The sequence below is a fragment of the Schistocerca nitens genome, chromosome 2, assembly GCF_023898315.1.
Source record: "Schistocerca nitens isolate TAMUIC-IGC-003100 chromosome 2, iqSchNite1.1, whole genome shotgun sequence".
Taxonomy (NCBI): Eukaryota; Metazoa; Arthropoda; class Insecta; order Orthoptera; family Acrididae; genus Schistocerca; species Schistocerca nitens.
Genome location: NC_064615.1, coordinates 583,001,069 through 583,145,247, shown reverse-complemented (window position 1 = coordinate 583,145,247; position 144,179 = coordinate 583,001,069).

The following is a 144,179-nucleotide window of genomic DNA, read 5'->3' as shown; positions in this document are numbered from 1 at the left end:
CTTTTCGATTATGTATGATCGTCTCCATGTGACCCTTGTTTGTGCCCGTTGGCTCTGAGCACTATGGGACTCAACTGCTGAGGTCATTAGTCCCCTAGAACTTAGAACTAGTTAAACCTAACTAACCTAAGGACACCACAAACATCCATGCCCGAGGCAGGATTCGAACCTGCGACCGTAGCGGTCTTGCGGTTCCAGACTGCAGCGCCTTTAACCGCACGGCCACTTCGGCCGGCTTGTGCCCGTTGGGTGCCACGCCTGTTGACTGCTAAACAAGCCGTGAGGTACTGCATCTCTTTGCTAATGGAAAGGATGCGTTTCTGGAATCAGTTATGACCGGTGATGAGAAGTCTACATCATTATGATCCTGAAGGAAAACGAACCAGCATAGTGTGGAATTCGCCAGGTTCTCCAACACCAAAAAAGGCTAAAGTTGTTCTTTCTCCAGGAAAAGTGATGGTGATCATATTTTTTGACTGTCATGAAATGATTTACCAGAATGCAGTTCCCATCCACACTCCTGTTACAGCAGCACACTACATGTCAGTATCGGCTAAACTGAGGAAGCACCTTGCTATGAGACGACAGAACTTTCTTGGACTGGGTGGCGACTTCATCATGATAATGCGCAGCATCATGTCACAAATCAAGTCATACATTTTCTGCCTCAGTTCAACATTACATATGTACTGCATCCGGCTTATAGCCCCTACCTTGCACCCTTTTATTTTCTTTTATTCCCTTCACTAAAGGCGCGGCTTCAGGGCATTCGATTTGAGAACTCTGAAGCAGTGCTCAAGAAAAGTGAAGCCATTCTCAAGGACTTGACAAAGAATTGCCTGCACCACGTGTTCGAGAATCGGCAGATACGCTATATAAATCGCGTTCAAGTGGGAGGAGAGTATTTTGAAAAAGTTCATAAGAATATTGAAATGGAGTAACAAACATCTGTGGGGAAAAAAAAGTCTCAGTCTTCAAAGCTCTAACCCCTCCCCCCCCCTCCTGCCCTCTCGCCGCCACACCTCCACTACCTAAACCCCACCCCCGTGGCCACATTTAGCAGGAATCAAATATATTGCACTAGTCGATATCTTGGTAGTTTAAACATCGGTGTTTTAATATCGATACTGAAGTCTTCGTAACATAGTAATATCCACATCGACCTTCGGCATTGGTAAACGCCGTCTCTTGTTACCACTGTCAATAATATTTTGGCAATTTAAAAGAATTCATTTAGCAGGAATCAAATATATTGCACTAGTGTCTTTACGAGGCGTGATCAGAAGAAGATTCTTTTAAATTGCCAAAATATTATTGACAGTGGTAACAAGAGACCGCGTTTACCAATGCCGAAGGTCAATGTGGATATTACTATGTTTCGAAGACTTCAGTAACGATATTGAAACACCGATGTTTAAACTGCCAAGATGTCGACGATCATCGAACATCCAAAATTGCAGATTGGAAATTGGAAACGCCGAAAGGACGAAATGTCAGCATGCAAGAAAACCGGAAAAACAATGACAGTTTCGCATAACAAATAATTTTGTTCTAAGAAAAGCTAATTATGATATTCTGACTTCAATTACAACATCAGTCAGAATAAGTGTTGCAAAAGTGTAATTATTTTAGGATTTTAAAAGTGTATTTGAAAATTTAGGTATAGATGTAAGTGCCATGCTTCACTCCGAAGGCATCACTGAATGCGCACAGCATCACCTGACTTATTTCTGAGCAGTGACAAAGAATACATTATTGACATCACTGACACAACGAAAAACCAAATTCCCAGCCATCATTAACAGATCCTCCTTCCTTAGAGCACTTAATTTGTTGGTCAATGAAAGGAGAATAGTATTTCCGAGGATAGGAAGATCACAACAATTGGAACCCCAAAATTACGCGATATTTTCTTATATTTTATTATGCTCAGCAAAGTACAGTTAAATTATGATTTCAACTTACATCACGTTGTAGTGGTTCTTTCTGACCAACAGCCATTCCTTTGCTTGCCGCATAAGACTTTCCTTGAATTCTTAGATCAGTATTCATCTTCATGTTTCTAATCTTGCCTTGCTTTTCCTTTCCATCATAAAGAACTGGACACAATAAATTAACGTCGAGAATGACTGAATTGAAGTAAAATGTACTATTGTTTGTTGCTTGTGGGAGAGCGAGTGAGAAGCGGGTTATGACACGTTTACCGCCACGGTCATACGGGTTCGGCAGATTTATCGTTCCTCATATCACGGACAAAGAAATGTACACACTGTTAAATCTAGTAGAGGTATTTTGTTTTGAAGTATTAGGAGAATCTCTGGTACCGCGTGGCTATAATTTGAGTGCAGCTACTCCCAGAGGTCCATTGCGGGCTGCAATTATCGTATAGCAACTAAACGTGGTAGGTATCCTAATGTGTTAGTCTGGTACCGATATGCACTGGAAACAAATTAGTCACAATTTTGGCCACCAGGTGCAAATCTGGCGCTGTAAATGCAACAAAAACATATAGAAATGTTTCCATAATGAGATGTCCACTCTACAGCGCAGTGTGCACTGATATGAAACTTCCTGGCAGATTAAAACTGTGTGCCGGACCGAGATTCGAATTCGGGACCTTTAACTTTCGCGGGCAAGTGCTCTACCATCTGAGCTACCCATCTGAGCTAGCCACAGCCTGAGGGATGTTTCCAGAATGAGATTTTCACTCTGCAACGGAGTGTGCGCTGATATGAAACTTCCTGTGTGGCTAAGCCATGTCTCCGCAATATCCTTTGTTCCAGGAGTGCTGGTTCTGCAAGGTTCGCAGGAGAGCTTCTGTGAGGTTTGTAAGGTAGGAAACGAGGTACTGGCGGAAGTAAAGCTGTGAGGACGGGCCGTGAGTCGTGCTTGGGTAGCTCAGGTGGTGCCGGCACGGTAGATCAGCGTGTTCGGTCAGAGGGTTAGTTGCCCTATGTAATAAAAAAACTGAGTTAATCGATCAATAACGAACTTAAACGGATGTCGTACGACGTCCGTCCCGAGCAGATGCAACGAACAAACGCGAACAAAATGAGATTTAAAAAAAAAAAAAAAAAAAGGTGGTAGAGCACTTGCCCGCGAAAGGCAAAGGTCCTGATTTAGAGTCTCGGTCAGGCACACAGTTTTAATATGCCAGGAAGTTTCATACAGAAATGTTTCCATATGTAATGGATTATGTAATGGTTTAGGAATAGGGCATGGGAAGCAAAGGTCAAACATGTGAGAGTGGGATATGTCGATTTTATTACTAACGGTCGCTTCCAGAATTTGTTCAGTATGGGCACCGGTTACGTCGACGAGACGTTGCATCAGTAAAACGACGTGATCAACGGTTGCTCCAGCAGTTCCGGTGGAATCTGAGCAACGAATTCCTGTATGTTGAGCTTCAGATCAGGTAGAAACCGAAAGTGTCCAAGGCAAACGCATTCTTTTAGGTATATTCAGACTGAAAAGACACATGGATTCAGATCAGATAATCTTGCAGGACATGCATTGGAAAACCTCTGGAGACAACACTTTCGTGGAAGTTTGCATTACGCAGATATTTCACTGGACAAACGACATGAGATGTTGCGCCATCTCGCATGAAACAGTAGTTTCCGCACAGCTGCGCTCTTCCAAAGCAGCAATCACAGGCTTTACGAGGAGGTCTCGATAACGCGCGGACGTCACGGTACACCTGACAGTCGCTCTGGGTGTTTTCTCTTCCAACAAGACCGATCGAGAAAAAAAGTGATTGTGAATCCACACCACACAGTGACATACAGAGAATGCAATGGCTCTTCGTGCGCAATAAGCGGATTAACACTACCCCAAATTCGGCAGTTCTGTGTATATACCGCATCGTGTAGTGCAAAATGTGCTTCGTCACTCCCCAGAATTTTGCCCGGCCCCATGTCATCAACCTCGATTCATGACAGGAACAGACGTGCGAACTCAGAACGTTGCTGCGGATCATGAGGTTTCAGTTGCTGCACCGTCTGGACCTTGTACGGGTACGAGTGTAATATAGAAAGCAAATCTTTCCGTACTGATGAGCATGGTATGGAAATTTTTGCGACACTGCAAGAGCGGTAGCACCGCCTAGGGCACGTGCTGCATGGTCAGTTACAGCAACCGAAACCTCGTCAGTAACTTGCACAGGAATATGACGCCGTCCTCTTGCACGTGTCACACCAAGCTCATCCGTGTTTTAGAATTTCATTATCATCTTCTTTAAACCATTTAATGACATCGACCCTCTCCTGAGTCCGCAATGCTCTCTCAGTGCAGAACTTCATTAGTTCACATAAAACAGTTTCACTAACCAATCATCTTGGGGTTGAAGCTCTTTTTTCCCGTGTTTGCTTTAACAAAGAATTATTAGACAAGACCAACCTACAGAGCTCTCCCTCCCCTCTCCCCTTCCCCCCCCTCCCTCCCCCACAAACACACAAATCCTAAAACATACTGTCACTCTCTCTCTCTCTCTCTCTCTCTCTCTCTCTCTCTCTCTTCACACACCACACACAAACACACACACACACACACACACACACACACACACACACACACAAACAAACAAAGAAATTCACAGACACCTCTGAAAGATTCAGAACAACCGCCAGGAACACCTTCAACTGTCCCACTGTCAGCCATCTTGTTTTTACACCTTGAACTGTTCCACTGCCCGCCATGTTTGTTTTTACAGCTGGTAAAGAGTGAGACAGAGACAGTGACAGTGGCAACTCAATATTTAGTGTTTGACAGTGATGAAGTTGAGGAAAAAGAAAACATAAGTGAAACATTATGTAAATAGACACACACACACAGAATTAATTAATGTCAGGCGTAGAAATAACAATTTTCAAATCGTAATTTTGGCTTAAATAATCTATCTACTTTAAGGTGTAAGTGGTTGCTGATGCCAAACTGTGGAACAAAACAGTCACTGTAGAAACACAACACATCAGAAAAACCGCACCAGTTGTTAAAAAGGTAGGAATTCATAATTTATGTGTTTTTTCACATATCTGTAATTACGATTTAGAAACTAATAGCTACATGTATACGAACAGTAAAGAACATTCTTTATCTTTAACAGATGAAAAATAAAAGCTCACTGAAGATTCTGCAACTGCAGTGAAACATGTTTGGGTTAACAAACAAAACTGAGTTTCACTAACAGTGCACAGTCTCTCTTCTCGATAGCTATACAGTTCACTCACGTTATGGCTCGTCAAATCACAGTGTGGATGCCGTATTGGCGTACAAACAGTTTACAGAGCCAGATTTGCATTTGGTGGCCATAGTCGGAACTACTTTTTTTCCAGTGCCTATCTGTTCTTCATTAACGCAGTAGAATATCTAGCGAGTGCCGCTGCCACAAGTAATTACAGCACGCACTGTAGCTCCGTGAGCGGCTGCACCTTAATTATAACTACGTTGTACTTCCAACCTGTCACGTTGTTATCGATACCATATTCAGCGATTTAGAGGACAAAAACGAAAATAGTTTTGACACTCTCAACGCTTCCCACTTCAAGGCTTCAACTGTTGGCGCTCGGCTTGGACACTGATATCAAATATATGGTGGGGTGGGGGGAGGGTAAGGAGTGCAGGCGCTGCTGTCTTTCCCTGCTTGTGTAGAATGACTGAGAGGCAGGCTGTTTGAAAAATAACAGAGGAGTGATGAACCAGCTCTGTGCCGCAGACGGGCCGCGGCGGTCGGTGAAGTGCAGCGCAGTGCAGTGAGTCAGTGGAGCTAGCTGGTGGTTGCACTTCCTTTTCCATACGCGCGGATGCCAGCGCTCTTAGTCACGGCCCGGCGCTCTCTCTCTCTCTCTTGCTGGAGCTGTGGTCAGCACCATTAAGCCGCCGCCGGTGGGCACGCGCCAGGTGAAGTGAGGCGATACGAAACGCCGCTGGAACCTGTTATTCTGTGCGGTGCCATTCGCTAACGAGCGGGCCCAATTCTGGGAAACGCGGCGCGCGCATGAGGACTTGTTTATAAGGCTGCTCGCCCGCGCCAGAGCTTTCGCCGACCATATACGGCCAACGCCGGCTGCCCTGAAGGCCGGCGGGTGGACGCCTGGGGGCGCTTCATCGCAGCGTACTGTATTACTGTATACCGTACACTGTACAGCGAGCAGCGACCCGCGAGCGGCCAGGCGCGAGAGCTTAGCCGGGGTACGACGGCTGCACCTGTGTCGATCTGTATTGCACTTAAGGAGCGTTCTTCTCTAATTACGCTGTCTGACAAAAAAGTAGAGTACCTATAAAGGTAGGAGGAAACGAAATGAAACTTTACGGATTAAGAGAGCATGTGATGTTATTTCGGTGGCTAACATCAACTTAGCAGCGTGAACACACCAGTAAGACGTTGGCTCCCGCCTTCCCCCCGCTGGCCTGGATTTAGGCCTACAAGGTGTGTGATAAAAGTTGTAAGGTGGCTATAATTTCGCGCCTTACAAGCACTCGTTCACATACTTTGCTGTGAATTACAACCACAATTAGGCATCATGTGATAGGTTGTACATCGTACATATGAATATTTAAAGGAGACTGACATTCTCACATACGCCTTGTAAATAATTGTTAACGCTTATGGCATGAAAGGTGACGGATTGTCTTTACTGGTTCAAATGGCTCTGAGCACTTTGCGACTTAACTTCTGAGGTCATCAGTCGCCTAGAACTTAGAACTACTTAAACCTAATTAACCTAAGGACATCACACACATCCATGCCCGAGGCAGGATTCGAACCTGCGACGCAGCGGTCGCTCGACTCCAGACTGTAGCGCCTAGAACCGCACGGCCACTCGGTCCGGCGATTGTCTTTATTATCAGAACGTCGTAATGAATGATTGCCTATACTAGTAGAGGATGGAACGCCAGTGGAGATGAAACGACAGGCAGAAAGAACTCAAGCTCTGGGTGGAAGGCCCGTACATGTGTTGGTCCTGCTTAAAAACAGGAAGTAACTAGACCGCCGTTGTGGCACCTGAGCTCTGGAGCACAATAGGGTGATGGCCAGCACCTATTGTAGCAGGACCGAAACGATAACCGGGAACTCTGCAAATCCTGGACGCAGGTGAGAGGAACGAAGAAGCAGCACCTCGGAGACCACGCAGGCTGGGTTATTTCTAAGGATTTTTACTCAGAAGCGTACCATTGTACGAGTATAGGTTTTTCCTCGCAAAACTGCCGCGCTGGACGACAAAAGACTAAAATATGATTGGTCGGCGTTCGGAAGAATTTGTAGAGAGGGAGAATATTCCTTGGTTTCGGGAATATGATTCGTTTTCGGAATTACGAGGGTGGGGAGCCGAGCCTTGCTGGGAAGCCAGCGGTGGAGAGACGAGGTCGTCCGTTGTGAGGGCCCGTGTGTGACAGTCGCTCGTAATCAGCTTTGTTGGTACAGACGGACTTGCTGTCTTTGCTCTCAGGAGACTTTATAGTTAGAACAGTTAGGCTCTGTACTTTTGCGAAACTATACGATTCTGGGCTTCACATCCGGGTTGGAAGTCGTCGTTGAGTACGCAGCTTTCAGTAATTGAGAGCACTTCTTCTGCCTATCCTTACGTAGAGACGTTATCTGAAGTCCATCCTTGTGGCTGGGAGTTCGCATTTATCGTCTGTACAACACAGAGAGGAGAAGACAGTATTAGAGTATATTAGTCAAAGGACCGCCTTCTGCGTCCTAGTGTTTGAAAGCGTTTATTTGTGGCTGGAGTTCTTCCATCGTCGCAGACGGGCACGAGAACCATCACTTCGACAAACCGGACGCAGTACATATGGTGATATTGCTAATTGCTTCGGCTTTTAGGGCTATAAAGCTAAACAGCTGTGAACACGTTAGTTTATTTCCACTGATGTTCCACACCACCGTAGATCATCTTTGAAAGTAGTGCCTTCTAGTGTTTGGTGCGTAGATGGTGTCAGTCTTTGGCGTTAGTGATATTAGACCACGCAGTCATAATAAGGGGCAGAGTTGGGCATTTGATTAATAAGTTTAGTTAGGAAATATAGGCAATTGTTCTTAAAGGGTTGATTTTAATCTATAATAAATATATATTGAACAACAACTTTATCATTTAGTAGTATTAGTTGCCTTCATCACTCATTTATGTTTAGATTTCAATTTATATGTAAAAAAGGGCATTAATAGATCCTAAGGTCAGCTTCAGGGGGTACTCAGACAGGGCCAAATCATCATTTTAGCGTTTATTATTTTCCGTTGCGCGCATTCATTTTTATACCCGCCTGGAGTAGCATCTTGGAAAGTAATGAGATTGAAATTTTATCTACCGAAGTTATTATTTCTTTCAAAAAACAGTATCGCTCCTTCAAAGTAGTTCCCTTCGGCAGCTATACACCGGCGGAGTCTTTGTTCCCAGTCTTGGTGGCAGCGCTAGAAGGTTCAACTAATAGGACCTTCAACATGTCGCTCACATTCTTTTGAATGTTCTTCAGAGACCAAAAATGACATCTTTTGCAGATATTTGTAACTTCGGGAAAAGAAAAAAGTCACGAGAATTCAGATCATATGAATTGTATGGCTGTGGAACAGCAGGAATGCCTTTTGATGTCAAAAATTACGTCATAGAAGCGGCCGTGCCATATGGAGCTCGCAGGTTCGAATCGTGCCTCGGGCATGGATGTGTGTGATGTCCTTAGGTTAGTTAGGTTTAAGTAGTTCTAAGTTCTGGGGGACTGATGACCTCAGACGTTAAGTCCCATAGTGTTCAGAGCTATTTGAACCATTTGATACGGGAGGTTCACATGATGCAGCATCCATTTGTCTGCGACGTACAGTCTCACTCGATTCACCCTCTTCCTGAGCCTTTCAAGGACATCCTTGTAAAACATTTGGTTGACAATTCGTCCTGCAGTAAAAACCTCACAAGAGCACGCACACATTCGACGATTTCGTAATTTTTGAAGTTCAAGTTCTCCGTGAGCGAGGATCATCTTCAACGTGTTCTCGACCTTCCAAAAATGATTTTTGCCAGCGAAAAACTTGTGTTCTTAATAAGGAATGTTCCCCACAGGCCTGTTTCAACTATTCAAACGTCGCACTAGCAGATTCCCCCGGTTTCCCACAAAACTTTGAAGGTTACACGTGTAGTTATTCTTTCAGTACCGACATCCGTAGCTTACACGTAGCAGCCTAGTGCAGCAGCACTGCCGCCAAGGGAACCCCCACTGATCGAAAAGCTCGGTTTGGTGCCAACCTTTACGGGGTGGTGAGCAAGTCAATGGGTAGTGGGGAATCGTGGCTCGGTGCCAGACGTGGCTGGACGATACATGGCCGCATCCCGTGAGGAGTTCGATAAATACGTTACTGTTGTAATGTTCGTGGATGGCATTGAGAATTCATCAACACTAGATGCGAGTCGTTAGCAAAGGCAGGTATAAGCAATGGTTACCTCAGAAAAGCAATGTTGTTGTGGTCTTCAGTCCTAAGACTTTTTGATGCAGCTCTCCATGCTACTCTATCCTGTGCAAGCTTCTTCATCTTCTAGTACCTACTGCAACCTACATCCTTCTGATTCTGTTTAGCATATTCATCTCTTGGTCTCCCTCTACGATTTTCACCCTCCACGCTGCCCTCCAATACTAAACTGGTGATTCCTTGATGCCTCAGAATATGCCCCATAAACCGATCCCTTGTCCTAGTCAAGTTGTGCCACAAATTTCTCTTCTCCCCATTTCTATTCAATTCCTCCTCATTAGTTATGTGATCTACCCATCTAATCTTCAGCATTCTTCTGTAGCACCACATTTCAAAGGTTCTATTCTCCTCTTGTCTAAACTATTTATCGTCCACGTTTCAACAAACCGAAATAAGAGTAGGAACATGTACCGTGCCTTGTACCAGAAACTATTAATCTTTCAGTTCTATGAAGTCTGTGTCTCCTTTCGAATCGTTTTCGTATCTCTTAGAAGTAATTGACTGTGAAGATTTTTAATGGCAAGTGTGGTGACTTTGATATGGCATGTACCGTTAGGCACAATGTCCCATTTTTAGTCTTCGGGCGCATGTTCCTTCGGAGTAAGATACCTAAGCTAAACTGTGCAGCATAAACATTGGCCCGATCGAAGTGGTTGTATCAACAAAGCTGGTTTTCGAGAGAAAGTTGGTCGTGTTACACTGAAGCGCCAAAGAAACTGGTATAGGCATGCGTATTCAAGTATAGAGATAACGGGCTTCGGTTGACAACGCCTATATTAGAAAACAAGTGTCTGGCGCAGTTGTTGGATCCGTTGCTGCTGCCACAATGGCAGATTATCAAGATTTAAGAGAGTTTCAACGTGGTATTATAGTCGGCGCACGAGCGGTGGGACACAGCATCTCCGAGGTAGCGATGAAGTGGAGATTTTCCCGTACGACCATTTCACAAGTGCGCTGTGAATATCAGGAATCCGGTAAAACATCAAATCTCCGATATCGCTGCCGTCAGGAAAAGATCCTGCAAGAACGGGATCAATGACGACTAAAGTGAATCGTTCAGCATTACAGAAATGCAACCTTTCCGCAAATTGCAGCAGATTCCAATGCTGAGCCGTTAGCGAGTGTCAGGGTGCGAATCATTCAACGAAACATCATCGATATGGGCTTTCGGAGCCGAAGGCTCACTCGTGTACCCTTGATAACTCCACGACACAAAGCTTTACGCCTCGTCTGGCCCCGTCAACACCGACGTTGCACTGTCGATGACTGGAAACGTGTTACCTGATCGGACGAGTCTCGTTTCAAATTGTATCGAGTGGATGGACGTCTAGGGGTATGGAGACAACATAATGAATGCATGGACCCTGCATGTCGGCAGGGGACTGTTCAAGCTGGCGGAGGCGCTGTAATGGTGTGTAGTGTGTGCAGCTGGAATGACATAGGACCCCTGGGACGTCTGGATTCGACACTGACAGGTGACACGTACGTAAGCATCCTGTCTCGTCACCTGAATCTATTCATATCCGTTGTGCATTCCGACGGACTTGGACAATTACAGCTGGACAATCAGACACCCCACACGCCCAGAATTTTCGCTGGCCAACAAACGCCCCAGACATTATCATGGAACAAATGTGGGATGCCTTGGAACGTGCTTTTCGGAAGAGATCTCCACCCCCTCGTACTCTTACAGATTTATGGACAGCCCTGAAGGTACAGGTATCGTGATGTCAATTCCCTCCAGCACTAATTCAGACATTAGTCGAGTCTATTGCACGTCATGTTGCGGCACTTCCACGCTCTCGCGGGGGCCCTACACGATGGTAGGCAGGTGTACTAGTTTCTTTGCCTCTTCAGTGTAGGTACTAACAAGCGAGTAGGCACCCTACAAATTTGATAGCATAACATTGTAAATTGTGCTGTTTCATTTTCGCAACACACACAAAAAAAAAGACGCAACTTCGCTGATGACGCTTTCAGAGATCACGTGATGGCTGAAACTCTGACTGAACATCTGTAACGGATGAAGACACAGGTCTACACAGGCAGAACAACAGAGCGTTGCCAGATCGTACGTAGTGTTGTCGGTCTCATTACTTTGTTCATAACACCTCGTATGCACTTATTCCGCTGAGAAGGGTATCATAAAACCGCTGTATCCTCTCTTGAGACAAGCTCGCCTACAGTTGTGCTAACTGGTCGTTGATACTGCTTAGACTGCCACAGGAACCGATCTGACGTCCGAGCTGGTCCCACATGTGGTCTGTCGGGGGCATGTAATCTTGGTGGCAAGGGGAATACCTCATCTCACAGACAGTTCATAGATACGCGTATCATTTGTGGACGGGCAACGTCCTGTTGAAAAATGGCACAATGACACTGCCGCATGAGCAGTAACACATGAGGACGCATGATGTCGCTGACGTGGCGCTGCGTCATCAGTCCCCACCACCAGCATCAAAATCACTACAAATCGTGACCTGAAGTCATACTCGACGGCTTTCCGCACTGTGACGCCACAACTATCGCTGCTGTGCTTCGCGAAATCATTGGAAGACTGGGCACACTCCCCGATGATGTCATCCGCGGTAGCGCAGAACCGCGATTCATTGCGGAACAGATTGTACAGTCGTTTATTATCAGTCCACGCACCACTCCAAAGGCAGCCGTTGGTGTTGTGTTGTTTACGGTAGTCTACATATGTGTGGTAACTTCCTAGTCCGACTGCTGAATGTCTCTGATCAATGGTGGGGGATGACACAGAATGTCGGAGGGAGTTCGTTATCTGTTCTCGGATGCCAGGTGCGGATGTGAAGAGGTTACGATGTGCTTGGCGCACAATATGGCAATCCTCCCTTGCGGTTGTCAGACGTGGTTGACTGGAACTTTGACGTCGGGTATGCCTGACCTGACGTGTCCATACAGTCCAGCATCAGCTGTCACATCCGAATGCCTCACAAGTCTGGATGTAGCACGATTCGACATAATGGCCAAATGGAGACCCACAATGAGTCCTCTTTCAAACTCTGTCAGATGCTGATAACGCTGTCTCAAATGAGTAAGCGCCGTCTCCGTGTCCTTCGGATGATCACTAAACATGTGGCGCTGTTTACGTTACTTATATACCCTACCAGGTCTGGTAACAATATTTAACACGAACAACAGTAATACACTCTGGTGACCGTTCTGGACTGATGACCTCAAATGTTAAGTCCCATAGTGCTCAGAACCATTTGACCGTTCTGCTGTCGCAGAGAATTGCAACTCTATTACATTTACATATTAGCCAATGTTGTGCACGTGTACGAAGTTACAGTGGCATCCGACCATATGTTCTGCGAACTTCACTTTTTTTTTGTCAGGTACTTTATTAAGAAGCCTTTTAGGGTCATTTCTCGTAGAGAACAAATACCTTAAGTTACCACTCACAGCTTAGTCTTTGCTTCCTTATTCTTTACAGAGCAGAGAAAAATTTTTATTTATTGCTCATTTACCGTGACCAGATTAGGGCCTTAAGGCCCTTTGTTTCTTCTGACGAGGAACAACACATACAAAAGATTTCACAGAGAAGTTCACAGTAATAATAGTCATAATAATATTAACAGCGGTAATAGTCATAGTTGACACCAATAATAATAATAATGATAGTGATAATAATATACGTTTGTCATATTTGGTGCATTGTGCTGCCACCTACTGCCAATGTACTCCACATCAGCGACTTCAGTAGTCATTAGACCCAGAATGGGGCGCTCCGCGGAACTCACGGACTTCGAACGTGGTCAGGTGATTTGGGTGTCACTTGTGTCATACGTCTGTACGCCAGATTTCCACACTCCTAAACAACCCTAGGTCCACTGTTTCCGATGCGATAGTGAAGTGGAAACGTGAAGGGACACGTACAACACAAAAGCGTACAGGTCGAACTCGTCTGTTGACTGACAGACACCGCCGACAGTTGAAGAGGGTCGTAATGTGTAACAGGCAGACATCTATCCAGACCATCACACAGGAATTCCAGAGTGCATCGGATGCACTGCAAGTACTATAACAGTTACGCAGGAGGTGATAAAACTTGAATTTCATGGTCGAGCGGGTGCTCATAAGCCACACATCGCGCAGGTAAATGCCAAACGACGTCTCTCTTGGTGTAAGGAGCGTAAACATTGGACGATTGAATAGTGGAAAAACGTTGTGTGGAGTGACGAATCAGGGTACATAATGTGACGATCCGATGGCAGGGTGTGGGTATGGCGAATGCCCGGTGAACGTCATCTGCCAGCGTGTGTAGTGCCAACAGTAAAATTCGGAGGCGATGGTGTTATGGTGTGGTCGTATTTTTCATGGAGGGGGCTTGCACCCCTTGTTGTTTTGCGTGTCACTATCACAGCATAGGCCTACATTGATGTTTTAAGCACCTTCTTGCTTCCCGCTGTTGAAGAGCAATTCTGATCGAGCACCTGTTCATAATGAACGGCCTGTGGCAGAGTGGTTACACGGCAATAGCATTCCTGTAATGGACTGGCATGCACAAAGTCCTGACCTGAATCCTATAGAATACCTTTGGGACGGTTTGGAACGCCGATTTCGTGCTAGCCCTCACCGACCGACATCGATACCTCTCCTCAGTACAGCACTCCGTGAAGAATGGGCTGCCATTCCTCAAGAAACGTTCCAGCACCAAATTGAACGTATGCTGGCGAGAGTGGAAGCTGGCATCAAGGCTAAGGGTGGGCCAAAACCACATTGAATTCCAGCATTACCGATGGAGGGCGCCACGAGCTTGTATGTTATTTTCAGCAAGGTGTCCGGATACTTTTGATCACATAGTGTAATAATTGTGAATGGTATAAAGAATTATATAAATTAGTTTAGTACATTTGAGTGTGTGATTAGAGTTATCAGGAGGGAAAAGGATTTAGACGAAGGAGAAGACTGAAATGACAGTGGTTCAAATGGCTCTGAGCACTATGCGACTTAACTTCTAAGGTCATCAGTCGCCTAGAACTTAGAACTAATTAAACCTAACTAACCTAAGGACATCACACACATCCATGCCCGAGGCAGGATTCGAACCTGCGACCGTATCGGTCGCTCGGTTCCAGACTGTAGCGCCTAGAACCGCACGGCCACTTCGGCCGGCGAAATGACAGTGACAGTAGAAGATAGGAAACAATAAAATATAAACTGAGAACTCTGATGACAAGAGGTGGGGGGCGGGGGTAGGGGGGGGGGGAGTTTTGGTGGAGAAGGCATTTGAGGACTAAGCTGCGGATCTAAATATGGGATAGATGGCTATTGTGATAGAAGGTAGGCAATTAGCTGGAACGGATTTGGTTTCTCTGATATTTTGTGGAAGATTATTGCAGAGTCTGATACGGAGAATGATGTAGAGAATGTGGCAGTGTCATGTGCTGGTACAGAGAGGATATTAGTGGGTTGAGAGCGAGGTTTTCTACTGTGCTATTCAGATAGTGGTGTAAAAGTTGACAATAAACAAGAGGGAGTGCAGCGATTCAGATGACGATAAAGCAAGCATAGGGTATCGTATTCTCTACGCTTATTGGCACGTAGCCGTCATAGTTGTCTGTAGGAAGGAGTGATATGGTCGAAAAAGCGAATGTCGCAAATGTATGGTTCACAAGCATTCGTCACCAGTTCCAACCTGCGGGACCTTTCGTATGAAAGTCCTTGGAGAATAGCATCACCATAGTTGAGTATAGGGAGTATAAGTGATTCTACAAGCTTATTTTTAAGCCCAAAAGGAAACACTTTTTTTATATTTCTGTAATGAGTGAAGTGACGCTGACACCTTCTTACAGACTGCAATTGTGTGTTCAGTCTAGGTGATCGTCCAGAATTATGCCCAAGTTCTTTTCAGAAGAAGAAAAGGTTATTTCCGTACCGTTTAGGATTAATAGTGTAAGATGGTTCAAATGGCTCTGAGCACTATGGGACTCAACTGCTGAGGTCATTAGTCCCCTAGAACTTAGAACTAGTTAAACCTAACTAACCTAAGGACATCACAAACATCCATGCCCGAGGCAGGATTCGAACCTGCGACCGTAGCGGTCTTGCGGTTCCAGACTGCAGCGCTAATAGTGTAAGAGATTCTCTGTATTGAAGTGTAATGAGTCTTTTATAAGCGACTAAGATTGCTTGTGTTTTAGATGGGTTAAGTTTCAAACCTAATTTTACGCCCGGTATGACGAGGCAAGTAAACCAGCATTTATATTCTGGCTGGCCGTCCATAAGTTTCTTAGGTTTGCAGTTAGATACAGCTGTAGATCGTCAGCGTATAACCTGATAACAATTGGGAACACTGATTCCAGCCAAACTGTCCAAATACACGACAGCCATTAAGTGACGCGCTTGCGAAAGACTGTCCTCTAAGCCGATGTAGGTGTGTCTGAGGCTACGGTATCGAATGGAAAAGTATTGGTAGGAGTCCTATTGTCAGAAAAGTATCGATACCTGCCTCTGTTTTTAAGGACTATAATAGAGAGACGTAGTCGATTTTTACGAGTTTTAAATATAACATTACAAGAGTTAAATCAAGCAATGTTTTTGTTTTCATTACAGATCACCATTTTTACAAATTTGGAACTTGATACTAACTCATATGTTAAGCTCTCTAATCATCTTTTTAAGTAAATAATTTAACCTTGCTGTCGTTGTGGGGTCTTCTCTTAAATGTTTTCTTATGTTTGAAAAAGCCTTTCCGAAGACGTCAATTTCTTGGAAACAGATTTTACACCTCATTTCTTTGTTATCCAGTCTATCAGTATACTTAGAAGTTTCACTTTCGATAGGCGCCGTTCTGCCCGTGAAGCGAACGAACTGCGAACGAAACATTCCGAGGTTGCTGAACCACGCCAAGTGCGTCATTTGTGGCCGTAGATGAACGTCCGGCTCCTTCACATGCGTAACGCTTGTGCGACCATTTCTGAATTTTGCAGTCCATTCGTAGACACTTCCGTTGAGGCAAGATATTGTTCCCGAGTTGTGACAAAAATCTTTGATGGATTTGGGTTCAAATGGTTCAAATGGCTCTGAGCACTATGCGATTTAACTTCCAAGGTCATCAGTCCCCTAGAACTTAGAACTACTTAAACCTAACTAACCTAAGGACAGCACACACAATCATGACCGAGGCAGGATTCGAACCTGCGACCGTAGCGATCGCGCGGTTTCAGACTGTAGCGCCTATAACCCCTCGGCCATCCCGGCCGGCTGATGGATTTGGGCCCCCGATACATCTTCTGACCGCAAAAACCGGAAAACTGACCACAAAAACCGGATCACCGCTGGTTGTTTCTCTTTGGTGCAAACTTCTAATGGAGCAGTCATGGTGTGTCTGCAAGAAAAGGAAGGGAAATGGAGGAATTACTATCAAAATTTCATAGCAGGATCATGACAGCCAATAACAACAAGATAAACGAGGACAGAGGTCAGTAGTAAGAATGTAAGTTATGGCAATATTGGGGATAATTTTTGACTTATCTCATACATCAAGAACAACACGCTTTACGATTTATGAAAGTTCTCCGTTTTCGTATAATTCGTGTCACATTACTGAGGACATAGGACGTATCTTCTGGGTTTTTAAAAAAAAAAAACATGTGAAAATCATTCGCTGCGGTGTGATTTGTGGAAGCTGACTACGTGTCAGTTCTGTGAAATCTGAGGATCATGTTGTCTAACATGGTGTGCATTGACTGACAGGCAATTTCAGCGGCGCTGCTAGGGGCTTAGGTGCTCGATATGGCAGTGTTACGCTCCAACGGTTATTGACCAGCCGCGTTCCGGTCGAAGCACGCGTCCGCTATTGCCCTGGCGGCTCGCAGCCGATCGCCGTCAATATCATTAGGTCTCCTACTCCACAGTATCGTAGCACTCTCCGGCTGCAGTCAGGGTACCTTAGGATAGGTCCTTGTCTTTCGAGATTACTACCGTTTTGCGGTTGATATTATTCAACGGATATGTTACCGTTATCATCAAGTAAGAAGCTGCAGAAAATTATCAGTTTTTTTGAACGTTTTATAATGATTCCACGTGACATACAGTGACAGTGAAAGATGCATATTTTATGAATAAATGACAATGCTACTCTCATCTAAAATGCGAAATACCTTCAAACAATTTAGTATTAATATTAGCTTTAGTACAAAAAGTAAACTATCATTCCAGACACTCAACAAATCAAGTAACGCCGACAGACAGATGTTTTCTTAGTATACAAGATCAGCTGCCATAACTGCGACCATTTCTACGTATACCATAGCGGCAGAAAGTTTGTGTGTTAGGTTTAGTTAACAACAGGTTCCAGCCATTCGCCTCCAGCAGTCAAATAAATCGGCAGTAGTTGCCCATTGCTTGAAACTGGACAATATTAAAGACAGCTAGAGCTCCTACATACATGAAACAAAAGCCGAGAACTAGATATCCTAGAACATTTAGAAATTTTCAGGCACAGAATTAAAAAAAAAGGCTCTAAGCACTGTGGGACTTAACATCTGAGGTTATCAGTCCCCTAGACTTAGAACTACTTAAACCTGACTAACCTAAGGACATCACACACAATCATGACCGAGGCAGGATTCGAACCTGCGACCGTAGCAGGTGCGTGATTACGGACTGAAGCGGCTAGAGCCGCTCTGGGCGCAGAATTACGCAACAAAATCACATACTTGAAGAAAAGATAGACAGCGAATACGCTGAAGTACCAATACTTTCAATATAATTTGGCTTGAGGTATTCCACCATTCTAAATTCTTATTTCATCTGATATTCTTTTACGCATTCGAAAAGTATTGACCAACTAGGTTCACCTAACAACTTCAGATCCCCTTCTTTCTTTGTTCTTGTTTCCTATTTTCCTAATACTCCTACCACTTCTCCCTATGTTCTTTTCTTCTGTTCATGCTGTTCCAGATTTCTTATTTCTTTTGTCTTGAAAGCCTTCTAAACGTAGTATATCTTATTCTTATAAAGACTTTCTGTTATTTCCGATTATTTTCTGTCGTTAAGTTCTGATTGTTTCCTTATTTGTACAAGCTACGCCATTGGCGATTTGTTTTTCTTATTCATTCGGCAGAGGTGTGCAAAGAAGAGTAATCTTCTCGTTGCCATTATTTGTGATATTTCCTCAACATTTTTGTGAGTCTGCACGTTACTTCTCAATTCCCACTACGAATAGTGTTCCTATTCAACGCGTTAATTTTTTAATAATCCGTCTCTCAGCTGCCTGTATTCTGTGCATCTTATAGTTCATCATTAACCATTCACTTCCGTACAAGCAATGTAGTCATTCCACTGTGATACAGTGTTTCAGTTGCGTTTTTATAGATATACATTTCTTGTCGTAGATTTTTTTGCCAAACCATACGCTCTTTCCACCTCTTCAACTTTTACATATATTACAAATTTTTCTAGTCCATTCTGCTGCATCATTTCTCCATAGACTTATATTTACTGACTCGGTCTATTTTATCCATTTTCGTTTATATGGAGTTTGGTGCATCTTTTATTTATCATGATTTTCGTTTTGTCAGCAGAAATTCTGAGACCATTTCTAATAACTGTCTTTTTTTTCAGAAGATTTAGTTGAGTAACTGCTTCTGTCAGATATTCTGAAATTATTACAGAATCGCCTTCAAAATCCAGTCAATTTACCTTAATTCTATTTTATTTTCTTCCCAGATTTAATGGTTCAGTTTTGTAATTTTTTGCTCTAAATTTTAAGTCCTTTCATTTTTTAAAGGCAGTTAAACCTTAAAGGTCTTGCCCTTCTCTAACATCAATTTTTATTTCGAATGGGTGGAATACTTCTCTCACAAATTTCACTTAGCTAACGTGTCCATTAGTCTTCTACGAATTATGTTTGCTGATTTCCCTTTCACGTCAAATTCTCTAAAGATTCTATCTATTGTTTCTCTGCTTACAGAATCAATTACTTTCTTTTCATTACAATTTACACAATTTCTCGTAGTAATAAGAAAATTATTCTATTTGACAGTAATCTTGTTTCCCCAATGTATCATATCTATACAACAGAATTGATTTAAGCCAATATCATTGATTATATAAGATGTTTATTTTCTGTGCATTCATACTTTAGTTGGTTGATGATATGTGTGCAATGGAAATTAAGCGACTTAGAGAAATTTCGCCGTGAACTATTTAATCATGGAAATCCCAACAATTGATTTTGTGTGCCGAAATACTTATCGTAAATAAAAACATGAAAAATAGAAATTCGGGCAGTCGACGGATTTTTGTTCATATCTGAAACTCTCAGTCTATGCAATATTATGCTCTAAGATAGCTGTGTCTAATAATAACGTGATAAAAAATATTCATAAATAAAACATTGTTTGTGAACGTAGTCTTCTTTGAAGGTTGTGCATTTGGCTCAGCAAGGTTTGACCGTTTTCGCCTTTTCTAAAAACGTAGCTTCTTCTAAGTTTACAAATTCTGCGTTGTGGAGGCGGTCATTGATATGTTTGAGAAAATTTCTTCCGATCAAACCAAATTTTCAAAATAAAGAATATAAATAAATCACGTGAAAATAAATGAAGAGAGTGAGGCGGAAAAGAAAATCAGGCTTCAGATAATACGTGTTTACCACTGTAACTTTTACCACATTAGCTAAAGCGCGTCCATGCAAAAGAGCGTTGTGTATTTTTCCTTTTGCGAACCTTTGTACTCAACTCCTGTTGAAATAGATCCGGCAATAAATCACAATAAATGTCTGTTATGTTTTTGGCTATGTCCGAGTAAAGTATAGGGGGATCCCAAAAAGCACACGCTATCACTTTTGCACAAAGTCTTTGCCTTTTTCAGTAAAATCTCCGTGGTTATTTGTAGCTGGAAATGTAATGATTCATCCACAGGCACGCATCCTACGAATTATGTTAATGTCACCATACCCTGTATACAAAAGTTATTCGCAGCCATTCTTTCTCAAAAGCTAGAAATTGTGGCTTCCAGTGGCCACAGTTACTTTTCATGTCAGATTTCTGTGAACAGTGTAGTATGCTCGTCCATTTAAGAAGCCTACAATATCAGCGGTTTAGTGCACATTCATCTTTCACTCCGGTATTATCAAACTACTCACTAGTTTCCTGTGTAATGACTTCAATTAGTCGGTAGGAGCTTGCTTCAACGTCTGTGCTTCTTCAATCCTGATTAAAGTAATTATTCGGAAATAAATAGCTAAACATGTCAGTTTGGAATTCACAGGAACCTCATGCAGTACGTTTCGTTGTTAGCCGCTGTCAAATCTTTTTCATTTTAAAATCTTAAACAAAGTACGAAACTAGTTGTTTGCCACTCTTACACCACGTCACACTAAGTTCAGATGACTGGAACCAAACAACTGCACACTCTCTCACAAAGGAACCAACAAGGAAAGCGTTAAGATAATCGTTATTACCAACACTAGCGCAGTTCACGTAAATTTCAAAGAAGTTTACCAGACTTATGAATTTGTCCTGGTATACAACAGTTTGGAAGATGGACAGAGCGAGCAGCTAAAATTTTCCACTATGCCCTTTTAGTCTACAGCCTTTCATGCGCCCGTGTGCACGCTGTGAGCATTTTCCACGTTTATAATTACAAGATGGTTAAAATTTTTTAAATGAGTTCATATAAATGCTAACACAAATTCATAGAAGATAATCCGCATGCATGGGCTTAGGGGAGCATACACACACACACACACACACAGAGAGAGAGAGAGAGAGAGAGAGAGAGAGAGAGGCGTCCGTTGCTTATCTCATGTTATGATGTACTGCACTGGTCGCTACAGAATACTGTAACACATTTCACATCCTTGACGAATTCTAGTTTAGGAAGGTCTAGATACTTTTACTTTCGTATCTTGAAGTAACTTTTATTACGATTTTTGATAGCGACATTCGGTACCAAATTATCTTCTTTCCTTCCTGCCTCAACAAATTTAAAATACACACAGTACAGACAAGTACTATTCACCAACGAGCCTATATTTCCCGGTGTATTTTGGTTCATTTTGACCCATCACGATCACGACTAACTTGTTGAGCATATTTACACCTTTACCAATAGCTCTTCATCGTCTCGTTTCTTCCGCTGCTCTCTGATCCTGCAACCAACCTGCCTGCAGTGCAATCTGTGGATTCCTTTCTTCACAAATGTCGGTTACAATTCATTGGTCTCCTAATTCGCTCAATCTCTTATTTCCTGTTCAGCTTATTTCGTTCTATATCTCTATGCTCTAAATACTATGCACTTAGCCGCAAATTTCGTATGCAGCCCACCATTGATGCGCAGTGATACATCAAAGGTTATTAAAAACATTGATAGGTCTTGTTTAAGTGGACTACCAGTTAATACACTAAAAAGTTTTATGCTCTTCTGTGCGAATCAGAGCGTAACTTCGACAATAAGCGTAAAATATAAAAGAGAGGTAATACGAACTTCGGCAATAAGCGCAAAATATAAAGGGGAAGTAGTATGTATAACAGAAAATTCAAAATTTTAATTTGTACATACCTTTAAGTAATGGATTTGTTCAAATTTTGTTCTGACTGCGATTGTTAATTTAGGTGATTAGAACCCAAAGTTAGCTCACTACTTCTATTCCTATCCGTTAACGCCGTATGGAATAACATTCTGGAACAATTTCGCGCTTATAAATTAGTCACTCTACAAAAATCTGAAACAATTATTAAATGTTAATTAAATATGTGACTTGTAAGTGCTGCATCTTTTCCAGTCAGTACAAACTTTAATTTTATTAATGTACTATATACCTAATATGTTTTAGAACAGTTAGTCTAATTCTGAAGACGACGCTCATAGTAGCGTCGAAACCAGGTCAATTTTGACTTAATATTTGTGACCGAGGGCTTATTTGTTACAATATAAATGTTAATTGTGTTTGAAGACCACATGTTTGAAACCAATTAAGCAGTTAATCATATTAACAACAGTTTCTGCATAGTTTTTCCCATATTAAATATATGTCGGTTGTTCAGTGAATAATCCCCCACAATTTTTTCTCAGAACTTATTTACTCTCAAGAGCTAGAATTTGGTGACGTCAGTCAACATTTATTTTACATCTACTAATTTTCTACATTGTCTCCACCACGTTATATTGCCGTACGCCAATGTTGTGTGAGACTATGCATACTCTATTGACAAATCTCTTTTCCTGTACTTGTATCTTTAGTTTCACTGTACGAATTCCGTTCTCATCTTGAAAGTGCGCAAAACGAAAAGAATCGTTAGTTGGCTCAAACAGATGGAAGCCCGAAAGCGCCAGACCTGGGCTGTGGGGTGGATGACGCAATGGTGTTCAGTCCAAACTGGCGACGCGTTCTCGGTTCCTGCGACTTGTGTGTGAGCGTACATTGTCGTGTTGGAGCAATTTTGGATTTTTGTCAGACTGAACACGCTGGGAATGGTTCTTGAGTTTCTTCAGAGACTTTGCATATGCTTCGGAATTAATGGTTGGCCCCTTTTGGCAACGCATCTACGGGATGACTCGATCACTATCCGAAAATGGTGACATCATGAGTCTGCCACCACAGAAAGCTGGCTTGAGTAGCATCTTTTTGGTGACTGGGTGATGCCACTTTAGTGTCTACCCTTTCATTTATAGAAAACGATCTTACACTTATGTCACAATATACGAATCATCACACCATCCAAACACACACATGTGTTCTACAATTAGATCTATGCTGAAAAGGGCCCACAGATTACCTTTAAAGAAATTGATATCTGAACAATTGCAAGAAATAATGGATATTCTGAAAAATCAACTGACAAACTATCAAACAAAATACAGGCCAACATCAGTAATAGAAGCACTACAGGAAAACATCTGACACTGAACATTTATTCACAAGCATTACCTATTTAGGCACAGCATCTCAAAAAATTGCTAACTTATGTAGGAACACCGATATTAAAATCTCTTTCCCCACAAACAACAAAATGGGACACCACCTACCTCACGCAGTAAACATAGGCACTACATCTACATCTACATCTACATTTATACTCTGCAAGCCACCCAACGGTGTGTGGCGGAGGGCACTTTACGTGCCACTGTCATTACCTCCCTTTCCTGTTCCAGTCGCGTATGGTTCGCGGGAAGAGCGACTGTCTGAAAGCCTCCGTGCGCGCTCTAATCTCTCTAATTTTACATTCGTGATCTCCTCGGGAGGTATAAGTAGGGGGAAGCAATATATTCGATACCTCATCCAGAAACGCACCCTCTCGAAACCTGGCGAGCAAGCTACACCGCGATGCAGAGCGCCTCTCTTGCAGAGTCTGCCACTTGAGTTTATTGAACATCTCCGTAACGCTATCACGGTTACCAAATAACCCTGTGACGAAACGCGCCGCTCTTCTTTGGATCTTCTCTACCTCCTCCGTCAACCCGATCTGGTACGGATCCCACACTGATGAGCAATACTCAAGTATAGGTCGAACGAGTGTTTTGTAAGCCACCTCCTTTGTTGATGGACTACATTTTCTAAGCACTCTCCCAATGAATCCCAACCTGGTACCCGCCTTACCAACAATTAATTTTATATGATGATTCCACTTCAAATCGTTCCGCACGCATACTCCCAGATATTTTACAGAAGTAACTGCTACCAGTGTTTGTTCCGCTATCATATAATCATACAATAAAGGATCCTTCTTTCTATGTATTCGCAATACATTACATTTGTCTATGGTAAGGGACAGTTGCCACTCCCTGCACCAAGTGCCTATCCGCTAAAATGACGAGCAAACTAGAGCATATAAATTACAGTGTAACAGCTGCTCCGCATTTTACAGAGGCAAAACAGGAGGGACTTTCCATACACGTTACAAAGCAAACAATGATGCCTTTAAATTTAACCACTTTGACAAATCTGCAGTAGGTAACCACATGGACCTTAATTGACACAGACTAAGTGACATCCATGACAGCTTAACTTTACTCCACACAGTAAACAATAGTAAAAAAACTTGATCTGCTAAAGCAATTAGAAATAATGTTACAAAAAGAAAAAGCTTCTGAAAACTTGTTGAAAGAGCAAACAGAGTTCAGCAGTCCCAATATTTTCAGTGATTTTAAAAGTTTATTTTTCTTTTATAGAAACAAGTATTTAATAATGTAACCATTTAAAAAAATATAGGCACATTTACCACATTCTAAAATATTTGTATTATTAAGGACTCTATGTAAATAATAGTGTAACACCTTGTAAATAATATCTGCGCATTCGTAAATTGCAGCGTCTTTACCATCGAAATTATTTGACTTCCTTTGAATTGTGTTCGAAAATGTACTGTGTTAAAATATTTCTGCAAATGTGCTGTTAAATAGAAAGTGTGTATTTGTACATAAAAATTCTGCAGCCGGCCGGGGTTGCCGAACGGTTCTAGGCGCTACAGTCTGGAACCGCGCGACCGCTACGGCCGCAGGTTCGAATCCTGCCTCTACCATGGATGTGTGTGATGTCCTTAGGTTAGTTAGGTTTAAGTAGTTCTAAGTTCTAGGGGACTGATGACCTCAGAAGTCCCATAGTGCTCAGAGCCATTTGAACCATTTTGAACCATTCTGCAGAACCATACACCTAGTACTAGAAACAGTAAGTAACTTTTCGATTTATCATAGCTTTTTAAACTTATAATTCCTAGTGTGGCATTTTGTAATACAACAATGTGTTCTTGACAGGCCCAGAATTAAACGAAATGTTGATGTAGACTGTCAGAGCACCTGAAGATGAGCCCCCAGGGCTTGAAATACATCGAACGTTTTAATAAAATCAAGATTTGTTGCTGAAGATTGTTATTCTTTATTACTACGAAAGTAATACAGTCACGGAAGAAACACTGCAAACAATGGATAAAATTAAGTTTGGTGATGTATTTTGCAATGATAAGAAAACGTGGTTTGAAATGATATTACACCGATGCTCAGTTAGGGATTTCTTGTGTTCTGTATTGTAGTTTTACATGTTCATTACGGCAGTACATGCGTAGTTTCAACAAAGATTAAATTGTCTTTACGATAGCTATCGTGCTAATTTTGGTCTCCGATTACTCTGATAATTTTATGAAGTGCTTCCTATGAATTTCTCGGGTTTGGATTGTGTAGAGTTCAGTTAATGAATTTATAATAACGTTATTAGAAAAAGGAAACCATCTGAAGACATCATGTCGGGGGCAGTGGCACTGATTCGACGCCACGAACGTGGTGAATCATGAAGACCAGTTTCAACGCTTCTTGACATTTTAGCACTTTCCACCCAAGGCCCAAAAGCGCTCTTGTCAACTGCATCATTACCATACACTGTAAACAAACGTACATGAGTATTCGCCACATTTTCTTTTTCCGTAACCAGGAATTTAATTACAGCACGTTGCTTGTAAAGAATGTTTGCGAGACCGCCATTTTGATGGTTCACGACGGCTCTGCTATCCTTCGGAATTTTTCGAAACTTCGTATATGTGCAGAATAAGTGTGTGTGTGTGTGTGTGTGTGTGTGTGTGTGTGTGTGTGTGTGAAAGCGGTGACTTTTAAAGAAAATCGATAACGAACTGCATTAAGTAATGAAGTAACGAATATAGTTTTCGAGGTTATTGGGCCAAACTGCCACAATCTAGGTGAGGCGGTGATTGGAAAGAGGAGAAGAATGTAACGTATAACTGTGGTATGCTTTAAATAAATTTCAGCCAAATTTGGTACAAATAGGACTTATTATATAGAAAAAGTGCGGTTAGCTAGCACACCCCCAGCATACGTAGGAATGGGTCTGGGTATACGGAAGGGAAACAAACTTAATACATAAATGATTTTCTATATGAAAAAAATACCTTCTTTGATTAAGCATCCATAGCGATAAGATGACAGCGTGAACGAGTGTGTGGCTAGGTGGTGGTGTGGACGGACTGAAATGTTACAGTAATCGAAAACTGCCTTAGCCACCGGTAATCCACTAATGTACTCGTAAGCATAAACCGAAAATCACCGAAGTAAATAGTAAACAGGTGCACATACTGTTGTACGAAATTGTAATATTTGTATGCTAGGAGGTATGCCCCACATCAAATAAAATATTGCGAATATGGTCCATGGAACATGAAAATAATAAAGATGAACGTGTAGTCAACCCAAGAATTGTTTTGAAAAGGGTGTTTTACTAGGCATAGTTCTATTACAGGCGGCATCCCATTTCTTTCTTCCAACCTCATAAATAACTCGTCCAGTTAATTAAAAGAGAATCGACAATCTAATATGGATTAGAACTACGAAGCAATTCGACATTTTTCTCATTGGCAAACATTTCAAGAAGTAAAGTCCTAGGACTGGTTGGGGATCTAACCCAAGACTTTGGATCTATAAGCTAGCAATTCACTATTTATTAAAATTAAAATCATTTAATAAGCTGAAATACAATAAGTTACAACGCTGTAAATACACTCCTGGAAATTGAAATAAGAACACCGTGAATTCATTGTCCCAGGAAGGGGAAACTTTATTGACACATTCCTGGGGTCAGATACATCACATGATCACACTGACAGAACCACAGGCACATAGACACAGGCAACAGAGCATGCACAATGTCGGCACTAGTACAGTGTATATCCACCTTTCGCAGCAATGCAGGCTGCTATTCTCCCATGGAGACGATCGTAGAGATGCTGGATGTAGTCCTGTGGAACGGCTTGCCATGCCATTTCCACCTGGCGCCTCAGCTGGACCAGCGTTCGTGCTGGACGTGCAGACCGCGTGAGACGACGCTTCATCCAGTCCCAAACATGCTCAATGGGGGACAGATCCGGAGATCTTGCTGGCCAGGGTAGTTGACTTACACCTTCTAGAGCACGTTGGGTGGCACGGGATACATGCGGACGTGCATTGTCCTGTTGGAACAGCAAGTTCCCTTGCCGGTCTAGGAATGGTAGAACGATGGGTTCGATGACGGTTTGGATGTACCGTGCACTATTCAGTGTCCCCTCGACGATCACCAGTGGTGTACGGCCAGTGTAGGAGATCGCTCCCCACACCATGATGCCGGGTGTTGGCCCTGTGTGCCTCGGTCGTATGCAGTCCTGATTGTGGCGCTCACCTGCACGGCGCCAAACACGCATACGACCATCATTGGCACCAAGGCAGAAGCGACTCTCATCGCTGAAGACGACACGTCTCCATTCGTCCCTCCATTCACGCCTGTCGCGACACCACTGGAGGCGGGCTGCACGATGTTGGGGCGTGAGCGGAAGACGGCCTAACGGTGTGCGGGACCGTAGCCCAGCTTCATGGAGACGGTTGCGAATGGTCCTCGCCGATACCCCAGGAGCAACAGTGTCCCTAATTTGCTGGGAAGTGGCGGTGCGGTCCCCTACGGCACTGCGTACGATCCTACGGTCTTGGCGTGCATCCGTGCGTCGCTGCGGTCCGGTCCCAGGTCGACGGGCACGTGCACCTTCCGCCGACCACTGGCGACAACATCGATGTACTGTGGAGACCTCACGCCCCACGTGTTGAGCAATTCGGCGGTACGTCCACCCGGCCTCCCGCATGCCCACTATACGCCCTCGCTCAAAGTCCGTCAACTGCACATACGGTTCACGTCCACGCTGTCGCGGCATGCTACCAGTGTTAAAGACTGCGATGGAGCTCCGTACGCCACGGCAAACTGGCTGACACTGACGGCGGCGGTGCACAAATGCTGCGCAGCTAGCGCCATTCGACGGCCAACACCGCGGTTCCTGGTGTGTCCGCTGTGCCGTGCGTGTGATCATTGCTTGTACAGCCCTCTCGCAGTGTCCGGAGCAAGTATGGTGGGTCTGACACACCGGTGTCAATGTGTTCCTTTTTCCATTTCCAGGAGTGTATATCTACGAAAAGCTTAAACATCATCAGTACATCCTTCAAATTATTTTCATTAAGGATCGAATTAATTACTTTTTAAACAAATCAACAAATAAATAAAAATAAAGAAGACAATACCACTGTAGACTTTGGACCTGCAAGAATATAATTTTTTATCCACATAATTGCCCTACATTTTCTGTGTACTATGTTGAAATATTTTCGAACTGCTTTTAGTTCTAAATTATAGAAATTAAGTAACAGAATTGCAACAATTTGCACAGATTATGTTTTTGAGCAGTAAAGGGAAGAAAAGAAAAATTTGGAGTAGGAAATAAAACCCATGGATAACAAATAAAAACTTTGATGTTTGCCGATGACATTGTAATTCTGTCAGAGACAGCAAAGGACCTAGAAGAGCAATTGAACGGAATGGACAGTGTCTTGAAAGGAGGATATAAGATGAACATCAACAAAAGCAAAACGAGGATAATGCAACGTAGTCGAATTAAATCAGGTGATGCTGAGGTAATTAGTTTAGGAAACGAGACTCTTAAAGTAGTAGATGAGTTTTCCTGTTTGGGGAGAAAAATAACTGATGACGGTCGAAGTGGAGAAGATATAAAATGGAGACTGGCTATGGCAAGGAAAGCGTTTCTGAAGGAGAGAAAGTTGTTAACATCGGGTATAGATTTACGTGTCAGGAAGTCGTTTCTGAAAGTATTTGTATGGAGTGTAGCCTTGTATGGAAGTGAAACGTGGACAATAAATAGTTTAGACAAGAAGAGAATAGAAGCTTTCTAAATGAGGTGCTACAGAAGAATGCTGAAGATCAGATGGGTAGATCACGTAAGTAATGAGGAGGTACTGAATAGAATTGGGGAGAAGAGGAATTTGTGGCACAACTTGACTAGAAGAAGTGATCGGTTGGTAGGACATGTTGTGAGGCATCAAGAGTTCACCAGTTTAGTATTGGAGGGCAGCGTGGAGGGTGAATATCGTAGAGGGAGACCACTCTTGGTCTGCAAGAATATAATTTTTTACACTAAGCAGATTCAGAAGGATGTAGGTTGCAGCAGTTATTTGGAGATGAAGAAGTTTGCACAGGATAGAGTAGCATGGAGAGCTGCTTCAAAGCAGTCCGTGGACTGAAGACAATAACAACAACAACAACATGTTTTTTTTACTGGAATATGGTTTTCATGTGCATTACGGAAAAGTTAACGTGAGATATTTATGTTAATGACAGGGATGATTTGCTCAGATCTGTTTTAGATTAAAGTGGCTTCGCCAAATTTTTATTAATTAATCTGCATGCAAAAGAAAATTAGACGTGATATGCGAAACGTATCATTTTCTTCGCTTTCACTTAAAAGACCGAAAAAAAGTCCAAAGTTACACCTAACAATACTTGATATGTGTGGCACTCCCATAAGCAGTCTGAAAACAGTGCGAATCTTAAGACTATTGAGCCACGCGCGAAGATTAAATACTACCACGTAATATCCCTTCCCACAGTACAACGGACCCACAGGCAGCAATTTGATTAGGGCCACGTGAGTGATATGTGTGTAGTTTCAGGTATGACGTGTTGCAGCACGAACTTCATTGATGCAAGGTCAGTGCGCACTGCTGCAGTGTCGCGGCATGAACACTACCGCTGTCGCTGCCGCCCGTCTGTCGATCAGGAGAGTGGAACGCAGCGCCGAGCGGCGAGCGGCCGTTCGCTACGGCAGCCGGCGCGGCTTCCGTACTGCGCGCCTCGAGATACCGATCAACGGTCCAAGCTGCGTAGCCGCCCGGGGTAATTAGAAAAAATGAAAGTGTCGGCAAACGACCGCGTTCATTTCTTACCGGAGAAAGTAACTGCATGCATTTGTACTTGCAGGAAAGAGAAACGGCGCACTAAGTTTAATGGAATCTCCCAACTCCGGACCTCTGTTGTCCGAGGCAGCTCCAACGTTTGCGTTCAGATGTGAGATAAGGAGCACCTGTCGCAGAGCTATCCCGTTTGTACGTTTGTACTCATTTCAAACGTAATGGAACTGTATATCTGTCTGGCGACGTTAATAGCGTGATATTTAGCATCCACCGCAGTTACCGCGTGACCAGGTATGATAAAAATGCAACACAAATTTGCGTCTCTTTTAATTTCTCATTCTACGACGCCTGGCTTCGTAGCGAAGCTCTCATGCCAGACTTATGAGTTTACTTCTTCTACGGTGGTTCCAGTAATGTTGCAGCGATGGTAACTCTCGACTTCTTAAACTTGTTTGTGCTGATATTCAGTCTCGCGGCGATGTCTCCTCTCTCTCTCTTTCATGACTGCGTTGCTGACTCCTGAGTAAAACCGGTGAAGCAGGCTCATGTTAGAACAAGTAAACTCATAAGTCTGGCATGAGAGCTTCGGTACGAAGCCAGGCGTCGTAGAATGAGAAATTAAAACCCGAGTGGCGAAAACTGTAGGTGCATGCATCCTACGTTACGATATAGAGAAACGCCGTAAAATCTGCACAAAAATCGAAGATCACAAAATTGAACAGTAAAGTGAAATCTACGCGGTCCAGTCACATTAATGTGAACACCGTCTACGTTCGACGACAACATACAATTAGAAAAGATGAAAGTGTTGGAAAACAACCGTGTTCATTCGTTGCCACAGAAAGTTAACTGCATGCATTTGTACTTGCAGACAGCAGGTGACAGCACTAGCGGTGGAGGGTATGTAAAGCGGGTCGGGGAATCGAGGAAAACAGTGCAGCTGTCGTAACACAGAAAGGAAGCGATTTATCTGACATCTGAAACGGCAACATCATTGACTTTTGGGCCAAGGCTGTAACCATTTCCTAAATGTCTAAATTTGTAAACTTAGCGTGCCGCCGTGGTTAAAGTACACCATGTATGGCAAAATAGCGCTATCCACAACAGGTGTCGCGGAAATTGTGGCTCACCGCGAGCAGTAAATGACAGGGACAGGGGTGAACAACGGGTGCAGAGATGTGTACGGACGAATGATGAACTAAGGGGCTACGCCTCGACAACCACTCAGCGAATGTTACTGCGTTTCGGTCTCCGCAACATATTTCTGCTTAATGCACCCATGCTGACGTTCACAGGTGACTAAAGCTGGAATTTGCTCGCCAATACCGCAACTGGACGTACTGGATATCCACTGAGTGGTGAACGTTGTAATCCGTCGGAGAGATGGCAAACGCCCTGAAACAGTCGACGCAAGGGTCCAGGGAGGGAGCGTTTTAGTTCGGGAAATGTTTTCGTGACGTTCCCTGGGTGATTTCGTCGTTCTAGAAAACACAGTGGGTCAACACGCGTATGCGTCTATCCTTCGGGGCCATGTCAACCCCTACATGCAATTTGGTTTTCCTCTGCTCGATGACATCTACCAGCAGAACAATACAACGTGTCACACAGCTCGTAGTGTGCGTGCGTGGGTGGAGATCAGCGGGATGAGTTTACCGTAACCCCCCCCCCCTCCACCAAACCCCCCGGATTTAAACTGAGTAAAGAATCTGTGGGTCCGCCTAGATCAGGCTGTTCACGCCATGGATCCTCAATCGAGAAATCCAACGCAGCTGGCGACAGCACTAGAGTCGTTATGGCTCCACATCCCTGTCGATACCTTCCAGAAAATCACTGACACACTTCCCGCACGTCTTGCAGCGGTCCGTGCTTTTGACAGGTGGTCACATTAATGTGACTGGACAATGTCTAACAGTGTAAAACATGCAAGTTGCCATATTCTAAGTAATCATAAATTGTTGCCTTTTACAAATCATTGAAATCAGCTACGGAAGATTATGAATACTCAGTCTAGAAACAAAGAAGAGAGGACACACTTCTTTAGTTCATATACGATGGAAAAAAGTCGTAAGAAAGTGCTCTGCCCTTGTCTATAAGCATTGGCGACCAAGCAGTGTTTTACGGAATTTTGGATAACCTAATATTTACTACCTAGATGTCAAAGGAAACAAAAATATTAAAAAAATTGCTTCCTCTGCACAGACAATCGTGATGCTTTCGGTCATGTCGAAATGGGGTCGTATAGAAATGTAGTAATATTTTTTGGGGACTGAAGATAGCGTCATAAATCACAAATTTGGCAAGCTTGTATATTTTGAGTCATTCCCTACGGAAAAATTATAAATGACAACGTTTTTCGTTATTTAACCATGTACATGGTGATTCTTACACAGCATAATACCCGTAAACGAATACGAAACCTCAAAATACAAACTAAACAATTGCGTCTGATGTGCTTAAACGTAACTGAGAAAATAAAAGAAGAACGAAACTCCAGATCAAGAATTTGTAACCGAATTTGTAAGATGTTTTCATAGTGTGGACAGATAATATCAATACAAGTCTGCAGGCTTTTGTGGCCGCTTGCATTGAAGGTAAAATCTTTTATGCTGTCAAGCCGCGTCTTGTTACACTTCACTCTCTTCTACACGATTGATATATCGCCCCCTCCTCTGGGATCTTCTTGCGTTCATCGTTAGCTGAAGCACTACTGTCGTGTTCACTTATAATAAAAGAGAATTTACTCCCGCTTATGCTGAAGAAGTCGAGTTACTAGATAAAAACCGAGCGAGGTGGCGCAGTGGTTAGCACACTGGACTCGCATTCGGGAGGACGACGGTTCAATCCCGTCTCCGGCCATCCTGATTTAGGTTTTCCGTGATTTCCCTAAATCGTTTCAGGCAAATGCCGGGATGGTTCCTTTGAAAGGGCACGGCCGATTTCCTTCCCGATCCTTCCCTAACCCGAGCTTGCGCTCCGTCTCTAATGACCTCGTTGTCGACGGGACGTTAAACACCACTAACCTAACCTAACCTACTAGATAAAATTCTTCCGGCTGTCACTGGACAGAAAGCGAAACAGGCACAACAAGAGTGAGGGACTCTTTGCCAAAATACCGGGTGGTTGTAATTAAACTTTTCTCATTTAACACGTTATCGCACGGAAACTAAATACCGTACGAGTGCCAAACTTGGTAGCATTAATGTCCAGAGTATCGAGTGTCTGATTTCCAAGCGCCACAACGCCACCGTCCACTACCAATTATGGCCACCAGGTGCCCTGATCAGTCATCGTGATTTAGAGTCTCACACACCTCACCAGTAGCAGTTCACTTGTTGACGTGTCTACGTGAGCTTGGACAAAAGGAGCAAGCCATTACTGGTGAAGCTCTTTTATCAAAACAACAGTAATGCGGTAGCTGCACTTCGAGAATATCTCCGGCTAAAAGGATTACGGAAGGGTCCTGTTTCTCCACCTGCTGTGCGGAGCATGATGAAGAAGTTCGAATCAACTGGTGAACTGGGCGTCGCTCCGGGAAGAGGCCGACGACCGGCTGGACCACAGGTGGTTGATGAAATCGCTGTTGCTATGGCAGACAACGCTGCGCGCAATCCTCGATCGTCAGGCAGTGTGCGTGCTGTGTCACGACAGTTGAACATCCCGTGGTCCACTGTACGGAGGGAGCTTCGAACCATTCTCAGATGATATCCGTACAAGATCCATGTCGTACAGCAGCTTGCACCACAGGACGCACAACGACGAGTTGACTTCGCTCTCCACTTTCTCGCAAGGATTGAAGTTGACGAGGGCTGGCCCTGGACCATCCTATGGACAGAGGAAGCTCATTTTCCTGTGACGGGTGAGGTTAACGCACAGAATTTCCGAGTGTGAGGATCTTCACCTCTAGTCACTGTGCATGAAGTTCCTCTGTATGGTGAACGTGGCACCGTATGGTGTGGCTTCACGGCTACGTTCATCATTGGCCTATTCTTTTTTGAAAAGGTTGGCGCTCGAGGACCAAAGACGTGCAGTCTGACTGGACAGCTTTACTGCGATATGCTTCGCCCGCATGTCATACCCGCTCTACAGGAGAGAGACGCATTGAACTCAACGTTTTTCATGCAAGATGGGGCCCCACCGCACTTCACCCGTGAAGTTCACCTGCTTCTCCGAAACACATTTGGAAACGATCGAATTATCAGCTGATCGTTTCCAAACCCTTGGCCGGCACGACCATGTAATCACACTCCCTGTGATTTGTGGTTGCGGGGCTACCTGAAGAACAGGGTTTACCCGGCGAACATTCACACATGTGCTGATCTGAAGCGCAGCATATCAAGAGAGGTAGCCAGCATACCTACGGACATGCTTCGTTCTGCTGTGCAGAAAGCAGTCCTGCGCTTTCAGAGTCTTTTGGACACTGAAGGGCGCCATATTGAGCCCCTTTTGTAGCAGTAATGGTACCGGTATGTAATGGTATAATGTACCGCAAGAGCAAATTGAAAATGTTTCAGTTGAATTGACTCTGCATTTCTATCTTCCCCATATCCTTGACATTAATGCTACCAATTTTGGTCCTCGTACAGTAATTAGTTCCCGTGTTATAACGTGTTACATAGGGAAAGTTTAATTATAACCACCCGGTACTGCTGTAGTGCCGCAGAGCAGGCTTCCTGGTCGTTGTTTGTATTCCTCGCGTATTCCTACGCGTTTACTTCCTTGATGTCGGGAAGCACGAAGTTGGAAGCCTACAGCCATCTCCTCTACTGAAGTTACAGTTGTTCATTAGAAAGGTCAATCGTTCATCAGACTTTTCATCTACAAATGTCGATTTTATTGTTGGAATCCACGTATTTGGCGCATTTCTCCTGATATTGCAGTATCGCAGATATCACACGTTGTTTTAACAACACGCTGCGTTGCTGCTCCTTTATAGGTTTCTTTAAGCTGCTTTCCGTTTCGCCTAAACAGACTCCGCTGTATGAATGACACATTTGTGATAAGGCCCCACAGTAAAGAAGAGCTTCATATTTTCCATAATTTCTTGACTGAGATTTATCCCAAAGTCAACTTCATCTTGGAGAGAAGAGCTTCAAATTTTCCACACTTTCTTGAATGACATTTATCCAGAAATTAACTTCTTTGAAGAGAGCGAGGGCGGTCCCCATTCCTAGATGCCATAATCTATAGAGGATCTGTCAGCACTGTAGGACACAGTGTATAGAAATCCTACAAATGTACTTAGGTATTTAACTGGCACTTCGCACCACAACCCAGCGCAGAAGCAAACAGTGCTCAACACTGCCTTCACATGTCTTCCATATTAGTGACAATAACAGTTTGGAATCGGAGTTGCATTTCTTATAGAAGATGATGAACGCCAACGGCTAGAATAGTTTGTTCGCACGGAGAACTTTCTAACGAAATACTTCAATTATGCTAATAAGGACGAGGAACCGACTTCTCACTCTGTTAGGTTTTCGTTCGTGTCTACAGTTACTGACCGACCGAGCGAGGTGGCGCAGTGGTAACACACTGGACTCGCACTCGGGAGGACGACGGTTCAATCCCGTCTCCAGCCATCCTGATTTAGGTTTTCCGTGATTTCCCTAAATCATTTCAGGCAAATGCCGGGATGGTTCCTTTGAAAGGGCACGGCCGATTTCCTTCCCAATCCTTCCCTCACCCGAGCTTGCGCACCGTCTCTAATGACCTCGTTGTCGACGGGACGTTAAACACTAACCTAACCTAACCTAAGTTACTGACCGCATTAGCAGTACGCTACGGAAAAATGTCATGCAGACCAAGTTTTTTATTCAGAACAACATAAAAGACTTTTTTCGACGCAAATCGAATGCATCTGATTACCTCCACTTTGCGGGAGTTCATTAAGCGTTGTTCAAATGGTTCAAATGGCTCTGAGCACTATGGGACTCAACTTCTGAGGTCATTAGTCCCCTAGAACTTAGAACTAGTTAAACCTAACTAACCTAAGGACATCACACACATCCATGCCTGAGGCAGGATTCGAACCTGCGACCATAGCGGTCGCGCGGTTCCAGACTGCAGCGCCTAGAACCTCACGGCCACTTCGGCCGGCGATTAAGCGTTGTGCGGCTGTGACAGAGCACACACGGTGGTCAAAAAAAGGTTGAAAAGCTTGTAACGATTATGAAGGGCACTTTGTGCTGATAAATAATTGCTAATAAAAATTTGATACATTGCACCGTTTCCGAGTTAATTACTACTTCAGTTGGCAAATCAGGCCATTGCACGCGCCGGTTCAAGTGGCCCGCAAGAGACTGTGGCGCCAAACGTGTTCTTCGTTTGGTTTCCGAAAACCGAAAAAGAGAGCTATATAAAAATTGGACGAGGGACGGTAGTAGGGAAAGAACCTGAGCCAAAGTCTGAGCATTCTCGTGCTCTATCACCTACGCTAAGAGCACAAGAGACAGTATTTGTATCTAACGGACCGCTTGCATTTGCGCTGGTAACGCCCTGTCTGGCTAACTTCACTGCCAGCTAATTCTCAAACGTACAGAATTTTTTTCTTTCAATTATTTCTCAGCACAACCTACCCTACAACACCCTGACAAGTTTCTCAGACTGTTTCTGACCACCCTGTATACACTCTACCACAGTTGCATACCACTTCATAAACTCCCGAAGAGTGAAGATAATCATATGCATCTGCATAGGCAAAAGGGAAGGCCTCTGAAAGAACGTGTTGACGATCAGAAACGCCACATGAGATTAAAAAGAGCGTGATATCTGCGGCAGCGGAACAACATAATATCTACGGCAAAGACACTGGTTTGAACCTCGTACGTGTTCTGGCCGAGGAAACCAACATTTATAGAAGAAAAATGCTGGAAGTGATAGAGATTTCCAAGAACGAATAACTTCAGTCCGGAAAACATCTTTCAGTATCGTCGCTTCCCGCCATCAAGGAAGTAAACGCACAACCACGGTGGACGAGGAATAAGAATAATGATCAGAAAACCATCTCTGTGACACTGCGATAACATTTTGATAAACATTCTCCTGCCCTTGCTCCGTCTGTTTCGGTCTCTATCCATTGATGATGACCTACCAACAGTAGCAGGAAGAATTTTACCAATAAACCCCACATTTTCCGCGGAAGCGCGGGAAAACTCCCTTTTATAAGTGAACGCGACACTGGTGTTCTAAACAAGATCCCAGCAGAACGGTTGACACGAAGATCGCTTAGAAGAAATTGAAGAGGAAAATAATGCGCCTAACATTATAGAAGATTTTACCTTCAATACCAACAGAAGGTGACGATGTACCAAGGGATATCACATACCTACAACGATAATTGATGATCATAATGATGGCTTGTATATGATCCATCGAAGGCGAACGCCTTTCTACATCAACGTATACACAGTGCAAGCCTTCTTTCGGTGTGCAGCGGAGATAAATTTTTGTACCATTTCCTTCTTTTCCTTTTCCATCGCGAATCATGGACAGGTTGAAAGACTGTCGGTAGGCCTTCATATGAAGTGGAATTTCTCTGGTGTTCCCATCTTGGTGATTCTGCGAGTTGTAAGTGGCAGGAAGTAATATGCTACCTGAATTTTCTTGGAACGTACACTCCCCAGAAATTTTACAGTAAATCTCTCTGCGATGTTCAAAACCTCCCTTGCGTATGCCACTAGAGTCCGATGAGCACCTCTACAACGCTCTCACGCTTGCTAATCGAACTCACTCCTGATCTAAATACGCGGCTATGAAGAGCTGCGAGTCGCAACACGCCGCCTAACATCTCTTGTCCTGGTTGGTCGAGCGTTGTTGCCTCTTGGGATAAAATAAGGAAATATGTATTGTCCCCTCACCAGGAGGAGTCACAGCAGCTTTTACGTGCGTCAGATGGCGCCGACACTACGGCCTGAACTACCATCGCTGGCCCAGTTACCAACTAACAGTGAGGTTGCTGATGTCGAAACATCCCCTTAGAAAAATTTATCAATTACTGTGCTGTAAACCCCTTTCGTTATTTGATTTTCAAACAGCTGAGCAGAAATGACTCAGACATTTCTCTCTTTACTTATTCTGATCAACACTAAACTGACACTCAATATTTTTTAGCGCAACGCAATCTGACTTTCAATAATCCCTACAAAAGAATGGCCCTGACTGACAATAACCTATACCTTTCATGAATCACTTACCTCACAAAAATCTTCGTTACTCGAACTACTGCAATACAGCGAGCGCCAATACTGCCAGCTAAATAAAATATTCTAGCTACTGAAGGCACTAACTACTGATAGGCATAGTTAGCAAATGATTTTGACAGAGAACAAACAATGTATTTACCTTAATAGCAGTGGTGGATGTGTGGAGAGGCATGGCAGAAATTTGAGAGCGGACGATCTGGACGTGTGTCCATCAGAAAGAATAAATTTGTAATACTGTATATCATGAACTGATATATATATATATATATATATATATATATATATATATATATGGAGAGGCATGGCAGAATTTTGAGAGCGGACGATCTGGACGTGTGTCCATCAGAAAGAATAAATTTGTAATACTGTATATCATGAACTGATATATATATATATATATATATATATATATATATATATATATATTTATTTATTTATTTATTTATTTATTTATTTATTCTTTCTGATGGACACACGTCCAGATCGTCCGCTCTCAAAATTCTGCCATGCCTCTCCACACATCCACCACTGCTGGCGGCTCACCTCCAACTGCGCAACGCTATGCGCTGTTCACATCCAACTGCCCAACACTACAATAGCGAATATTCCAACAATGCCAACGAGCCACAGACTGCACAGAGCACAGCCAGTGATTTTCATACAGAGCACTACGTGACATTACCAACACAAGAACCTAAACAGCCTACTTACAATGTGTGCGGCTAGGACTCCGTTGCTCGTATTGAGCTTGCACCCAGGGCAATTTCCTCTTACCGTGGCCCTCGACTTTCTGCCAAACAATATCGCATATGTATCACACATATTATCATGTCAACGGCCACAGACCTACAAGAAAACTTGGCTAATTTATGAGTAAATTTTAACATGTACCACCTGATTCATGGACACAATATCACCCAGAGAAATAGCTTCCACAGAAGTGGACCAATGTGGTTTCCGGCCAATTACAGACACTTCCGACCAGCTGTTCTTAAAAAAAATGGGGATAATGTTGCCAGCATTGCATGAAACACTAAAAGAATATGCATCTGTGACAAGATACAGGCTTAAGAATTCTGTAATTACAGCGATTTTGTTACTCGTGTCCAGAACATAACATACATCCCTATTCCCTTGTACGAGCAGTTGTTACGCACTGGTCAGAAATGTTGAATATGAGACAAGCGCACACAAACAAGCTGTTAAATCCATCCTAGTCGTCAAAGATCGGGTGTGTAGGAAACCTGCTTTCTGGATCGCTGGACAACATTCAAGCAAATCGTATTAATGCGTTTTATTATAAAATGAAAAAATACAGTACTTATCTTTGTGTTAACACAGATGTGTCGCAAGCAAAGGGCGGCAGACAAAATAAGAAATCTCTTCAGTATAAACAATTTCCAAATCCGTGTGACATACATTGTGGAAGCAAAATAATTAGTGTCGATACTGCTATGGAACTCGCTAATCTTGAAATTTCTGTTCATCTGGCCGCGAGCAGTCAGGATCGGCGCTGTCCTCTTAGCTTAGGGGCCGCTCTGTCGAGTTGTCGTCCTGGAGACGGATCGGTCAGCGTGCGATTGGCTGACGTCTTCTCACAGCCATCTCTGCTCTATCGTTCCCGACTGGCGTGCCAGCGCTCGACTTTACGCCGTAACACAACCTAATAGCGTTGGAAAGAAAAATCCTGCGAGTAATTTATGGACCTAAGAGAGAGGCAGAGTTTTGGAGAGCAAGATACAGCGGTGACATACGAAAACTTATACAACGTACAGATATGGTAAAATTTATTAAACAGCAAAGCATACATTTGTTACGACATCTAGAGATGATGGGAGATGACGAATAATGAAAGGCAAATTGTATTCCAGCAGGACGAAGGGCCGATCAAGAGCTCGATGACTAGGTAATGTGATGGTTGACTTTACCAAAATGCACATCCGAGAATGGAAGAGAAAAGCAGAGAACATAGATAGATGGAGGCAGATTGTTGGGAGACTAAGGATCGTCAAAAGCTGTAGTGTAGAGAAGAAGGAGAAGAAGTTGGCTGGACGACGAATGACTGGCTACAAAGTAAAAGCATGACTTGCATAAGTCATTAAGCTATATTGTGACTTGACAGAGAAAGTAGTGATCTTTCATTGACCCGCAGTCCAGTGGCATGTCGGCATGACTGCTCCACACTGATATACACGTTCTGATCAACAGCAACTGGGTAACTATTGGTGGACATTAAGTTGGCGTGTGTGCACCCTCCGCCTTTATGACAACTAGAACTCTACTGGGAACACTTCCAGTGAGGTGTCTGAATGTCTCTGGAAGATTAACAGCCCATTATTCTTCGAGAGCCGAAACCAGACAAGGCACTGATGCTGGACGCTGTCGTCCGTAGCGAAGTCGACGTTCCGACTTATCTCAAAGCTGATCCAATGGGCTCAGATCCGGACCCTGGGAAGGCCAGCTGATATCAGGAGTGTTATTGTCCACAAACCATTGCCTCACACAAGCTGCTTTATGAGATGGTGCATTGTCATGCTGATACAGTCATCGTCTATGAATTGTTTCTGTAGTGTAGACAGTGCACTACTCCGGAAAATGTGTTCATATTCCTACACATTTAGCGTTTTCTTAACCGCAGTAAGGGGCCAACACCCCCATACCATAACAATACCACCTCCGTACTTAACTATTGGGACTACACATGATGGCAGGTAATATTCGCCAGGCGTTCGCAAAACCTAAAGCCTTTCATCGGATTGGCACAGGGTACGGCGTGATTCTCACTCCAGATCTCTCGTTTCCAGCCATGCTGACAATAACAGGCAGAGATCCTGCACTAGTTGCACACTACAAAACTGCTAGAATACACTCCTGGAAATTGAAATAAGAACACCGTGAATTCATTGTCCCAGGAAGGGGAAACTTTATTGACACATTCCTGGGCTCACATACATCACATGATCACACTGACAGAACCACAGGCACATAGACACAGGCAACAGAGCATGCACAATGTCGGCACTAGTACAGTGTATATCCACCTTTCGCAGCAATGCAGGCTGCTATTCTCCCATGGAGACGATCGTAGAGATGCTGGATGTAGTCCTGTGGAACGGCTTGCCATGCCATTTCCACCTGGCGCCTCAGTTGGACCAGCGTTCGTGCTGGACGTGCAGACCGCATGAGACGACGCTTCATACAGTCCCAAACATGCTCAATGGGGGACAGATCCGGAGATCTTGCTGGCCAGGGTAGTTGACTTACACCTTCTAGAGCACGTTGGGTGGCACGGGATACATGCGGACGTGCATTGTCCTGTTGGAACAGCAAGTTCCCTTGCCGGTCTAGGAATGGTAGAACGATGGGTTCGATGACGGTTTGGATGTACCGTGCACTATTCAGTGTCCCCTCGACGATCACCAGTGGTGTACGGCCAGTGTAGGAGATCGCTCCCCACACCATGATGCCGGGTGTTGGCCCTGTGTGCCTCGGTCGTATGCAGTCCTGATTGTGGCGCTCACCTGCACGGCGCCAAACACGCATACGACCATCATTGGCACCAAGGCAGAAGCGACTCTCATCGCTGAAGACGACACGTCTCCATTCGTCCCTCCATTCACGCCTGTCGCGTCACCACTGGAGGCGGGCTGCACGATGTTGGGGCGTGAGCGGAAGACGGCCTAACGGTGTGCGGGACCGTAGCCCAGCTTCATGGAGACGGTTGCGAATGGTCCTCGCCGATACCCCAGGAGCAACAGTGTCCCTAATTTGCTGGGAAGTGGCGGTGCGGTCCCCTACGGCACTGCGTAGGATCCTACGGTCTTGGCGTGCATCCGTGCGTCGCTGCGGTCCGGTCCCAGGTCGACGGGCACGTGCACCTTCCGCCGACCACTGGCGACAACATCGATGTACTGTGGAGACCTCACGCCCCACGTGTTGAGCAATTCGGCGGTACGTCCACCCGGCCTCCCGCATGCCCACTATACGCCTTCGCTCAAAGTCCGTCAACTGCACATATGGTTCACGTCCACGCTGTCGCGGCATGCTACCAGTGTTAAAGACTGCGCTGGAGCTCCGTATGCCACGGCAAACTGGCTGACACTGACTGCGGCGGTGCACAAATGCTGCGCAGCTAGCGCCATTCGACGGCCAACACCGCGGTTCCTGGTGTGTCCGCTGTGCCGTGCGTGTGATCATTGCTTGTACAGCCCTCTCGCAGTGTCCGGAGCAAGTATGGTGGGTCTGACACACCGGTGTCAATGTGTTCTTTTTTCCATTTCCAGGAGTGTATTTTATTAAAAATCAAGATATATGCACGTAACGTGAGAAATCAGTAATTTCCACAACAGACTTAAGGCTATATGGGATATTAGCTGTCACCCGTAGCTTCGCTCGCGTATCAGTAGTCATGTTATGATGAGCGATCATGAGGAAGTATGCTAATAATTTATAAACATCTGGGTATATAATCGTGTAGAAATGTATTTGTGTAGGAACAAATATTTTTAGTGCTTGTAGTAGGTACATAATGGGTGTGTTTTTATTTTTTGCCATATTTCGAATATTAATAATCATCTTCGTCATCATTTAAGACTGATTATGCCTTTCAGCGTTCAGTCTGGATCATAGTCCCCCTTATAAAATTCCTCAATGATCCCCTTTTCAGTGCTAATATTGGTGCCTTTTCTGATGTTAAGCCTATTACTTCAAAATCATTCTTAACCGAATCCAGGTACCTTCTCCTTGGTCTACCCCGACTCCTCTTACCCTCTACTGCTGAACCCATGAGTCTCTTGGGTAACCTTGCTTCTCCCATGCGTGTAACATGACCCCACCATCTAAGCATGTTCGCCCTGACTGCTACATCTATAGAGTTCATTCCCAGTTTTTATTTGATTTCCTCATTGTGGACACCCTCCTGCCATTGTTCCCATCTACTAGTACCTGCAATCATCCTAGCTACTTTCATATCCGTAACCTCAACCTTGTTGATAAGGTAACCTGAATCCACACAGCTTTCGCTCCCATACAACAAAGTTGGTCGAAAGATTGAACGGTGCACAGATAACGTAATCTTGGTACTGACTTCCTTCTTGCAGAATAAGTAGATCGTAGCTGAGCGCTCATCGAATATTAATTAAAATATTAAAAACTACAATTACTTTTATTTCTTATAAATTATTTATTTCAAGAACTTAACAAAGTTGTAGGCCTATAAGCAATGTTTTTGGTCTTGCCGTCTTTTGCAAGGACACACAGAGGGTTGAATACACGTGAGCACGCCACACCGAGGTGTCTGGGAGAAAAACACATTTTTTTCTGAAAGCAGACAGAAACATTGACAGCGTGCTGTTTCGCCTTATGGTCATTCCAAAAGCAGGTCTTAGCGGGAATTGCCATCTTGTAAACTGAAAAGGCAAATCCGGCGGGATAATAGAGATTCGAGAAATCAAAACACTTTCTCATTGAGCTGAGCCACTAATTATAGCAGCCCTAACAGTATTTTGGCTTAGATGTGTAAATTGTAAAGGCGTAACGTTAAGCATTCTGGTCGCACTAAGATTTCTCATTAAGAGGACTGGAACACCAACCTTTAACCGCAGTTTATGAGAATGCACTCCTGACAATTCCAAAGAGTTAAGAAACTCTATATAGTAAGAGTGTCTATAATATTACTGACGGAGAGACATTCTTCAATATTTCCTTCTACTTCTTAGATAAATTTTTCACTTAGCTATCGTATAAATTCATTAGCCGGCACCATAATTGCCCTTTCACACAGTCATTCGTTATTTCTCATATTTGCTTGCAGGATAAACTTTGCTACCCAACCCTTACGTACTGTGAATAATATCGCAGAATTGTAATGTAATCAATACTATCTTCCCCGATTTTCAGAAAAGCATCCCTCACTGACGCCTTTAAACATGCGGTTTTTTTTTAGTTGGCTGTCTTTCTTTAGTTATTGCGGGCAGAGTCTGTCAAAGCACTGTACAGTCGTCCACGATCTCTCTTTTTATTGATGTTACAAATAGGTACATCTACTTGAACTGAGTTCAACGGCAGCTTAAGTACTGAATGCGGGGGTTCGGCCACCACTGAGCAGCGTGGCAGCTATTTCAGAGGAGGCTACTGCACCAAGAACTCTTATTTTTACGAATTTCGGCTCACAGCAAATAAGAAAAGTCTTACCAGTTCCTTCCTTGACTGCTGCAAGTCTTTATTTCACGCCACTTCGGTTGCTTGAGCGTCGATGACGATAGAATTAAGATAAAGCCAACACTTGTCCATTCAGTCACAAAAGGAAAAAAACGGCCTCGCCGGGAACCGAACCCGGTACCGTAGGATTGAAAATCAACAACGCTAGTCACATGAACACATGCGTCTCATGACATACAACAGACGCAAGACGCAGAGCGGTTAAACTGCGGCGAGCTTGTCGCTGATGTTTGTATGGGAGTATGAATTAAACACGTAAAGGACTGCATAAGAATTGTATTCATTACGTTGAATCGTATTATGTAGAGCATATCAAACAATAAATGCATTTTCACTATTATGATAAAGTTCTAGAGTCCAAGAGTAAATAGCTTTTTCGAAGAGTAATTATTGTTTCGTATTACGCGTAATATTCTTCAAATCAATAAATATATTGTACGGCATAGTTTCTAAAGTAGCCTATATTCTTCCTCAGCGTTCACGCTATCTCCATACCAAATTTCATCAAAACCGGTTCATCGGTTTTGTCGTGAAAACGTAACAGACAGAGCTAGTTTCGCATTTATAATATTAGTATGGATATTAAAACGAGAGACAGGACAACCAGCCACAGAACAGGATAACATCAATATTGAACTGAATGGAAGGGCTATAAATGATGAGTCACGTGCAGCAAATATATTTAATAAGCACTTCCTACACACAGCAGAAAGTATAAGTACAAACAGTTCAAGAGAAAAATCACAGTGGTATGTCGAAAAAAGAACCCTCATAAAATTCAATCATATGACTGTATCACCAATTTCTCCTTGTAGAATTAAGAAAATTATTATATTCTCTCAAAAATTAAAGCTCACCTGGATCTGATGGTGTTACCAATAAGCACTGCATTATCTGACCCATGTAATGCATCACTAACTCAAGGCATTTTTACAGAGAGATTGAAATATGTTCTTTAAGAAAGTAAATAGATATATAAATAACTACGGACCTCTCTCACTGCTGACATCATTTTCCAAAGTTTTTGAGAAGGTGATGTATTCTAAAGTAGTATGTCACCTAAGAAACAATACCATCTGCACCAAATCACAGTTCGGATTACAGAAAAGTTGTTCCACTGAGAACACCATTTACATGTTCAATCGCCAGAGTTTACAAGCATTAAACAACAAAATAACGACAGTTGGTATTTAATGCTACCTGTCTATGGAATTTGACCGCATGATTCACAATATTCTCGTTGATAAACAGAAGTTTTATGCGATTGATGGTATAGCCCAGCAATGGATAATGTCTTATCTAACCATAAGAATGCAGAAAATTGTACTGACAACGCTGTCAATGTAATCAGAGGAAATTCGTGTAACCGACGAGCAATAAGGTTCCCCAGGGCTGAATCTTAGGTCCGCTATTGTTCCTCATAAGTGTAACCGTTTTCCCATCTAATATACAGCAAGCAGAATTAAATATTTTTTGCAGATAACACTAGTATTGTAATCAATCTAAGCACACATACATTAACAGAAGAAATGGTAAACAATGTTCTTAAAAGTATCATTGACTGGTTTTCTGCGAACAGTCTCACCTTTAAATTTAAAAAGACAATATATTCAGTTCTGCACATCTAGGGGTACTACACCAATGACAAGTGTAAGACGTGGTGAAAAAATAATAAATAAGGTCGAAACTTCAAAATCCTTAGGTGTCCACGTCGATGAGAATTTAAAACTGGAAAAAGCTCATTCTGGAACTCCTAAGAAACGTAGTTCAGCCACGTTTTCGTTTAGAATCATTGCAAATCCTGGGAAGATAAAAATTAGTAAGTTGACAAATTTTGCACATATTCATTCACTAATGTCATATGAAACAATATTCTGGTGTAACTCGCCAGTAAGAAACAAAATCTTTATTGCTCGAAAATGTACTGTAAGAATAATATGTGTTGTTCACCACGATCATCTTCTATACATCTGTTTAAGGAGTTGTGCATTCTGACTACTGCTTCACAGTATATTTATTCTCTCGTGAAGTTTGTTGTAAATAATCCACAGCAGTTCAAAAGGAACGATGGTGTGCACAATGTTGAACTAAAATTTTTGATCACTTACCCAATGATATAAACAGTCTGACAGACGGCAAGGTAAAATTTGAAACCAAACTGAAAATGTGTCTCCTTGACTACTCCTTCTGCTCCGTAGAAGAATTTACACACATCAAAAAAAGTTTTGCATCACTCATGTTCCCAGAACTCCTGAAGATAGACTTTGACTGTGGATATTGTGCCAGACACAGTCCCTTTGACTGTTCAGAGATGTGACTAAACCCGCCCAAAAATGTAAGCAACCATGCATAAGCAGCGCCTATTAGACGGGGGGGGGGGGGGGGGGTCCGACAGCCGATCAGTTCCTGTCATTTCACCAGAAAGGAGGTACACGGCTCGTGTTGTCTGTAGTTCAACTATGCCTAGACGGTCAATACCACGGTTCGATCGCGTCCGCATTGTTACTTTGTTCCAGGAAAGGCTCTCAACAAGGGGAGTTTCCAGGCGTCTCAGAGTGAACCAAAGCGATGTTGTTCGGTCATGGAGGAGATACAGAGAGACAGGAAGGGTTGATGACATGCCTCGCTCAGCCCGCCCAAGGGCTACCTCTGCAGGGGATGACCGATGCCTAGGGATTATGGTTCGGAGGAACCCCGACAGCAACTCCACCGGCAATGGAGGGTGAAGCTTTGACAATGCCAGCCACTCGTGCTGGCGAAACGTCAGAAAAATCATTAGATGAACGTCGGCCGAAGAACCCGAGACAGAAGCCAATAGGCAGTGTGTCAACAAGTGGCCACGAAAGCCTTAACAATTTTGAACTCCACCATGTTGAATAATGCTTTTCGTGTTGCCACAGAAGGTCGTGTTACGATTCAAACTATGCGCAATAGGTTGCATGATGCGCAACTTCACACCCGACGTCCATGGCGAGGTCCATCTTTGCAACCACGACACCATGCAGCGCGGTACACATGGGCCCAACAACATGACGAATGGACCGCTCAGGAATGGCATCACCGATGAGTGTCGCATATGCCTTCAACCAGACAATCGTCGGAGACGTGTTTGGAAGCAACCATGTCAGGCTGAACGCCTTACACACACTATCCATCGAGAGCAGTAAGTTGGAGGTTCCCTGCTGTTTTGAGATGGCATTATGTGGGGCCAAAGTATGCCGCTGGTGGTAATGAAAGGCGCCGTAACGGTTGTATGATACGTAAATGTCATCCTTCGACCGATAGTGCAACCATATCGACAGAATATTGGCGAGGTATTCGTCTTCAAGGACGACAATTCGCGCCCCCATCGTGCACATCTTGTGAATGACTTCCTTCAGTATAACGACATCGCTTGACTAGAGCGGCCAGCTTAGTCTCCAGACATGAACCCTATCGAACATGCCTGGGATGGATTGAAAAGGACGATGTGATCCAGCTACCACTCTGAGAGATCTATGCCAAATCGCCGTTGAGGATACATCAGGCATACATCAATGCAAGAAGACGTGCTACTGGGTATTAGAGTTCACGGTGTGTACAGCAATCTGACAAACACCTCTGAAGGTCTCGCTGTATGGTGGTACAACATGCAATGTGTGGTTTTCATGAGCAATACAAAGGGCGGAAATAATGTTTATGTTGATCTCTATTCCAATTTTCTGTGCAGGTTCCGGAACTCTCGGAACCGAGGTGATGCAAAACTTTTTTGATGTGTGTATATTACTTCAATGTGTGAAAGGTGGTGTAAAAATTACTAAATCATGTCTGTGATTTATGGGCAGAGGTTGAGGAGTCGTGATCTAGCTTTTTTTCTGAGTTTTGTTGCAACCTGAAGCAATCATCATTGCTGATTTTCACTTCTAGAGGTAAATGTATGGGTAGAACGTTGTCTTCATTTATTACACTTTCAACTTAGCCTTGGGCTCACTTTTGGGTCATTTCGTCTGTTGCCTTGGTATGATTTACTTTCTATTAGGGTTGCATTGTAAAGATAAGATTATACCTCATATATGGGGGCGTCAGTTTTGTGAATTTCTGTTCAGATGTCCTAGTTCCTCACCCACCATGAGGCTCCTCCAATCCACTGAAATCACATGCTTTGAGTCACTTACATTTTCTTATAGTTCGACGTACGCATCGTTCCAAGGAATTATTCCGTACAGTGGTATGGGCACTGTGATTGCTTTATGTAGCTGAAGTTTCGTTTTTGGGTTAAGGGCCTGCTCTGTAGGAACGGAATTAATATGCGCTCCATTTTCGTGTCTGTTTTCTTCTTGTTGCCCAAACAGACATTCGTATAATTGACGGACGGTGACCAAGGGACGGATTGATCATGATATTTGAAGCCTGTTTCTGAATTGGCCTTCTCTTCGTAAACATGACAACTGTCGCTTTGATCAGGTAAATCGTGATTTATTGTCTTGTGACCCAGGATGACACCTCAACCCTTTTGTGTGGTGCGGTATTCTTATCACTTAGCATGTTCTTCGTCACAGGGGCGAAAAAGTGCTCTACGCGTTAATAGTAAGATGTACTAATGAGTGTGTACCATCTGTATGAAGTCGTATGAGCATAATACTCGATAGTAACACTCTTCTGCTGACAAATACAAGGGCAGACTGTGATTCAGTTGGGTTCGTCCATGTCAGGGACATCTGGCAATCGCGCCTGACACCTCGCTTCGGCATACGTTTCTGACCCTTGTGAATACTAAACAACGTTATTACTTTCTACCGTCTATACAAAAATGAATACTTAACCATCTAGGCATATTTGTGTTTTACCAGTCTTAAATCTGCTTGCTTATTTATCTTACTGGCTGAGTGACTGGTAAAAACATTTCAGCTCTAATCCATTTGGTGTATTCAGTGACTTGGACGTCCGACTGTATAATGTCAGCGATTGTAATAATTCCTTATCTGACGTTACGTTGTTGATTCCGAGAGAAGGCACAGCGTGAAACTTGGCGCGTGAACGTAAACCACCTAGTCTTGAATACCACTATGGCACGGACGAGGTCAACATAGCAGCAGATCAACATGGGCGGTGTCAACTACCCTGAAACTCTGCAGAAGTTTTGTGGTTTAAACCAGAATAAGGTAGCGTGGCTCGATGTCATGAACTCTCCTCCCTTTACCTGCCGCACACTGAGGAAAATTGCTTCTACCAGCAGTGTCCGAACAGACAACATCCCACGCATTTATAAGCGTACAAGCTCGCTCTGGTCACCACAAGAGTTCGAAACCGCTTACCGCCCTCTAAAGCTGTTCTTCTTCCTGCCGGACACCTTTAGCTGTAGTAGTTGACTTCTGCCCGATCCTCAGCACCAAGTGCCGTTATACTCTTAAAGTCGCAGTTGTCTGCTACCTACAGCAAACGCAAGTTGTCGCAGACAGCAGCGCCGTTCGTTTGTAGGAGATAGTAGTACACACCTTTACTGTGGAAAGAACGTATTCAGCTTTTTTTTTATATTTCCCGAGTTAGGGCACGTGATTTTTCCCTATTTATGGATTGCGAACCAACAAAATCGGACGTAATTTTAAGTATACTTAATCTTTACATTTCATTCCAGTTATCGAAGTGCGTTTCAAATACTTTTCATTTCTTGAAGATGTGTTACTGGCAGCTGCATATGCAGTCAAATATCACAGAATGTACATAAATCCCACTTCATAAAAACAATCTACATAAATAAGGTTCTGTGTTTCATATCCAACACTGTCCGATACTTCACAAGTTTTTGATAGTGACTTCTTTATAGTATCTTATATACCATGTTAATACACTGGCAGAAAAAAATCGAAACCAAGGAGTAGTTGTGCGATATAAACGAGAGTTGGTAGGGCTGTTTCAACATCTGAAAGACGATGTCTGTTCAGATTTCGCTCCAGTCGCATAAGAGTGGCGTTAGTAGCACCACAACGAGGATGTAAATCAGCTCTGCTTTAAATACACGCTGTAATGGTCGTGGGCGTTAGGTTATAAGTAGGCTGTTTATGTTTTCTTATTGGCAACGCCACGTAGCTCTCTGTATGAAAATCACTGGCTGTGCTGTGTGCAGTCTGTGGCTAGTTTGCATTGTTGTCTGCCATTGTAGTGTTGGGCAGCGGCAGCTGGATGTTATCAGCGCGTAGCGTAGCGCAGTTGGAGGTGAGCCGCCAGCAGTGGTGGATGTGGGGAGAGAGATGGCGGAGTTTTGAAATTTGTAAGACTGGATGTCATGAACTGCTATATATATTATGACTATTAAGGTAACTACATTGTTTGTTCTCTATTAAAATCTTTCATTTGCTAACTATGCCTATCAGTAGTTAGTGCCTTCTGTAGTTTGAATCTTTTATTTATCTGGTAGTAGTGGCGCTCGCTGTATTGTAGTAGTTCGAGTAACGAAGATATTTGTGAGGTAAGTTATTTGTGAAAGGTATAGGTTAATGTTAGTCAGGGCCATTCTTTCGTAGGGATTATTGAAAGTCAGATTGCGTTGCGCTAAAAAATATTGTGTGTCAGTTTAAGCACAGTCTTGTATAATTGTTCTAAGGGGACGTTTCATATGTCGACCCTTAGCCGAGGATACCTCACTGGAATCTTCTGATTTTTTCTTGTAGTTTGTGTAATTAGTGTAGATTTTGTTTATTGCTAGCGCGTAATTGTAGAGAGAATCTCCTTTGTAGTTGCAGTCTTTCATTGTTGTACATTAAAACAGGTGTGGCACGCATGTAAATTTGCACCAAGTATTTCGCAGCTGCACTTGCAGTTAACTAGATATTATTTTCAGTGCTATGTTAATGTGTTCTCTTATTTTTGCTCTTCAAATTGTTTTTATGTGTTGTCGTATGAAATATTGTGACAATAATGGCGTGTGAAAAACATAATACTAGGCTCCAAAGTAAACTGAGAAATGACAGTGAAGACGAAAGCAGTGTGTTAGCGCCACCATGTAATGAATTAACTAATGTTCAAAGTAGTAATTTGGTAATTGTGCATAGGGAAATGGAGCGAGCTGCAAATAATGGTGTAGGCAGTGAAACAATTAGTGAACAGGGAATCATTATCGATCGATCGGTCGGCAACAGCTCGCCTCAGGATTCCGAAATGACAGGACACAATCTTGCAAATACTGTAGATTCAGGTTTTGCGTCCTCACCGTTTTCTCAAATAAATCAAGACACATTTTCTGCTTTTCAAAATGCGAATATTGCCGGTTCAAATGCACTGCCGAATAGCACTGAGGAACATGTTTCAGACACCAGTGCACTGTTATTACAGTTAATGCAACAAATGGGACAAAGGCTACAAAAGTTAGACACAACGCTTGAACAAAATCAGAAACAAATGGAACAAAATCTTCGGAAGTTAGACACCACACTTGAACAAACACGTGAAGATTTAACTACTGAGTTACATAACATTGAATCGAAATGTCAAAAAGTCTGTAATGACGTAAAAACACAAATTTGTGAGCATTTCCAACCTATTTTTTCGAGTCATGAAAATGCATTACAGAATCACGAAGCAGCCATAAAAGAACTGCAAACGATTGTTCATGAAAATCACGACACCTTGCAAGCTAAAATTGACTCAGTTGCATCTACCGATTTAGTAACGCAACTTGCAAAAACTCAGGAAAACTTAAAGGTCACAGTAGATACGATTTCAACACAAATGGACACTCTGAAACTTGGTTCAGAAAAACACACAGAGGAAATAATTTCACTAACGGATAAAGTAGCCGAACTGTCAGATCAGTTCACTAACTTATCTACAAAGGTAGATGATGATCTGAATGACACAAGACCTGTAGCCTTCACGGACACTGAAGAGTATGAACAAATTAGAAAATTCAAACAAAATCAAAGTTAAATCAATACACTGTACAAAAGAGAAATCCGGGAAGTACAAGATCAGTTGGCACAAGTAATACAAGAATTACATATTTCAGAGGACACTCGCGCTCCAAAACGGGAAGAGGAACTTAGAAATACGGAAAAGATGGTTCAAATGGCTCTGAGCACTATGGGACTCAACATCTTAGGTTATAAGTCCCCTAGAACTTAGAACTACTTAAACCTAACTAACCCAAGGACATCACACACACCCATGCCCGAGGCAGGATTCGAACCTGCGACCGTAGCAGTCCCGCGGTTCCGGACTGCAGCGCCAGAACCGCTAGACCACCGCGGGAAATACGGAAAAGCCACAAAATAATAACACAGGGCATTTCGGAAATTATGAAAGAAATTGGCAAGGTGCACCGAATTTTGAGATGGAACCGCCTTCACGACGTAACAATGACCGATATGCGACTCGCCGACATGATGATTTTGACTATAAGCTGTTTATTACTACACGTAAATTCAAAACATTTAAGAAATCCGGCAACGACATTCATCCACAAGCGTGGCTCCATCAATTCTCTCATTGTTTTCCTCCCAACTGGTCATTAGAGCACAGATTAGAATTTATGTGTGGCTACTTGGAGAATGAACCAGCTGTAAGAATGCGATCGGTCATTCACGATTGCCACAGTGAAGGAGAATTTTACCACGCCTTCCTCTCAGCATATTGGTCGCAAGCTACACAAGACCGAGTAAAACATAGCATCATAATGATGAAACATTTCGAACAATCGGAATTTTCTAGTCTTGTCAAATATTTCGAAGACATGTTACATAAGAATCAGTATCTGTCAAACCCATACAGCCCCTCATAACTCATCCGTATTTGCTTAATCAAATTGCCTGAACCTTTACGACATATTATTTTGGCAGGACGTTGCAAAGACGACATTGAAGCTTTTCAGGGACTGTTACAAGAATTGGAAATCGACACTGACACTCGCGGGACGCGAAAACAGGAACACAACAATTACATGTCATATCCGTCACAATTCTGCGATGAAAGAAATAATAACTGGACACGACAAGGCTATTCTTACAACGCAAATCGTGAACAAAACAGACACCAACCATATGACAACCACTGGCAGAGTAATAGTTACAGAGAAAGATCGCATTTCCGTAGTAATGAATATGACAGAGATAACCATAGAAACAGACAATATGGGAACCAAAATAATTATTATCAAGGGAGATAGAATAACTTCAGATGCAACGGTCCACCACATAGTTACGATTCCGGGAGAAATTCCCCACCACATGACGGACAAACAAGAAACTATGTAAACTACCGACAAAGCGACAGACCTGAATTCCATCAGAACTGGCAAGCTTCAAACAGGGCAGGGCCTTCTCGGCAAGGTGAATTTGTAGAAGTTAGGTCTCCTAATCCCAATAACGACGCGCGCCAACAAAGAGTCAGACAATGACTCGCACCGCAGGAAGCCGCATGCGCTGGCTGGCTCAGAGAAAAATAACACAGACGCTAACCTTGAGAAAAATTCCAGTATTCTTTACCGATGTATACCGCATGATAATTGCGTTCAAGTTGATTTGCTGCATACTGAGGAAAGGTAAAGAATTACACCACATTTCACATGTAAAACTGCTTACTGAGAGATAATCTCCTTTTTAACTTAGTCTTTGCTATAAAATTTTTCACTTCACGTTACTAGTATGCTTTGTCACACATAGAAAATGTTAACATGCAACAATGATTTAAAGTTAACTATCCAGTCAAGAAACTGATCAACTTATTTAGACAAGTATTACAAATGCATTGTTATGGTGAACTGACAACACAGTGTTATTGTGGGTGTACATTCTTGCTTGTTAGTTGCACGATTACGTAACGACTATAAGGCTTACATATTTAGAACATATACTGGTACTGCTAATGAGATTTTAATGCAACATTTTGGTTTATTTGAAAATACATTCTGGATTTAAAGTACTTTCTGTGAGATACCAGATGACAGAGTGGTTAGTTTATGTGACAGCTACACGATTTTATCACGACGTTACTAATGAGTGACAATTTACAATGTTGCTTTTGCGGTGTATCTGTTTTATAACTGCACAGTTTTTCTGAATTCTTCTGGAAAGTAAAACATGTTTTAGTAGTAACTTTTGTGGTATAGATACAAGGAGACAGCCTTTTCTGTAGCACAACAATACGTTACAGCACAGTACTTTCTTCATCACGGCAATAAGCGTAATAACTAAGATATCTATACGCAAAGCATTTCACTTTTGTTTATCATGAGGTAAGTACATTGACTTCTGCAGAACTTAGCTTTCGGAGGACGATAACTACGACACTTCCACAGACATTCTCTTACAACAAGACGCACAGTTTAGCGCTACAGTACACGTATTTGAGTGATTAATTTTGTACTTAAAATATTTATTTTTAAATATATTTGAAGTACAATGATACAAAGTTTTTCCATGACACATTTCATTCCATTGCAATAATCTGTAACACCTGAGGGTATAATTACATTAATCCTCAGGGGTGTACACGCTTACTTTGTGTACCATGTGTGTGGCAAGAACAAGGAGCCCTAGCTAATATGGTATTTGCTTATACAACTTTACACATCGGTACCATATTTCTCCAACACAGAATTACACAGCTATCTGATTATTTAACAGAGAAACAAACTTTTTTTTATGTCAGTGACACATGTTTACGCAATTACACAGTTGGATAATTTCACACTTATGAAATTGTATTTTGTCAGTACTTTGTGAACTGTTCATATTTTTTTTTTTTTTTTGGAACCATTGTGATAATATGAGAGCTTAGAATGATGTATTTGGTGAGGGATCATGATTTTTGAAGTACATTTGAGGTAGATGACTTTATTGAAGGTCTTGAAATTATTGAAAGAAGCTGCGACGATTCTGAGATGTGATTGATCTGTTATGATGTTATTATTGTGATGACGATGTGTATTATGCTGTTGAGGTACGTTTATGATCAATGAGCTGAGAATCGTACTTTAAAGAGTTATGAAATGTGTGTACATGCGTGAATGCATCACAATGCCGCCGAAAAATTTTTTGGACTCTGTTCTATTGATAGGATTTTTTTCTACACATTTCTAACGCAAATTCTCGACCTGTGAAATTTTTATATGAGACTGTTACTGCTGTCGTAAATATTTTGGTAAGAAAGTTAAGTGACCACCTTCACATAATGCGTCGTGGGCAGCTGTGCGACAGTCGCCTGGAAAAAAGCCATTAGTGAGTGGAGAAAAAAGGAGACCATTATCCTCGCTATTGACATTTCTTTGTAGAAAGCATCGCAAATACGACACGCTCAAACTTGAAAACATATGATTACATTGTGGAGCTCGTAATTTATGATGTTTACTAAAATGCCTAATGAAATGATGAGAAACATTTCATATCTATTGCCTTGCTAATTGAAAGATTGTTTACTGCATTATGAAATGCCATATGGCTAGTGAATGACGTTTCACACCTTGCTTTCCTATTTTGTTTAATAGCTAGCTTCTAGCTGCACTGCAGCATTGGTTAAAATAAAATTTAATAGAGTACTAATATAGATATTTTATGCCAACAGATCCAGTAAATAACGATTTTATAATCTACTTCAAAAATTACGAGGGAGCACAAAAAGACATTTTCCTTCACAGGAATTGCATACATAATTTTTGTCAATGACTGGGTAACTTATTTAGTAGTGTAAGTTAAGGCGATGCATCAGTCTAGTGTTAAGATGTGACATAGGTATTAAACATGGCCATTTTTACTGTAATACTTTTTCTGCTTGAGCTTTGTCATGTTTAGATATAAGTTATTGCATTTGCTGCTGCTGTTTGCCAGGCACAGTGCTACTAAATTTCACTTTGTATTACTCTATTAAGCTAGTTTTACTACTGATTCATTTTTCTTGTTGCTGCACAGTGGCTCATATTAGTTGTAATGTTGCATTGCTTCGTAATTTAGATTTACTGCAGCTTGCTTTGACAATTTCCATTTTTTTCATTGCTGTTTGTATTAATTGTTTTATGCTGCTGCATTGCCTCATCCCTTAGTTTAGCATCTGAGCTCAGTAGATTTAAGTTAGCTTAAGAGGGGGTAGACTATATAAGAGAATGAGTTGCGATGAACTGGAAGAAATGCGTTGAGAAGTTATACGAAAAAAGTACAGAACGCAGGTATAGATAGGACTTTTTGGGAATAATGATGAACGAAGGGAGATCTCCAAGGAAAAAAAGGTTTTGTTTGCAAAATACTGCAGTACCAAATGTTACACTGAAAACAAACCCTGTCCTTTCCCCCTGTGTTATTCTGCTATGTTGTGTGTACTCTTGTATATTTGTGTTTTTCCTGTCTTTAAGTGTTTAGCTATTAAGATTTATGTTGTAGAATTTTTCAAATAATATGTTATTTACTTTGTAAAGATGTTTAGACATTATTTATTCTATTTTGTTTTAATGCCCATGTGTTAAGTTGATGTTTCAAAAGTTATTCTGATCTTTTATGTATGTGCTTATGTCATAATTCCTGTAACACTGATGTATATGTTATTTCGATTCTTTTGTAAAGCCCGTATTACTACAAATGTTATCTGTACTGTTATGTTCTTTAATGATGTATTTTGTACCTTTGTAATTGTATTCTTATGTTATAAAATTGTAATTGACACTAGTTCATCATATTATTAACTTGTAAGTTACATTTCACTGCACACGTTTCTGTTGGTCATAGTATATGGACAATATGTGAGAAGTAGGGACTGTTAGTGTTTGTACGTGTGTTAATAATTCAGCAAGGGACTGGATAACAGCATTGCTGGTTCTAAGGACAATTACAGAAACTTTGTGAGTGCACAAGTTGTGGTTTATGGACTTGCTATATTCTCTGCAAGACTCTTCGATGGTGATTCTGCACCTGCACAGTCGCAACAGATGGCTGCTAGCTATCTCTACAAGGACTACAGTGGGTCTACACCTTTGATGACTCACCAACACCATTATTTCTACAAGGACTGCAGTGAGTCTGCACCTCTGGTGGCCTACCAATACCGTAATCTCTAACAAGCCTGAAGTGGTCTGGTCTGTGATGACCTACCTACCAATATTTCTCAAAACTTCGACTGACTCTGCGGTGAGTTTGCTCTGTTGTGGCCCATTACCTGTCAGCATGTCAAGAGTCAGCACTATCTTTCCGTTGGAAGGACAACACTACTTCTTCAAGAGTGCATGGAAATCCACTACTTCTGTGTGCAATTTCTTTTACTGCACAGACTTTGAGAAAAACACAGCAATTTTACTATGATGAATGATCAGGACTGTCTTTATGGACTGTGAGAAAATTTTAGCTTTTGACCAAAATTGTATCAATAAGTGTGTGCATTTGATATCTTTGTTATTGTAATTATGAAAAATTTTTTCAAATCATTATTGGCCACTGCCCAAAACAATTTGTAAAATTTTTTGTGGGGAGCATGGGGGCTATGTAAGTAGGCTGTTTATGTTTTCTTATTGGCAACCCCACGTAGCGCTCTGTATGAAAATCACTGGCTGTGCTGTGTGCAGTCTGTGGCTAGTTTGCATTGTTGTCTGCCATTGTAGTGTTGGGCAGCGGCAGCTGGATGTTATCAGCGCGTAGCGTAGCGCAGTTGGAGGTGAGCCGCCAGCAGTGGTGGATGTGGGGAGAGAGATGGCGGAGTTTTGAAATTTGTAAGACTGGATGTCATATATATTATGACTATTAAGGTAACTACATTGTTTCAAAAATGGTTCAAATGGCTCTGAGCACTATGGGACTCAACTTCTGAGGTCATTAGTCCCCTAGAACTTAGAACTAGTTAAACCTAACTAACCTAAAGACATCACAAACATCCATGCCCGAGGCAGGATTCGAACCTGCGACCGTAGAGGTCTTGCGGTTCCAGACTGCAGCGCCTTTAACCACACGGCCACTTCGACCGGCAACTACATTGTTTGTTCTCTATTCAAATCTTTCATTTGCTAACTATGCCTATCAGTAGTTGGTGCCTTCCGTAGTTTGAATCTTTTATTTAGTTAGCAGTAGTGGGGCTCGCTGTATTGCAGTAGTTCGAGAAACGAAGATTTTTGTGAGGTAAGTGATTTGTGAAAGGTATAGGTTAATGTTAGTCAGGGCCATTCTTTTGTAGGGATTATTGAAAGTCAGATTGGGTTGCGCTAAAAAGTATTGTGTGTCAGTTTAAGCACAGTCTTGTATAATTGTTCTAAGGGGACGTTTCAAGGTACCTTTCAGATTGGACGTGCTATGTTCATGTTACTCAAACTGCCTTTAAAGCGACAAAGACGCCATTATCAGCATCTCACTGAGTTTGAACGAGGTCGTGGATGTTCCTTCTGTGGTGCTGCAGGAATGCAGCCACTGTACTTGACTGCATTCACGAGAATGTGCGGTCGCAAGAATTGACTCAGGACGGCCACGTGGCACTACCGAGAGGGAAGGCCATCGTGTTCGGCGTATGGCTCTGGCGCATCGTACTGCATCTCCAGCACCAATCTGAGCAGTAGTTGGCACTATAGTGGCACAACGAACTGATGAAAATCGGTTACTTCGAGGACAGCTCTGAGCCAGACGCCCTGACCCCAGAACAACGCCATTTGCGACTTCTGTTGTGTCAAGCGAGAGCTCATTGGAGGTCAGGCTGGAGGTCCGTTGTGTTTTTTGATGAAAGTTGGTTCGCCTCGCTGTCAGTGATTGCGTTGGTTAGAAAGAGGTCAGTTGAGGGCCTGCAGCCAACCTGTCTGCATGCTACTCACACTGCAGTGACGCCTGGAGCTATGGTCTGGGATGCTATTTCAGAACATAGCAGGATCACTCTCGTAGTTATTCCACGCACTCTGACTGAAATTTGTACGCCAGTCTGGTGATTCGATCTGTTGTGCTGCCGTTCATGAACTGCATGCACATAGTGTTTTTCAACTGGACAACGCTCGCCAACATACTGCTGTCGAAACCCAACACGCTCTGCAGGGTATCGACCTGTCGCCTTGGCCTACTCGATCACCAGGTCTGTCTCCAATCCAGCACATATAGGATATCTTGACGATAACAAACAGCATTAACCGTCCCTGTGATGACAGACCAAGTGGAACAGGGGTGGAACTCCATCATACAAAATGACTTTCGACACCTGTCCCACATAATGCATGCACCTATGCACGCTTGCATCAACTTTCTGGCTGTTACATGGGTTATTAAGGTACCAGCATTTCAGGTTTCCAATGGCTTTTCTCGCGCTTACACAAATTGTGATTCTGCAATGTTAATCGCTTCAATATGTTACCTAGACAAATGTATTACCGAAATTTTATTACTCTACATTAATTATTTTTTGTTTCTGCGATTTTTTTTTCTATTGGTGTTTATATCTGGTGGGAACTCTGCTCATTTAAAAACCAGATATTTAGTTCTGAAAGTTAAGCTTAGGTATTAATAAACAACTCCTGGGTAAATAAGTCGGTATCGTCTTTTATTTTTCAAGATACGATACCCAACAACTTCCTTTCGTGATCTCTTCTTTCAGAATTCAATGGGTACAAAGGAGAGTTTGATGTCATCAGAGCATGGAGGTCATAACTGCGAAAAACATTATCGGAGAGCAGTTAATGATATACAAGGCACTAACTAGGTAAGTCTAGTGCACTTGTTTCTTAATGTGGAGAATACTGAAAAAGAACAGAACAGAATACACACATCAAAAAAGTTTTGCATCTCCTCGATTCTGAGAGTTCCGGAACCCTTACAGAAATTTGAAATAGAGATCAACATAAACATCATTTCCGCCCTTTGTGTTGCTTATGAAAACCACACATTGCATGTTGTACCACCATACAGCAAGACCTTCAGAGGTGGTGGTCCAGGTTGCTGTACACACCGGTACCTGTAATACGCGACTCTTGCACTATGCATGCCTGTATTCGTTGTGGCATACCATCCACAACTTCATCAAGGCACTGTTGTCCCAGATTGTCCCACTCCTCAATGGCGATTCGGCATAGATCCCTCAGAGTGGTTGCTTGGTCACGTCGTCCATAAACAGCCCTTTTCGGTCTATCCCAGGCATGTGCGGTAGGGTCCATGTCTGGAGAACATGCTGGCCGCTCTAGTCAAGCGATGTCGTTTTACTGAAGGAAGTCATTCATAAGATGTTCACGATGGGGCTGCGAACTGTCGTCCATGAAGACGAATACCTCGCAAATATTCTGCCGATATGGTTGCACTATCGGTCGGAGGATAGCATTAACGTATCATACAGCCATTACGGCGCTTTCCATTACCATCAGCGGCCTACGTCGATCCCATATAATGCCACCTCAAAACAGCAGGGAACCTCCACTTTGCTGGTCTCGATATTCAGTGTGTCTAATGCGTTCAGCCTGACCGGTTGCCTCCAAACACGACGATTGACTGTTTGAAGGCATATGCGACACTCATCGGTAAAGAGAACTTGATGCCAATCCTGAGCATTCCATTCGGTATGTTGTTGGGCCCATCTGCACCACACTGCATGGTGTCGTGGTTGCAAAGATGGACGTCGGGAGTGAAGTTGCGCATCATGCAGCCTATTGCACACAGTTTGATTCGTAACACGACGTTCTGTGGCTGCACGAAAAGCATTATTCATCATGGTGGGGTTGCTGTCAGGGCTCCTCCGAGCCGTAACCCTTAGGTAAGGGACATCCACTGTAGTAGTAGCCCTTGGGTGGCATACTTTCGGAGGTATGTCATCGACATTTCCTGTCTCTCTGTATCTCCTCCATGTCCGAACAACATCGCTTTGGTTCACTCCGAGACACCTGGACACTTCCCTTGTTGAGAGCCCTTCCTGGCATAAAGTAACAATGCAGACGCGACTGAACAGTGGTATTGACCGTTAGGCATGGTTGAACTACAGACAACACGAGCCGTGTACCTCCTTCCCGGTGGAATGACTGGAACTGATCGACTGTCTGACCCCCTCCATCTAATAAGCGCCTGCTCATGCATGATTGTTTACGTCTTCGGGCGGGTTTAGTCTCATCTCTGAACAGTCCAAGGGACTGTCTCTGTGATACAATATCCACAGTCAACTTCTGTCTTCAGGGGTTCTGGGAACTGGGGTGATGAAAAACTTTTTTGATGTGTGTATTTCAGATTCTTCAGTGTTTAAATTGATGAAAACCTGAGCTGCATGTCACGTGTTATAAATTTTCAATAACGTTCAGGCTCTGCAGCAATTTGCGTCACAGTTAACGGCAAACGATGGAGATGAAAATGAAAAAAGTGGCTGCTTTTCCTATCTTCACTACTTTGTAACGTATTTCAACATACCAGTAACGAATGAAGAAAGGGTCGTATTCTTTCCTTTTGTTATGACTGTAAACTTTATTATCTTATAACAACTTAAGATAAATTGCACAGAGTAATGATAACCAAGAAACACAATATGTGAAATGTATTCACAATGGAAATGGAAATGCCGTGTGGCTAGGGCCTCCCGTCGGGTAGACCGTTCGCTTGGTGCAAGTCTTTCGAGTTGACGCCACTTCGGCGGCTTGCGTGTCGATGGGGATGAAATGATGATGAAAGACACACAACACCCAGTCATCACGAGGCAGAGTAAATGCCTGGCCCCGCCGGGAATCGAACCCGGGACCTCGTGCGCGGGAAGCGAGAACGCTACCGCAAGACCACGAGCTGCGGACATGTATTCACACTTACGAATATGAACAACTATCAGCTACATAACAGAATGAGAACAATGAAAATTTGTGCCTGACCGGGATTCGAACCCGGATTTTCCAGTTATCGTGAGTGGTCGCCTTATTATTACGCTATCCGAACACGACTCAGGGCCCAACCCAAACTTCCATATGTCGTCAACCAAGTGTCTACAATCTGTACTCGAACATCCATTATATATATTGCTGTACAGGGCGGACATTTTATTTGAAAGTCGCTTGCCCGGTGTCGTCGGATAAATACGATACTGCAGTGCCTGTGTTATTCAGGATTACGATGCAAGCATGTCCGAAGGAACATTACGTCTTAATTCTGAATAACAGGCACTGCAGCATCGTATCGTAAGAAACATAATATCGGTGAAGTAGGAAATGAAAGTTGAAGGTTGGACTACATTCAGTTATTTTTAATTAGCTTCTTCTGGCTGTGATGAGATGTGGACAGAGCTGGTTGTACAGAGCAGACAATAAAAGTGCTCTGTAATAAAAATCCTTATTTGGAAAATATAATTGCCAAGGTTGTTAAAAGCAAAAGTTTTTTACTTGTTTCACTGTGAAACTATGAAGGAAGAATTATTGGTGTACAAAAGTCGCAGCACGGTGGAACGCATAATCACGTCCGATCGCTAAATCCAAGCTACACGGAAACAATACAGGAAAATTAACTCATAGGAACTAAAACACGACGAACTGCGAGGTAAAAACCTATCTTCACTATCTTCGACCTCACCGGCACCAACATCTACCCAGAAAAGTATATGTAAGTGGTAACATTGTGTGTATAAATGGTCACTGTAAAAGTTTTATCTAATGTTTCACTTTCTGTGAGGGACGTCTTAAACAATATAATCACACGTTTCTTTTCTTCATTAGAATGTAACGCTTTATGGTTTGTGACATCACATCACGTTCAGGAGCAACTGATAATTGAGGAAGACTGTTCCTTGTACAGATCGTGGTGATAAGGATGATGTGTGGTGTACACAATAGAACCTTTAGTAGCTGGATCTTTAAAGAGTTGTGCATATTGATAACAGCTTCATTGTACAGTTGTTCCGCTATGAAGTTTGTTGCAAACCATCAGTCATAAATCGAAAACAATAATAACACTCATAAATAACCTAGGGACTGAAATAACTTACACTGTCTATAATCAGTCTTCGTTTTTCACAGAAAGGAGTAAGGTATTCAGCCATAAAATATTTGATTCCAGTCATGTGGTGAATGCAATAGATAATGAAATTAACACAAACTTGACAGCTCCCTCCACTAAACAGAAGAATTTCTGAATGTATAATCGAATTATACACAATGTGAGGCAACTAAGATAGACCTTCGGAATGAATAAATAAATCGAGAACAGTGGCGCATACCATTGTCCCGCCTTTAGGAGAAGAGGCTCCACAAATGTCTGCACTGTTATAGCAAATGTAATTAAATATGAGCCGCTGGGAACCAAAGGGGTCTAAGTCGAAAAAATTTTGTTTTTGAGCTATATCACCCAGGTTACTCACAATGCACGGAAATTTGTTGTGGAGAAGTGTTATGACGATAATTCCTACCGCAACCACTTGAGAGCTCCAAATGCTTTCTTCCTCTCACGCCAAAGCGAAGTGTGTTTGCGGGTACAGTGGTATAAGTCAAGCGGCAAGGTCACATGGTCTTGTTATTCTGTGTTGTTTTGCGTGTATATTTACGCTCTAAAATCAAAAAGGCATTGTAACAGTGCTAGTAAGTATTAGCATTGTTTTCTTTCTTTAGGTTTGTAATATCCAGAGTTTATTAAATGGGGAATTGTCTTTATAGGGGAAGTTCGTACTCCCTGTTGAAGTGTAGGTTAAAGCCTACACGAGTCAAGCAGTGATCCCTCACATTAAATACATAAACCATAAAACTCATCCCTCTCAACAGTGCTGCGCGACCTGTAACCGAAACAAAAAGGAAAGACATGGTGATACTTCTCTCGCATATCCCTCCGGTACACCACACTTTCTTCAACCAACTGACAACTGCAAGTTCGCCTCAGGAATCAGGACCGGGACATGTTGACCATTTGGCAGAGGAAAATGACGTGGACGGTGCAATAGAGTAAACAGACATGCTTCATCATAAAGCATCTTGAAATATCAACAAGACAACAATTACATATCAAGAAATTTCGACATTTGGAAACACAATTTATTTATAATGCGTAGATGAACGTATTGCTGAACTATTAGTCACACTCAGTAGGTAGCATTCTAGTTCAAATGGTCCAAATGGCTCTGGGAACTATGGAAGTTAACATCTGACGTCATCAGTTCCCAAGACTTAGAACTACTTAAACCTAACTAACCTAAGGACATCACATACATCCATACCCGAGGCAGGATTCGAACCTGCGACCGTAGCAGTAGCGCGGCTCCGGACTGAAGCGCCTAGAACCGCTCGGTCACAGAGGCCGGCAGCGTTCTAGTAATTAACAACAATTATGCAATTATTTTAATTTAATTTATGAGAGAAAAGTGCATAATGTGAACAATAAGTGCAGACTCACACTTACTGTATCACGTTATGTTTTAGCTTTATAAAGTGCAGTTGTGGAAATTAAAAGACAGCGTATTGCTCTTCAGGTGTTCAACTTCACCGAAACTTTTATTATTAGAGTGGTAAAACTCTTAATGTATATCACTTTACCTATCAGTATGAGTAAATTCTGAGAGAAAAAGTTCTACTCCAACTTTTAGGGCCTATAAAAAGGAACTTAAGGTACAAATAACTAAAATGTCTGTTGTAAACGTAATTATAGTATTTCATTTTGTACATTTCATCAAATTAATCACGATTTATTGTAAAGCATGCGAAGATTGACTTTTTCATGATTTGCAAACGATGCTTCTTCTTTAAACAAAATTTTGCATAAATAATGCCCCATCAATTTGCACTTTTCGTAGGTAACATTCGGAGAACTGTAACCAGTTGCTGAAGGCATTGCCATGAAGCTATAGTTGCAGCGAAATACGAAGAGTATGCAATGCGATGAAATGTAGTGTTTGCAGAACACCCGTTTCTTTTATGGCTCTCGTACTTCCGAGATGCCACTTGGTGACATCTGATATTGTGTTACTACTGCTAAAATGTTAGTTTCATTTCTTTCATCACTTGCTCTTTTTTTCCTTGGCGTATCTTCTTCTGCCCACTTAAAGTTTCTAGAACTTTTATAACGTCTGAAAAGACAGATCGAGAGTGCTTGGCACGATCTGGATACTCCTCGCCGTACAGCCTCATCGCTGCTCTAATAGTTTGGCGACATTCACCATAACCGATATTCAGATTTCGGACCGTCGTGTACATTTTGAATGTCTCAATAGTTACTCGATTGTACAGCTTTAGAGGACAGACTAATGGGTTTCAAGCGCACATATAAACACAAGAACCATACGAACCATACCTGAGTTACGTGTTTGCTTGGATTTTGTGTAATAGGGCAGACGTTCGTGGAACCTCTTCTCCTGACGGCGGGACAGTGGGACAGTGGTGTGCGACGTTGTTATAATCTTGATACTATACTACGTTTCATGTTGCTGAAGTTCTCTTCAAAGGTAGTTTCATATGGCACAGAGAAAAAAAATGTATAGTTCCATTAGAAAAAACGAAGTCGTTATCGTAATTCGGCAACTACAAATGATAAAAATTACTTGTGGTTGTCAGGAAATTTGACACATTGTCCATTTTAACTTGGTGAAAAATGCACCTCGATATATTTGCTCATTCTGGATGTGTTTAAGGTGGACCGTCTTAGCTGCCCCACCTGTATACTGCTCTGCAAAACTTAAGGACTTAGTAGGTAATGTAACATGATATGTGAAAAAGTCGGAGGACGTGAATAACATTGTGGAATCATGTCCCGAGAAGTCTCCCAGTCGTGCACAGGAAGCTGGACGTCACATGGCGTGAGGTTAGCGAGACTGGAGCGCCAAATGGGGCTTGCCCCACAACACGACACGGGAAAAGACAGTGTTTGTTAACCAGAGTGCCGTTACGATACGCTGTGGTGGTATTCTTGACCATGCTCAACTACAGCAGGAGATGACAGCTAAACTGTGGAACAGGCAAGAAGCCACCCACGTCAGAAAGTGGGTGTAATTGCGAAGACGTTTAATAGGGGTGCAAGTCACGCTGTCTCATTCTCCACAATGGCACAACGCCTGCATGGGAGTGGCATGCGGGTGGTGGTGTCCTTGCCCGACGACCAGTACGTTATACTCTGTTGACAACCGTATATCAGTGGCACCGTTTGATATGGTGACAACAACGTAATGCAGGGACTAGACCAAGATTTTGGCAATAACGTAATGCAGGGACTAGACCATATATATATATAAGCCATTTCCTCAAGGCTTCATTCGCATATGTGTTCGATTCATAAACACTGCACACTCTCTGTGTCTACCTGTTCCTCCCTCCCCTCTCTGCCTGTCCTTTGCTGCCCATCTCCTGCTCTTTCTCTCTCTCTCTCTCTCTCTCTCTCTCTCTCTCTCTCTCTCTCTACCCACTCCTCCACTCCTCCCACCCCTAGCCATCTCCTCCTGTACCTTCTCCCCATGCATCTCCTCAACTGCACCTTTCTCTGTTCATTCTCTCCTTTCTCCCTCTCTCGCTATCCATCGTCTCCTGCCCCACTCTCTACCATCCTGTCCCCTATCCATCTCTACCTTCCCCATTCCCATCCATGCACATCCACACATGCAGCCCATGCAAACCAGATCAATAATACTACTCCAGCAAAACATCCCAATCATCCTGGTCTTCCTACATACCAGGGGCTTGAAAACAGTTTTCTGGCCCTGGCCTTGTCAATAAGGCAGGACATTGCTAATCCAAACCAACACAGCTGTTGTGCAGGGCAGCCTACATGGGGGCTGGAAAACCGTTTTTTGCCCATTACATTTAGGCAGCCTGTGAAGTGCATTGATAAGGCAGGGTGATGCTATTCCCTTATGACATGCTGGTCATGCATGGCAGCCTATACAGCAGGGGCAGAATAAAACACAGTTTTGCACATATCTCTGCTCTTATTACAACTAGGAGATTGTAAATCTTACAGTGCTGATACGCATGGACTTTGCTGTTCCTGTGCCAAAACTGACTGATATCGAAGCAGATGTTTGGGAGGAGATCATGTACATACAAACATATATACATACAGTCTCCTTTACATATCATGTTGTTATAATAAAAGTGTAGCTACTCAGAGAGGCTGTGTGGACTGTACTTATCATATGCCAGTGGAACTTATTATCTATGCTAATGTGTTAACATGGAACCGATTTATGCTGGAAAGAAATTAGTTCCAATTTTGGCCACCAGATGTAAATCTGGTGTTGTGAATGCAATAAAATTGTATAGAAATGTTTCGATATGTAATGGATTAGGAACAGGACATGAGCAGACAATGTCAAACAAGAGTCAAAAGCACAGTGTTAATTTTATTATTAACTGCCGCTTACACAGTTCATTCAATACGAGCACCAGAGATGTCAACAAGATGCTGTGCAGTGCTAGAATTACACCTGGTCGCCAAAATTGGAGCTAATTTTTTACAGTATAAATCGGTTTCGCGTTAACACATTCGCTTATATACCAAGTTTTGCTGTCATACGATAATTACAGCCAACACTGAACCTCCGTGAGTAAGTGCAGTTTAATTATAACCACCCAGTATATATACAGGTAGCTACATTCTGTGGGTAAGAGATTAGGAAACGAGACACTAATAGTTGTAGATACGTTTTGCTGTTCAGGCAGTAAAATGATGATCAACAAAGTATGGAGGATATAAAATGCAGAGTGGCAATGACAAGAAAATCGTTTCTGAAGAAGAGAAAGTTGCTGACATCGAATATAGATTTAAGTGTTAGGAATTGTTTTCTGAAAGTATTGGCCTCGAGTGTAGCGTTCTAAGGAAGTTGAATGTCGACAATAAACAATTGAAACAAAAGGAGACTAGAAGATTCTAAAATGTGATGCTCCAGAAGAGTACTGAACATTAGATGGGTACGCCATTTGGCCAATGAGGAGGTAACGAATCTGACGAAAAATAAAAATGGTTCAAATGGCTCTGAGCACTATGGGACTCAACTGCTGAGGTCATTAGTCCCCTAGAACTTAGAACTAGTTAAACCTAACTAACCTAAGGACATCACACACATCCATGCCCGAGGCGGGATTCGAACCTGCGACCGTAGCGGTCTCGCGGTTCCAGACTGCAGCGCCAGAACCGCGCGGCCACTTCGGCCGGCTGACGAAAAATAAACTTGTGGCATAACTTCACTAAAAGAAGGGATCAGTTGATAGGACACATTCTGAGACATCAAACAATGACCAGTCTGGTACTGGAGGGAACATTGAGAGGTGGGTAAAAATTTTAGATGGAGACCTAGACATGAATATAATAAGCAGGTTCTAAAGGCTGCAGTAATTATTCCTTATTCGGATAGTAAGAGGCTTGCACAGGATAGAGTATCATGGAGAGCTGCATGAAACCAGTCTTCGGACTGAAGACCAGCGCGCAAGGGGTGGGAGAGGGGGGGGGGGTGAGGCTTTGAGAGTGTTCGCGAATTTTGCTTAAATGGTGTGACCGGCAGCTCACTATCCGCCAAAGAAAAGGATTGTGGCTCAAATTCCAATGCATGGCACATATGCTCTAGATTTGTTCACAAAATTGTTCTTATTTTCTGTCATCGGCTTAACTTACAATAAAGGCAGTAGAATACTTTAAAGTTGTTTAATTTTTGTGCGACAGTCGTGTTAAGTTGCAGAAAGAGCTGTGTCAGAAACCCAGAAGAAATTGGCTGTAAATTCATCAGGTAAAAGCTTATTGCTCAAGGTTTGCTGTCTGCCTTTCTCGCAAAACATTTCTTTCCTCTAAACCTTCGGTGAAGAGTTTCGTTCCCGCGATATTTTCTTTTTATGCAAGGATTTATTGAAGCTAATCCCAACAGAAGAAATACTACGCACGCGGTCCTGTTTATGTCCCGAAAATAAGAGAGTCGGTGGGCACTGCACTCTAAGGGCAGCAGCAAGGTGCATAAACATAGCGGTTTACTGCCGCCTGTGACCTGTTCCGTGTCATACTCCCGCGAAACGACTCGCGCTGTTCGATGCACGTCACGCAGCGAGCAAAAACTCAAGTTACGGCAGTGGGCAGGAGAGAACTAAAGTTTCAGCGTGAAAGTGCTGACGTGAACAAGCCATCCCCGTCTTCTTCTCTCTCTCTCTCTCTCTCTCTCTCTCTCTCTCTCTCTCTCGCACACACACACACACACACACTCTCACACACACACACACACACATACACACAAATGGAGACACACACACACAAACACACGGACATTAAACCCGAGAGACACAGAGGGATGAATGTTCATATACGCTAGACTGCTGGAGAAAGTTCCAGCATTCACCACCAAAAACAAAGGCATTGAGATAAAGAGGAGGACAATGTAAAAGAGAAGCGGCTCGAGATAAAACAAAAGTTGTGACAAAAAGACGAAAGTCTGTGAAAGGCTTACGGCATCTACCCTTAGTTGCAACCAGCACACAGTGGCGAAAGGGTGTCGATCGACCTGGAATTCTTCATTTCGAGTCTGCATAGCGGAGAAAGAGTTTCGCTTGGACAAAAAATGTTAGTCCAGCGGATTGGAGAATTGAAGCCATATGAAGAAATAAGTTGCCATTTTCAGCATTCAGTCTCGAATCTCTCTGCCGCATAATACACTCCTGGAAATGGAAAAAAGAACACATTGACACCGGTGTGTCAGACCCACCATACTTGCTCCGGACACTGCGAGAGGGCTGTACAAGCAATGATCACACGCACGGCACAGCGGACACACCAGGAACCGCGGTGTTGGCCGTCGAATGGCGCTAGCTGCGCAGCATTTGTGCACCGCCGCCGTCAGTGTCAGCCAGTTTGCCGTGGCATACGGAGCTCCATCGCAGTCTTTAACACTGGTAGCATGCCGCGACAGCGTGGACGTGAACCGTATGTGCAGTTGACGGACTTTGAGCGAGGGCGTATAGTGGGCATGCGGGAGGCCGGGTGGACGTACCGCCGAATTGCTCAACACGTGGGGCGTGAGGTCTCCACAGTACATCGATGTTGTCGCCAGTGGTCGGCGGAAGGTGCACGTGCCCGTCGACCTGGGACCGGACCGCAGCGACGCACGGATGCACGCCAAGACCGTAGGATCCTACGCAGTGCCGTAGGGGACCGCACCGCCACTTCCCAGCAAATTAGGGACACTGTTGCTCCTGGGGTATCGGCGAGGACCATTCGCAACCGTCTCCATGAAGCTGGGCTACGGTCCCGCACACCGTTAGACCGTCTTCCGCTCACGCCCCAACATCGTGCAGCCCGCCTCCAGTGGTGTGGCGACAGGCGTGAATGGAGGGACGAATGGAGACGTGTCGTCTTCAGCGATGAGAGTCGCTTCTGCCTTGGTGCCAATGATGGTCGTATGCGTGTTGGGCGCCGTACAGGTGAGCGCCACAATCAGGACTGCATACGACCGAGGCACACAGGGCCAACACCCGGCATCATGGTGTGGGGAGCGATCTCCTACACTGGCCGTACACCACTGGTGATCGTCGAGGGGACACTGAATAGTGCACGGTACATCCAAACCGTCATCGAACCCATCGTTCTACCATTCCTAGACCGGCAAGGGAACGTGCTGTTCCAACAGGACAATGCACGTCTGCATGTATCCCGTGCCACCCAACGTGCTCTAGAAGGTGTAAGTCAACTACCCTTGCCAGCAAGATCTCCGGATCTGTCCCCCATTGAGCATGTTTGGGACTGGATGAAGCGTCGTCTCACGCGGTCTGCACGTCCAGCACGAACGCTGGTCCAACTGAGGCGCCAGGTGGAAATGGCATGGCAAGCCGTTCCACAGGACTACATCCAGCATCTCTACGATCGTCTCCATGGGAGAATAGCAGCCTGCATTGCTGCGAAAGGTGGATATACACTGTACTAGTGCCGACATTGTGCATGCTCTGTTGCCTGTGTCTATGTGCCTGTGGTTCTGTCAGTGTGATCATGTGATGTATCTGACCCCAGGAATGTGTCAATAAAGGTTCCCCTTCCTGGGACAATGAATTCACGGTGTTCTTATTTCAATTTCCAGGAGTGTATGTAGTGACGTAATAACATTGATTGGCGACTCCATGGAGTGTCCTGTGCACCACGACCAGATAATGGATATACTTGGAAGGAGAGACCGCATTTGTCGTATTTTTTTTTGCTACGGTCGCAGGTTCGAATCCTGCCTCGGGCATTAATGTGTGTGATGTCCTTAGGTTAGTTAGGTTTAAAAACAAAAAAATACGACCAATGCGGTCTCTCCTTCCGACGTAATAACAGTTAAATGATAGGAATTCTTCCAGACCTTGGGCCGAGCAGTGGGTGACGGTCGGAAAATAGGATGAAGTTCCACCTCTCTTCGACAGGGATCTCATTCGAGACGGATCATTCGCTCAATTGGAAAACATCAAAGCAGCCTTTCTGGGATTAGCCTCAAGTGAAACTATGGAAAACTTTAATCGGTTTCAGGAGTGGTCACACCTGGCTTGGGAACTGTATGTGACTCTTGGCCCATTCAGGTGGGGCTCTAGCCGGCTTCTCAGTGCTGTTCACGGGCAACATGCAACATTTCTGTCGCCCTTACACATTGTACGCGCCACATGTTTTCGTTATCGATATGTTATGGCAGTAGTTGTAAAAATTCCCAACAACATCCGCTCAAATGACAAAAGGCCACCCACAATCCAAGTCCTTCATGTAAAAATGTACAAAGACGAGCTTTCTAATGTATACTGGTATTTCTTAGTGAGATGGCCTTCACTAGGCAGATTTTTCGAATTATTGGACCCAACGAAACAACTTCTACAGGAAAAAGGGGAATCTTTCCTTCAATTTTATGACAGACGGTGGGTGTTAGACATGACTTTTACTGCGAATGTTATTCAGAATTTGCAAACATTTGACGTATGATTACAAGGAAAACTTATTTCTGATTTAGCTCAGTGTATGTTTATCTTTCATAACAAGTAAAGACTGTTTCGGAAAGACTGAGACTGAGCCGGCCGGAGTGGCCGAGCGGTTCTAGGCGCTACAGTCTGGAACCGCGCGACCACTAAGGTCGCAGGTTCGAATCCTGCCTCGGGCATGGATGTATGTGATGTCCTTAGGTTAGTTAGGTTTAAGTAGTTCTAAGTTCTAGGGGACAGATCACCTCAGATGTTAAGTCCCATAGTAAAAAAAAAAAAAAAAAAAAAAACTGAGACTGAAACAATTGCTGATTTAAAATGCCTGAAGAAACTCACTTAAACCCTTCCTGAAGTTCAGGTACAAACGGAAATCTATGTATCTTAAACATGTAAAATTGCTGAAGAAATAAATGGCAGATTTAGTGATTTGACGACATTCCTGGAAACTCTGTTTGCTGTTGGTATTATGTCCCATTTCACCGCCAATCATAAAGGACATAGCATCAGAGTGTGAATCGCTACATTCAACTCTCAAGTTCTTCAAATCTAAATGTCGACGTAAATTGCCGTTTCGAAGTACTGTCTCTCAATCGCAGCACGTGAATAATTCACATAACTTCCGCCATCAGTTGACAGAACATAACACAACACTACACTGAAGCATAATCGTAACGTTACTTCATTTTGTTCCAAAATTATTTACTACCAAGAATTAAATACTGGTAAAACTCACATTCATGTTTCAAAGCAAAATCTACAAATATTCTTCAGTAACCCTTTGCACCCCTCCGGTAGTGGTTGTGAAGACAGTATCAGACAAGGCGAGGAGACAAGGACTTATTCTCCTCACGTATGAAAAGCATTTAAGGGGGTAGCCGTCTCTGAAAGCATGGAAAATAAGTGATTTTCGTGATTTTTTCTTCAAGTAAAATAAAGTAATGCTAAATCTAATGCTATAGTTTTATTCCTTACACTTTTGCCTTCAAGAAATCGTTTCTGTATTCACATCGGATGCTCCCTGTAACTTTTGCACCAGCTGGAAAGACCGCTTACAGCTGCAACATTGATCGTCGGCCGGAATTACCGAAGTCTTTCAATTTGATCTGTAACAAAATAATTTCGAGTAAGTCATTTCCAATGTATTTTCTATCAGAATACTTACGATAATTACAAAATATTAAATTCTAATAATATGGTGACAAATGTTGAAAGGTGGCTACACTGAGCCACAGCGCCAGAGATCGCGCTAGAGAGTATTGTTCCGCCGCCTCCACTGGCAGTGATTATTGAGATGTCGTAGTGGGCAGTGCTTGGGGAGGGCTCGTGGTAGTCAGTGCTTGTTAAGAACTCGTAGCAGAGAGTGATTATTGAGATGTCGTAGTGGGCAGTGCTTGGGGTGAGCTCGTGGTAGTCAGTGCTTGTTAAGAACTCGTAGCAGAGAGTGTTTGTTGAGATGTGCTAGTAGAGAGTGCTTGCTGAGATGTGATACTGAAAAGTTCTTGTTGAGATGTGGTAATAGCGAGTCGGTGTGGAGATATATTGTAATGATTAGAGTGATTTTGGTCAATATATGAAGGTAACGAAACTTGATTTATTTTTCATTATTTAATGTCGTAAATAATGCTTCATTACAGGTTCAGTCAACAAAGCATCTGGCTTGTGTTCTTGTATTAGAGTGTAATCCTGGTTTTCTTGCGCAATTGTAGTATTTCTATTTTCTTTAATTACTTCAGTATAAATGATATTTGAAATTTCTTGTCTTATTGAAGAAGAACCGTGCCAGATGTGTACGTTGAGTCATACTTCCACACACAGAACAGTGACACCCGTGTTTTGGTTTCATAGGTTTTATAGTTGCTGGGGACTTAATTAATTAATTGTGTTAACGAAAATTTTCATTTCATTCTTTGTTGTTGTTCTATGCAATCAGATAGCGTAATAATACTAGTCAGGGCCAACCGTTACGAGACTTCGTAATCGAACAGAGAGCTACTAAAGCAAAAAATAAAAAATATTTTCATTGTACATTAATTAAGCCCCCATGCACGTGGCGACCGCTGCTTCGGATCGTCCCTTGGAATTCTTCTGATTGTAAAAATAGTAGACAGTAGTATTGTTGTAGTAATTTGTAGTTTAGTAATTGTAGTCTATATTGCATGTGTAGATTTAGTAATTGTCATTCTTCTAATGGTATTTATTTTGCAAAATTTCATTTCTGTTGTCTTGTCTACGGGTTTGACAATTAGTGCAATTATTTCAATTGTTCGATTAATCGTGTTTGAGGGAAACATTTCGTGTGAGTGGTATTGTTGGAGATAAAGTGTCATTGTGTGTAATTTTCATATAGTGACGAGTTTTGTATGTTTTGTAAATGATTACGCGATCGATGAAAAAGGCAAAAATGATGGATAGTGAGAATGACGAAATTGTTAACATGGCGAACTCGCCAACAGAGGAAAACAGTATCATGAATAATGAAGTGGAAAACAATTTAATAAGTCGGGAAAATAGTCCGGAACCATTTCAAAATTTTTCTCAATCAGAAAATTCACAGAATACGAGATTAACGATAGAAGATTCTGAAATAGTATCGAACACAGATAGCTTTACAGCTATGACGAATGAAGTTGGTTTCGCGGGAAATGTTAGGGGCGAAAAGAATTTCGAACCGGCTATTATGGAGCAGTTGATGGATGCAATATTAAATTTGGGATCTCGGTTAGATTCACAAATAGGAACAATTAAAACAGAGATAGGAACAATTAAAACTGAGATGGGAACAATGGGATCACAGTTACGATCTGAATTTAAAACAGAGATGGGAACTTTGACAACACGGTTAGACTCACAAATAGGGACATGTTTCAAAAATATGAAAGATGAGTTAAAGAAAGAAATCAGAGAAGAAGTACAACCGATTTTGAATTCGCACAATAATAGGTTAATTGCAGTAGAGATTAGACAAAGGGAACCAGATAGAGAACAGGAAGAAAGAGATCGCGTGATAGTACAAAAATTTTCAGAGTTAAATTTACAACGTGCACATGATAAGGAAGAAATATTTGAGAGAATCGAGGAATCCGTACCAAATGACAGAATAAATAATCTAACACAACAATATGAACAGTTAACTACCAAATGTGTCAATACTGAAACCCGAGTCGCGACACTTATGGAAGACGTAAATACACAGAAAGAAAAAATAGGTGACTTATCGGAAAGAGTTGAGGAGATTTCAGGTAAATTGACAAATCTTAGTTTAAATGGGGATAGAGATTCAGATGACACAGCTCCATTACCATATGCAGAAACCGAAGAGTACCAGAACATAAATAAACATGTTGAAAATCAGGGAAAATTTAATGAACGTGTTAAAAGGGAAGTTGAGGCATTACGAAAGCAAGTCAAACAAATCGAAGGCGAAATTATAGGAAAAGACAGTAGAAGAAATTTAGAATCACAGATAGCAGAAGGGTTTGAAGAAAGTAATTTGTTTCATTTACGGGATGCAACAAGAGAGCGCCAGGCGCGCGAACTTGACAATAATCGACATTCAAACTGGGACAGACGCGGTAGGTCTTTGTCGCCACGAGGCGAAAACTTTGACTATAAACACTTTTTGACTGTTCGAAAATTTAAGATCTTCCGCAATTCTAAGAATGACATACATCCATGTGCATGGTTAGATCAATTTATGTATGCACTCCCACCAAATTGGCCACTAAGTCACAAACTGGAATTTATGTGTGGATATTTAGAAAACGAACCGGCGACGCGGATGCGTGCACTCATTAGAGATTGTAATAATCTGAATGATTTTTATCATGCATTTCTATCGGCATATTGGTCCGAAAACACACAAGACAGAGTCAAACATAGTCTGATTATGCAGCGTAATTTTAAACAGTCTGAGTTCCGCACGCCGGCAGAATACTTTGAAGACATGATTCGAAAGAATCAGTTCCTGTCCAACTCTTATAGCCCGATTGAATTAATTCGCGTTTGTTTAACTAAGCTGCCACAATCCATAAGACAAATTGCTTTAGCTGGAAGATGTAAAGACGACATTGAGACTTTTAAGACTTTGTTACAAGAACTTGAGTATGACAACGACGACGGGACTTCTTGTAACTTTTTCAGTAACAGTAATTACGATAGATTTTCAGAGAAAAGGGATAGTGATCGGAACGGGCGTTATATGGGTAATTTTGAGAATGACAGACGTAACAGACAGGACAATAGATACCAGCCTTATGACAATAACAGACGTTCTAACAGAGATTACACAGACAATTATAATAACGGTAATTCGTACCGGAATGATCAATCATACGGAAACAGTAATCGGTATCATCAAGACAGAAATTATTCATACAATAATAGAAATTCTTACTACAGAAATAACCAGGGTAGTAGATACAACAATAATTACAGAAGTGACAGTCGAAATTATACAAGAAGTAGTTATGCAGACAGACAGGAAAACAGAAATTTTAATAACAGACACAACCAAGAATTTGCATCTAACAGACAGGAAGGACCTAATTGGCATCCTCCGCGTGACAGAAATTCAGAGAGACAAGTGGAAATAGTAGAAATTGATCCGCGAAATGTCGGGAATAATCAAAGACGTGACGCAAACAATCGACAATGACTAGCAGCTTCGGCTTCTGGCAGCAATATGGACGGTTCAGAAAGTAATGACACTACAACTTTACACTACGTACGCCTGGAAGATATGAGAGACATTTTGCTAGGCGAAAAGGAAAATAATGTAGACGCATTTTTACATCCTGTTATTGAAGTATGTGTGGGTAAGAATAAGTTCACCGATTCTGGGAGCCCATTGAACGTCATTAGTGAATCAGTTTTTCGTATATGTGAAAGAACTATTGCCTGTCCTGTGTTACCTATTTCTAAAACTACAATTCGAGGAGCGATTTCTGGAAAAGGTGTGGAAGTTAAACAACAGACCAACCTAAATTTCATTTGTCAAGGATACGAATTGTCTGCTAATTTTATTATTGTTCCATTACTCAGTACACAGATTTTATTAGGTATGGGGTTTCTTAACACACATAAGGCAATTTTGAACTTTAAAGAAGGAAGTGTGAATTTGACTGTTGCCGGAATGCCGAAATGTTTGAAATTTTTCGAGTGTTTAGCAAGATCTGAATCAGATACAAAATGTTTAAGGTTTCTTACTTCTGATGTTTTCGTTGAGCATTATGACGACAGTGTGTTTATTCATGACAATAATAGATACAGAGACGCGATGGAGGATATAATTAGTAGCGAAGAATTAATTAATGAAAAGGTTAAAAAAGCTGAAGTGCCAGATGACGTTGCAAGAGAAGAGCTGCACCATATTTTGACTTCACATGCTACAGTGTTTAGTCATCACACAGGAACTATACAAGGCTTACAATATTTATTTAAAGTAAAAGAACACACACCATTTCGCGGGAAAACGTACGCTATTCCTTTGGCTTACAGAGACAAGGTTAAGAATGAACTTCAATACATGTTAGATCAGGGCATTATTGAGCCAGCAGTCAGCCCTTATACCAGCCCATTACACGTTGTTCTTAAAAAGGATGGGTCAATTCGTTTGGTTCTGGACTCCAGACAGATAAATAATATTATTATTCCTGAAACTGACCGTCCACAAAATTTAGATGAACTTCTTCAACATTTCCATGGAATTAAAGTTTTATCCACGATTGATATGCGCGCAAGTTTTTGGCAAATAGGACTCCACCCTGATTGTAGAAAATATACTGCCTTTTTAGCCTTTGGTAACTGTTACCAGTTTCGGAAATTACCGTTTGGACTTACTGTATCTTCAGCAGCATTCATTCGTAGCTTAAATGAAATTTTACCTGTTTATCTTCGTGACAATATTACTTCATATGTTGACGATATTCTTATTGCTAAACATTCTTGGAGTGAGCACAACAAAATTTTGGATTCATTATTACGTATTTTTGCAAGTGTTGGCATTACAGTGAACTTGGAAAAATCTGAATTTGGTCGTTCTCAGGTGAAATTTCTCGGTCACATTATTTCTACAGAAGGTATTCTTCCTGATCCAGAGAAACTAGAGGCTATTCGTAATTATGCTGTTCCTGCCACAAAACGTGATGTTCGTAGTTTCCTTGGTGTCTGTAATTTTCTTAGACGCTTTGTTAGATTGGACAATTTGGCCACACCTCGTTTATGTGAACTATCTGGAAAAAATTCTAATTAGTGTTGGGATGAGGAAGCTCAGTCAGAATCTGAACAACTTCGTGATGCTTTAGTTGCTGCTCCACTTCTTTCACATCCGGATTTATCTAAAGATTTTTGTTTGGCGACGGACTCATCATATAAAGGCCTAGGTGCACATTTATTTCAAGAGATAGAAGAAAACGGCGTTGTAGTACGGAAGACTATTGCATTTGGAAGTCGTGTTCTCTCTAAATCCGAAAAGAATTATTCGATTACGGAACTTGAAGCTTTGGCTGTTGTTTGGGCTTTCACAAAATTTCGCACATTTTTGTTCGGTAGACATACTAAGGTTTACACTGATCATCGAGCTTTGGAATTTCTTATGTCGACAAAATTAACTCATGGCAGATTGTCACGATGGGCGTTGTACCTGCAGGAATTTGATTTTAGTATTGTTTACATACAGGGATCTTCAAATATTGTTGCTGATGCTTTATCACGTGCACCTATGGGTTTGAAACAAAGTGCTGAAGAGGACTGCAAAGAAAACCATTGTTGTTTGATGTACATTCAAGGTGTTGCGTTTGAGAACTTTATTTCGTCTTCGCTCCAGGACATCGCTAAGGAGCAAAATAAGGATCCAATCTGGAAGGACATTAAGGAGAAGTGGAGGAGAAAGGAAAGCGTAGCGATTAGACAGCATTATTTAGTCCGCAATGACATTCTTTTCAAACGAAAATCGGTCGACAACTCTGTTTGGTTAGTTTGTATTCCTGATGAGTGGGTCAATAAATTGATTTGGTACACACATTTCAGTTATGCGCACTTTGGTCCCAGAAAATGCTTTCATAAATTACGAGAAAATTGCTACTTCAGTAATATGGAAAAACGTATTCGATCTGTTCTTGCCAAATGCAAATTATGTCAAAAGGCTAAGCCGCCAACTGTTTCTCACAGAGCACCGTTGTTTCCTATCATTCCAGCGAAATTAAAGGACATGGCTGCAGTCGATTTGTTCGGTCCAGTGGTTCGTTCTACTAATGGTTTTGCGTACATTTTCGTAGCAGTGGAATTGACATCAAAATACGTGTGTTTTACACCTTTACGCAAAGCAACAGCTCGTTCAGTATCTAATGCTTTCATCAAACATTTTCTTAAAGAAGTTGGTCATGTTGATAAGGTTATATCAGATAATGGATCACAGTTTCGCTCTAAAATTTGGCTTCGTACTCTACGGCGTCGTAAGATTAAACCAATTTTTATTTCACTTTTTCACCCTCAATCTAATGCTTCAGAGAGATGGATGAAGGAAATCAATAAATTGTGCCGTCTTTATTGTCATCAGAATCACAGAACTTGGGATCAGTATCTTCATATTTTTCAAAACATTCTGAATGAACTTCCTAATGACTCAACTTCTTTACCGCCTCTATTGATATTAAAAAACAAAGCACCGTCAAATCGCATTTCTGAAATCGTTCCTTTTCCACCTTCAAGGAAACTGTGGCATTCTGAAGTTGTCAACCTGGCTCTACGAAATATTGCGTCTGCGGCTGCAAGAAGAGAGAAATCAGCTAAACGTCCTGGTCGTTTAAAAATTTTGTCAGTCGGTCAAAAGGTGTTAATTAAGTCTCATCGTTTGTCTCATAAAGGAAAAGGCTTGTGTCGCAAATTTTTTCTGCTTTATAACGGTCCATATAGGATTCGCAAAATTATACATGATAATACTGTTGAAGTAGAAACTCTTAAATCTCGGCGCTCTAAGGGAATACATCATATATCGAACGTAAAAATTTTTGTGGAATGACATACTTTTGAGAAACCAACAGTTATACGTAAACAGGTGGAGAACACAAGGATACCGCGCCGTGTTCCGGCAACGGCAGATACTCAAAGCAACAGTGAAGTCTGCGCGCCGCAAAAGGCAGTCGTTGACCGCAAACAATTACTTCATACGTCACGCGCCTACAGCAGATCGAGCGCTCAGTGCGAATGCACTGACAGACGTAAACAAATACACAGTCTAATTTCTCCGACTAAATTCTGTATAAAGCTATGGTGACTTTATAAATTATGTTATTAACGTTCAGTATTTTTCAGGATATGGTTGTGTAAAATATTTAAGACCTTCAGGTAAATTCTGTGCGTGTCCGACGTTAAGACGACTTGCTATGGAGAAAATTTCAGGTAGAATGTAATTTCAAAGAAAAAAGTAATAAACTAAAAAAGGGTAACTATTAATTGAGTTTATTTTTCAGGTAACATATTTCCACTTAGGTACGTACTTTAGACGTAATTTGCTGCTTGCGATTACGTGACTCATACTTTGTGCTAAATTTCATGTTCTATGAATTTACTTGTGAAGCGACGTGCTTGTGTACATTTACTGATTTTGACAATTATTGATTAATGAACAGTGTTATTACTTGTGTATATTATGCATCGCTTGGCTGCTATGCTCTTTCACTGATCTCATATTTCTTTTATTATGTGCCTGCTGTGCTTATTTAAATTGTAATTGTCAACTGATTAATTGTGCTGACTGTGGTTATGTATGTAAGATATACTTTGTGATTTATCTGCTTGCGCCTTCATATTTACTTATTAAGGTTACATATGAACATTTATTTGCTTATGCTGATATGATGCTAATGACCTGTTTATTATGTTAGATAACATATTTGCTGCCTTGCGTATGGATTGCATATTTACACATTTCTGTTTTGTTGTCATAACTACTCTTCAATTTAGTATATAGAAATGCTGATATACTGTGTACAAATATAGAGTTTAGTTTACACTGTGGTATTAATTATAGATTGTTCGCTTGGCAGAGCCTCGTTGTAGGGATTGTGCTGCATCCACTTGTTGACATTCTGTTCTCTACTGGTATATTTACTCGCTATTGCATGTTTTGCTTACGCTCAGTGCCTGATATTTTTAAGATAAGAAAATGAACTGCTATAATTCTACGAACGACATTGGTACAAGAAACTGCATAGAAGTCACATGAGCTGGAGGTTTTATGGAAGCTGTATAAATTTATGCTAATAGGAAGGAAGCTAACGACATGACATACCAACACTAGGTTAGACCATTAACAGTTATTACACTGCATTCTTCGTGAGCAGTTGAAATAGGAAGTGACACTTGACACAAGAAATACTCCACATGTTTGCTTCTGTTTGCCATAATTTTTGAAGTGGTGTACACACTGAAATATCACGATCATTAACACTTCGTAATCGTACTTAATTACTGAGAGTAACACTTCGTAATCGTACTTAATTACTGAGAGTTATTCGAACTAAGTCTGTTAAAGGTCACGTATGCATTTCTTTTATTTAATGATGGACAAGGAACCAAAATGTATCTTATAATTTATAATGAGTAGAGAAGATTTGGGTCAGATGGATTAGCAGTGTATACTTTTTTTTTTGTAGAGAGGAAGTAATTGTATATCTTGGCTCACTGACAGTTGTTCAGCAACCGTACAATTTGATCTGGCTTGGCAAACATTGGTCTTGACATGATGACTATGACGTTGACTAACTATTATTGACTGTTATACATTGCTGCCACTACTACTTGATACACATGATGAACATAAAATTTTGACAGAATTGCATTTACACAGTTAACACTATTCAATTACACAGTAGCACAAATGTGGATGAAAGATGAGTGAGTGTGTTTTGTGTATTTTCCTTTCCTATCCCAAATTTGGTACCGACCTATCTCCTAAATATTATTTTACTTGTTTGTTGTGGCTTGCACTGACACTCATAAATATTATAGGTTTACTGCTATTTGTGTATTGTAATAGTTAATATGACAATTATCTGATATCATTTGTGTGTTTATTATTATTTGTATGATGAACTGTCTAATTAGTGATAGGGAATATTATGGACTGTTACCTGCACTTGTTCAACATAATTGGTGCTAATGAACTTTGATTAACTGACTGATTAGTGATCGGGAATATTATGGACTGTTATTTGCACTTTTTCTACATGATTGGTGCCACTAGAACATGTTTAATTTCTGCTGATGAACTGTGTGATTAGTGATAGTGTATATTATGGACTGTTACTTGCACTTTTCCTACATGATTGGTGCCACTAGGACATGTTTAATTTCTGCTGATGAACAGTGTGATTAGTGATAGTGAATATTATGGACTGCGGTCAGCACCTGTTCAACATTACTGGGTGCCACTGATGGACTGCTTCTACTGAAAAGATGTCACCTGTTGATGACTGCACCTGCTCAACATTGCTGGGTGCCACTGATGGACTGCTTCTACTGAAAAGATGTCACCTGTTGATGTCTGCACCTGCTCAACATTGCTGGGTGCCACTGATGGATTGCTTCTACTGCAAAGATGTCACCTGTTGATATCTGCACCTGTTCAACATTGCTGGTGCCACTAATGGAACTGCTTATACTGAAATGGTGTTACTTGTTGGTGTCTGCACCTGATCAACATTACTGGGTGCCAATGATGGACTGTTTCTACTGAAAAGATGTTACTTGTTGATATCTGCACCTGTTCAACATTGCTGGGTGCAACTGATGGGACTGCTTCTAGTGAAGATGTCACTTGTTGGTATTTGCACCTGTTGACCATTGCTGGGTGCTACTGCTGGAACTGTCAACTACTTGTTTCTTGGACTATGGAAAGCGTTTATGTGAATATTTGTATAAACTGATTTTTTGTGTATTACTGTTGGTGAAAAGTTATGAGACTCTTACCTGCACATATTCGTCATTGCTGACGCTATTAATTGAACTGTTTAACCACATAATACTTGTGTAAACTGTTACGTAAAGTCACATGTATGAAAGAATTTGTATTGCTTACTGTATTTTATATATTAGGTTATTGAAAGGTCAGTGCAAAGCCAAAATATTATCTAGTTATATGATATTTACGCATTAATATTATCTTTTATTTTTGTCTGTATTTTTTGACGAATTTGGTGGTATTTTCACCACCAATGCTGGCAAAAATACCATCAAATTCTAGCCCGTGGAGGAAGGGCATATGAAAGGTGGCTACACTGAGCCACAGCGCCAGAGATCGCGCTAGAGAGTATTGTTCCGCCGCCTCCACTGGCAGTGATTATTGAGATGTCGTAGTGGGCAGTGCTTGGGGAGAGCTCGTGGTAGTCAGTGCTTGTTAAGAACTCGTAGCAGAGAGTGATTATTGAGATGTCGTAGTGGGCAGTGCTTGGGGAGAGCTCGTGGTAGTCAGTGCTTGTTAAGAACTCGTAGCAGAGAGTGATTATTGAGATGTCGTAGTGGGCAGTGCTTGGGGTGAGCTCGTGGTAGTCAGTGCTTGTTAAGAACTCGTAGCAGAGAGTGTTTGTTGAGATGTGCTAGTAGAGAGTGCTTGCTGAGATGTGATACTGAAAAGTTCTTGTTGAGATGTGGTAATAGCGAGTCGGTGTGGAGATATATTGTAATGATTAGAGTGATTTTGGTCAATATATGAAGGTAACGAAACTTGATTTATTTTTCATTATTTAATGTCGTAAATAATGCTTCATTACAGGTTCAGTCAACAAAGCATCTGGCTTGTGTTCTTGTATTAGAGTGTAATCCTGGTTTTCTTGCGCAATTGTAGTATTTCTATTTTCTTTAATTACTTCAGTATAAATGATATTTGAAATTTCTTGTCTTATTGAAGAAGAACCGTGCCAGATGTGTACGTTGAGTCATACTTCCACACACAGAACAGTGACACCTGTGTTTTGGTTTCATAGGTTTTATAGTTGCTGGGGACTTAATTAATTAATTGTGTTAACGAAAATTTTCATTTCATTCTTTGTTGTTGTTCTATGCAGTCAGATAGCGTAATAATACTAGTCAGGGCCAACCGTTACGAGACTTCGTAACCGAACAGACAGCTACTAAATCAAAAAATTAAAATTATTTGCATTTTATTTTAATTAAGCCCCCATGCAATGTCATTTTCTTCTCTCACAAAAGCGAGATAAAAGCGTGCACCGAAAATAGACTTTTAAAGATATCACCAAACGGCTATGTACGCTGATAGAGAATTCAGTTGAGAATGACGGCATCAAGTTCCGAGCAAATTGTATGTACCGTTCTCAGGCTATGTTTCCCGCCAATTTGGTTCAAAAATGGGTCCGAGCACTATGGGACGTAACATCTGAGGTGATCAGCGCCTAGAACTTAGAACTACTTAAACCTAACTAACCTAAGGACATCACACACATCCATGCCCGAGATAGGATTGCCGGCCGGTGTGGCCGTGCGGTTTTTGGCGCTTCAGTCTGGAACCGCGTGACCGCTACGGTCGCAGGTTCGAATCCTGCCTCGGGCATGGATGTGTGTGATGTCCTTAGGTTAGTTAGGTTTAAGTAGTTCTAAGTTCTAGGGGACTGATGACCACAGATGTTAAGTCCCATAGTTCTCAGAGTTATTTGAACCAACCGAGACAGGATTCGAACCTGATATCGTAGCGGTCGCGCGGTTCCAGACTGAAGCGTCTAGAACCGCTCGGCCACATCGGCCGGCGCCAATTTGGAAAATAGGGTTTCGAGAGTAAAGCGTTAAAAGTCTTTGATTACCTTTCTGTAGTTAATTTAAACATAACTTTAGTAAGCGATCCCTGGACCACACAGCAATCCTACCAGATCCAAAAGGAGTTCCTCTTCCATCTTCTCCGTGGTCTTGGTGGTCGCGCGGCCCTCTTTGTCAGCTTCTGACATCCACTACTCTGCTCACTACATACGCTTTTCGTCCGCTTTTGTGCAGAAGTTATAACAGGCTGGCGCGACCTCCAATTCGAGCAAGTTCGTGATTTCTATAATGCCTGTTAGGCCGTCGTTGAAATTACGTGTCGACTATTTTTCTCCCCTGTGAATGGTTATCGGAGACACTTTTCCACAAATAGCCTTAGAACTCGATAATGGAGTTTCTGGGGAACTTTCGATGAACATTAGAACAGACATTCCAGGGAACAATTTAAGCAAAAAAATCGAATTTTTGAAATTGTCAAAGAGGAATACCCCCTTAACTGAACTTCTGCAAACTGCGTACACCAATTTTCAGCCATTCTTATTTCTTAGCTTGTAGTTTTGAAATTAATGCTTCTTCATTAATGAAATAAAAGTATTTCTTCGTTGATGTTAACTATTAGCCTAGAGACAATGCAGCACTCTTCGAATTAGATACAGAACTTTGCAACTCAGGAAGGTAAAGCTCGAGGCCACTCCAGGTCTTTGCGGTCGCATACAAGTATGTGTACCTGGTGACTTATTTCACGATTACATGAGGTGTTTCAGACTCGTGCATCCATCTGATGGTGGAGGTATAATAAAGTGAAACGAGTCGGGAAACAGTAAAAGAAAGCTGCTGCGTATAGATACGAGGGCATGCTGAAAAGTAATGCCTCCGAATTTTCTATTCTGTTATCAATGTTGGTTTGAGTGTTACATATAATGAATATTACGAGGTCTACTTCGCCGATGCAGGTAGCAATCCTCTGCTGCTAGAGGTATCCGAATAGTAGCGTGTAACGTGGCGGTGCGTAACGTAACTAAGTCGGTGCGTAAGCAGCTCTCATAAAACTGTTAAGCACGAATTCGAACAGTTCGTCCACTCACGGAGCGCGCTCTGCTTCAGCATGACAGTGTCAAGTCCCACACAGTAGCGCTGCGACATCCGCTGCCATCCGACGTCTAGGGTTCACTGCCATCGATCATCCTACATACAGTCACGACTTGGTCCCATCGCATTTTCATCTGTTTTCAAAACATAAAGAACACCTTCGAGAACTTCACTCGCAAAGTGATGAGGCTCTCCCGGCAGATGTGGAGTTGTGATTCAGTCAACAAACATTATACAGTGACGGTATCAACAAACTGGTCTCTGATTGGCAGAGACTATGTTGAAGTAACTACGATGAGAAATAAATATGTGGACATGGAGAATAAAAATGTGGAAAGTTAATAGAGTTACCAATTCAGCATTCACCTCAGGTGATTGAGCGGCATCACAGAGAACCTAAATTTGGGTGACCAGATGGGACTTTGAACCGGCTTCCTTGACAAGACAGTTACGGCGTCTTACGACTGCGACACGTTGTTTGGTAGCTCCTTCGTGTTGTGGGCTACACTTCCTGAGAGTTCTTCCAGTGACTCTCAATCTGGCCTCTAACTTTCCGGCGTTTAGTTTCGTCTCGTCGTTGACTTGCTCATGTAACGTAAAGCGCAGCGCGCTAGCGTGCTAGACAGGTAGGTCGTCCAGACGCGGATGAAATCAGCGTGGCGGATTAACGATTGTCAGCTGCTGCACCGGCCAGTGAGAGTGCTGTTTTTAGGCGGTTTTCGACGTTCGCTGTGCCAAACGCTGCCATGGTTCCCAACTTTCACATTAGAGAATCTCCCTCTTCTTGCTTTGCGTTTCCTGAAACCACCACTCCCCCCGCAACGCAATTTTTTTACTTCATCTGCCTGTGTCTAGAATAGTCTCAAGTGCAAGAGCATCTTTCTGAATTTTTGCTTATTGTGTATCTGAAGCGGGATGTAGGTATCAGCCCGGTATTTACATAGCTGTGTGAGGGAAAACGCCTAAAAACGACATCCACTCTGGCCATCTCACCAGCCCTCGTCATTAACCCGCGAGCTGGACTCAATCCGGGGCAGGCCCGTCTCCCGTATGCCGGAAGCCGGCTGTCAACAAGCTCTGCTATCCAGGTGGTTGCCTCAGAGAATAAGACATGCAAACAATTAAAATACGACAAGATTGAAGTTTCTTATATTGGGAAAATGAAAGAATTGATCTGTAATTAATTTTGAAGAACTTTTTCGAACCTAGATCGTATTAGCCGCGCTGAGGCGCTGTCTTGGCTTGGCAGCCGTTGAGAACGGAGCTCCCGTTGGATGTTATCTCCAAGTGCGAACTGCGCGCGGTTATTCGGTTTTTGAACGCCGATTGAAATCCATCGCCAATCGACGGATGCGTATGGTGAGTCGTGCATGGATGTCAAAAATGTTCGTAAGTGGCGTAGAGAGTCTGCAGCTGGTCGGACCGAAATTCACAACGAACAAAGGAGCGGGAGACCGTCAATTTCTGAGGAGACAGTGTTGAAGATTGAGCAAAGCATGCGTGAAATCGGTGTATCACCCTGGATAATCTCTGCACGTTGATTCCTGAGGTTTACGGAAGCACCGCTAATAGAATTTTAATGGAAACATTGAACTACCGGAAGGTGTGCATAAGATGGGAACTACCGGAAGGTGTGCATAAGATGGTTGCCACGCATGCTGAGGACCACATGCGGCAACAAGTTGATGCTTCCCGCACGTTTCTTCACCGCCTTGCAGCCGAACAGGACAACCTTCTGGACTCAACTGTCACGGGTGACGATACCTGGGCATACCACTTTACACCTGAGACCAAGCAACAATCACGCCAGTAGCGGAATCCTTCTTCGCCAAAGCCAAGGAAATTCGAACAAACACAGTCTGCCGGTAAAGCCATGACAACCGTTTTTTGGGATCGTAAAGGGGTATTGTTGGTCGACTTTATGCCCACTGGGACCACAATTAACGCTGGCAAGTACTGTAAGACTCTGAAAAAACCCAAACGGGCAATCAGAACCGGAGAAGAGGAATGCAAGGGCATACACATTCTCCATGACAACGCTCGCCCACACATCGATCGGAAAACCGTTGCTTTCCTGCAACAGTTCCAGTGGAACATAATCACCCACCCACCCTATAGTCCTGACTTGGCGCCCAGTGACTATCACCTGTTCTCTAAGTGAAAAGAACATTTGGCCGGAAAGCGATTCAGCTCCGACGACGAGGTAAAAGAAGCAGTTCATAACTTTCTGAACAGCATGGCGGCGAGCTGGTGTGACATGGGCGTACAAAAACTGCCACAGCGTCTACAAAAATGCATCGACAGAAATGGTGATGATGTCGAAAAATAGCTAAATGTTTAAGCTGTAAACTGATGTAAACCATTGCAGAAATAAACAGGTCTATGTACTTATAAAAAAGTAGGAGACCTTACTTTTGGGATTACTCTCGTAAAACGTGTTCCATTATGGGTTTATCACTCATGCCGCGTCGTTATTACGGTGGAGAATATACAGCACATAAAACGTAGGTTTGTCGAAAGTAGAACCGTACACGGATAAAAAGCAGCTTGCACAAATGGGCATGTTTACAGACGAAGCACCATACTGAGCCTTGTTAGTTCTTCCAATGCACGATGTATAGTAAACATTTGTACAAATATTCACTCTTTCTTCACATCACATTGTAAGAACTGACAAGCCTCGGTAGAGCGCTATGTGCGTGAACATGCCCATTTTCCCAAGGATGACGACATGACATGAATGATAAACTCATAATGGAACATGATTTATAGCCAAATCTTTTTGAAGATCAGAATATCACAGTTTCAGCTGTCAAAACCGATCTAAAGCTTTTTCAAGTAAAATACGATAACACACAGAGGTATAAACGATTCAGAGATATATGGCACACATGACTTCCTTCGCTGACATTATCTTGACGACTGTGGTGCCAGGATGAACACCGAACCACATAGTTAAAATCCAAAATTACAATTTCCCAAATTCTGAAAAAGCATACCGCTTACTAAACGAGATATATTCGGTTGATGAGCAAGTTCGTAGTGTTTTTCCATAAGTTTAATAAACACAACAGATACACATAACAGAGATTTTAATCATCAGTAATATATTCTTCACTATTTACAATAGTCCACCAGCGCTGGGGTAGCTTTTCGATTCCGCGATTGTAGAAATCACGTGATTTTGAGGTGAAGGTCCCATCAAGCCATGTTAGGAGCGCATTTTCAACCGGAAAGGAAGATCCTTGAAGGTTGTTCGATGGGGACAGGAACAGGTAAAAATCTGAGGGCAAGATCAGGTGAATAAGGTGGGTGCAGAATGTCTTCGCAACCCAACTCCTGTATAGTGTTTTTTGTCAGTCTAGCAGTATGCGGGCGGACGTTATTATTGAGTAGCACCACTTCACGTAGTCTTTCTGGTCGCTGCCCTTGGATTGTATCTGCCAGACGTCTCAGGTGCTGACAATAAACGCCAGTAATAATGGTTACATCTCGAGGAAGAAATTTGCAGTACAGCACACCCTTCCTGTTATACCAGATGCATAGCATTATTTTTTGTGGATCAGCGCAGGTCTATGAACGGACAAATACTTTTTTTTTGTTTGGGCTCAACCAATCCTTTCTTTTCATTGCGTTAATATAAGACACTATTTCTCGTCACCAGTAACGATGCGGAATAGGAATGGTCGGTGTTGTTCTCGAACCAATTGATGACGAGCAAACTGAGATGCACATGCGGCCACCCGCTGATTTTTGTGATTTTTGGCTTAGAGCATGCGGTACCCAAGCACCCGGTTTTGAAGCTTCCCCAACGCATATAAATGTCGCACGATGGTGCAATGATCACAGTTCATCACATTTGCCAGTTTTCGGTTACGCTGATATGCATCATTGAGGAGTAATGCATTTAAATGATCTTCAGCAAGTGAACCTGAACGTGGAGAGTAAATAATGTCAATAGGATCCTCCTTAAAACGAGCAAAACACATTATTGCCGTGATCGGTCCAGTAGCATTATTCCGCAAATGTTTCTGGTTGCCCTTGCTGGCGTCACCCCTCTATTGAACTCAAACAGAAAATTAAGAAAAATATGTTGGAAATGTTCCGATTTCTCCACTTGGGACTCCATTTTTGGCGTCCACTGCTCCACTCACCATCCCCAAATGATAATACGACAATGTGAAATCTCAAATAGTAACAATGAAATACAAATTAAAAATGGTTCAAATGGCTCAAAGTACAATGGGACTTAACATCTGAGGTCATCAGTCCCGTGGACTTAGAACTACACTACTGGCCATTAAAATTGCTACACCACGAAGATGACGTGCTTCAGACGCGAAATTTAACCAACAGAAAGAAGATGCTGTGATATGCAAATGATTAGCTTTTCATAGCATTCACACAAGGTTGGCGCCGGTGGCGACACCCACAACGTGCTGACATGAGGAAAGTTTCCAACCGATTTCTCACACACAAACAGCAGTTGACCAGCGTTGCCTGGTGAAACGTTGTTGTGATGCCTCGTGCAAGGAGGAGAAATGCGTACCATCACGTTTCCGACTTTGATAAAGGTTGGATTGTAGCCTATCGCGATTACCGTTTATCGCATCGCGACATTGCTGCTCCAGTTGGTCGAGATCCAATGACTGTTAATAGAATATGGAATCGGTGGGTTCAGGAGGGTAATACGGGACGCCGTACTGGATCCCAACGGCCTCGTATCACTAGCAGTCGAGATGACAGGCATCTTATCCGCATGGCTGTAACGGATCGTGCAGCCACGTCTCGATCCCTGAGTCAACAGATGGGGACGTTTGCAAGACAACAACCATCTGCACGAACAGTTCGACGACGTTTCCAGCAGCATGAACTATCAGCTCGAAGACCATGGCTGCGGTTACCCTTGACGCTGCATCACAGACAGGAGCGCCAGCGATGGTGTACTCAACGACGAACCTGGGTGCACGAATGGCAAAACGCCTTTTTTCGGATTAATCCAGGTTCTGTTTACAGTATCATGATGGTCGCATCCGTGTTTGGCGACATGGCGGTGGACGCACATTGGAAGCGTGTATTCGTCATCGCCATACTGGCGTATCACCTGGCGTGATAGTGTGGGGTGCCATTGGTTACACGTCTCGGTGATCTCTTGTTCGCATTGACGACACATTGAACAGAAGACGTTACATTTCAGATGTGTTACGACCCGTGGCTCTACCCTTCATTCGATCCCTGCGAAGCCCTACATTTCAGCAGAATAATGCACTACCGCGTGTTGCAGGTCCTGTACGTGGCTTTCTTGATACAGAAAATGTTCGACGGCTGTCCTGGCCAGCACATTCTCCAGATCTCTCACCAACTGAAAACGTCTGGTCATTGTTGGCCGAGCAACTGGCTCGTCACAATACGCCAGTCACTACTCTTGATGAACTGTGGTATCGTGTTGAAGCTGCAGTGCAGCTGTACCTGTACACACCATCCAAGCTCTGTTTGACTCAATGACCAGGCGTATCAAGGCCGTTATTACGGCCAGACGTGGTTGTTCTGAGTACTGATTTCTCAGGATCTATGCACCTAAATTGCGTGAAAATGTAATCACATGTCAGTTCTAGTATAATATATTTGTCCAAGTTATTATCTGCATTTCTTCTTGGTGTAGCAATTTTAATGGCCAGTAGTGTACTTAAACCTAACTAACCTAAGGACATCACACACATCCATGCCCAAGGCAGGATTCGAACCTGCGACCGTAGCAGCAGTGCGGTTCTAGAGTAAAGCGCCTAGAACCGCTCGGCCACAGCGGCCGGCAATAAAAAATGACAGTCATACGAACCGGAATACCAACATGCAAAACAAAAACGCTAGGAACTTATGCTCCAACGTATCACGTTAGGGAAAAGAAAGAAAGTTTCACGTGATAATTCTGTACTGCACTCATACTTTGAGATATTAGAAGGCTGTTACTGATCAGAAATCGCCTCGTCACACAATAATGGATCCTTGTTTTACTCACGCGCAGTTCGCTACATTTATTTTGAGGATGAGCTACCAATAGCGTGGAGTCTCTGCAGGTTTTTCTCCTGCTCCGTACAATTGTGGCCTTGGTACAAGTGTCTGGACATAGCAGGAGAAACAATGCTCTTATTTTTAATCACTCAAAGAGTTCCCGGACGGCGCTGTGCTGGAGCGGCAGCCACCGCGCGCAGAGGTCGCAGCAAGTGAACCTACGCCGGGCGATACGGCGGGAGGAAGCGGCCGCCGGCTGCCGGCTGCCGGCTGCCGGGTATCTGCAGATAGCCGCCGCCACCCTTCCCTTCCGGCGTCTCTCTGTGAGTAAACAACGGACCGCCGCGCCGCCACTGTGCCCGCTCACCGCCGCCCTGTAATCGCCGCCGCGTCCTGTTGATTCACGCCAACTCACACTGCAATTTATTACGCGTTTGTTGTGTTAAGTGAACTCCTACTTCACTGTAAAGAGCTATTCTCTTATCGTATTCTCAACGTCATATGCCCCACTCAGCCGTGCAGGCGGACATCTGGACGGTGCAGTGTTTCACATCTCACCCGGCTGCAAAATAACACAGTGCTTTTATATCTCGTGGACGTAATATAGCAACTGTTTTTGCTATACTTCTTTTTTTGATTTCTGTTTCTCGTCTTATCGATTAGGCGCCCACTTGAGAAAATACACTCTGAGACAAAAAAAGGAAAAAAGATAAAAAAACCAACACACCACGAAGGAATTATCCGAACAGGACGGAAAGCGGTAGATGTGATGTATATGCACAGGCACACAAACGACTATCATTCCAGAAAAATTGGACGATTTATTCAAGAGAAAGAGTTTCACAAATTGCGCAAGTCAATAACGTGTTGGTCCACCTCAGGATCTTATGCAAGCAGTGCACTGACAGAGTTGTTGGATGTGCTCGTGAGGGATATCGCGCCAAATTCTGTCCAATTGACGCGTTACATAGTCAAAATCCCGAGCTGGTTCGAGAGCCGTGCCCATAATGCTCATAACGGTCTCAGTTGGGAAGAGTTCCGGCAACCGTGCTACCCGAAAAAATCGAGCGTAGGATATCTTCTGTGTACCGCTGTGTTGTAGGGATGCTGAAGATGATATCCAAAGGGATCCTGCCATGGAAAGAAATGGTACCCCAGACAACCGCTCCAGACTGTCGGGCCGTATGATTGGTGACCGTCGGGTTGGTATTCCACCACTATTTGGAGAGTCTTCGCAGCTTATCGGGGCTCTGTTCGAAGCTGGACTCATCATTGCAGACAGTTCAACTCCAGTCAATGAGACTTCAGGCCGAATACGGCGTAGACAACGGTGGGGCACCAACCTGACTGTCGCACGCCATACGGCACGACAACCAGGGGAGATGGTCTTGGGCGCCACTTCATTTCACAGCAGGATCCCTTTGGTTATCATCCCCGTCACCCTTACAGCACAGCGTTACGTCAACGATATCCTATGCCCCGTTATGCTGTCATTCAAGCAAGCCATCCTGGGCTTACATTTCAGCAAGATAATTCACGCCCGCACACGGCGAGAGTTTCTGCTGGTTATCTTAGTGCATGTCAAACCCTACCTTGATCAGCAAGGACGGCGGATCTCTCCACAACTGAGAACGTTTTGAACGTTATGGGCAGGGCCCACCAACGGTCTCGGGAATTTGATGACGTAATGCGCCAATTTAACATAATCCGGCACGATACCTCTCAGCAGGCCATCGAATAACTTTGTGAATCAATGCCAAGCCGAATAAGCGCTTGCATAAAAGCCAGAGGAGTACAACGCGTTATTAGCTTGCTCAATTTGTGAAGCTCTTGGTCCTGAATAGATCACTCATTGTTTCTGAAATTGTAATAACTTGTTTGTCTGTACATATAGTTGGTTAATATCCTTCCTAACCTCATTCCTGTCATGTCATAAAAGGCAATCCTTCTTTTCCGTATTGTGTCACTTATCTTCTTCGTGTCCCTAAACAGTTAATAGTTGTGACGCCTTCTATCCTCACTGTTTTCTCCGATGGGGCTGAGATGTTTCGATTTTTTTCCTTTCGTTGGTCTCTAGTTCTCCATTAGATCTTTCTTGTTCACGCTAAGAGTGTCTGCAGCGTTTACAGCCTCTGGCCCAATAGCAATGCATTAGCGTCTAATCCTGGTAAGGATTTCGATCTCTTATTGTAGATCCCTTTAGGTAGTTAGTAGGGTATATACATTTGTACATGCGTGACACGATGCCACCTTTCTTTGATAGGTTAGGCTCTATCCATTCACGTAGGTATCTCAAATTTCCCAATTGCTTAACTTTTTCTACTCTGACCCCCAGTTCCCTTGGCGCTGATTTTACGTTTGTCGCAAAGTACATCTTCTCCAAGAAGATTTACAGCCCAGTTTTCGTTTCGTGTCTCTTCAGGTGATTTTACTGCTGTATCACGGAGTCTGAGAAGATCACTAGATCATTATAAGAGGTTATACCGTCGATGGTACGATTTATATACATATTCCATTTTGTACCCTTGAATGGTTCATTTCTATCTGCCATTCTAGGATCACAATTTCTAAAACATACAGTGACGGAAAAACATCGCAGTGCCAAATAATAAAAAAGTAGGGTAATTAAATTTTCGATATACATTTGCCTAGGTAACACATTTAAGTGATTAACAGGGTCACAGCTTATGTAAACGTGAAATAAGCCATTGCAAATATGGAATGTTGGTACATTAATAAGCAGTGTAACCGACAGACTGTTGACATGAAGCATGCGAACAGGCATGCGCTGTGTTATACACGTGCCAGATATCAGTTTGTGGGATGCAGTTTCAGGATTGTTACACTTGCTCGGTCAATACACGGATGTTAACGTTGGTTGTGGGCGAGAGTTTCCGTGTAGGTAAACTCATCCCGGAATGCTGTTCATGAGTGGCAACACAACAGGTCGAATCTGCAGACTGACGTACAGCTTTGCAGTAAGGGTGCGTGGGATAACCACGAGAGTGCTCCTGCTGTCATACGAAATCACACCCCAGACCATAACTCCAGGTGTAGGTCCAGCGTGGCTAGCACGCAGACAGGTTGTTTGCAGACCATCAACTGCTCTCCTCCTAACCAACTCACGGCTATCACTGGCACCGAGGCAAAAACAACTTGCATGAGAAAACACAACAGATCTCTATCCCGCCCTCCAATAACCTCTCGCTTGACACCACTGGAGTCGCAAATGGCGGTGGTTTGGAGTCACTGGAATGCAAGCTATAGGGTGACCGGCTCGGAGGTGTCCTTGAAGTTACCGAACAGTTGGTTGTGTCACTGTAGTGCGAACTGCTGTTCAAATTGCTGCCGCAGAAGCAGTGCGATGCACCAGAGCCGTACGCCGAACACGACAGTCTTCCCTCTCGTTAGTGCCACGTGCCCTTTCCGAGCTCTGTCTTCCTGCGACTGTACATTCTCGTGAACACTGCTGCCAGCAATCATGTACAGTGGCTACATTCCTGCTATGTCTTTCTGTAGTATCGCAGAAGGAACATCTAGTTTCTCGTAGCTCTATTACATGACTACGTTCAAACTTACTGAGGTACTGATGTAGCGTCTCTGTCACCGTAAAGGCACGTCCAACCTCAAAGGTAACTAACATTTACGACCGTTACAGCATGTATTTAACGCAACCCTGATGTGTAACCTCACAGTGGCGCTACTAGCGCCACTCTTAAGTGACCGGCGCGAAGTTCGAATAGACATAATCTTTCAGTTGTAGGAACGCGCCTACCAAGTTTCGTTCCTGTCGTACAACTCCTCCTTGGTGTTGTGATGTTTTTTCTGTCGCTCCAGTTGAGGAGCATATCACTACTTGTGGATCATCACAAACAAAATCTTCACAAATAGATTAGGAGATTGCAGTATGCATCGATTTATGCCCCCCAAGAGGCATGGACCTCGACGTCGGCGGGGAGGATTGCGTGCCTCAACGATACAGATAGCCGTACCGTAGGTGCAACCACAACGGAGGGGTATCTGTTGAGAGACCAGATAAATGTGTGGTTCCTGAAGAGGCGCAGCGGCCTTTTCATTAGTTTCAGGGGCAACAGTCTGGATGAATGACTGATCAGGCCTTATAACATCAACCAAAACGGCCTTGCTGTTCTGGTACTGCGAACGGCTGAAAGCAAGGCGCAACTACAGTCGTAATTATTCCCAAGGACATGCAGGTCTACTGTATGGTTAAATGATAATGTCATCCTCTTGGATAAAATTTTCCGGAGCTGAAATAGTCCCCCAGTCGGATCTCCGAGCGGGGACTACCAGGATGTCATCATCAGGAGAAGCAAAACTGGCGTTCTACGGATCATAGCCTAGAATATTAGATCTCTTAACGGGGAGCTAGGTTAGAAAATCTTCAGAGAAAGAGACTTATTGAAGTTAAGTATAGTGAGGATTAGTGATGTTCGGCGGCAGGAGGAACAGAACTCCTGGTCAGGTGAATACAGTGAATAAGAAAGTGGGAATGCGCGTAAGCTTCTATGGACAGCATAGTGAACGCATTATTCTAGCAAAGATAAACACAAAGTCAACATCCACGACAGTAGCACAATTTAATATGCCAACTAGCTCCGCAGATGATGAAGAGATTGGAGGAATGTAAGAGGAGATGAAAAAAATTATTTAGATAGTTAAGGGAGACAAAATTTTAATTGTGATGGTGGACTGGAATTCGGCACAAGGAAAAAGAAGGGAAGAAAAAATAGTAGGTGAATACGGACTAGAGGGGAAGGAATGAAAGAGGAAGGTGCCTGGTAAAATTTCGTACAGAGCTTGATTTTATCACAGCAAACACTTGTTTTAAGAATCATGAAAGAAGGCTGTGTACGTGGAAGAGACCTGGAGACACCAGAAGCTATCAGATTGATTATACAGTGGTAAGACAGAGATTTCGGGACCAGATTGTAAATTGTAGGGCATTTCTATGGGCAGATGTTGACTCTGATAACAATGTATTGTCTATGAATTGTAGATTAAAGCTAAAGAAATCGGAAATTAAGGAGATGGCACATGGATAAGTTGAATGAACAAGAGATTGTTGAGAGTCGGGGACGGACATTAGGCAACGGATGACTAGAACAGGGAAAAAGAACACAGTAGAAGAACAATGGGTAGCTTTAAGGGGATACGGAATCACCTATCCCCGCAATGTTAATATATGCCTACTATAGGGAACATTTTCTCACAAACTACTGGAGACAGAGAGGTAAAAATTTTACTGTATGTGCATTCATATGTTACAACAATACTGAAACAACAGTTTATTGTCAAAGTATTTTCTTACAGAGATATTGTACATTTATTTTTAAGTAAATTTTTTCCATCGCTTTTTACTAGACTATCACCCCTAAGTCTTTTGTAAATCAAGTAATTAAAAAATCGTTGTTTCAGTATGTAATAGGGACCTATGTCACTACGTCATAAAAATTTCAGACTTCTAGGTTGACCAGTACCTGAGATAATGTTCCTAGATGAAGTAAAAAGTAAACTTACGGGAAACGGAGAAAGAAGATTAAAACATTCCTGATCCGTAGCTAATACCCCCTTCACAGTCTTCATAATCATCTTCAAGTCTTCTTTTGGCACCCCTCTGCACCTGTCTTGCTTTTTTCACTAATGTCTTGATTATATTATCAGCATGCCTTAGTCTGTGCTGATCTAAAAAGAACATAGCACGTACCGTACGGGAACCAACACACATACCCAACTTTTGAAGGACCTGGCATTTAGTTATATTTCCAAGATTGAAGGTTGCCACAGCATCATACACACCAAAATGTAGTGTATTAATTCCGACAAACACTGTTTTTGGGAGACGATGCCATATCACACTATTCAAGCACTCGTTGGGGTTCTGCGTTTTTCCGTGAAGACATTTCATCAGAAGACTTCTGTCAGCCAGATCTCTGAAAATGGGCTTTATTTCTGCCATGATGGCTGATGGTAGACTGTGGTGGTGAATGTATTTCTCTCCTGTTGTTAGTCCCCTATTGTATTTACACCAGCTGTTTTCACCTTTGGGGCACAAACCATGTTGTGGATGCTCATCCGTGGATGCGGTGTGGAAATATAAAGCCCATATAGCTCTCCTCATTTCTTCAAGATTGCCTGTATTTTGCCTGATTGCAAGGCCATAGCAGTTCTGAATGTGGTCTATTATGGAATCAGTCAATCTTCCTCTGCCATCCAAGGTTTTCCCATCATCTAGTTTTTTCCCTTTCATAACTGATTTTAACCTTCTCAGCCTGGCACCCATTCTCTTCTGCACATGTCCTATACATTCAAGTTTGCTTATATTTACACTGTTCCCATATGGTTTGCTTTCCAAAACTTCTTTGAATGCTTTAGAGTCGCCATCTCCCAGTTATTTGACATAGCGAACATTATACCACTGTGAAGAGCGATGAAAAATTTTCTTCACCCCAGCAACCTCCATGCCACCACTACTACCATAATAATTAGCAATACAGTCATCACTGTGTACATTTTTCAGCCTGCCTGTGCACCTACAGTATTTAGACATTATTGCAACATCAATAACCTTGCCAGTATCAACACTAGTTGCTGTTACAACACCATTGTTGGAGGTGTGGCCCCTTTTCTGCCACGTGCCATCAAACGCCACTGTGAGGTCACGACTGCCGTCATTTTCTTCCACTGCTTCTTCCACAGCAACCTGCATTGACTTCTGTGCTACATCTTCAACTGCAGATCCTAGTACATAATTGTAAGCTTCAAACTTTGAAGGTGCACTTGGAAGATTTAGAACACCACATAGCATATCACCAGCTGCTTTGCCCTTACCAATTGCTCGCAATCCATAAACTAACCTAATATTTACACTATAAAGTTCAGTTTTCTTGTATCCATTATTTACAGTTACTGAAACCGAACTTGGAAACTTACAGCTGTATTTACAAACACTGCATATTAAATTAAACTGGGCAGCCAGGCCAACATGGGATTCTACTTTCAGAGAAACGTTTCCATGACATTTTTTGCAGCACAAACTGTTTTCAAGAGCTTCACACAATATATTCGTATCAATGAGTTCAAAAACTTCATTCCCTCTATCAAGTAAATTATATTTCTCTTCCAAATCTCTTAGTTTTTTATGAGAAGCACTGTTTTCATTTGGTGTAAGTTCGTTCGGCAAATCAGTAATAAGTGGATTCACATTTTCCAACAGTGATGATGATGAACTGCTTTGCTTTGCTAATGAATCATTATTTCTTTTCTTTTGCCAGTTCACACGCTTTTTAAATACTTTTGCTTTAGCTCTAGGCATTTTCACTGCGAAAAATGAAGCACTAAATACGAAATAACTCAACAACAACTACTTTCTTATATCACACTGTTTACAAAACAGTCCCGCCACAAAGTCAAAGAGTAACTTGAGGAAACCAGAGAGAAACATTTTCGGGCAACTAGTGTATAAATAGTCGCTGGAAACCGGGATATTTGAATTCATGTCACTTTAAAGGTACTGCCAAAAAGTTCATGGTCAGCCACGAGAGACGTGTATAACTAAAGCGCAATACCCGATCTCACAAATATATAAAAATAAAATAGTTATAATTGTAGTAGAGCTATGTATGATACGTCATTTTAAAGAGGAAACATGGCAGAATATAATACGCCAATAAAAAAAAATTCGATTTTTTAACCCAAAATCCGATTCCGTATCCCCTTAAGAGATGAAACAGTGAAGGCAGCAGAGGATCAAATAGGTAAAAAGACCAGGCCTAGAAGAAATTCTTGGATAACGCAGGATATATTGAATTTAACTGACGAAAGGAGAAAATTTAAAAATGCAGCATATCAAGCAGGTGAAAGGGAACACAAACGTCTAAACATTAGATTGACGGGAACTACAAAATGGCTAAGCCGGAATGGCTAGAGGACAAATGTAAGGATTTAGAAGCATACTCCACTAGGGGAAGGATACATAGCGCCTACAGGAGGCCTTTGGAAAAAAGAGGATCAGCTGTATGAACATCTATAACTCAGGTGGAGAACCATTCCTAAGCAAAGAAGGGATTGCTGCAATGTGGAGAGAGCATATAGAGGGTCTATACAAGTGAAATGAACTTGAAAGCAATATTATAGAAAGGGAAGAGGACGTAAATAATGATAGGTTGGAAGATATGATACTGTGAGGAGAATTTGGCAGATCAGTGAAAGACCTAAGTCGAAACAAGGCCGGCCGGCCGAAGTGGCCGTGCGGTTAAAGGCGCTGCAGTCTGGAACCGCAAGACCGCTACGGTCGCAGGTTTGAATCCTGCCTCGGGCATGGATGTTTGTGATGTCCTTAGGTTAGTTAGGTTTAACTAGTTCTAAGTTCTAGGGGACTAATGACCTCAGCAGTTGAGTCCCATAGTGCTCAGAGCCATTTGAACCATTTTTGAAACAAGGCCCCGGAAGTTGACGACATTCCGTCAGAACTATTGATAGTCTTCGGAGAGCCAGCCATGATAAAATTATTCCACCTGGTGCGCAATATGTGTAAGACAGGGGAATTACCTCAGACTTTAAGATGAATGTAATATTGCAACTCCGAAGAAAGCAAATCCTGACAAGTGAGGAAAGTACCGAACTATCAGTTTAATAAGTCACGGTTGCGAAATACTAATACGAATTATTCACAGAAGAATGGATAAACTGGTAGAAGCCGACATCTGAGAAGATCGGTTTGGATTCCGGAGAAATATACACTATGTGATCAAAAGTATCCGGACACTTGGCGGAAAATGACTTACAAGTTCCTGGCACCCTCCATCGGGGGGACGGGGGGGGGGGGGAGGGTTGTTTAGGGAAGGAGACCAGACAGCGAGGTCATCGGTCTCATCGGATTAGGGAAGGAAGTCGGCCGTGCCCTTTGAAAGGAACCATCCCGGCATTTGCCTGGAGCGATTTCGGGAAATCACGGAAAACCTAAATCAGGATGGCCGGACGCGGGATTGAACCTTCGTCCACCCGAATGCGAGTCCAGTGTCTAACCACTGCGCTACCTCGCTCGGCCCCTCCATCGGTAATGCTGGAATTCAATGTGGTGTTGTCCTATAGCCTTGATGAGAGCTTCCACTCTCGCAGGCATACGTTCGGCCAGATGCTGGAAGGTTTCTTGGGGAATGGCAGCCCATTCTTCACGAGGTGCTGCACTGAGGAGAGGTATCTATGTCGGTCGGTGAAGCTTGGCACGAAGTCGGCGTTCCAAAACACCCTAAAGGTGTTCTGTAATATTCAGATCAGGACTCTGTGCAGGTCAGTCCATTAAACGGCTGTCCATTATGAACAGGTGCTCCAGCGTGTTAAGAGATGCAGTTGCCATCCCCAAATTGCTCTTCAACAGTGGGAAGCAAGAAGGTGCTTAAAACATCAATGTGGGCGTGTGCTGTGATAGTGCCACGCGAAACAAGTGGTGCAAGCCCCCTCCATGAAAACACGACCACACCATAACACCACCGCCTCCAAATTTTACTGTTGGTACTACACATGCTGCAGACGACTTTGGATATTCACTATACCCACACCCCGCCATCAGATCGCGACGTTGTGTACCATGACTCGTCACTCCACACAACGTTTTTCCATTGTTCAATCGTCCAATGTTTACACTCCTTACACCAAGCGAGGCGTCGTTTGGCATTTACCGGCGCGATGTGTGGCTTATCAGCAGCCGCTCGACCATGAACTCCAAGTTTTCTCACCTCCCGTCTAACTGTCATAGTACTTGCAGTGGCTCCTGATGCAGTTTGGAATTCCTGTGTATGGTCTGCCTATTACACATTACGACCCTCTTCAACCGTCGGCGGTCTCTGTCAGTCAACAGACGATGTCGGACTGTACGCTATTGCGCTGTACGTGTCTCTTCTAATGACTACTGAGGTCGCTGATATGAAGTACCTGGCAGTAAGTGGCAGCACAATGCAACTAATATGAGAAACGTACGTTTTTGGGGGTGTCCGGATACTTTTGATCACATAGTGTAGGAACGCGCGAGGCATTACTGACCGTAAAGGCAAACCTTCGTTTATAACATTTGTACACTTAGACAAAGCTTTTGACAATGTTGACTGGAATACTCCCTTTGAAATTCTGAAGGTAGCAGGGGTAAAATACGGGAAGCGAAAGGCTATTTACAATTTTAACAGAAACCAGACGGCAGTTATAAGGGTCGAAGGGCATAAAAGGGAAGCAGAGGTTGAGAAGAGAGTGATACAGGGTTGTAGCCTATCCCCGATTTTATTCTATCTGTACGTTGAGCAAGCAGCAAAGGAAACCAAAGAAAGATTTCGAGTAGGAATCAAAGTTCAGGGAAAAGAAATAAATACCTTGAGATTTGTCGATGACGTAATTCTATCTCAGGCAACAAAGGACTTGGAAGAGCAACTGAAAAGAATGGACAGTGTCTTGAATGGAGCATATAAGATGAACATCAACAGAAGCAAAACAAGGATAATGAAGTGTAGTCGAATTAAAACAGGTGATGCTGAGAGAATTAGATTAGGAAATGAAATACTAAAAGTAATAGATGATTTTTGCTATATGGACGGAAAAATAATTTATGGAAGTAGAGAGGATATAAAGTGTAGACTGGTAAATGCAAGAAAAACGGTTCCTGAAGAAGAGAAATTTTTTAACATCGAGTTAAGTTTTAAGTGTCAAGTATTCTTTTCTTGAGCTATTTGTCTCGAATTTACCCACGTATAGAAGTGAAACGTGGACAATAAACAGATTAGAGAAGAAGAGAATAGAAGCTTTTGAAATGTAGTGCTACAGAAGAATGATGAAGATTAGATGGATAGATAACGTAACGAATGAGAAGGTACTGAACAGAACTTATAAGAAAAGAAATTTGTGACACAAACAGACTAGAAGAAGGAATTTGTTGATAGGACACATTCTGAGACATCAACTAATAACAAGTTTGGTACTGGAGGGAAGCGTGTGGGGCAAAAATGGTAGAGGGAGGCCAAGAGATGAATACACCAAGCAGATTCCGAAGGATGTAGGTTACGGTAGTTACTCGGAGGTGAAGAAGCTTGCACAGGATCGAGTTGCATGGAGAGATGCGTCAAACCACTCATCGCACTCAAGACCACAACAACAGAACAACATCGTTTTAGGAACTATCTTCCTCAGTACAGTCAAATGTAGATATTACCGAATTATAACTGGTTTCCACAAACAGCTCGTAGGAAAAAGGACCAATATGTCAGATGGATGTAAACCGTTCCCTATTAAAGAAAGTGCTTCTTTAAGTGAGGTTATTGTGTTAAAGAAAACTAGAAATGAAGGAGAGAACAAAATCTGAAGTGTACTGCGAAAGTGGGTAATACAGACTGCTACTGAAAGGAGCGCAGACCATTGCAGACGTGCGAACAAGGCTTACCTATTACTTTAAAGGCAATGAATGGAAAAATTTTGGCAACGACTGAGGAATAAAGAATGTCAGCGTTTACAATTAATACCAATGGAAAATGACCAAACGTTGGAGTACTCACAGAGATCAGTAGATCTATGAATGTAGTAACATATTAACACAGTGATATTAAAGACTGCACGAATTTTTTTGTAAAGATCTATTCTCATTTGGATTCGCTTGAGAAAGGATGGTTGCAATGTATGTAAATGTGATGGACTGGAGGTTATTTCTCGTCAGCCTGGATTAATGGAAGATCCGATGCATAGCAATCGTTTAGTTGGCGCGGCTCCTGTGGTAGATGCTACAAGAAGGGCCATGAATTTTTCCCCATTGTGATATAGGCACACAGAGGCTGGAGATAGAGAGCTGTGGATGTCATACTAAGCAGCATATAATCACATTTGCAGCACCAAGGCCTATTTGGTCGTCGCTCTAGAGAACTATTAGCCTTCCTTTACCTATATTCTCGCCGACTGGATTTATAGAAGAGCGAATGAAGAGCTGCGCCTTGTTTAACAACGTACCCAGCACGAGAATATTTTGAGTATGTACAGCAACCAACTGCTATGGTAGACGTTACAAGAGAGGTGTTGTGCGTCGTGTAGAGGGTTTTACTGTTGATAAAAGGAATCCAGGATAGTATGTTACATCTTCCCACTTACATCTTTTGAAATGACCACAATAAGGAATTACAGCTAATAAGAAGAATTTACTTCCCTCACCTTTGGAGAGGGAGTTATGGTTAATGTCCTCTATATCACACAGCGATAACTACATAATACCTGGGAGGAAACCGAGAGAGTGGCTATGGAGAAGTTGTTGTTGGAGTTCGAGGACCTATTTAATTCTCATGGCACATTACTGGTGATTCCCATAACACAACACAGAATTCCGACTGGAGATAAACCATACGTGCATCAAAAACCATACCGAGTCCCCCATAACTTCCAACCTATTGCGGAAGAGTTCATCACCCTGCAATGAACGAATGGAATAATGGAGGGCACAACTAATCCCTGAAGAGCTGCTGTCGTCATTGCACCAAAGAAGTCGTCAGGCAGAATGAGGAAATATCGATGCTGCTGTGATTATCGCTACTTAATCAGTAGAATGGTGTAGAATGGTGCATTATGTATACTCGAAGATAAAAAGAAAGACGCACCACGAATGAATTATCCGAGTGGGAGAACTCGTTGACAACTCTGTCAATGAATGCCAAGCTGAATAGCTGTTTGCATAAGCACCAGAGGTGGACCAACGGATTATTGACTTGCTCAGTTTGTGAAGCTCTTTCCAATCAATAAATCATCCAATTTTACTGAAATTGTAATAATTTGGTTGTCTGTACATGTTAATCTACCGATTTCCGCCCCATAGCAACTTTGGATAATTTAGAGCAATTTAAGTTTTTTCCGTAACAGACCTAAACATTTTGTGCATTTTGGCTGGTAGACACTTACTGTATGAATGTCCACTAGTGGATGTTCAGATAAGTTTGATTATATAGTGTATGCGCAGTGTAACTCACACTGTGCACTAAGGGCAGCTAAAAGGGGAGCAACTGCGATGCTTCTTGAGTACTGGCTGTTTGTGTATCGAAGGAGTCTACTCTGCAAAGCCAAATAAAAGTGTCCTCTTCCTGGCATTAGGTTTGTACACCACTATCACATTACACTCTGCTCACAACAACAGTGTCTTCAGAAAGAAGGCCGGCCAGGGTGGCCGAGCGGTTCTAGGCGCTTCAGTCTGGTACCACGGGACCGCTACGGTCGCAGGTTCGAATCCTGCCTCGGGCATGGATATGTGTGATGTCCTTAGGTTAGTTAGGTTGAAATAGTTCTAAGTTCTAGGGGACTGATGACCTTACCAGTTAAGTCCCATAGTGCTCAGAGCCTCTTCAGAAAGAAGTGTAAGTGATCGACTTGTTTATGAAATAACGTTACATTACTTTCTTCCACACACACCTCGCGAAATGACAACACTGGAAACTAGCGTTAATACGGTCGTCTACCTACAGATATTCTTTCCGGACACCATTTGCGAATGTAACAGATATTTCTGTTACAAGATAGTAGCAACAGAAGTTCTGTATTTGGAACGAAATATAAGTATGGGACTTATTTATTATATAACTTACTTGCAACGCTTGGGGATAATAAAAGATATGTTTAACCAGTGAGGGAAACCTAATTGCGCCTCTATTGGAGACCTATGAACTTGGAAGGGGTCATTACAGTCCCTATGTCATCATTCTATAGAAGTTTCAATTTTTTTAAAAGTTTGCAACCACACTGTGTGTGTGTATGTGTGTGTGTGGGGGGGGGGGGGCAGCTCTGTGCTGGGGAAACTTTTTAGGGATTGTATGTCAGGGCGATGAAATATTTATACGTCTGTGAGTTAGCATATACATTTTATCCAACTGTTACGTAATGTGCTCTGCTAAGACAAAGTGGTAGAAATGCTCTGCAGCTCACAATTGTTTGTGATTAGTGCTCTGTAATATCTCTTCGTTTAATATATATTGCACATTACGTATGTTGAGAAAAGGTGAATTTTAAGAGACTTACACATGACAGTTTTCGAGCCCAGAGCATCCCTGGCTGCATGCAATGCGCTATCGCAATGACACTGGCATAGCGATTATTACTCATTTAAATGTGGTATAGCCAATGTAAAATTTGTCATTGTAAGAGTCTTGCTGCAAAGATAATATTTCAAGGTCATGCCTCATTTCTGGAAATATCTCCAGTGAATAAGAAGACAAGTTATAAAACTAAATGTGTTTAAGATTGATGACCACTAACTAGATACAGTGCTCAAGTCAGACACTGACTCATGGCTAGTGGCCAGTATGGAGAGACAAGAGTTATCTGTTCTCTGGGTTTGGAGTGTGGTATTAATTGTTTGTGCACACATTGTAAGAGAGTCGTTAAATGAGTAATGCCCCAAGTTTTTTAAAAAAGCCATTATTATACATAGACAAATGTCTCTTTTTGAGGCTTCACATGTGATATTTGTTAGTGCGCCGGTGAAGTTTCGAGCCGTTCTCGCAGATGACAGAGCTGTAGTGCAGCGTCAAAATTACGTTTTCAAACGACTCACTTTACAAGCAGCGTGCTGTTATTGAATTCTTGTGTGCAGTAAAAGAGACCGTGGTGAACATCCATAAACGTTTGTGTGTAGTGTACGGCGATGATGCAGTTGATAGGAGTACAATTGGGCTATGCGTAAAGAAAGTTACAGCCTCAGGAAATGCAGAAACAGAGCCCCATGATCAGCCACGCTCGGGACGTCCTGTCACAGCCACTGCTCCAGACATACTGAATCGTTGGGATGCCATTATTTGTGCCGACCGGAGCATCACAACTTGACAATTGGCTCTACAGCTGTCGGTCAGCATTGGCAGTGCGTCTGCAATGGTCGAGACTCTCGGATATTCAAAGAGGTCCTCACGATGAGTTCCACGAATGCTCACAGAAGACCACAAGTTTCAGAGAAAGGCCATTTCATCTGAATTGTTGGAGCTTAAAGATCCTCTACTTTGAAAATGAAGAGAGCGTCAGACATGCAAGGAAAACATGGCTATGCCTACAGGACAAGAGCTTTTACCAGCAGAGAATACATGCTCTTCCACAACGTTGGCGTACGGCCATCGAACGTGATGGAGACTACGTACAAAAATAGGACATGGACAAGACATGATGATGTATATTGTCACGAAATTGTGACTGTTAAAATTAAATGTGTTCTGAGAAAAAAAAAGACCGTCGTACCTCGCCCATACCCCTCACACACAGGGCTGCTTTGTAATAGTTGCAGCAAGAGCACAGCACGATATAGATGTCCAGATACTGTTGATCACATAGTACAGGGTGATTCAAAAAGAATACCACAACTTTAAAAATGTGTATTTAATGAAAGAAACATAATATAACCTTCTGTTATACATCATTACAAAGAGTATTTAAAAAGGTTATTTAAAAAGGTTTTTTTCACTCAAAAACAAGTTCAGAGATGTTCAATATGGCCCCCTCCAGACACACGAGCAATATCAACCCGATACTCCAACTCGTTCCACACTCTCTGTAGCAGGGGGTAAGATCAGGGCTTCTTGGAGGCCAGTGATGAAGTGCTCTGTCACGGGCTGCCTGGCGGCCGATCCATCGCCTCGGGTAGTTGACGTTCAGGTTTCATAACTAACCTTTTTCGTAGGACTCTCCATACAGTTGATTGTGGAATTTGCAGCTCTCTGCTAGCTCTGCGAGTCGATTTTCCTGGGCTGCGAACAAATGCTTGCTGGATGCGTGCTACATTTTCATCACTCGTTCTCGGCCGTCCAGAACTTTTCCCTTTGCACAAACACACATTCTCTGTAAACTGTTTATACCAACGTTTAATACACCACCTATCAGCAGGTTTAACACCATACTTCGTTCGAAATGCACGCTGAACAACTGTCGTCGATTCACTTCTGCCGTACTCAATAACACGAAAAGTTTTCTGTTGAGCGGTCGCCATCTTAGCATCAACTGACGCTGACGCCTAGTCAACAGCGCCTCAAGCGAACAAATGTACAACTAAATGAAACTTTATAGCTCCCTTAATTCGCCGACAGATAGTGCTTAGCTCTGCCTTTTGTCGTTGCAGAGTTTTAAATTCCTAAAGTTGTGTATTCTTTTTGAATCACCCTGTATAAACAGAACGCAGACCACACTAAAAGCTGCTATAAGCTTCACACATGTGCTCTCTTCGAATGAGTTTTATAATCACAAATGGTTTCGTCATTCTGGAAGTATCAGCATTCATTTAGATGTTGCCTTGAATGGTGCTGTGGACTTGAACAATGTGCAATCTGTTCTTGCTACTGCTGTGTTGAGTGAGGTGAGATATTTTTCTATGTGTGTACCGGCAATGGCCTCTCGAACTGTTTGCACTTGCACCAGCAGTCGTTTAGGAGAGCTTGTTGCAGGACAATGATGACTGTGGGGCAGCGCGGTTGCAGCACTGTGCAGTAAGAATACATGTCACTGACCACTCAAGAAACTCTCCTTCATTTTTGGTTGTTTATAAGAAAGATGTTATTATTTCTATATTGTGCCAGTGGTGGTATAACTGTGGGAATTTTTTTCAAAAAAAACGTGAGTAATAGTTAAACATTAAAATTCTTGTACTTGTGTGAGTCTTTCGAAGACAATTTTGAAATATGGCTATTTGGAGTACTGGGAGAAAACTGACAATACTGCAACAAATAGCTCCCTGTAGTTACTTGCCCCAAAACTGTAGATATAGAAATGGAATGTGATCTCACATCGGAGTACGGGAGAAAATCGGCAAAATTTCAACAAATTGCACCAAAACTGTAACTAACTGCCCCAAAACTGCAAATGCAGATGTAGAAGGCGGTCATACATTGTAGAAAATGTCATTTGGCAGCCATGAAGTCGTTTTTGGGTTACAAATTATAATCATTAACATAACAGTGACATAAATATAGAGATGACCACGTTTCGATAGCGGCCATAAATTATATTAAGACAAATGGAATAACGTACTGGGTAATAATTCATAGTGATAAGCTAACTGGCTCGTAACTCATAGTAATTTTAGTAATTTAGCAGTAGGATAACGCTCCATCATTTTTCTCACATACACTGCGCTGTCAAAGTGTCTGACACCATAAATCATAGTAATTCAGCCACCCAATATTTATACAGCACCCAGCTATCCTAGATGAGTGGAGGGCAGGGGGAAGGAGAAAGCAGAGGTGGCAACATGAAAGGCGCCGCATATCAACATCTGGAAGTTAAATAATATACAATAAGAGTATTGGTGCATTCTTTGTTTGAACTTGTGCAAACGTAACCGTGATGTGAATGTTTACACTAGGAAGAACAAATGAGCATGGTTTGTTTGCTTAAAGGCCAAGGCCAAGTGGCACTACTTTTTACATAAGGAGAACAATGGGCCCTTTGTCCCTGAATGCAGTCAGCCACCCCTGCTCAGGTTTTTCGCTTTTTCTTGTTAGCGAAGCCCAATTCAACAAGGATTTAAAATCCGGTGATTCGATCTGTTGAGCCGTATTCCTTCCTGAAATCAACGAGGCTCAGCACGAATTCCCTGTTCCTGAGTTTCAGATATGGAAAGATGGACTTCAGATTCGTAAGCTGTTCAGCAAATGATCCTCCCTTCCTGAAATTTCTTTGGTGTTCTCCTAATAGTAGAGCTATTTGATGTTCCGCCTTCTTTTTTAAGCTTTTGAGAGGGTCAGCGTTGTCGCTTCCCACGCCCGGGTTCCCGGGTTCGATTCCCGGCGGGGTCAGGGATATTCTCTGCCTCGTGATGGCTGGGTGTTGTGTGCTGTCGTTAGGTTAGTTAGGTTTAAGTAGTTCTAAGTTCTAGGGGACCACAGCAGTTGAGTCCCATAGCAGTTGAGTCCCATAGTGCTCAGAGCCATTTGAACCATTTTTTTGAGAGGGTCATATAAGTTGTTAGCAGGAGACAGACATCACAGTAGTTGTTCATATCTGTGCTGTACCATGTCTTAACTTATGGATTACTTGTTTTTAGTATTATTACTAGACCGCGGATTTTAGGTAAAAACCTATTTTGTTCCTCAGTTCCTATTTGCATAAAAATTTGTACTTATGCTTTTCATGACTACACTTAATAGCGTTAATTCTATAGGACCTAAAGAAGCCTATTTCGACGTTAGTGCCTATTTTTGCCTATTTCGGCTTTAGTATCCTAAAAAGTGCCTATTCCATCATATAAGACAGTGGCTCCAAGTTTTTCCACACTATACGACAGATGGAATAAAATATTTTCTGCCCAGCGTGCAGCAAGGTGGCTAGTTGATATGCGCTCATGCTTCGTATTTGCCTAACACTTCGGACTTTTTTATATTTTTTTATATCGCTATCCCTGTTAATACCAAATACTCTTTACAGGTGTTTTTTTATTCATATGTAAAAAATAGATCACGGATCTTTAGGTTAAAACCTAATTTTTTTCCTAAGCTCCAATTTGCATATAACTTGGTGCTTATGCGTTTCACGACTAACTAAACTGTATACCGTTAGTTCTATACGACCTAAAATTGCGTATTTCGACGTTGACGCCTAATTTTGCCTATTTCGGCATCAAAATCCTAAAAAGTACCTATTTCGTTAATCTGACATAGAATTCTTGTGTTTTCAAAGATTAGAAAAAGGAAGTAAACTTAGGGCTTTACGTCTCGTCGAAGGCGAAGGTCGTTAGAGACTGTTTACAATTCCTTTGCTTGCCTTACTACCAACAGCACTCGGCACGGTTGAATGGTCATCCATCCAAGTACGCACCGAGCGCGACAGTGCTTAACTTCGGTGAGCGAATGGGAACCGGTCAAAGATTTGAGTTACACATTAGAATCGAACGTGGGAGTACTAAATGTTATATTTGAAAATATTTCGTTCGTAGGATTCTGGCCAGCTGTGTATTTTCGCAAAGAAACAGTTTCATAGGCCTTAAGCTGAGCACGGATAGACGCCCTCTATAGCTAAATTACTGCCCTTCGCGCATTTTCTCGCTGCTATCTACAGGCACTCCTATCAAACTACTCTGTTTCGTGAAAGGTATTATACGTGAATTTTCCGGTTCGAAAAATAATTTGCCAGTAGTGAGATGTTTTCGTCTGAAGCACCGGTAGATTCCATTCGCTTGTTCAGAAGGGGCGGCCATCTGTCAGGTACCAATTGTCCAGCAACTTCTCCTACCGCTCCCATGCACCGCAGTAAAAAAAAAAAAAAAAAAAAAAAAAAAAAAAAAAAAAAAAAAAAAAAAAAGATTTTCCGCATTATACAACAGATGGGAAAATTATTTTCTGCCAAGCATGCAACACGGAGGTTAGTTAATGTTTTTCTTAGACTTCTTATTTTCCTATCACTTAGGATTCTTTTTTATCGCTATCCTATAGTAATACGAAATACTCTTTATATGCGATTCTAAACTGCATTTCCCTTTTCTCTCGTATTAGGTTTCGAGTGTTAAGAAATCTCACTTAACTCAGCATGCAGATGCAATCGCACATAAAGATAATGTTGAACGAAAATCAAAATTGAAGCAAACTCTTTTAACCAATAAATCTGGTGAATCCTCCGAAAAAAACAAGTTCTACAGTGATTTGTGTCATGCACTTGTGGCAGGAAACATTCCCTTTCGGAAACTAGAAAACCCTATTTTCAGAGGTTTTCTTGAGAAGTACTGCCATCAGTCTATTCCTGCAGAGTCAACTTTACGTAAGAATTATGTGGATTCAGCTTACAATGCTGCATTGCACAGAATCCGAGAAGATGTTGGAGAATCTTGTATATAGATTTCTGTGGATGAAACTACTGACAGTCTTGGCCGTTACATTGCAAACCTGATTATTCGCAAGCTAGATCCAGATGCTCCATCCAGGGCTCATTTGATTTACTCCAAACAGCTTGCAAAAACTAACCAACAAACAATAGCACAGTTTGTGAACAATGGGCTTAAGGTGCTATACCCAAACGGAGTGGATGAGAATAAGGTGCTTCTGGCCGTCACTGATGCTGCTGCATATATGATAGCAGCGTTTCAACTATTAAAAGTATTCTACCCATTGATGCTGCACGTCACTTGTGTAGTGCATGGGATCAACCGCATTGCAGAGCAAGTAAGGCTACAATTTCCTACAGTAAATAAAGTAATATCTATGGTGAAGAAAATTTTTGTTAAGGCACCATCAAGAATACAGACATTCAAAGAACAGCTTCCAGATGTCCCATTGCCGCCAGAGCCTGTTGTTACCCGCTGGGGCACGTGGCTGATAGCAGCAGAATATTATAGTACGCATCTCTCAGCTGTCCAGAAGGTGGTTGAAAATATACCGGAGGATGCTGCATCCGTAACTGCAGCAATGGAGTTACTCAAAGATTCTTCTTTAAAACGGGACTTATCTTACATTAGGACCCACTACACATTTACGGCAAGAATAATTTCACAATTAGAAGGCTCAGGGAGACCTATCTACGACAATATTTCTGTGCTTGAAGAAGTCAAAATGAAAATTAATGAAGCGCCAGATGAAGTAGGGGGAAAAGTACGGGCAAAAATGCAAACGGTTTTGCAGAAGAACACTGGCCTGAAGGAGTTGTGTGCAGCTGCCGACATACTTAGTGGAAAACCCAGCACTCCTGACTGCAGCATTCCTGACCAACATGTGCCGAAAATGAAGTTCGCCCCTGTCACATCACTTGATGTAGAACGTTCTTTTTCAGCGGGTAAATTGATTCTGACTGACAAGCGCTACAGTTTTTCACTAGAAAACCTAGAAAAGATTTTGGTTACTTATTGTGAAGCCAACTATGGTCAGAATATGTGAAACTACGAATGTATTAATTAAACCATTGACACATCTTTTTTTACGGAGATCTTTATCTTGCAGGAACTCAAAAATATTTGGAGTTACGTTCAACATTAATATTGTAGATTGCTGTGCTCTGTAACTGTGTAAATATTCATTCTCCTTGTTTTAATGACTAATAAGATGTTCATACTGTCAACATTGTGTATTTTAATTTATTTTTATTTTCTCTGCATCATTTTTATTACAGCCTTAGGTTTTATATAGCCTAAATGAACTACTGAAGGAGCCTATTTTAGGCGCCTAAAACACACTTTTTTACTACCTAAAAATCAGTGGTCTAATTATTACTCTTGTTAGTATACAGGAGGAGTCATGTAAGACCTATCACCCATTTTATTTTATGACTGTTCCAGACGTCGAAAAGAGATTTTCTGCAACTGTAGTATGCTGAGGAGCAACAATGTATTGTGTCGATAATGCTGTGAACTCTGGTATCAACAGAGATACTGAAATAAGTATGTTTTATTTTTAATGAAACCGCGTACTTCCCATAACAGCATTCAGTAGCTCTTAGAAAGACAACTACAGTGATAAAGTGCTTGTTAATATTGACAATGAAACTTTTCGCAAAAGACGGTAGCGCTGTTGCCTGCAACCTAGTTTCGTCGTGTATACTAGGCTTAATACTGTGCATTGACGGTCTGCCATGGAGGAACGTAATGCGTTAGCATAACACCATCATAGTCGTACACAAGAATCACCGTAACTTTCACCATACTGGGGCTCTGACGCACTTTCGACTTTCGCGGTGACATGTAATGACGCCATTTGTTTGGCGTTTCAGTTTTGGCTCGTAAGATGTGGCCCATATCTCATCCAGTGTTACGATACGTCGTAAGAAAGCCTCTCCTTCACGCTCATGGTGCTCCAAGTGCGTCTGAGCAGCGTCGTAACGTATCCATTTCGGCATTTCCACCAAGTGACGCGGAACCCATCGTGATGCAATTTTTCGCATGCCCAGGCGTTCCTTCAGGATGCAAAGCAGAGTCGTATGCGCTAATTTGGTTTCGTGGGCGGCTCACGAATCGTATGGCGTCGATTACTGTGCTCTAAAGCGGCAACAGCATGCACTTCTTCTTCAGAGACGCTAGGACGATCTGCCCGATGAATGTCTGCCACAGTTTGCCGAGCTTCGTTGAAGGCTTTTACCCAACGTGCCACTCTTCAGTACGGCTATGCCGATTCCCCGCACGCCTCTTGAAGACCTCGATGACACTGTCGTGCTGTACGATCTCTGGCACATTCAATGTTGATCCAACTCCGTTGTTCCTGTTTCGAAAACACAGTGACACCGTTACGTTAGACCGCTCGCTCACAAGTGACTGTGTTTCCCTCGATTGTGCACACGCCGGTGACGTGGGACGGGCGAGTCCATTTGCTCGGAGGTAAGGTAGGGGTGCCAACAACGTGTACTATCAGCGACAATTGTAGATTCCATTGCATAGTTTCTCCACAGCAGTGTTGCCCCTACTTAAGTTCCAACCTACGTATATACATGACACCTGTATTTGCCAGGAGACGCATGAACGCTTCTTAAAAGGAAAACACCTGCTTTCGGACAAACTCGATATTGCAATTAGATGATACACACTTCAATAAAATTTTCATTCAGAGTGAGTTATGACATGTCACCCACAAAACAAATACTTTTCTTTTACACTTTACTTAAGCAAATTGTTTACCATCGACTGCAATGCACCTTTGCAGTCACCATCCAAGAGATAGATGAAAATATGAAAGTAGACTCGTTGATACGACGTTGCATGCTGTAACGTTTCAACGGCACATATCGTCTAGTGTAGTTGGGGTTTCATGATGGACTGCATATTAGGGTTTGATTTTTGTAAAATAAACAATCTAACATAGTCTCCAGTAAAGCGAGCAGTTGGAAGGCAACATGGTACTGAGGGTGAGCTTGTGCTGGATGAGTGCTGAAGTTTGTGACCCCAAAAATGTTCGCATACTCCGAAGTCGCCGAACAAATCTCGTCAGGCTTGCAGCGCGAAGTGAATTTCCGCTTTACGTAGTAAAAAGCTTCTGTCCGCCGCTCGTAAGCCATGAGGTATGCGGTCTGGCTTTTCCGGATACAGCGTCGAGCCAAGTCCGCACGTGACTCACCGCTGTTTATTAAGACGAGGTGTCCCACTAACGATCGTCGAAAACAGTTACCGTCACGCGAAGCGTAATGTAACAGTGCCGTCACATTCACCGGGCGCTGTCATTAATGTTGTCCTCAAAATATTAAAATACTCAAACGCTCCTTCGTATCGACTACGAGGCGTCTGGGGTCACGTCAAATCTCACGGGTGCCCGACGTCTATACTCATGCAACTCTAACGATGAGCGGCACATTGGACAAAATTAGGCAGCATATTGCACCGCTCAATAACCGGGGCGTTCAAAGGTCGACACTGCCGGCTGCTGTGACCGAGCGGCTCTAGGGGCTTCAGTCCGAAACCGCGCTGCTGCTACGGTCGTAGGTTCGAATCCTGCCTCGGGCATGGATGTGTGTGATGCCCTTAGGTTAATTAGGTTTAAGTAGTTCTACGTCTAGGGGACTGATGATCTCAGATGTTAAGTCCCATAGTGCTCAGAGCCAAAGGCCGACACGGATCAATTATCATCACTGTTACGTCTGTAGAACAGTCTTAACGAAGATCGCCTATGTCACTACGAGTCGCGATACAAGGTTCAACTAGTCATTTGTCCAGTGCCAATAACAGGTACTCTGTAGCTTGACTGATACTATAAAGACTACTTTGAAAAAAAAAATTTTTTTTTTGTATACCACTACTACTACTAGGCTAATTACTGTTTAGCTCTACAGGGCCTTTATACTGAAATGTTTCCCCACACCACCTAGTATTGTCTTTCTATGTGTGTGAGTAACTGTATGTTCACTGTTGTGGGTAAATACATACAGCGTACACAGGGCGATGTGTGAAACTGATAGCGATTACACGCTTCCGCTGTTGTAGAAATCTGCTCCAGATGCTGCAGATACCGTGTTGAGCTGAAAGTGGTAACCAAAGTACGGAGAAATATTCTTCGGGGCTCTGTTGCATAGCAATCAGATTGCTTTCAGTTCTGAGAAATGTCCAGGTACTATTGTGGATTTGAATGATCCATGAAGTGACTTCTTTTCCGAAGAAAACATCGAACTATTTCACTAGAACTGAACGCTCCCGCCGGAACTGTTCTCAAGCTGGTGTTTATTAGTAAATCACAATAGAAGTATATCGCTGGGTGTATAACAACACGTACCTTCTTGAAATGAACAATATTTTATTGTTCTATTAACTGATTTCCTTCCATATACACTGATATTTTACAATGTGAATCAAAAACTCGCAATGGCGTCGATTTTTACATCACAAGAATGGCTCTCCTCTCCTGTAAAATTACTCTTAACAAGAACAAAAGCTCTATATCCTAAGAATACTTATGTGAGCGCTGACCGCCACAGAGTAATAAACAATATCTTTGTCTCTCTCTCTCTCTCTCGCACTGTCACAGCAAGTTACGCTGCATAATACATCATAACTTCACCTAATGGTGGTGAGAAAAGTTCTTTTTTATGGGTGCTTATTCTAGTATCTTGATAGATTTGTTCGTCAATAACTAACTTCTGATTCAGAACGTCAGCAAAACGTTCCTTCCACCTATACATGATGGAACACTGATCTTTTAGAAAAGTACTCGTATCGTCAGACTAAAATTCGTATCAGACTAAAATGGATCTAAACCAAACTAGTTGGACTTAAAACTGATTTTATGGTTATAAAGAACTGTTACATATTTTTTGTCTGCGAGATACTGTAACTAGCTTTTGGTATCCACGATTCTTCAGGGCACGGGTAGTTCTTCCTACTTCTGCTTTAGTGATGTGAAAGGGCTCTTACTTTGGGAATTCACGTCCTTTCGCCATGCTCGCAAGTACTGGAAGTAATGCTTTGTTTACCATGTGGATGAGCAACTTCCGACTTCAGAAATCAGTAGCATTACCGAAACAGCAGCCCCGCTCCAGAACGCCCACGGCTCGTTCACTCAAGAGGACAGCCGAACGAATGCTACCCACCATAGTTTGAACATCCCATTCACGCAGCTAGTCAGCCTCAGGAGCAAGCTGCAGGCATTCTCACTACTCAAATTCGCTTCTCCGGCTAACAGCCACTCGTCTAGGAACTGCCGCTTCCTTACAGGATTTTTCGCAAGTTTATTTCCAACATAAAAATTCCTGAAAAACGCCGCCGTGGAAAAAACCCTTAACCGAACTAGTGCGCCCCACCAGAACAGTGATTACAATGTGAACCTTTCCTTATCTCACTTTACGCGGATCGGGGAAAATCAGACTATCAGGGGTGGACAACGCTCAATTTCACCGGATGCTAGATACAAACCCTTGTGTCCCTATGAGCCAAGAGGGCGAGTCAAATTCAAAAGGGATGAAAATATAGCCGCAATTAAAATCCAAATCAGATAATTGTTCATACGTACAATCGTCTCATTAGACAAGGAGAATGATATGCTAGAATACTTGCAAACCGTTCTTAAGCCATCGCTCTTGGTAGTAACAGGTAGTGGAATAGGCAGTACGTGACATCTAAAACCTTGTCGATCCTGAACTCAAATTCGTGGGCCGTAGACGAAACGACCTTGGCAACGTCTGGTCGCGACCATAAGTTTCGCTGAGAAACCCTTACACATTCACCACACAGTAACGATTTCTCTCCATGCGCTTTCCATATTTTTGGAGCCGTTAAGGAAGAAATTCGTGGCCGTTGATTTTCCGCGGACGAAGAGGTGCGCATCTGGATACAATCATGGTTCCATAGGAAACTGCAAACGTTTTTCCAAGACGGCATTGCCCGTCTTGTCTCACAATACAATGAATTTATTAACGGTTACGGTGGTTACTTTTTTCCATATTTCTCATTTTTGTCTGAGTACACTTACATACGAGGAGCGTTCAATAAGTAATGCAACATATTTTTTTTCTCGACCATTTTCAGTTGAAAAAAAGAGGAGTTTGTTGAGGGACGTCGTGGAATATTCCTACTTCAGTCCCTGTAGTTTCATGAAGTTCGGATAGGGGGCGACGCTATATGTAGCCTTGAAAATGGCACCTGTAACGAGGGTGCGTTCGAAGCAGAGAGCTGTCATTGAGCTCCTTTTTGCTGAAAACCAGAGCATCGCAGATATTCATAGGCGCTAGCAGAATGTCTACGGAGACCTGGCGGTGAGTCGTTAAGCGAAGCGTCTGTCGCCATCGGGACAAGGTAGCGCAAACGTGTCCGGTCTCCCGCTTGGGGGTCCCGGGATCGATTCTCGGCCGGGTTGGGAATTTTCACTGCCGAGGACTGGGTCTTTGTGTTGTCTTCATCATTTCATCATCATCATCGTCATTCGTGACTGTGTAAAAAATTGGACTGTGAAAAACTTGGGACCTTGTACGGGCACTGATGACCGCGCAGTTCTACATCTACATCTACATCCATACTCCGCAAGCCTTCTGACGGTGTGTGGCGGAGGGTACCTTGAGTACCTCTATCTGTTCTCCCTTCTATTCCAGTCTCGTATTACTCGTGGAAAGAAAGATTGTCGGTATGCCTCTGTGTGGGCTATAATCTCTCTGATTTTAGCCTCATGGTCTCTTCGCGAGATATACGTAGGAGGGAGCAATATACTGCTTGACTCCTCGGTGAAGGTATGTTCTCGAAACATCAGTACCGAGCTACTGAGCGTCTCTCTTGCAGAATCTTACACTGGAGTTTATCATCTCAGTAACGCTTTCGCGATTACTAAATGATCCTGTAACGAAGCGCGCTGCTCTCCGTTGGATCTTCTCTATCTCTTCTATCAACCCTATCCGGTACGGATCCCACACCAGCGAGCAGTATTCAAGCAGTGGGCGAACAAGTGTACTGTAACCTACTTCCTTTGTTTTCGGACTGCATTTCCTTAGGATTCTTCCAATGAATTTCAGTCTGGCATCTGCTTTACCGACGATTAATTTTATATGGTCATTTCATTTTAAATCACTCCTAATGCCTACTCCCAGATAATTTATGGAATTAACTGCTTCCAGTTGCTGACCTGCTATATTGTAGCTAAATGATAAAGGATCTTTCTTTCTATGTATTGTCTACATTGAGATTCAATTGCCATTCCCTGCACCATGCGTCAATTCGTTGCAGATCCTCCTGCATGCAGTACAATTTTCCATTGTTATAACCTCTCGATATACTACAGCATCATCGGCAAAAAGCCTCAGTGAACTTCCGATGTTATCCACAAGGTCATTTATATAGTTTGTGAATAGTTGAGCACCCCGTAAACCAAACATCATCATCATCATCATCACCTCCCGCTTGCCGGCCGACCGCACACAGTTGTGACTCCTGCAATGTTGGAACGTGCGGACACTCTGATTCGAGATTATCGAAGAACCACAGTCAAACATCTCACTGCTCAGTCAGATGCCTTTGTTGGCAGTGTTGACACACTCCTGCAGTAGTTGGGGTATTTAAAGGTATGTGACCGCTGAGTTACTCACTACCTAACAGAAGACCATAAAAAGCAACAAAGGACCATCTGTGCGTAGTTACTTACGCGCTACGAAGCTGATCCTGACAATTTTTTGTCAAATATCTTCACAGGAGATGAAAAAAATTTCAAAATTTGTGGTAAATTTCTATGGCACCAAACTGCTGAGGTAATTTCTCCCTAGGCTTACACACTACTTAATCTAACTTAAGCTAACTTAGGCTAAGGACAACACAAACACTCATGCCCAAGGGAGGACTCGAATCTCCGAAGGGGGCAGCCAACGAACCGTGGCAAGATGCCCTCGACCACGCGGCTACCTCGCGCGGCACAGGCAATGAAATTTGCTTTCTTGACTTCGAACACGAAATTGAACGGCAATCCATTGAGCAGTGCCACACTATCTCGCCTCCGACGAATAAGTTCAAAGGTGCAACCTCAGCCGGTAAAGTCACGGCGGTGGTCATCTGGGACTCTTCTGTCCTCCCTCATGGTGCAACGATCGACTCTGAAGTGTATTGTGCCAGCACTAGGAAATTTGGGAACGGAAAATGGTTCAAATGGCTCTAAACACTATAGGACTTAACATCTGAGGTTGTCAGTCTCCGCCGGCCGCGGTGGTCTCACGGTTCTAGCTCGCGCAGTCCGGCACCGTGCGACTGCTGCGGTCGCAGGTTCGAATCCTGCCTCGGGCATGGATGTGTGTGATGTCCTTAGGTTAGGTTTAAGTAGTTCTAAGTTCTAGGGGACTTATGACCACAGCCGTTGAGTCCCATAGTGCTCAGAGCCATTTTTGTCAGTCTCCTAGACGTAGAACTACTTAAACCTAAGGACAGCACATACATCCATACCCGTTGGGAACCGACTTCAGCGTGTTCGTCGTCACAAATTGCAAATAAACTTGACCTTCTCCCTAATAAGGCCTCACTCAGATCTGCGCACCAGATAGAAGCTCACAAAACTTCACTGGACTGTTCTCCCTCATTCACCCGACAGCCCGGATTTCGCAGCTTCCGAGTTCCACTTGCTTGGCCCAATTGAAGGATGCACTCGGCGGCAAAGAGTACGTGGATGATGAAGAGGTTATTGATGCAGCAAGACGTTGGTTCCGTCGTCGACCAGTAGAGTCGTATCACACCGGCATAAAGGCCCTCCCAGTAAGGGGGCGTAAGGCCGTCGCATTGAACGGAGATTACGTTGAAAAATAGCGTTTTGTAACCAAAGAGGTGGGGAATAATATGATGTATTGGAATCCTGAATGAAACCAAACTGGTTTCAGAAAAAAATGTTGCATTACGTATTGAACGTCCCCCGTATAAATGACTTAGTAGATAACGTCGGAAGTTTCATAAGGCTTTTCGCGGTCGATGCTGTCGTATATAGAAAAGTCGCAATGACAGAAAATTGTAGCGAAATGCGGGAAGACTTGCAGAGGATCGACGCTTAGTGTATGGAGTGGAAACTCACCCTTGACATAAGCAAATGCAACGTATTACAAATATGTAGTTAGAAAGGTCCTTTACTGTATAATTGCAGGGCTGCAGAAGAATCACTGTAATCATTCCATAAAATATCTAGGAGTATACGTATGGAGCGATTTGAAGTGGAACGGCCACATAAAATTAATTGCGGGTAGAGGAGATGTCAAAGAATTCTCAGGAATTGTCAACGAAAGAAGTAGCTTACAAAACACTCGTTCGGCTAATACTTGAATATTGCTCGCCATTATGGGATCCGTGTCAGATACGACTGATAGAGGAAATAGATAATACTCAAAGAAGACCAGCACATTTCGTTAAAGGTTTATTTATTAATCGCGAAAGCTTCACGGAGTTGCTCAGCCAACTTCAGTGGCAGACGCTGCAGGAGAGGCGTTCTGCATCACGATGTGGCTTACTGTTGCAGTTCCGAGAGCGTATATTCCTAGATGGGTCTGCCAATATACTGCTTCCTCCCACGCATATCTCGCAGAAAGACCATCAAGATAAAAGTAGAGAGATTCGAGCCAGCACAGAGGCACACTAGCAATTTTGTCGCGAATCTTTCGCGACTGTAACAGGAAAAGGGGAAGTCTACTTTAACATCTAGATCTACATGGTCACTCGGCAATTCATAATTAAGTGCCTGACAGAGGGTTCATCGAACCACCTACAAGCTATCTCTATCGTTCCACTATCCAACAGCACGCGGGAAAAACAAATCCTGAAATCTTTCCGTGCGAGCTCTTGTTTCTCTTATTTTATTCAAATGGTTCAAATGGCTCTAAGCACTATGGGACTTAACATCTGATGTCATCAGCCCCTAGAACTTAGAACTACTTAAACCTAACTAACCTAAGGACATCACACACATCCATGCCCGAGGCAGGATTCGAACCTGCGACCGCAGCTGCCGCGTGGTTCCAGACTGAAGCGCCTAGAACCGCTCGGCGATGGCAGCCAGCTCTTATTTTATTATTATGATCATTCCTTCCTATGTATGTGGGCGCCAACATAAGATTTTCACACTTCGTGGAAAAAGTTTGTGAATGAAATTTCATGAAAAGATACTGCTGCAACGAAAAACATCTTTTTTTTAATGAGTACCAGATCAATTCGCGTATTATATCCGTTAAACTTTCTGACCTATTTCGCGTTAATGCAAAACGAGCTGCCGTTCTTTGATCTTTTTCGATGTCCTCCGTCAATCCTGTCTGATGCGGATCTCACACCGCACAGCAGTACTCCACAAGAGGGTGGACAAGCGGTCTCTTTAGTACACCTGTATTTTCTAAGTGTTTTGCTAATAAAACGCAGTCTTTGATTCGCTTTCCGCACAATATTATCTGCGTGATCATTCCAGTGTAATTTATTATTAACTGTAATTCCTAAGAATTTAGCAGAATTTACAGCCTGTTGATTTTTATTATTTATCGCATAACCGAAATTTTGCGCATTCCTTCTAGTACTCACGTGGATAATTTCACACTTTTCACTATGCAGAGACTACTGCCACTTTTCGCACCTTACAGGTCACAAAATCATTTTGCAATTGGTTTTGATCATATGATGACTTTCTAAAACGCTAAGTGACAGCAGCATCTACAAACAGTCTAAGAAGGCTGCTCAGATTGTCTCCAAACTCGTTTACGTAGATCATGAGCAATCATTAAAACAAAGGCGATTTTCGTTGCGACGGAATCTTCTCATGAAATTTCAATCACCAGTTTTCTCCTACAATTGTGAAAACATTCTGTTGGCACCCACCTACATAGGGAGAAATGATCATCACGATAAAATAAGAGAAATCAGGGCTCGCACGGAAAAATTTAAGTGCTCGGTTTTCCCGAGTGACGTTCGAGAGTGGAACGGTAGAGAGACAGCATGAAGGTGGTTCATTGAACCCTCTGTCAGGCACTTTATTGTGAATAGCAGAGTAATCAGGTAGTAGTAGATGTAGAACAGACGGCTTACAACACCTCCTTGGAAAACATCAGATATTCGACGAGTTTCCGACAGTCACTACGCCCTGTGATCCTTCTGATAGGAAATCACGAACCCAGTCGCACGACTGAGACCATACTCAAGAGGTACGCAATTTGAATGTAAGTCGCTTGTGATGAACGGTGTCAAAAGCCTTCCGGAAGTCTAAAAATATGGAATCTATTTGACATCCTCTGCCTTTAGGACTCATTACTTCGTGAGAATGAGCTATTTGTGTTTCACACGGACGATATTTTCTGAATCCGTGTTGGCTGTTTGTCAATAAATCGTTTTCTTTGAGGTAATCCACAATGTTCGAACAAAGTACACAGTTTCAAATCCCTACTGCAAATTGACGTTAGAGACGTGGGTCTGTAATTCATCGGATTACTCGTATTCCCTTCAAAATGGTTCAAATGGCTCTAAGCACTATGTGACTTAACATCTGAGGTCATCGGTCCCCTAAACTTAGAACTACCGAAACCTAACTAACCTAAAGACATCACACACATCCATGCCCGGGGCAGGATTCGAACTTGCGATCGTAGCAGCAGGGCGGTTCCGGAATGAAGCGCTTAGAACCACTCAGCCACAGCGGCCGGCGTATTCCCTTTCTAGTGTTCAAAATATCCTCCTCCACACATCGTAAGGTGGCTTTCGAAGTATAGAGACAGATGTACGTGTAGTTCTTATGCTTCACCCATACTCCTTCGCTCCTGGGTAGATGTTTTCGTGTAGTCCACTGCCCCCACGGAGCACTTTGCGTTCAGGGCGGGATTCCTGCAGGAAGTGCCAGTGCGGGCCTGGAGGTGAGGTACCCGCGCCGCCGGCTCTAGACGGGGCGCAGACGCCTCGCCGCCACATTTGCATGTATACGAGCGGCGGTGATTTGTAGCGCGCCTCAACGTTTCAATATCGTGACTGGGAGCGCCAGGATGGGCCATTATGCGAGCGCCCGCCAGCCACCGCCACGCACTGCCGCACTTGTCGCCTCGCGGAAGCCGAGCAGCCGCACACGCCGCCGCCGGCGACGCAACAGCCAGACGTAGCAACAGTCAGCGGTTCTCCTGTCGGCAGACAATGCATGAGCGACCCGAAACCAGAGCGTGCACATTTTCTGTTCTCACATGCCACTTCGGAAGGCGGACCCTCACTCCATTTCCAGTGTCTGGAAAAGTATCTAATTTCGTACATGTTCTTTCGAAGTATCCGAAAGGGCAGAGAAATTCTGATCCTGCAGCCATTATGCATCAATACACACAAAAAAAAAGTTTGGCATTAACTGCTACTGGGCATTGGTTTAAACCAAAGGGGAAAGTTGAATACTTGTGCTGTACCTGCATTCGAACCCTGGCCTCCTGATTACTACGCTGACTTCCGAAATAAATACGCAACTGAACTTATAAAGAGATTCCCAGCACTAAACCGTATTTCACTTACTTCGTGTCTTGACAAGTATTTTTTGCAGATATCTCGAAAACAGTGCACAGCATACAGCAGCTAAGCAACCTTAAAAACTATGACTGAAAATTCCGTACCACAAAGTGCAATAAGCGTACTTACGTAAAGGCCGGCCGCGGTGGTCTAGCGGTTCTAGGCGCTCAGTCCGGAACCGCGCGACTGCTACGGTCGCAGGTTCGAATCCTGCCTCGGGCTTGGATGTGTGTGATGTCCTTCGGTTAGTTAGGTTTACGTAGTTCTTAAGTTCTAGGCGACTGATGACCACAGATGTTAAGTCCCATAGTGCTCAGAGCCATTTGAACCATTTTTTTACATACGTAAGAAACAGAATGAAGGGTGGGAATTTTAGCTAACAGGAAATGACTTCCAACAAAATTCAAATGTAACTCTATATACAAAAGCAATACTTGAAAAATTAACTGAATGTTCACAATAGTACCTACATAAAATGACTTTAAGAAATAACTGTAAGCAAGGGGAATCTCATCTTCCTATGAGAGCAATCCACTTAACAGTCCCACTATTTGATCTTCTTAATTACAATCTGAACACCACGAAACGATGCTACTCTTGCGTGCTTGCCTCAATCTTCCAGAAAAACTCACAAATAATCTCCTTAGCTTCTCTCTCCATAATTGCATCAAAAATATCATTCTCCATCCAGAAAAACAAATAATCTCCTTAGCTTCTCTCTTCATAATTGCATCAGAAATATTCATACACCAATTCCATCAATCTCGTACCACACTTATAATGAAAATTTCCAGACCATTCCTCAAAATACATCTGTTACTCAACGCTACTTAACTTAGAATGCATATACTCGTAACTTCGCTAGCGCTCTCAGGCAGAGGTTATGTAGGAACACGAAGATATTGTAGCAATAGACAACAATTACTCAGCTACATGGCTTTGCTCTGTTTGAGCTATTATATATCGATATTTACAGTCACCAAAAAAATACATATACCTCACAATATGTTCAGTGATGAAGAGGTCCCATTATCCGAGGAGCGTAGCGGAGGCCGGCCGCTATACTATACATTAACATTCTCATTCAGTGCTCTGTACTGAACATACTGGTCTGCAGCTCGTGGTCTTGCGGTAGCGTTCTCCCGGGTTTGATTCCCGGCGGGGCCAGGGATTTTCCCTGCCTCGAGATGATGGGTGTTGTATCGTCTTCATCATCATCATTCATCCTCATTACGGTCGGATGAAGGCAATGGCAAACCACCTCCTCTAGGACCTTGCCTAGTACGGCGGTGCGGATTTCCCGCATCGTCCTCTTCGCTCAGATGGTTCAAATGGCTCTAAGCCGTCTGGGACTTAACATCTGAGGTCATCAGTCCCCTAGACCTAGAACTACTTAAACCTAACTATCATAAGGGCATCACACACATCCATGCCGAGGCAGGATTCGAACCTGCGACCGTAGCAGGCGCGTGGTTCCGGACTGAAGCGTCTAGAATCGCTCGGCCACAGCCGCCGGCGAACTTCATTTAATTTCAACTTCAAAACAGCTGTCTTTTCCATATTTCCTGCTAAACTGAACTTATTAACAGGAGCTCTGTGCTGTGTACACCTTGCTGAGCGTGTTTTTGTAAACGTAAGGTTGTTTACGTATTTCATAAGACATTCAATGACCGAATATCATATCAAGACTCTTCTTATTCTTATTTAATGTCCTTTGGCGCAATTGATGGATGAAGCTTATCCTACTACATTTTTACATAACTGGATGATTCCTTACAAGAGCGAAACATATTATTGTAATCATAAAAACAATTTTCCATCGAGACTCTTTTCATTCTCAAAGTCTCGTAAAAAAAAATGGTTCAAATGGCTCTGAGCTGTGGTCATCAGTCCCCTAGAACTTAGAACTACTTAAACCTAACTAACCTAAGGACATCACACACATCCATGCCCGAGGCAGGATTCGAACCTGCGACCGTAGCGGTCGCACGGTTCCGGACTGCGCGCCTAGAACCGTGAGACCACCGCGGCCGGCTAAAGTCTCGTAAAGGTTTGAAGCTATGTCTAACGTTTGTTGGAGGTCCCTAGAGCTTTAATTCTCATACAGTAGATGAATGTGGTCTGGGTGGCTTGTGTGCAATGATTTATGCTAACTCAGCACACGTACATGTTTCTAACTGTAATATTTCACTTATTGTGTTAAGCCTTTAATGTAAGATCATAGCTCGAAGTGAGTAGATTACGGCAGCAATTTAAATTTTTAAATTCGCTCAATAACTGTATGAAATTCTGAAACTGAATTTTTTATGCCGCTGGAAGTCATTAGATATGCAATCTGCAATAGAAACAGAGCTGTTTAGTGGTATAGATACCACAGTGTAGGCCCTGTCGTTTTTCACGATTTAAGAACTTTAACCTGTTTTACAGCCTGATGCACTTCTTTTCGCCGCATTCACCCTTAACCTAAAGGTTCAAAAAATGGTTCAAATGGCTCTGAGCACTATGGGACTTAACTACTGAGGTCATCAGTCCCCTAGAACTTAGAACTACTTAAACCTAACTAACCTAAGGACATCACACACATCCATGCCCGAGGCAAGATTCGAACCTGCGACCGTAGCGGTCACGCGGTTCCAAACTGACGCGCTTAGAACCGCACGGCCACACCGGCCGGCTTAACCTAAAGGTTTCTCACCGTATTTTAAATGTTTGTCTATCTTATTTAATGAGGTGATGGTCGACAATAAACCCAGCATTTGCGTAAATGAGCGTGGAAAATCTCCCAAAAAATACACTCTGGCTGCCCGGAGTACCAGACCACTGGTTGTTGATATGCCGTGCGTGTTCAATTCGGTAGTTAGCGAGCTGGTTTCGACTACATCAGTGTCTATGATTAAGAGTCAAAGTTTTTCCTAAAGCATTCTACCGAAAAATTAAGAACAAATGTAGACTAGCCCATAAAGCCGGCTAATTTTGATGCCAAATGGATTTATTATCAACGTTGGTTGCACTAATTTTTTAATGGCTTGTTTCGGTTCAATATGAACCATTTTCAGCCTTGTAGACAGCAGTAAAATATCTAATCACCAAATGGTTCAAATGGCTCTGAGCACTATGGGACTCAACTGCTGAGGTCATTAGTCCCCTAGAACTTAGAACCAGTTAAACCTAACTAACCTAAGGACATCACAAACATCCATGCCCGAGGCAGGATTCGAACTTGCGACCGTAGCGGTCTTGCGGTTCCAGACTGCAGCGCCTTTAACCGCACAGCCACTTCGGCCGGCTAATCACCAAATGCTCTACGAAAATAGACAATATTATCATGCCATACCATAATCACACATCAGATGCACCGGAGGTACCTGTCTATACCGGTTACAGGAGTAACCCGTCCAACATCACCAAAATTTGCTTGCTACGTCTCATAATAAAATGATGGTTTCGTAGGATCCGCGTTATTAATACAGACCACAAGGCTACTGCCAACCAGTGGCGTCTGGTACACTATGTGATCAAAACTGGAAATCACTTACAAGTCCGTGTCGCCCTCTATCGGTAATGCTGGAATTCGATATGGTGTTGGCCCGCCCCTAGCTTTGATGATAGCTTCCACTCTCGCAGTGATACGTTCCATCAGATGCTGGAAGGTTTCTTGTGGAATGGCAGCGCATTCTTCACGGAGTGCTCCACTGAGGAGAGGCATCGATGTCGGTCGGTGAGGCCTGGCACGAAGTCGGCGTTCCAAAACATCCCAAAAGTGTTCTGTAGGATTCAGGTCAGGCCTCTGTGCAGGCCAGTCCATTACAGGGATGTTATTGTCGTGTAAACACTCCGCCGCAGACCATGCGTTATGAGCAGGTGCTCGATCGTGTTGAAAGATGTAATCGCTATCCCCGAACTGCTCTTCAACAGTGGGAAGCAAGAAGGTGCTTAAAACATCAATGTAGGCCTCTGCTGTGATATTGCCACGCAAAACAACGAGGTGTGCAAGCTCTCTACACAAAAGACACGACCACACCTTAACACCAAACCCCACCGCCTCCGAATTTTACTGTTGGCACTACACACGCTGGCAGATGACGTTCACCGGCACACCCTGCCATCGGATCGCCACACTGTGTACCGTGACTCGTTAATCCACACAACGTTTTTCCACTGCTCCATCGTCCGACGTTTACGTTCCTTACACCAAGCGGGGCGACGTTTGGCATTTACCGGCGTGATGCGTTGCTTATGAGCAGCCGCTCGACCATGAAATCCAATTTTTCTCACTTCCCGCCTAACTGTCATAGTACTTGCAGTGGATCCTGATGCAGTTTGGAATTCCTGTGATTTGGTCTGGATAGATGTCTGTCTATTATACATTACGACCCTCTTCAACTGTCCGCGCTCTCTGTCAGTCAACAGACGAGGTCGGCCTGTACGCTTTTGTCCTATACGTGTCCTTTAACGTTTCCACTTCACTATCACATCAGAAACAGTGGACTTACGGATGTTTAGGAGTGTGGAAATCTCGCGTACAGACGTATGACACAAGTGACATCCAATCACCTGACCACGTTCGATGTCCGTGAGTTCCGCGGTGCGCCTCCTTCTGCTCTCTCACGATTTTTAATGACTACTGAGGTCGCTGATATGGAGTACCTGGCAGTAGGTGGCAGCACAATGCACCTAAATCAAAAATGAATGTTCTTGGCGATATCCGGATCCTTTTGATCACATAGTGTACATTTGCCACATTTAGATAAAACATGTAGCTCACACCCAGTTGATAATAATTATTATTTGTATGATGAGAACGCTGTTCTTGGAGATGATTAATTAAAATGTGATTCGTTGACGTTAAAAGATACCATAAATACATCATAGAATCTTAGTAATTTAAAAGACGGCGGCATCAATGTCCATGGCGTTGCTCTAGGCCAGTCTAAGTCGTGGCTTGCTTCCTCATGTGATCGCCGTATTGGTGTCGTGCCAGGATCCGGCTGCTCGTCTGCTGACCGCCGCCGTGGGCAGTGTGGCGCGCAGGAGGACCTCTTCACCCTCATCAGGCGCAGGATACGCACATGTTACAGATGTCCCGTCGCACACTTTCTCTCTTCTATGACCATTCATCTGCAACAATAATCCCCTTAGTAAGCCGTCATAAATGTTGAAATAAGCATTACGAGTGAATTCGTCCTATCTTTCAAAATTAGGCTTCGACCTTGCTTTTTTTTAGTATAAATTTCAAGCTCCCCTATAACGTTGAGGTACCGCTCCTTGGAGTTATGTGTAGAATGTCGAAATTTTGCTCAATGTTCGTGATCGAATGCTTTTAAAGCTGCTATATGTACCCCAAACACTGTTTTGTTTTGAGTGTGTGTGTGCTCACTGCATCTGGTTTCCGAGTTTGCTCTATATACTGTGCACTGCAGTCATTGCAACTGATCCTATAAACACCTTAATCCTGAAGCTTATCACAATAATTTAACTCCAAGGACATTATACCAAGTTTTGCAAAATTTTCATGTTCACTGTGAGCCCACGTTGCTAGGTAGCATCTTTCTTCTCTTCTTACTCAGCTCAAAGTTTCCATCCTACTTCTAGGAATATTCTCAGAAGTTACTGAAGTGACTGTGGTCATTTAGCTCATCAACCCCTGAAGAAGATCCCAGCAGTAAGTTTGGAACTTTGACATGAGGGTGAACAAAAAATCGCGACCTGACAACTTGTACATATTTTAATATTAATGTCTCTAAATTAGTTCTCTGTCAATGAACGTCTGCCTGTAAGCAAACTGACAGAAATTTCAGTAAAAATCCTTCTTTTCATACTAGAATAAGTCATTTTTTCCAAAACGAGAATGAAACCCAAGCTGCCTTGATCGCTTTACTAGCGTTAATTTCCCAGAAATGTATTTTGTTTTGTACAGAGAAGTACAACCAAGTCCCTCAAGATTTTCCACGTATTTTGCTGTCGCGAACTGAAACGCGTGTTGTTCAGGTGAACTATTTGCTTGCGAGAGAGCGGAGCTAGCTCGTCCTCTAGCAGTTTGCGGTGCCGTACAGAATTAAAGAGAAACCGTGAGAGCGCCGAGTTAAATGTGCTGGGAAAGAAACAGCCATTCTTCGTGACCTACATTTGGTGGTAACCGGGAACGTCGCGGCTTCATTAGCGTAGATTTCCTCGCTTGTTTTAAAGTCTTCTCTGTCCCCCGCTGCTCATAATACTGTAGCTGCTGCTGTAACTAACAACTGTAAACACGAATTGGCATGAGTAAAGATCCGCGAAGAGATTGCGAAAGACATACTACCTCTACACAGTGCGATTTCTTTGTCGGAATATTTTATCGCTGATTTGGTTCCCGACCGTTGCAGAGTAGATGTACTAAACTGCAATATTCGACTGCTACGGATCCCCTAATTAATAATTCGTCTCCTTTCTTGTGTTTTACTGGAGGTGACATCAAACACCTACAGCGATCTGTAGCCTCTGTCTATACGAATTTCTTTGCGTTGTTGTAACAACACACCACGTCCGTCACAGTGGTTTATACAGGCAATGATCTCTGTTCCCCTTCACTTTGTGCCACGAGAGATACATCCACTTGGTGTCTCACTTAAGCTTTTTCACCTGAAACGAGTGTCCATTTTAGCGAGACGTCTTAGAAATGAATATCAGCAAAATTATGCCAGCCACGCGTAGCAGAACTACAGCTGGAACTGATGTGTAGTTGCAATAACATACTCTTCAGCCGTACAGATCTTTGGTTCAATCTAATCGCGAAAATGGGACAGGCTGATCCATGGATGGCGAATTGTGAGGGCTAGAAACGACGTAGAACTACATTCCAGGACAGTTGCACGACATGGAATAAAAGGCCTCAGTAGTGTGAACAAATTGAATGCGTGGTTTGTCAGGATGAAAAGTTTACAAGGAATGTTACTATCGTCTGTCTAAGCATAATTCAAATTTAACACTATTGTAAATCGTATCATTTGTGTGTGCTGTGATCCTGTAATTTATAGTTCCTCCTCCTCTTTTGTGAGTAATTAAATGTTATTTGTTTTATGTGGTTATCAAGAAGGAAAGACTGAATTATCTTAATGACGGAAGTGGTTTTAAAAATCGGCACAATCAGTGATCGTTGGTCCGATACAAACAGAATGATGCGTAACCGTGGAAAAAAAATATAATTATTTCAACGCTAGTATCTGCGTTGCGTAGCAGTTAAATAGATCGGGGTTCGCAAAACAAATTTTGGATAAACACATGTTCTTTTATTGATCATAAAACGTGAATTTGAGGCTGCAGCAATGGCGGACGATCAATAACATCACCGTATTAGTAACATCGTCATTTTTCGCTCACCTATTACAGTCTTGAAAAACACATTTAAAAGGAAGGTTGGGACACCAAATATTAGTCATGTGAAAAAATTACTTCAACTTTGGATCATATGTAATTAATCTAACTTGTACAACATCACCTTCTGCTTTTCCTGCAGATAGGAGAAGCGCCAGGAAGCAAATGATACAAAAGGAACTAAGCTAGACCTAACACTCGTTTTAAAACAAAAACGTAGCGAAAATATTTTAACGAGGTTATAATTCTACATCATCTCAGATCTTGGAAGGATGTGGATTCTCTTTCATAAATTTTCTGAATTTAATTCTTTACTATTATTCTCAATTCTAACTTTTACTTGATGACTCAGATGATGTGGTGTAGAGTGGGTACCTGCGTGGTGAACGTAGACTTGCACTTAACAACTGCCTGTTTGTTATGTGACAATTTTTATAAAATGCACCAGATTCATAAATTAATTTTTTTGTGTGCCGTGCTACTAAATTATGAGGGCCCTTTTCTGACAAAACTACTTCCTATCTTCACCAGTTGTTAACCATGTGGAGCACCTATCATTTGCCTTAGAACAAACTGTGCTTCACCAGTGTCAGCAAAATAATAATAATAATAATAATAATAATTTTCCTTCACTGCGGCAGCGGGGTTTCTGTGTAGCCATCATTGTCGTTTAAAATGCATCGTTAACCGGACTCCAACTCAGTGGCGTTATTCGCTATCACTGTACGTATAAAGCGCAGAACAAATCACCGAACATTCAGATAGAGATGATGTTAAAAACGGAAGAAAGGTTTTCGCCTGGAAGCAAAAATAAAGCAATAAATAGGCTAAAAGCAAATACGCCACATTTCACAATTAGAAAAGGCAAAGAAAGGATTACTCATCACAGACATCTTGACGTGCAACGAAGAGAAACAGTCTGGAAGTCACTTGTTTTCAAGAATGAAAGAAGGTTGTTGTTGTGCTCTTCAGTCCGAAGACTGATTTGAGGCAGCTTTTCACGCCATCTGTCCTGCGCGAACTTCATCTCTGCTTCACTACTGACACTTCCGTCCGTTTGAACCAGCGTACTGTAGGCAAACCTTGTCTCGCTCCCTTCAGTACTGGATTAACTACCTCGTGTCCTATGAACCGATCACTTCAAAAAACGTTCAAATGTGTGTGAAATCCTATGGAACTTAACTGCTAAGGTCATCAGTCCCTAAGCTTACACACTACTTAAGCTAAATTATCCTAAGGACAAACACACACACACCCATGCCCGAGGGAGGACTCGAACCTCCGTCGGGACCAGCCGCACAGTCCATGACTGCAGCGCCTGAGACCGCTCGGCTAATCCCGCGCGGCAACCGATCACTTCATTTAGTCAAGTTGTACCATAAATTTCATTTCTCTCCAGTTTGATTCAGCACATCACCATTAGTAATCCGATCTACCCAGCAGTCCTTCACAGCAACACTTTGCAGAAGCTTCTCTGGTCCTCTTGTGGGAACTGTTTATCGTTCGCTCTCCATACAAAGAAGGAAGAGAGAGAGAGGAAAAAGTAATAGAGTATCAGCCTGACATCCATAAAGTCCTGGATCCGTGGGTCAGCTCCAGATAATATTTTTAAATGGATCGTCTTCAAAGATTTGTTAAATTTTGGTGTTTATACACTAACTTCAATTTTATATAGAGGATGCTCTAAAATTCCCTTGACAAACTTCTAGGACCTGTAGAGGGGACTGAGCAGACAATATTTTGAATTAGAACACAAGCCTGGAAACGTGGAACAAACGGGCCAACGATTTGAACACTGATGAAAAGGCCGAGGTGGTCCAATCGGATGGCCTCCGCGATCACAGAATTTGACTCCATTCGACTTTTTCCTCTGGGGTCCAAGGAAGAGTTTGGTTTGTGAGACTCCTGTAGAGACAGAAGAAAACGTGGTGATACGAGTTGTGGTCGCTTCAAGACAGTTTTCAGACACACAGATCGTGTTTGTAACAACATCATCCGTAGGTACAAAGTGTGCACCGAACTTGGTGGTCACCACTTCGAACCATACTTGTAGTGGATTAGAATGCTAAACCTCCTTTGAAAGGGACAGTTTAAGTTTAACTGTAAACAACAGTGTTTGTGAAAACTGATTAAGTTTCCTTTTCGTTTCTTTGTTTATTACTGAGTGGAATTGTAAATGGGTCACGCCTGGGCACGGAAACGGTACATTTTCGGACATCGGTTCCAATCCAAAATATTTTGTGATCAGTCCTCTCTACAGGTCCTAAAGTCTGTAAGGGGAATCTTACAGCAGCCTGTGTACACTGTTTACTAATGCAGTTGTAAAAAAATCGAATTTAAGAAAATATGCAGATAGTACAAAAGAATTGTTTGCGCCACCGTAATAGCTTAGCAAAAGAAAGTAAAATACTCACGAGAACAAAAAATTTTCCCAAGATCCCATGCCATCGAGCAGTAGCCAAGAACATTTCTTGCGTGGTCTGCGGTACAGATTCACTACACGTCCTCAATGTTTTCCCAAAAATTGCCCTTCTTATAACAAACTTTATTTTTCCTTGCCACTTCACATAACTTCGTAGCAATTGGATGTATTACAATTCGACATCCATAAACAAAGATAGTTCACCAAGTTCACCACCGTGAGGTGGCTTGCGGAGTATCTATGTAGACGTAGACGCAGAGTGCATTTCTCATGAGTAAGGATGTGTAGAAAGTCGGAGGCACACACATCACTGAGGCCGACGACGAATTAAGAGTCGCGACGCGCCTTTCCTTCTGCACACAAGCTGTGGGAACGGGAGCGCCGACTTTCGGCACCGTCGCTATCTTCAAAGCGTCCCACTGCTGCTGCTGCCACAGCACAGCACTGATCGCGCTCTTATCGCCGGCTACACACAGCACACACTGTAATGACGGGGTAGAGTTGCTGGGCTCTGAACGATACTGCTCACACACAAAAGTTTGGCGTCCTGCAATAAGAACGTCACTCTGACTAAGATGACTGCAAAGTTTAATGTGCGTCTCGAAGACTACTACGACTAAAGATAATACTGAGTTTAATATGTGTCCGGAGAACACAGTCCCCACCAAACCAATGTGCCGGGAACAGTTGATACAAGACATTGATGACAGAACTGATATTTACAAACCTTTTGTAAACAAGATGAATAAAAAGAAAGATTCGGTGCTGCGGGGATATAAGGTTCGAAAAAGCTGAACTGCCGACGAATGGAAACATGTAATGTATAATGTGGAGTCCACTTTTAGGACCATACATACTAGCAACAGATCGAAACGATCTGTCTCCAGATCGCACATGTGTGCCCATATCTGTACCGGTCGTCGTAGTTTCCATGAAGTCGGATGAATCACCAACGATAAATAGCACGTGTCTGGCTGTCTGAGCCCTATTTGTTTATCTTCTATGTGTGGTTGTCCGGTTCTGGTCCGTTTGTAGAGTCGTCCCGTGTTAACGAGTCACTCTGAAATGAAACGATCGCATGGCATTACTGGTCGGAAGACCCTATATGGGGTTGCCTGACTGCCTGGTGCAAGTCTTCCTACTTGACGGTACTTCGACGACTTGCGCGTCGATGAAGATGAGATGAAGTGGTTAGGAAACCCAGACATACAGTCACCGAGCGAAGAAAGTCTTCGACTCGGCTGAGAATCTAATCCGGGACCCCGCGATCTAGGGGCAGCGAAAAACTAAACTAAAACAAGAGTTTCCTCTTACATTAAAAAGGTATGCAAATACACATAAAACTGGTGTGCCTCATGCCCCATATTCAACTAACAATGAACTAACTAAAAGAGATAATAGTAAGGTTAAAAAACATGTAGTTACGTGTTTGTATGTCATGCTGAAGTGGTGGCCATGGACATCCAGGAATCACTGCCTTTGTGTGGTGACGTTACCAGCAACACGCTGTAATTCTGCAGGTGTGATGTTAACTTCTCCAGTAATGTTCTGTTTAAGATTAACTATTATTCGAGTATTGTCAGCAAACACTATGCCTTCTAGTGTGTCCCATAAATAAAAAGAACACAACGTTAAGTCCGGGAACCAGAGGCAAGTCTGTCTTCAGGGAACACTTTGGTTGTATGTGTGAGCGGTTGCTTCATCTTGTTGGAATACTGCATACAGCGTATCTACATCTGTTAATTGTGCGTAGAATGAGTCAAGGATCTCCAGATACCTGGCACAGTTTAAGGTGTAACTGAAAAGCATGGGGCCAATAATGCGCATGCCGGACAACACACTCCAAATGCGCATGCCGGACAACACACTCCAAAAACCTATCTACTGAGTGGAGAGGTTCTTCATGCTGAATATGTGGGTTGTCCTGCAGCTAGTGTCTGCAATTCTGGGAGTCTACATAACCTAACAAATGAAACCAGGCCTCATCTGACAAGAAGTAAAGCAAGCAGGTGATGTTAACAGCCAGTTACAGTAATGACCTCTTTTCTTCCTGGTTTTCAGATTTCAACTCTTGCACCACACTCACACGATAGGCTTTTAATGTCATATCTTTTAATACACGATGACACGATGTACAAGATACACCAACCTGATGCGATAATCTGCTTATCGACATTCAGGAACTTCTCATAATGCTCATGCGAATTTCGTCTACAGTTTCAGGGCTCCTCATTGTCGCCAATTCCTCTGCACATTCCGAACAGATCCTACAGCCCACCATTTCTTGTGCACATCTCGAATAGTCGTGGTCGTGGGGAGTTTCCTAGCACGATACTTGAAACATTACTTTATATTCCTTTATGGAGCCTGTCTTTTGTAACACTCCGCAAACATCAATTTGCTGCTCTAATGCAAACTACCACATTTCTGAAACAACTCAACAATATAAGCTTCTCACAACAACTGACACACGAACCCACAGCTGCACTCAGCTTTCCGATCAAATGCAGTGTAGCCAACTTTCGAGGCAATGTTACCACTTCACAATCAATTCGACAAGAGATAATTAACTGGTACGGGAGGTATACCAGTTTTATATCAGACACCTTGCACAAAACTTTGACACTCTTGTATTTTGTACTGGCAAGCATTGTGAACCTTGTGTTTTAGACATAGGAATCGTAGGAACCATTCCATTGATCCATCGCTGTCATTGCCTTAATCAATTTAGATAGGGAATGGGAAATGTTACTGTTGATGGAGCCGCCATCCTACCGATTGAGAGTCTAATGTCTGACCACTGTGTCACATTCGCTTGATTATAATTTAACGGTTAACACTTTTAATACCTTTTTTCGGTAAGTAGCATGTAAGTTTTAGCAGATTCGCCGAAAAAAGTAGCTGACAGGTGGCAGCACTGTTGCCAGCTTTCACCTGCAAAGCACGAACGACTGCAGGCGAAAACAATAGCCGTCTACAGACATGCGACAACACTGACACAGCAGCGTTGCCATAGAGACGTAAACGAAATCGAGTTACCTAACTGGTCGAGGTAGACGCGAGAAGCAGCCAAACCAAGTCTACTGCAACTATCGGGGAACGTCTTTCGTCGATTCTGCTATAGTTGAGACACTTGCTTACTGCCTAACATACAGTTCCTAACAACATCGTCGCACTACAAATTTTATCAATTTCAACCCCAGTTCCTTTGCCTTCCCTTGTGATTCTAAATAAGAAGACCTAAGGCTACATCACCGACTACACCTCAGCACTCACTGACCGGAAAACTAACTTGGTAATTTTCCTTCCATGTGGCTTGTTCTATGAATACCTGAAAGTTGTAACCTCATCGTCTTAACGAAAGAGATTTCGGAACCAGATTTTAAATTGTAAGACACTTCCAGGGACAAATGTGGACTCTGTCCACAATTTATTGGTTATGAACTGTAGATTAAGACTAAAGAAATTGAAAAAGGTAGAATATTAAGGAGACGGGAGCTAGATAAGTTGAAAGAGCCAGAGGTTGTTGAGGGTTTCAGAGGTAGCATTAGGCAGCAGTTGACTAGAATAGGAGAAAGGAATACAGTGTAAAACGAATGGGTATCTTTGAGAAATGAAATTATAACACACCACCCGTCACTTATCTGGTTTTCGCGTGTGTTCACCCCAGCTAATTGACTAACAGATCAACAGAGAGTGCAAAACTGCCGCAATATCAGATAACACAAAGAAAGTAATAAGGCCCTGTGACTCCTGATTGAACTGCGGTGGCAGTGGTGACATTAATTGATTCAGAATTGATCCCTTTTAATTAAAAAGGGGTGCAAATTGATGTTATATTCAGGTATTGAACACCAGATGCAAATGTTGAACATAAAATTAATTAAGAAAGTGACTTGGGATTTCAACTACTTGATTGAAAACAGATGCAGTCGACTAGCACAAATTTATTTTAACTCACGACCTTCAATCACCACATTACATGACTCTCCTAACAGACAGTGGGAATAAATTGCGATTACGTTGAGTAAAACGTGATAAATCAAAATTAATTCCTATCGAGTGACCCAGGCGTAATGCAAGTACAAGAAGAATTCTACAATACACGGCCCATGAAACCCCCGTGGAAACTTTGCTGGCATGATCCAACAAATTAATCAGTGGCCTAACTCAAGCCAGAGCAGGCGCAATATCACCGAATTCAGCGTGGCGGGCGGCGTCATTGTGCGGACGTCGGCCAGCCTCGTGGTGCTGCAAGACTGCGCTCTTCTATTCACTCCTAGCTATCTTGCTCAGTACATAGCTGAACGAAAACTTTCTATCTCCAAGCTCAATCTTTCCGTTTTCTAAGTCATAAACTTCAGAGATGGTCACTCTCTCTCAGGCAAACTGAGTAAAGAATGCCACATCTGCACTCTTGGCAAGCTGGTAAAGGAAGACCTCTACGGAGACTTCTGCCAGTCCGCTCTTAGCCTCGGTTTCCCCCTCCAGCAAAATCACTTACGCCAATTGCAGCGCAAGTCGCATTAATTATGCGTCGCTTCCCAGTGCTGACCAATGCCTGCTCGGGGAAGTGAACAAATTCCCACAAAATTTCCCTTCCTCTCGACCTCTGCTATTTAGCTCCTCCCAGGCCACTCATCAAGGTTAGCATCTGCATGAAACACCAATTTTTCCGAAATTCTGACTCCCAGGAGAGTACTTCAAATTCCTTGGTCCTACGTTCCCACAGGAGGCTGGCATATTTCATTCTGTCACTCTTCACCTGATTTACTTCAGGCTCCGTGGATCGTGAATTCAGCGTGAAGTTGCTATAGTCACAAACACGCATATTTCGGCCTCTGTTGGCCACTGCACCATAGCTTTGCGCGGCTTTCTCGCATGTTTCACTGAAAACGGGACGACAGACATTTATCAACAGGTGTACAAGTTCTCCGTCTGCTTCCCGGTACACCAGCATGGGGTCAACCACTCCCTCACTGTCACTCATCTTAAGGCAGCAGGAGGCCGTGTCCTGTTATAGCTTTCTCACAGTTTGAGCCGCCCTAAGCTGCCTATTGTCGCTTCCCTTCGCCAGTCCCCAGCCGCGTGCTGCCACACAGCCATGGTTAACTCTGAATACTTCCCTGGGATAAACTAGCCTCCAGTAAATCGATGCGTTTCCACAAAGTTTTCATGTCGTGTGAATTACTTTAAAACCATCACCCAACATTAATTATTCCAATACCCTCTACTAGATGTATTGTGCCTTGTCAGTCATTTTTCTTCAGCCCTACTGTTCGCTCAACGTGAGTTCGGTGATCTTTAATGACTTCATGTAAGAGGCATCTTACAAAATAGTGAAGGTAGCAGAGGATCAAATAGGTTAAAAGACTGAGCCTAGTAGGCTTCCATGGATAACACAGGAGGTATGAAATTTAACTGATGAAAGGAAAAATTAAAAAATGCAGCAAATCAAGGAGGTGAAAGGGAACACGGATGTCTAAACATGATAGATAGGAAGTGCAAAATGGCTAAGCAGGGGTGGCTAGAGGACAAAAGTAAGGATTTGGAAGCATATATCACAAGGGGAAAAATGCCGCCTACGGGAAGATTAAAGACACCTTTGGTGCAAAGAGAAGCAGCTGTTTGAATAACAAGATCTAAGATGGAAGATCAGTCCCAAGAAAGAAGAGAAAGCTGAAAGGAGTATATAGAGGATCTATACAAGTAAGATGTACTTGAGGGCAATATTAGAGAAATGGAAGAGGACATATACGAAGAGCACAAGAATCTGACCCTGCACTGAAGGACCTAAGCCAAAACAAGGCCCCAGGAGTAGACGACATTCCGTTAGAACTACAGATAGCCTTGGCATCAGCCTTGATAAAACTCTTTCATCTGTTGTACAAGATGTATCAGACAGGCGAAATACCCTCAGATTTCAAGAAGAATATAATACATCCAATTCCGAAGGTTCAGATGGTTCAAATGGCTCTGAGCACTATGGGACTTAACATCTATGGTCATCAGTCCCCTAGAACTTAGAACTACTTAAACCTACCTAACCTAAGGAAATCACACACATCCATGCCCAAGGCAGGATTCGAACCTGCGACCGTAGCGGTCACGCGGTTCCAGACCGAAGCGCCTAGAACGGCATGGCCACACTGGCCAGCGATGTAATTTAATCTGCACATTGAGCAAGCAGTAAAAGCCACCACAGAAAAAGTTGGAGAAGGAATTAAAGTCCAGGGAGAAGAAATAAAAACTCTGAGGTTTGCCGATGGCATTGTAATTCTCCAGAGACAGTAAAAGGCTTGGAACAGCAGTTGAGCGGAATGGACAGGAGGATATAAGATAGACACCAACAAAAGAAAACAAGGATAATGGACTGTAGTCGAATTAAAACAGGTGATATTGAGAGAATTACATTGAGAAATGAGAGATTAAAACTAGTAGATGAGTGTTGGTATATGGGTAACAAAATAACTGATGATGGCCGAAGTAGAGGGGATATAAAATGTAGACTGGCATTGGCAAGATAAGCGTTTCTAAAGAAGAGAAATTTTTTAATATCAGATACAGGTTTAAGTGTCAGGAAAACTTTTTTAAGGTATTTGTCTGGAGTGTAGCTATGAATAGAAGTGAAACGTGGACAATAAACAGTTTAGAGAAGAAGAGAAAAGAAACTTTTGAAATGTGGTGCTACAGAAGAATGCTGAAGATTAATGGGTAGATCACGTAGCTATTGAGGAAGTACTGAGTAGAATTGGGGAGAAAAGAAATATGTGGCGCAACCTGACTAGAAGAACGGATCGGTTGGTAGGATACATTCTGAGACATCAAGAGATCACCAATTTGGTACTGGAAGGAAGTGTGGGGGAGGGGGGGAGGGTAAAAATCGAAGGGGAGGCCGAGAGGTGATAACAGTAAGCAGATTCAGAAGGATGAAGGTCGGAGAAGAAGAGGACTGAGTAGGAGAAAGTAGCATGGAGAGCTGCATCAAACCAGCCTTAGGACTGAGGATGAAAACAACAACAGCAACAACAACAAAATTCACCCAACTTCGTAAGACCATATTTTCTACAGGATTAAAGATAGGAAATTGAGATGAAAATTTAAATTACGCACCAAACTAAAAGTTTACCGTTGCGTCCAGTTGTAAGTTACCAGCTTATTTGGCTAACGGCTGGAGTCCTCACTAGTACAACTAACTCGGTTGCTGGATCGTTGGTTCGACAATGTGCGTCGATTGGAGATGGCGAAAAATACTTTCTCCATTCTCCGATTCGACGATTGCAATTCAGTTAGAGCTCTGCGGCATGATTTTCGCTGAGATGTACAACCTTGAAGATGGCTCGGCCTTGAGGACCATGCGAGTTTCACATTTCATGCAAAGTCGCTTGATCTCACGGAATGTGGTCTTTTTTGTGGGGGTTTGTGAAAGACTTCATCCACGTGTGTCTTCTTCAGACAGTTTTGGGTAAACTGCGATGGCATATAGCATCAGTAGTCACTGTAGTAATTCCAGAGTCTGAATGTAGTCTGGATATTTTTCGTATACCCGATGTCCGAGGGCTCTCTCAACTCTTGTCAAGTGTAAATTAAAACTTTGATCCAAAACGGAAAGGTAAAATGTAGACAAAGGTTGTATGTATCTGTAAAACTTATACCCTTTTAAAATAGGCTAATACTTTTGAAAATACATACTTTGTTGTCCTATATGTTACTTAAAATTCATCCCATATTTCTTTCTTCATTCGTGTAGAAGACGTGTTCTCATGAAATCGGATGAACCTTTTGGAAACACCCTGTAGTACCGACGCGAGCGTATCAGGACTAGCACCCCAAAAGTGACGAAATTAAAATCGTGCTGTAGGCTTACTGTTCCTACGAGAAATTAGTGCATACATTGTACGTGAAACTTGTATGACCTTTCTGTATTGATGCTCACCACAAGCGCTTTCGTTCAACTCTGTGGCGAGCAGGGAGTCGTCGCATGCCCCTTTTAAGAGTAGGCTGAGCGATGTTGATGACGTGCTTCCGTTACTGCACTTTTTGTTGAACTTGCCGTTCAGATGAAATAAGTGCGCTGGGCAGCGTCTCGCTTTCACACAATTTGTTGAAAAACGTTCTCCGTGTAGGAAAGTGCGACGGTACTCCTCAAGAACAGCCTGTTTCGAAGAAAATGTTTGTTAAAGCACCTTTTAGAAAACATGTCTTCAGAGCAGCAGCACTTGACATTTCCCTGCCACCAGAACCAATCATAAATCGTTGGGGCACATGGTTGTTTGCAGTGATTTACTACACCGAACATTCCGCTAAGAGCATCGTTTCTACCTTTGATTCTAAAAGTGCAGCCTCAATTCAAACACCCCATGATGTTCTGAACACTCCAGAAATCGGAGCAAATCTTGCGTATATATGTGCTCATTTTTCTCATCATCCGACGCTGATTGTTTTTATGGAGAGAGGCAGTTCTGCTCTTTGTGGTTTACTAGGGGTGTTCAAAACCATACATAGTTCCTAAACTTGATTCTGTCCCTGGGAGAGATGAGAAAGTGAAGGAAAAAGTTCAGAGCATACTTTCAAAAAATCCAGGATATGAACAAATTTGTCAAACTGAAGAAATTTTAACACAGACATTCTCTTAACCAGCGGTGCGGTATTTTGTAATATTTCAACTACAGAAATGTGTAGTACTTCAGACCAATGTTAAATTAGGCCACAAACAACTGTGCCAAACGCAGGAATACATGAAAAACGTGTAGGCGGACGACACTTCCAGATATAAGCGGAAATCAGACGGAATTTCTTTATGCAAGAGTAACAAGTCAATATATTTTGTAACGATCTGCTTTTAGATCTAAAACGGTAAATATGTCTATTCTGTATCACTGACGTTTTAATTCAATAAAACAAAGCGCATGTGGTAACGTAAGTACACATTTTTTAGTGGTTTGAAAGACGTATTTTTATACGTTTACCTTCACACCGAAAACTAACTCCAACAAACTCGGTTGACGACTGTTTTCAGCTCGAAGTATGACTTAGTTTTTATCTATTTTAGCCGGCCGCGGTGGTCTAGTGGTTCTAGGCTCGCAGTCCGGAACCGCGCGACTGCTACGGTTGCAGGTTCGAATCCTGCCTCGGGCATGGATGTGTGTGATGTCCTTAGGTTAGTTAGGTTTAAGTAATTCTAAGTTCTAGGGGACTGATGACCACAGATGTTAAGTCCCATAGTGCTCCGAACCATTTGAACCATTTTTTTTATCTATTTTACAGTTCTTTGAAATCGCGAGTTTGAAAACTAGTTTGGGGAAGTTTTGTCACGAGTTTGTAGTTTTTGTTCAGTGAGCAAAAACACGGCGGAGTTGGCTGACAAGCGCATGTCCACTGCCGTGTCGTTTGTTCTGTATCTTTCTTGGGTTTAGATAATGGCGACTCCCGGTTGGCTCACACAAGTAAGTATTCAGTTTTTATTAGAAAATGAGGTTAGGAAACGTCTGTCGGATCTTTCTGATTCAACAATTTTGTGATACAATTATTTCAATTTAACAATTTTTTTTATTTTAAGGCAGTGACATTAATGCTATTTTTGGGTCTTAAAATATATTTTCGTTGCTTCCTTTCAGAAGGAAATTTTGGCAAGGTACAGTGTATCTGGCTATGCCCGAAATACCTGCCAGCTACTATGGTATTCTGAGACTTTGAGTACCATATCTTCAGATAAGGGGAAGGAATTTAATAAGCAGTACATAGTAATCTATTCAGAATTTACAGAAGGTAAAATAACAGCATCTACTTTTACAAAATTATTGAGTACATTCTCGATAACCCAGAACAGTCTAGGTACAGTTTCAGTAATCTTCGCCAGCGATATTCGATGAGAACACAGTAAACTTGTA